The sequence below is a fragment of the Oreochromis niloticus genome, linkage group LG3 (assembly GCF_001858045.2).
Source record: "Oreochromis niloticus isolate F11D_XX linkage group LG3, O_niloticus_UMD_NMBU, whole genome shotgun sequence".
NCBI lineage: Eukaryota > Metazoa > Chordata > Actinopteri > Cichliformes > Cichlidae > Oreochromis > Oreochromis niloticus.
The window spans coordinates 16,697,337-16,841,515 of record NC_031967.2 but is presented as its reverse complement, the minus strand read 5'-3'; the positions used below and the strand labels follow the sequence as shown (position 1 = coordinate 16,841,515).

The window sequence follows — 144,179 nt, the reverse complement described above, 5'->3', positions numbered from 1 at the left end:
TCCTCCTCCTCTTCCTCACACACTGCTGAGTTTGTCCTGGTGGATCATCAGGGGTGCAAAGCCTCACAGATGATGTGCAGCAGTGGGTCCCTCAGTCTGTCCTCACTCTGGACACTTGCAGTTGTCACGCATGGAAATCAAATGTGTGATAAGCTGCAGGATTCAAACACAAGTGTAACTTATAAATACATGTTCATACTTTTATTCCACAATCAGAGAGAAAGAAACAGAGAGAGAGTGCAGGACAGACAGACAGGTGACAGTCTCAGGTGTACACACTGCTACAAAACAGCACAAGAGAAGGAGGATTTAGTGTTTGTGTTATTACGAGTGCTAAACAAGAAGAGTTCCCAGATGGTCCAGTGGACACATGTGTGACTCCTGTGATTAAAGCATCTTTCTTTCAGCTTAACAAGTGAACCGTCAGCTCGTCCAAACACACGTTAAAGTCCGTTTGGCTCGACACCACCGAACAGAGGCAGCAATATAACATAGCTAACATTAACAGTGCAGTGAATCCTGCTTGTGCCGTCATATTCAGGACTGCAAACCGAGCAGCATCACTGACTTTCAGCTTGTTGTGTTTGTGGATATATGACTGACTTTAATTATCCATAAAATCATCACATTCTCTGTCAGATTAAGGTCGACTATTGAACGGCGTATATTTAAAAGTAAAGGCTGTAAAACCAAGTTAGTACAAACTAGAGATGGACCGATCCGATATTAGGTATCGGTATCGGTCCGATACTGACCTAAATTACTGGATCGGATATCGGAGAGAAATAAAAAATGTAATCCGATCCATTAAATATCAAAAAAGGACCTCACAAAACTTGCGACACGGCGTAACTTGCCCCATAACCGTAGCACGTCGGAGCAGTGTGCTCACGTGATAGAGCAGCTGTGTGTATTTGTAGCCTCGCTAGCAATCCAGCATTTCATCTCCGAGGAAGTTATCCCAGAGAGAAGTAAAGCAAGTGTGTAAGTTCATCTCTGAACGTTTGTAAAGCGTACCTACCTTAAGCTTAACGACCGATATATGGAGCGACTGCCTCTCTCTCCCTCTCCTGCCGCTACTTCATGAAACTGATCAATGATCAGCTGATCGGCTTTTCTGTCGCGAGTCTCTCTTCTTTGTTTTTGGCCCACTTTGCACCAGAAAGAGGAAACCAGCGGCTGAACAACAGCAGCACGTTTAAGCTTGATAAGCTGTTGTTAGAATGTATTTAATATTACTTTCTACACCAGGATCCTTTTCTAGTAGCTGACGGCTGGTAACTGTGCAGGGGCGGATCTAGCAAAGTGTAGCCAGGGGGGCCGATAGGGTATTAACAGGGAAAAGGGGGCACAAAGACATACTTTTCTTTCTTATTCTCATTTAAAATGTCTAGCTTTTAATAAATAATTATCTGAATCTTACACTCAAAGTTTTAATCTGATGTAAAATGTATAGAAGTCCATTACTGTATATAGTAACTGTTAAGTCTAATATACCCTAGTAAGCTATAGTACTTTTTCCTTTGGGAAGGTACCATCTGTGAATTCTGCAATTCTGTAGAAGAAAGATGTTGAATCCATTTAATTATTCTTGAAAAATAATTTATTTCTGTGCATTTTTTTTTTCATACTGCATCAAATTTAAGTTGATTACGTCGATTAAGCATCATGAGGTGGAGGGTGGTTCCCTTTTTTTTTTTTTTTGCTGGGAGTTTGCAACCCTATTAGTTAGGTTGCTTCATATTTCTGCTAAGTACTCTTTAAAATACCAGAATAGGGAGGAATGTGTAGGTTTAAGTTTATTAGATTGATCAGTATTGCTGAACTATGAAATATTTTGGGTGCAGTGTATTTTTTTACATACAGGTATAACATAATAGCTTTAGTGTTGTTGTTTATTTAAACTTGAGTATGACCTTATACAAAACGCAGCAAGATATTAAAAAAACAGTTTTATTGATTAAAAAACACACTATATCGGATTAATATCGGTATCGGCAGATATCCAAATTTATGATATCGGTATCGGACATAAAAAAGTGGTATCGTGCCATCTCTAGTACAAACATCACTAATGTCACATAACTTTGCCGACATGTGGCCAACAGTAATGTTTTAATGTTCTTCATTATTAAACATTTGCACATAAATAAGGTGCAAATAAATAAGGCTGCAGACCCTGAATTGGGACACAGCCAAAGTGTGTGTTTCCACCTGAGATTATGGATCTGACCACAGCTGTTCTTCATCACTCTCATCTTGATGATGTCACTGCTGTGTTTGTCCTCTGCAGAGACCTGGTGGAAAACCATCACAGGCTTGTTTGAGAGGAGAGCCTCCGACCCTGAAGAAGAGTAAGTGTTCAGTGAGTTTATCTGAAAGTTTTTCATGAATTATTCTCACAGTCATGATGTTTGACTCCTCCTCCTCTGTGGACACATGTTCACATCATTATCATCATTTTTATTTAAAAAACACTTTAAAGCAACCACAGCTGTCACAAAGTGCTGTACATTGGAACTAAATAACAAACTTATATAAGATACAAATAAAAGTCAAATAAAATACAAAGTAAAATAATTCATTAGAGAAACTAAGTCTCACTGAGGTTAAAAGCCAAAGAATAAAAGTGGTTTTAAGATGTGATTTAAAAGTGGACAGTGAAGCGGCCTAATCTACGTGCAAGGCAAATTATTCCATAATTTAGAAGCTACGACAGAAAAGTCCCCTCTGAGCTTCCTCCTGGATCTCGGTACCTCCAGGAGCAGCTGGTCAGCTGACCTGAGAGACCGACAGGTTGTGTGGGGATGAAGAAGCTCAGAGAGGTAAGGCGGGGTGAGATTGTGAAAGCATTTAAAAACAAACATGAGAATTTTAAAATGAACTCTAAAAGACACAGGCAGCCAGTGCAGAGAGGCCAGCACAGGGTTATATGCTCTCTTTTACAAGTTCCTGTTAGAAGTCGTGTAGCTGCATTTTGAACCAGCTGCAGACGTGGGGACAATGACTGACTGACCCCCACATAGAGTGAATTACAGTCTTCCAGGCAGAAATAAAATGTCACTGGTAATGGGAAAATACGGACTCAGTCGCAGAGCTCTGGATGCGAAGCAAACAGTGCGTTTATTTACAGTGCCCAAAAACGGTCTCAAAACACAAAGCGAAGTGCAAAATCCAACAGTGATCTTCTCCAAACTCCCAGTGGTGCGCAGGTGAGTTTCCAAAGTCCGACCATGACATAAAAGCATGGATCACTGTTTCAAAGTGCTGCCTAGAAAGAAAAGATTTTACTGCTGCCAGTTGCCTTAAATAATAAAAACTGGACTTCACCACTGCTCTAATTTGGTTGTCCAATTTAAAATCACTGTCCAACTTAAAACCAAGGTCGGTAACAACAGGTATAAATAGACTTCCAGGGGTCCCAAATCACAGAGGACGACTCACAGGGACCACTGGGTCCAAATACCAACAACTCTGTTTTCTTGTCATTAAAATTTAAAATGTTCAGAGCCAATCAAGTTTTAATGTCATCTAGGCATGTCATGCGAGGTTTTATGGAGATGCCATCCTTCTGCTTCAGTGGCAAATACATTTGGCATAACAATGAAATGAGATCCCATGCCTTCTAAGGATGGGACCCAGAGGCAATAAATACAGTAAAAAGAGCAGTGGTCCTAAAATTGAGCGCTGTGGGACGCCGCAATTGGGGTCAGTATCTTGCCCAAGGATATTTGGCATGCAGACTAGGGGAAGCCAGGAATTGAATCACCAACCTTCCGATCAGTAGATGACCTGCTCTACCGCCTGAGCTACAGCCACCCCAAAAACAGCAGATTCTGTGCTGTGAAGGGTTTTAAAACCTGATTGAAAAACCTCAAAGATGCCATTATCATCTAGAAAATCTTTCAGTTGACTAAAAACAATTTTCTCTAAAACCCTGGAAAGTAAAGGCAGCTTGGAAACAGGCCTATAATTAGCTAAAACTTTGTGATCAAGGCCAGGTTTCTTAAGCAGTGGCTGCACCACTGCATGTTTGAAATTTGCAGGAACCACACCAGAAGTCAGACTGCTGTTAATAATGTCAAGGACATACTGCCCTATACTAGGAAAATTATTTTAAAAATTGTGGAGGAAAAGGATCCCGAGGGGAAACTGCGGGCTTAATATGGCGAAGCACAGCCTCTAAAGTGGAGAACGTCACAAGATCAAACTGAGTAAAAACAGCAGTGCGAGGGACAGAGACAGAGGGGTCAGAGTCAGGAGCTGTGATATGAGCCCTGCTGGTTATGACCTTTTCAATAAAAAGTTCAGAAAATTACTGCAAATATCAGGAGAAACTTCCAAACAGACATTCGGTGGAGTATTAAATTATTAATTAATAGTATTAAGTATTAATTAGTAAATAATATTTAACAGTGTTCTGGTAGCGATGCCAGCAGTCTTTGAGAATTTGAAATGACACCTGCAGTTTATCCTTTTTCCACCTCCGTTCTGCTCGATGACATTCCCTCTTAACAGCACGAGTGCTCTCATTAAACCAAGGCTCAGGTTTAGCCTTAGACTGCCTGGTTTTTACAGGAGCCACAGAGTCCAAGACTGTTTGAGAGCAAGAATAAAACCAGCTTTGACCAAGTTTTGATCATAATCACTGCTGACATGTCCTGGGGGGGCCTGAATGTATTTTTAATTTATTTACTTGAAATAATCTATATAACATTTAATTAATCTATGTACCTTATTTTCTGATTTTAAGGTGCATTAAGTGAAACAACAGCAGTCAGATAAGCACGGTACATATTACTCCGTGAGGCTCCTGACTATGGCAGCTGTAATGCTCCGACAATCCATTACGTGGTGTGGCTTGTGTACTAAAACATTTTGATAGATTTTTGAAAACATTAAAGGATTTTAAGTGTGACTTATAGTCTGAAAAGTACGGTATGTAGTAATCTTTTATGTGATGATATGGAGGAGTGCAGTGGGTGTGTATGGTGTAAGCCATCTGTCCAAAGCAAATAAGAGACTTAAATTTTTTTCACTAGTGCACACTAAGGAACTTCCTTCTTAGTGGACGAATCAGAGCTCAGACATGAGGTTGAATCATGAACAATCACAGAATCAACCTTTTAGGCTTGGTTAGTAGCAGTAGAGGAATGAACCTGTATCCTGTCCATCTACCTGTCAGTCAAAGAGGCCACACCCCTTAGTATCAGTACAGTACTGTAAACATGTTTATTGGGTCTACTAGGACTGACTCACTGCTGGACACCAGGGGAACTGCAGGTTTAGAATGAGTTTATCCAGCTCAGGTTCAAACACTGCAGAGATCCTCAGTCTGAATCCATCTGTGACTGTCTGTTTTCTGTCTCAACAGTATGTGGAGGCTAAGTGATGCATTAACTGAGATGTTTGAGAACACGTACGGGTGAGTCTGATGTGTTTGTTGTTTAAAGTGGAAGATTTTGAGTGAAGAGACCATCTGTCAGCTTCTTGTGTTTCATGGATGTAAAACCGGAAGTTCAGTGTCTCTGATAAACACAGCTGTCCGGTCTTTAAGTCTGACATCATTAGCCATTTCTGGGCCCAAACTCCGCTTCAGGTCCCAAAGTCAAACGAACACTGTAGCATCACCGAGAGTTTCAAACTGTCTAAATTCTTTCATCTTTAATAAAATGATCAGTGTGCCTGCTCTACCAGGTGTAACAATTAAGTTTAACATCCAGGCTTCCATGAAAACAAGATTTATTAAATTTAACAGAGTTAGAAGTCAGCAGGAAGTTAACTTGCTAGTTTCCATTTAAACATGATATAGCATGTTTTGACTGAGAGATTTCTGAAAAATTAAAGCGTACAGCTCTGCTGTCACTTCAGACATAAATGAAGACAGAAAACTAAACATCAGTGACGTTTGTAGGGTTACTGAAGTTGGGCTAGGTGATATATAATGATGTGTTATGTTGTGTCTAGCTACACAGCTATGTTTACAGGGAGTGCAGAATTATTAGGCAAGTTGTATTTTTGAGGAATAATTTTATTATTGAACAACAACCATGTTCTCAATGAACCCAAAAAACTCATTAATATCAAAGCTGAATGTTTTTGGAAGTAGTTTTTAGTTTGTTTTTAGTTTGAGCTATTTTAGGGGGATATCTGTGTGTGCAGGTGACTATTACTGTGCATAATTATTAGGCAACTTAACAAAAAACAAATATATACCCATTTCAATTATTTATTTTTACCAGTGAAACCAATATAACATCTCCACATTCACAAATATACATTTCTGACATTCAAAAACAAAACAAAAACAAATCAGCGACCAATATAGCCACCTTTCTTTGCAAGGACACTCAAAAGCCTGCCATCCATGGATTCTGTCAGTGTTTTGATCTGTTCACCATCAACATTGCGTGCAGCAGCAACCACAGCCTCCCAGACACTGTTCAGAGAGGTGTACTGTTTTCCCTCCTTGTAAATCTCACATTTGATGATGGACCACAGGTTCTCAATGGGGTTCAGATCAGGTGAACAAGGAGGCCATGTCATTAGTTTTTCTTCTTTTATACCCTTTCTTGCCAGCCACGCTGTGGAGTACTTGGACGCGTGTGATGGAGCATTGTCCTGCATGAAAATCGTGTTTTTCTTGAAGGATGCAGACTTCTTCCTGTACCACTGCTTGAAGAAGGTGTCTTCCAGAAACTGGCAGTAGGACTGGGAGTTGAGCTTGACTCCATCCTCAACCCGAAAAGGCCCCACAAGCTCATCTTTGATGATACCAGCCCAAGCCAGTACTCCACCTCCACCTTGCTGGTGTCTGAGTGGGACTGGAGCTCTCTGCCCTTTACCAATCCAGCCACGGGCCCATCCATCTGGCCCATCAAGACTCACTCTCATTTCATCAGTCCATAAAACCTTAGAAAAATCAGTCTTGAGATATTTCTTGGCCCAGTCTTGACGTTTCAGCTTGTGTGTCTTGTTCAGTGGTGGTCGTCTTTCAGCCTTTCTTACCTTGGCCATGTCTCTGAGTATTGTACACCTTGTGCTTTTGGGCACTCCAGTGATGTTGCAGCTCTGAAATATGGCCAAACTGGTGGCAAGTGGCATCTTGGCAGCTGCACGCTTGACTTTTCTCAGTTCATGGGCAGTTATTTTGCGCCTTGGTTTTTCCACACGCTTCTTGCGACCCTGTTGACTATTTTGAATGAAACGCTTGATTGTTCGATGATCACGCTTCAGAAGCTTTGCAATTTTAAGACTGCTGCATCCCTCTGCAAGATATCTCACTATTTTTGACTTTTCTGAGCCTGTCAAGTCCTTCTTTTGACCCATTTTGCCAAAGGAAAGGAAGTTGCCTAATAATTATGCACACCTGATATAGGGTGTTGATGTCATTAGACCACACCCCTTCTCATTACAGAGATGCACATCACCTAATATGCTTAATTGGTAGTAGGCTTTCGAGCCTATACAGCTTGGAGTAAGACAACATGCATGAAGAGGATGATGTGGACAAAATACTCATTTGCCTAATAATTCTGCACTCCCTGTAGCATGATTAGGACAGTCAAGCTGGAGGATGAACGCTAACTTTTTTCCACTCGATATAAGTTAACGTGAGGGTTCCCGATGGTTAGGGACAAATGCAATCACATGGCAGGATGCTGTAAACAGACCAAACTTCAGTCAGGAGAACAACTGGAAGCAGGGTTCATCAGGTCATCACTTAAAGACCGGATATATGACTATGCCAAAGCTGAGACTTCATCCTGACTCACTGATGCCTCTGCTGGATGTCAGAGGAACTGCAGGTTTAGGCTGAGTTTGTCCAGCTCAGGTCCAAACACTGCAGAGGCAGAGATCCTCAGTCTGGATCCATCTGTGACTGTGTCTTCTGTCTTCACAGAAATGAGGTGGAAGGTGAAAATGCTCCTGTGATGTTGGAGAACTTAGATGGGTGAGTCTGATGTTTGTTTTGTTGAAACTGGAGGAGGAGCTGGAGGATGAAGATGAAACCGTCTGCCAGCTTGTTGTGTTTCATGGATGCAAAACAGGAAGTCCAGTGTCTCTGATAAACACTGCTGTAGATATACGACTGTGCTAAAGCTGAGACTACCCTGACCCACTGCTGCCTCTTTTGGCCACCAGAGGACCTGCAGGTTTAGTTTAGACTCAGGGTTAAGCTGTAGAGTCTAGAGCTCAGTCTGTGTCTGTCTGTCTGTCTACACAGAAGGGAGAATGCTGAAGAAATTCATCTGCTGAACGGTCAACCATAGTGATGTGTTGAAGGACGATGAAAAATAGAAGAACCAAATGCTCGTCACTTTGCTGAGCTCCAGATTGATAACAATAAAGCTGACTTTACAGAGAAAGTTTTCCTTCCTGTGTCTCCTTCAAAATAAAAGTCAGTGTTTTTACATGTTCAGAGTCAAACCAACAAAAATGAAGCTGTTAGTCCAGGATGAGGACTGATTAGCTTCTGTATTTGAACACTCAAACATGAGAGCAGCTCTGTGCTGCCCCCTGCTGATCACATCAGGACTGACACATTGAAAACAGACTCAAAGTGGGTCTGGGGTCTGATGGTCTAAAGACCTTATCACTGGGACACAGTAACCTCTGACCTTCTGAGATCAGTTTGAAGAAGTCAGACGTAGGAAACATCAGAAGCTCATAAACTGAGTGGTGCAGGATAGAGCTCAGTCATATAAAATAAGACGGAGCTCAGCGAGATCGTACTAGACACTAGTGATGTGCGAGTCATGAACGAATCGTTCAATACTTGAAAATCACTTTACTGACTACTGAATCATGATTCACAAGCCCAACTAACTCATTCACTGACTCATCCCTGTTGCTGTTAGCAAACTAATTTCATTAGTAGAAATACATCTAGCTTATAATAAAAATTGTGGAAAAAAACAACAGCTAGTTTCTGAACAAAAACATTTCTGCTCTGGACTGGAAGAAAAAACCCTGAGTAGAAAGCTCACATCAAGACAGTAGTTCATCAGTTCACATTAGCATCGCTTTGCTAACTTGCTAACAGCACATTTGAGTTACTTACTCCCTCCCTTCCTCAGAGCAATGTCCAATGCGGAATTGTAGCAGGAACGAATCACTCAGTTCCTCCGTAGCCGGCGTCATTTAGGACTAAGGAGTCACTCACCCCCTCCCTCCTAGCTCACAGATTCTTCTTCTTCTTCTTCTTCTTGGTTGGCAACCAATGTCAAGGTGCATAACCGCACCCCAGTGGCAACTTCAGTTCCATCAGAGTGGATCTTTTCAAAGGCAGGACAAATAATTACAGACAGGAGAAACCGTCTCAGCCCTTGAAAGGTTTGGGAGCTGATTTTCCTCAATGCCTATCTGGAAAGGATTATTCACTTTGAAGTGGACAAGTAATTTTGAATGCATTAATCTGTGAACTTTATTTCTTTTATTTATATTTTGGATTTTTGTTGATTCAAACTTCATTTTCTGTTTGTCAGAAATTTCATTGATATTCTGTTGAAAGAAAAATAAATGTTCTCTTTAGAAATCTTAATTTTTTTTTTTGTCCTATAAAATTGTTGTTTTCTTTTTCAATCACTCATCTTAGCAGTAAGATTTACATTAAAAAGAGAAACAAATTAAGTTGGAGTGAAAATGTACACTTTTTGCACTCTCTGGTCAACGGACTCAGTGACTCAAATGACTCAAAAAACCCGATTCACTTTGGTGAGTGGCTCATTTAAACTCGATTCAGTAAAAAGAATCAAATTTACCATCACTAGTACACATACGGTCACATTAAACAGGAGGAACTGTTGTTGTTGAGCAGATGACACTGTGACACAGAGTGAGGTCATATCCTGTCTGCACAAGGTCTGTCTGTGATGTGTGAGCGCCCTGTACTGGACATCATTTACACTCACTGACTCACTGATGAAAGTATTAGAGCTGTCATCATGGAGACAGCTCTAATAAAGTTTGAGATGTTAATAGCTGGGATGGATGAGTCACTGTGTACTGGTGCTGCGGTTTGTGGAAGGCCTCGAAATGGACCAGGGAAGAGATTGGGAGAAATCCTGGAGGATGAGAGAACTTGGCGAAAGTGTGAAAGAAACCACGATCTGATTTGGACGTGGCCAGGTTCAGTGTTGAACAGTGGATCTGAAGGTAAGGCGTGCTGGGATTTTCTGAGCTAGAGCTAATGGGTTAGTGATTCGAAGGGGCTTAAAGGAGAGTTTATTTTGAATTAGTAAATAGGTAGGGGGCTGCCCAATTGGTTCGTTTTGCTTCGTTTGAGGAAGAAGACAAGGTAGTCTTTGGAGACAGGGTGAGAACCACTGAAGCAGAAGAGAAGGTCCGGATGGAATTTTTTCAATGAGGAGGTAAATTCTGAACAGTGTAAGAACCCGAAGAACACGAGCAGGAGCATTGCTTCCAGCATGAGTGCCATAAAGTAGTCACTGAACCTCAGCGGGAGTGTATACATGCAGCGATATAGAAAATCCAAAGTTCGGTGTAATCGGGGCTGCAGAGGGAGCCTGGAGTTGGAGACTTTTGATGAGTAATGATATCTGGGATGATGTAATGGTCGTGCAAGGGGAACCTGAGTATTTTGGCAAAGAAATTGATGCTGCTGAGATACATCTTTATCGTGGAAATTATATATATTATAATGCCCAGGAATCGGAAAGTGAAAGATACGAAGCTAGATATAGTTGTAATGTTGAATGATGGGAAAGGAAGATGGAAGTGACTATGGAACAAACGGAACGTGTTCCAGGCAGTCCAGTCAGTGGACACGGTGCTTGCGGTGAGACTGTTTATTATCGCTTCATGGGAGAGGCTAATGAGCTCTGCGATGGTAGAGTTTAGATCTCAAATGTTGTGGCTGAAAATGTAGGAACTGGTGTTGGAGCTGCCTCTGAATGAGGGGCTAAGGCTCTGAATGTCTGGAGGTAGAGATGAGACAGGGAGTCAGCAATGGCATTGAAATGGCCTGGGATATTTTCTGCTCTGATTAAAAACTGGTGGGTGACTGATAGCCACGTGAGCCGACACGTGAAAGGTGTGGTGGAAGAGGAATTGCTTTGGCCTGTGTTGATTATGTCCACCACGGCAAGGTTGTCTGAGTGAATGAGAATGGATCTTCATGACCATTTGTGGCCCCTCAGTAAGACTATGATGACCACCGGGTAGATTTCAAAACCGTCTGACCAGTGGCGTGTCTAGAAAATTTTTGTTGGGGGGGCCAGGTAGGGGCACAGATTTGGAGAAGGGTGGCAGATGTAATTGGCAGATAATGTTAAAAAAAATTCTACCAACAGTTAACCATCATTCAATAACCCTGTAAACCTAATAACTGAATTTGCTTTTGACTCTTATTAGAATGAGGTTTTAACCACTACGGTGCAAAGTTTTTAGATACTGCGTTGATGAAGTACAAGAGATACAATCAGTGCTTTGTCAGTGTTTATTCAGCATTCAAGGACAGCAATATTTGCATAGTATTTTTACTGACATATAGTGCACATATGTTTTGGGCAAAAACATTTTTGAATATTAAAATACGAACATTTTTAACATACAATTAGCAAATTAGCCAATGCAAAACTTTATCTGCCTATAAAAAAAAGAAGATAATCTTCTCACAAACTGGTGTTTGATTTTGAAACAGGAAAAAAGTGGGGAAACAAATGAAAAGACTAACATTTGAATGAAACCTGAAAGCAAGTAAATACTTTCTATGCTGCCTTATGGTAAACTTTGGTAATACTGATGTATAAAGAACAACACTGGCTGATGATGAAATACAGTCAGCTGGCATGGTGACACTGCCAGTATTAACCTGCAGGGCTGGACTGGGACAAAAAATTGGGCATTTTGACTAGAGACCAGCCCACCAGGTATTAAAGCCATAAAGCCTTTGAATGAAAACAAACGCTGTTGTGACAGTGATGTACACTGTCTTTATTTATTTATTTATTTATTTAGGACAGTGCATGCTAATGAACATAAATGTAAAAACAAATTACATGAATGTAAACATGCCAGATTATAGCCAAAGGCTAATTTCCATCTGTTGTCCACATAAAAAATAGACATAAAAATTCATCATTCATTCATAATAAAAACTTCATCACCAAACTTACACATACACACCATTCTGTTCCCAAATAAAACATTAAAACTATACAACTCATACATGATCACACACTTGATTTGTCCATAACCAGTTTTTAAGCTTTGCCTTAAACAAATTGAAAGTCGAGCATTCTCTAATGGGTTGAGGAAGACTGTTCCACAGATGGCCACCCTGGACAGAGAGGACATTCTGCCCAAATGCTGTCCGTCTGTGAGGTATAAACAAGTCTCCTCGAGTTGTAGCTCGAGTGGTCCTGTCTGAGCTTTCTTTATGCCTAATGAACTGCTTTAGTGGTGGTGGAGCAAGGGAGTGTAAGACTTTATATATTAAACAGACTCTTTTAAGTTTCATTAAGTTATTAAAGTTCAGTAATTTATGTTTTTTTAACACATGACAGTGATGGTGGGAAGTCGGTTTTTTGTCAAGTAGTTTTTGGTATATGTATGATTTCTATCAATTTTACGTCAGATAAAAACTTTGTTCGCAAGATTCAGATAATTATTTAATAAAAGTGAGACATTTTAAATGAGAATAAGTAAGAAAAGTATTTCTTTGTGCCCCCCTTTCCCTGTTAATGCCCTACCTGGCCCCCTGGCATAACTTTGCTAGACCCGCCCCTGCACAGTTACCAGCTGTCAGCTACTTAGAAAAGGATCCTGGTGTTATTTGTCTCTCAGAAACAGTTCATAACTTCCCTTCAACTCATCCATGTCACCTAAAAGGTAAACCTGTTTCTCCATCACCTGTTCAGCTCTGATGATTCAGTAAGGACATCTCCTGGTTTCATCTGCATGTTTCCCTCTCACCAGATAACCAAACCGACATCATGACCAGCAGCTTTACAGCTGTGGCTCCAGCAAACATCAGCTGATACTAGAAATTAATATTAAATAAATTCTAACAACAGCTGATCAAGCTTAAAGGTGCTGCTGTTGTTTAGCGCGACATCCGCCGGTTTCATCTTTCTGGCGCAAAGTGGGCGATAAACAAACAAGAGAGAAAAGCCGATCAGCTGATCATTGATCAGTTTCATGATTGAAGTAGCAACAGGAGAGGGAGGGGGAGAGAATGAGAGAAGAAGAGGCAGCTGTGCAGCAAAGACACAGAGGGCGTTTCTCAATATGCGTACTTGTGCGTACTTGCGTTCTCGTGTACTCGTGATACGTCATCAGTCGGAGACCAAGTACTGTTCCAATTCGAAGTACGCATCAAGCCGAGAACGCGAAAAAGTCCCGGATGTGTTCTCGATCCGCCTGTTTTATCGAGCATGCATCGGTGTGGACTTGGGACAGCTATATATCCCAGAATGCATTTCGTCCAAAACTCAACAGCGGACTCCCGGCACATCGTTTCCAACCCCCCCCCAACCGCTCGCGGACTTCTCACTACTCAGGTTAAAGAAACCCCAGCAGCTGTCTATAGTATTGAGTGTCCACTAGAATAGAAATAAAAGCATTCTAACATCTCACCTACTTGTTTTTATTAAGGTATGTACACGTATGTACACGTATGTACATGTACACTATTTTTATTAATAGAGGTTTCACTACTGAGGTTAAAAATGATATATAAGTCACTTAGATCACTTCTAAATGTTAATGTTTGGTTTATTTCAGTGTTTTATTTGTTCCTGAGTAAACCGGTTTGGCTCTGATTACAGTTAAGCTTCATAACATGTTACTCACAGTTAAATTAAGAGGGGACGGCAGTAAAAACTCCGGACCTGTGACATAATCACGTACGCTGGTGTTCCAATTGTACATATCGCGAGTCCGTGCTCGCGTTCTCGGCGGGTACGTACTCACCGAGAACACGAGTACGTACTCGCGTACTTGGGCATTGATAAACGGCCAGAATAACTCCAGCTTTGTGTCTTTTTCATTATAGTTAAAGTACAGGACAAACTGCGTCTCTTCTCAGCTCAATACAAAACGTGTAATATTTTCTCTGAATGAGGGACCATTCCATTTTTTAAGGAGCCGTTGGCAACTCTACTAACTAACCTTATGAATAAAATAAAGTTCACCATCAATAACATCATAGCACCCGCCCAGCTGTACAGAAACTCCGTCATGCTCGCTAGTACGCAGTACGAGTTATTGTAACTGACTGTAAAAAGTCAGCACAACGAAAATAAACTCCACCTAAACTTGGTTTATATCTGACCCAGATAGACTGCAGGTCATAACTTCTTACCTGAATTTCAGTTCACCTGACGCTCCGACCAGCGGCTGCCTCGGGTCTCTCCTCCTCCTGCCTACCCTTCCCTCATCCACCTGCTAGCCGCCGTGGAAGCTCCGCCATGCTCGATGGCCAGTCCAGCTATGTTAAACTGTTAATCTTTCGCCGAAAAACTGTTTTCTGTGGTGCTGTCTTTCGTGCTTGGCTCTCCTACCTTTGCTAACATGATGCTCATAGCGCAGAAGCCGATGCTGCATTCACTTACACTCGGATATCTGAGCTTCACTGTGAAAACATAATTGTACATTTGATATTTCATTGGATTTTATTGTTTTGGCTTCGGGGTGGCACCTGGGGTGGCCAGTCTGGTTGGGGGGGGGTGGCCTGTGCCCCCCCAAGCCACCCCGCTGGACACGCCACAGCGTCTGACGAAGGCAGGAACTGCACCTGGATATTTTGGCAGAACTCAGGAGGCCATGTCGAAGAGAACCACCTTCCGCCATAATAACCCCCCAAAGCCGTAGAAGGTGCAGCCCCCATGTAAAGCTGAATGGGTGGGACAGCTTATCGACATAAAAGAAGGCAATGCCATTCTAATTAGCAAGGAGAAGTCGCCAGAGTCGCAGTTCGGCACCAATGTGATTGAATCAAACAGTGATGGTTTAGATGCTGCAAGTGAAAGCAAGTGAAAGATAAAGGAATGGCCTTGAGGGATTATGCGATTATGCGTAGTGCAAAGTTTATGTGCCAAAAAGGGAAAGTAGCTTTGGTTTGGAACATGTGGGAACGAGGAGATAGTTTTAAAAGAGAAGAGTGATGCGATTGAGTTTTAGATAGGCAGGGAGGCCTGTAAACACTTGGTATTGAAAGTTATGGCAAGGAACTCCAGTGATGTTGAAGAGCCAGTGGATAACCTGTGAGCTGGCGGTCACGTGGGAAGGGATATGACTAGGAAATCAGTATGCTGTGTGTGCAAAAGTGACAAACATTACCTGTCCTTTTAGTACCTGCCGGCTCACTGGGTAAGGCTGTCAGGGGTCTGTAACTCTGCCCACCATTTTAGGGAACATATTTAATTTCACAGTAAGTTACACGTCTTTACCCTGCCTTTCTGGAAGGCTTATATTTCACTAAAAACTGTCTAATATGCACATCCACATAATTATAGATGATTATAATTACAATATTAGAAATATTAGAAGCTGTTTTAAAGAAAATACATGAAGAAACAGATTATATTAGATTTATATTTCAAAAATGAGAAAATGCTGATTTTACAGCAGCAAAATTATTGTATTTCTACAGTTTAAACATTTAATAGCTGTCTGCTGCACAGAGTGAATAGACAAACAAACTGAATCATCATAAATACATCCATCCATTGCTTCCGCTTATCCTTTTCAGGATCACGGGGGGCGCTGGACCTATCCCAGCTTTCTTAGGGCGAGAGGCAGGGTACACCCTGGACAGGTCATACATAAGAGCCATCATAAATACATTATTTTATATTTATTTTTCATGTTTTTATTATTTTATCATCACCATCATCATCATAGTTTATTTATATAGCACTTTAAAAGCACACAAGGCTGACCAAAGTGCTGAACAACAGAAATATAAGACATACAATAAGAATAATAAACACGAGTAAATAAAAGTCAGTTACCCACTGAGTCAAAGGCCAGCGAATAAAAATGCATTTTTAATCTGGATTTACAAAACAGCACTGATGTCGATTGCCTAATGTGAAGAGGAAGATTATTCCAAAGCTTTGGAGCCACGATAGAGAACATTAATTCACACAAGTAGAAGTCATGTGACCGTGACGACAGATGTCATTGGTGGAAAGATCGGCGCCATCAGAACGCTGACTGATCTGCAGCCTGATGGCCTGTGGCAGGAAAGTGCGTTCATCGTTCAGCTGTAACCTGATGGAGTCGTGTGTAAAATAAGGCAAAGATGTGGATGGAGCAGAAGAAGAGCAGACGCTGAGCTCCCAGTGTTTCAAATATACACACCACTGTGTTTGTGCTGTTCCAACATACGCACAGTGGTGACAACAAAATAGTCTCGTCCAATAAATCTGATGGTCATTTTGTGTGACATCTCCAAGAAGTTTGACCTTTTTCATACAAACATTAGTAAACGAGGCCACACAGGTGACGACTTCATGCCTGTTGCTCTCTAATCTGGAAACACAGAAGAAGAGTCAGACGTGTTGCAGCAGGGAGACGAGCGCTGTCATGAAGTGTGATGCTTCCAGCCTGCAGTCAAACACCACCTTCAGCATGTTTCAGCCTTTTATCCACCATCACACCATGAAGCCGCCTCCAGTCAGAGACGTTACTCTGAGCGCTTTGTCATCGGGTCTCCTTCGCCTCCTTGTGTCCTTGTCTCCTCCCTCCTCGTGTCTCAGGTGAAGCTGCACAGAAACCTGCCCAGCTCGTGTGATTCATCTGTGCAGAGCTTTAAACTCACACTCTCCTGTCACACAAGCTCAGTTAAATCAAGTTTTTGTCCTCATGTGAACAAAGTGAGTGTGTGTGCTGAAAGCAGCTGCTGTGTGTGTGTGTTTCACTTCTTATTGCACACTAAAACACACACACTCTCTTTCAGCTCAGTTTAGTGTGTGCAGCCAAACATCACGGCAGACTGCCACAGAGTTCAGCTTCCTCATAGTTTCACACGTCATAAGCCTTCACATCACTTCCTGTCCTCACAGGAAGCTAAACTCCGTCTCTCACAGCAAAGAATGGAGCGTTTGTCAGAGCCACACATATTCTTAAGGACAAAATCAGTGTTTCACAATAAAAGCCTTGTTGATACAAAACTGTCCAGCAGCTATTAGGAGGGCCTTTAATTTGAAATAGATGGAAAAGGAAGCAGAAAAGGTCAGCCAGCTTCAGCGGTCAGAGGTTAAAGGTCATGTGAATGAAGAAATGCTGTTCATACTTTGGTTATTTTTCTGTCTGAACTGGCAGGAAGTCCTCTGTGAGGAGCAGGAAGTCCTCTGTGAGAAGCAGGAAGTCCTCTGTGAGGAGCAGGAAGTCCTCTGTAAGAAGTAGGAAGTCCTCAGTGAGAAGCAGGAAGTCCTCTGTGAGGAGCAGGAAGTCCCACTTTTGTTGTTTCTGGTGACTTTCAGAAATCTTCCAGCCGCTATAAAATAAAGTGATGCTGGAAACATCGCTGTGGCAGGTGGAGGGCTCAGCCGCCTCCAACCGAGTAAAGAGGTTCAGCAGCTCTGATGGTTCATTGGAGTCAGCACAGAGTGTGGAGACATCTAGTGGTGGTGGAGAGAAGTGCAATCAAAGCTCTGCTGGTGGATGTAGTTACTGTAAGGTCCCTGATGGAGCTCTGTGATTGGTGGATCGTCCAAACTAAACTCAGTGATAAAGTTTCCTCTGATAAACAATGAAAGGACCGATCAGCTGATCAGCATCGTGACACGAGCACTGGATCCAAATTTGAAGTTCTTTTCTCTGACCAATGAAATCTGACCTGGAATTTGGGGAAAGTCCTGGAAAGTTGTTTTCCTGCATTAAGGATTCTGCTCACAGCCTGGGCGACCTTTGACCTTAAGCTGAAGATTCAGCTCCACATTAATCATTAATAATAACTGACATATGAAAGTGTATCAGGGCCTGATGTGGCCCGCTGGCCGTATGTTGGACACCCCTGCTTTAGCTGCTGAGTCATGGCTGAACGAGCACAAACAGCTCAGACTTGTTTCTCACTAATTTCTGTGGAAAAGAAAGAAAACAAACCCACTCATGATCTTCAGAGTGTCCATTTGATTCTGTGTCACAGTGTGACTGTGGGGATGAAGGAGCTCTCAGGGCCTCCACAGCCTCCTGCAGGGGGTGGAGGTGCTGTCCATCATGGGCACAACTAAAGCTTTAGAAGTGACGACATGCTTGTCTTTACAATATGTGACACCTGCTTCCTTTAAGAAGTCAGTGAGTGTTTGTTGTACCTGCAGCAGGTGAAAGTCGTATCATACAGCTGCAGCTACTGTGTGTGTGTGTGTGTGTGTGTGTCAGGTTTAGGCTTCAGTTTGGAGAATAAGTGGCGAGAAAAAGCATCATCTTAATTAGATGTCCTCCCTAAAACATGAAAACAAGTGTGTTTGTGTGAAAAGTCAGCGGGCTGAGTGGGTAAATGTAGCGGTGCATCCATGAAAACAGTGATCTGCCACAGTCACAGGGTCATGTTCTCTATCTCATGTGGAAACATGTTTATGTTTGTTACATGGAGCTGCTGATGTTCCTGATGTCCTCTGTTTGATCATGGACCAGAGGACACACACACACACACACACACACACACACACACACACACACACACACACACACACAGATAGAGAACATGACTCTGAGACTCTGGCAGATCTAATGGATGCACCGCTACATTTACCCACTGAGCCGCTGCTCTGAGTTTGTTCCAGACTCAAACAAAAATAATCCATTGAAAGAATAAAAACATTGTTTTTCATCATAAGGTGAAGATGACCCTGTTGCCATGGTGAATTCCTGTTTTAATGGCTGCACCGATGTGCTGGGAGAAGTTGTTTCTAACTTTCCCACAATTCCTCCAACTCTGATTTGCTTTGTTTCTAAAAGCAGCAGCAGCAGCTTCAATGACAGGAGGGGGAATAATTATCTGTTTAGTTACAAACAACAACGTCTCTGATTTGATGCTGTTTCATTTTAATGCAGACAGAATATCAACAGCATCACAAAGGCTGCAGATAAACTGTTTTCATGTCCCTGAGTGAGGAAAGTATTAGATGCTACAACACACACACACACACACACACACACACACACACTCCTGATCTCAGCTCATGTGTGGATGAAGCACAGCTGTGCACAGATTCACTTTGCTCCACCCTCTCCACCACCACAGGACCAAAGAGCTAAACCACGCCCCCTCACCCCCATCACTGCTCTGCTCTTACAATAACACACTTATTGACTCAGGCTGTGGAAACTCTTTGCTCGTCACTCCTGCCTGGATTTTGCACTCAGCTCATAATCATCCATAGTTCATATTTTCTAATCTATGTCTGTGGGCAGGTCTGGAACAGCTGAGTGATCAGCAGGTGTGACCAGCCCACCTACTGACCAATCAGCTGTCCTGAGGGTGTGTCAGAGCTGTGTGGGGAGAGCACAGGTGTTCACAGTTGTTCCTCTGATGAGCATCAGTGTTGATTATGGAAGCTCAGACACAACTTTACTCTCTGATTCTTCCTCCATCAGCTGCTCTGTGAGCAGTAATATAGGATCCTGTCTCTGACAGACAGATGATGACCTTTGATGACCTTTGTGAACTCTGTTTTTAAGTTTACTCTGAGCGTGAAACAGCATGAAAACTCAAATTTAAACATTCATTCAATGAAACACGATTCTTCCTCACATTCTCCTCGTCTTCATATTGATGCTACGCTCACTAAACATCATTGATACTTCACACACACCAGCTTTGTCTCAAATGTCCAATATAATAAATCCCTGTGTGATGTGTGATAAGCTTTAACATCACTGTCACTGCTGTGGGCGGAGCTGAACTCTCAGAAGGAGACAAACTAGCGTAAAACTGCGAGTAGAAGAGAAACTGAGTGAGACTGAATGAGATCCAAACATCTGGAGCTGATTTTACCTTCATCTGTTTAAACTGTAACACACCTGGATCCCTGTGATTTTATTATTACGGAGCCTCACGTGTGATATGTGAGGAGTCCAGCACACACCTGCTTCCTGCTCTCTGCTGACATCGTGACCCTGAGCAGTCGTGTAACTGTGCAGAAGGTCGAGCAGCTGCTTCCTGCTGCGTCTGAGATTTATTCAGGAGGAAGAGAAGATGTGTTTGTCTCTTCTTCTCTGGAGCCAACCACAGTCCAGCTGCAGCCCTGATACGCTGCCTTCAGCTGCAGATACTGAGTGTGTGTGAAGCTGCTGTGTGACTGTGTTTGTTGAGCCTGTAGTTTCAGACTGTTGTTAGTGTAACTGTGCTGCTGCCTTAACTCAGCTACATTACAGGATGTGGCCACGATCCTATAGGTCCAATGAAAACTCTGCAACACTAAATGTTTTTAAAGTGTCAGCCTCCTCTAGAGCAGAGCTGTCAAACATAAGGCCCGGGGACCAGAATCGGCCAAAGACTTCAGCCCATTGGACAGCTTTGGAAAATATGAAGCAGGGCATCAGTTTCTGTAACTTTAAATATATGAAATCAGTCTTACAGCGCCCTGCGACAGACTGAAGAGCTGTCCAGGGGAAGCCCACCTCTCCCCCCGTGGTGACTGGGAGAGGCCGTCCAGTCCTGTAGAAACACTGAGACGTGCTGCTGAAGCTGCTCCTTTATATTAACATGTCTCAGGAATCAACAGTGACTTAAACATCTTTGCACTGACACAAAGAGGAGCTTCACTCGTCCGGCCCACTGACCATCAACATGTGTGTAAAATCAGTGCGACGCTGCGCTCTTTTCATCGCTAGTTTAAAGGCTGTAGGTTGCAGCCATTGCTCTAACACTGTATAAATGTAACAGGCCTCAGTGCTGGTTCTAACAGTCTGAGCTGCTTCCAGCTTTATTTGTGAAGAGCACAGCAGCTTACAAAACACGTAGCTAGCTCGTACAGCTGCGACGTAAAATTCTCAAATTCTAAAAAAAATTCTAAAATGACATTAAAATAACAGGGCTGCGTGCGGTGATGCTAGCGTTAGCCACGTTAGCATGTTACCTTCAACAGGTGGTCACACTGCATAAACGGGCACTCAGTCAGAGGTTAACTCTCCGTTTCGCTGCAGGCTCCCTTCATTCTTCACATATCCGTGTCGAGCCGAGTGTAAATCCCGAGGCTGAACGGCCTTTGTACAAGCACACACGCTTCGTAGCAGGGCGAAGCTATGAGCTAGAAAAATTCAGAGCTGCAGTTTATTAAAGTGTAATTGTAAAAAGGTTTTTGAAATGAAGTTTATTAAAGTGGAATTCGAAAATGTTTTTTGAAATGAAGACTTAAAAAGCATTTTAAAAGTCAGTTTATTAAATTGGAATTCAAAAATGAATTTACAAATGCAGATTTTATTCTACAATTCATTAATTAAGCACAGAATTTTTTATTTCGATGTGCGTGGCTCTTGTGGTCCTCCATACTCTGGATCATGTCAGTGACATGTTACTGTCCCACAACCACTGTACTGAGTCACCATGAGAGGAGCAGCAGAATAAAGCTCACACTAACATTAGAACAACGTGACAGAAACATGTATTTGTAGTAATTCAAAGTATTTTTTAAAAAAATGAGAAGTTATATATTTGTTTCCATAACTGGATAAAATATGAAAGCATACATAATGTTCTCGTCTAAGAAGGAGGCGATCATGTCAACATGAAAAATCAATTCCTTGCATTCAGTTAACTATCAGCTGCCATAAAAATACAAAATAATATTACCACATGATTAAAGCTCTGTACATGAGACCTTTGAAGGAAAGGTCATCATGTTTCACTGATCAATCATTTTCATGTTATGTATAAATTATATAAATTCATTTCTCACATATTTGGGGATTTTTTTAATAACAACTTTTTCTTGAGATGAAAATAATTTTGGAAGCAATGAACTTTTAATTGTTGCAGGCATCACCAAAGCACATGGAGCCGCATGTTGTATTTGGTACTGATTTGATGTCAGATGCATAAAACAAACACTCAGGACCAAAAAAACAAACAAACTGTCTGCTCTCTAACTAGAGATGTCAGTGCTCATAAATAATCAATAATTAATTCATTTCTAATAGGCTTTTTAAAAAGTAATATGCCATCTGTAAGCAAAAACAAAAACCCATGTGGTGTACATCTGAATATGTAGCATACAGCAGTATCAAGGGGGAAAAGCCATCTACACAGCTGCCTGATGCTTCTTTACATGTTTCACTTATGCCAGGATCTACCAATGTTTTTCATAGCTGATGGTATTTGCATGTACCAATGTGCTGCTTTTTCGGTTTTTTCATCCACCCTGCTTTTCATCTCCTCCAGTTTCTGGACCTTCTCTGTGTCTCCTTCCTCCTTCATCTTCTCAATCAGGAAGTCCAAGTGGACAATAGTGGACGCTGAATCAGGAGCGATCTGCTCCAGTCTGACAACATGTTGGTAGGATTCATCCAGGAACTGGGACTTCTCTGCTGTCAGCTGGTTCATTTCCTTTTCAAGATTTTCTAACAGGGTACACTCCTTCTCTTTTTCTTTTTGATAGTCTTCATATTTCTGCTGCATTTTTTCTTTGTTCAGTGATGAATCAGCTGCTGTTTTCATTGTTTCGTTCACTTCCTCTATAAGAGTTTTTAACTCTCTGGCTTTCATCTCACTTTCTGACACATTCTTTTCATACTCCTTTTTCATTTGTTCATCAGTCTTCATTACTCTCCTTGTCTTGGTCACATATTGGTTCTTTAGAGTTTCGTAGATTTTTTTAGCTTCTTCAGGCTTTTTCTTTTCTTCTCTTTGTTTTTCATCATGTTTCTTCAGAGCTTCTCTCTTCTGTCTGATTTCTGTCTGTTTCAGTTCACCCAGCTCAATTCTCTCTTTCAGGTTTTGGATGCAGGCTGATTCGTTGATTTAACACTTCACCTGTTTTCATCAGTGTTTGAGGATTAGATTTTCCCAAGAAGTCTGTCAATTGATTCATGTTTTTCTGTGTGAGTTCCCACGAAAGTTTTGAAGACTTGTTTTCTTCTGTTCGGTTTTCATACTGTGAGTTATTAAAGAGGAAGTAAACTGGCTGATTCTTCTCATTTTTGGCACATTTAATGTTTGCAGCTTCAAGAGCTTGAAGAACATTTTTAGGCCTACTTCCATCTGAGTGTGTGATCAGAGCTACAATGTTTTTCTCCATGTTCTTTCCAAACAGAGACATCACTGAATCAAAGACGTACATCAGTCGGTCACTCAGTCGATTATCACTCGCCTTCATCACCAGACCCACTGCATGAACTTCATGGACTCCAACATCTGATCGAAACAAGTCCAATAATCTGTGACTGAAGATGCCACCATGTTCGATCCCTCTGGTGTCTCCACATCCAGGAGTATCGATGATGGTCAGAGAGTAGGGCAGAGTTTTGTCTTCAAAACCAAAGATCTCATACACGATCACAACTAATGTCTGACTTTCTGTCTGATATCTCCAAGTCTCCTCTACAATGTTAAACCAGACTTCATCCTCCCACTTCACTCCTATAGTGTAGTTGAGCAGAGCGTTGATCAGAGTAGATTTCCCTGCTCCTGTTTCTCCCACCAGTAAGATGTTTCTGTTCGTCTTGTTTAGATTTTTTTCTCCAAAAGTCATTTTTGTCAGAGTTCCAAACTTCTGCTTCTTTGGTCTCAGCTTGTAGACAGCAGGAGGTCCTGACCTGATGAGAAAACTGTTTAAGATGATGTCTTCATGTGGTGATGAGATCAAACTGATCCTGCAGAGAAAAGAACAAAATGTCTTCAGTAAACATTATGAACATGTTACTACTGTTTAACATTTAAAACTGACTTTTCATTCTGCTCAGAATCAGAAGTCACATAAAATTAAACTTTTTTTTCTTTTAACCATTTAGATTCATTTTTCATACATTCATTTCATTTGTTTTCTCTCTGCTCTCCCAAAACATTAGTGGTCACACTGATACTTTATATTATACATTATATATTTCTGAGACAAAAGTGACTGTGGAGGCTGAGTGTACACTGCCCACATGATCAGAAGACAGCTTATTTTTTTTTATTTCTTTATTAGTAATTCACAGGCTGAATACATTTATTTTTTCCCTCAACCTTTAATTGGGCTGGCATGACACCATCTAAGTGGGTCACAGCTGTTGCTGGCCTGGATTCCTACAGTTTCAGTTTCATTTGTAGTTTTTATTGTCATTATTTGTGATTGTATTAGAAAATTGGGCTGATTGTTTGGCAGTTTTAAACCTTTCAAGAGTGCGTGTCACTGTACAGAGGTGACACTTTCTAAAAGCACTTAGCAACAGTTAACAGACAAGTCAAGATCACAAAATGATTTCAGTTCATTTTAATTTTAATTTTGATTCAGAAATTGCCATTACTGATTCGGTCACACTATATATAAAGCGATTTTAAATTTCTTTTCCATTGACTGAAATAGTTAGTCCATGACTGAACAATGACCTCCAGCTGTAACCCTCTCTATAGTGATAAGGATAACAATCAGCACTGCCAAGTCTGAGGACATAGTTCCCAGCTGGAAATGGTTGAAGTGCCCATCATCGTCTGGGAATAAAATGCTGGACTAATTTTTTCTTTTTGCACATAGTTGTAGTTTCAGTTCAGTATAAGAAGGTTGGTGTAATTCTCCCTTCTTTAAACCAGATCTTTTCTCTTTATAGTTTTTTCATGTTCTCACACAAATCACTGATGGATTCCAGTTTCATTATGAGAAAAAATAGATTGCTATACCTAACATTCAAATCCAGCCATGGGAATCAGTTTTTTCTCATGCTCTTCATCGATTACAGAAATGTAGTTTCTGTAATCGAGTTCATTAGTGTTGTGTCATGCTGAGAGAAGAAACAGTTTGAATGCTGAGGGTGAAAAAACCCAGGACATACTTTCACTGATGTGTTTCAGCAGTGACATTAATCTGTACACTTTTAATTATCATATACCTTTGAAAAGAAAATAGTAATTAATTATAATTATTACAGTTAAAATGTATACATTAATAAAAGTCAGACACTCTTCTGTAAGTGCTGCAGTTTGACATACCTCTGTGCTTCTTTGGTTCCTTCATCCTCTCTCCATCTCATCTCCTCCAGTTTCTGGACCTTCTCTGTGTCTCCTTTCTGCTTCATCTTCTCAATCAGGAAGTCCAAGTGGACAATAGTGGACGCTGAATCAGGAGCGATCTGCTCTAGTCTGACTACATGTTGGTAGGACTCATCCAGGAACTGGGACTTCTCTGCTGTCAGTCGGTTCATTTCCTTTCCAAGTAAATCAACATCCTTCTCTTTTGTTGGTGGTTCGTTCTTCTGACCTCTCCTTATCCTGGTCACATATCTCCACTTTTCTTTCACATGCACTGATGCAGGACACTTGTTGTTACATGACGTGCAGAGACCATCTTGAAAGACCTCACAGTGATTTAAGGGCACCGTGCATCCAGGATAGTGACAGTTCTCCTCACAGACTGTACAGCTGACAGCTGCTTTAAAACCCGGCCCACACATCTCTGCTCTGATAGCTTCTTTATGTTTAAAAACCTGAACAACAAATGGAGTGACCTCTTCAGTCATCATGTTGTCATGTTTCTCCAGAGCTTCCTGAGTCTGTTTCATCTCTCTTTGTTTCACTTCAGTGAATCTGATTCTTTCTTGCAGGTTTTGGATGCAGGCTGTCAGTCTGATACCTTCTTTTAACACTTCAGGAGTTGCCTCTGGCTTCAAAGGTGTAGTTTCTTTCAGGAAGGTTGCGAACTCTCTCATTCCTCTCTCTGATACTTCAAAATATAGTTTCAGAAATTCTTCTTCCTCATCTTCAAGCTGGCAGTTATTAAACAGGAAGTAAACTGGCTCATTCATCTCATTTTTGGCACATTTAATATTTGCAGCTTCAAGAGCTTGAAGAGGGTTTTTAGGCCTTCTTCCATCTGAGTGTGTGATCAGAGCTACAGTGTTTTTCTCCATGTTTTTTCCAAACAGAGACATCACTGAATCAAGGATGTACTTCAGTCGCTCACTCAGTCGATTATCACTCGCCTTCAACACCAAACCCGCTGCATGAACTTCATGAACTCCATCATCTGATCCAAACAAGTCCAACAATCTTTGACTGATGATGTCATCATGTTCGGTCCCTCTGGTGTCTCCATATCCAGGAGTATCGATGATGGTCAGAGAGTAGGGCAGAGTTTTATCTTCAAAACCAAAGATCTCGTACACGATCACATCTAATGTCTGAGTTTCTGTCTGACTTTCTGACTTACTTTTCTCCTCCTCCACGACCTTAAACCAGACTCTATCCTCCCACTTCACTCCCATGGTGTAGTTGAGCAGAGCGTTGATCAGAGTAGATTTCCCTGCTCCTGTTTCTCCCACCAGTAAGATGGTTCTGTTTGTCTTGTATTGATTTCTTTCTCCAACACTCATTCTCGTCAGAGTTCCAAACTTCTGTTTCTGTGGTCTGAGCTGGTAGACAGCAGGAGGTCCTGAACTGATCAGCACACTTGTGGAGATGATGTCTTTCAGTGAGATATTACTTGTCCTGGAGAAAAAGGAGAGTTTCAATCAGAGGGCAGAGTGAGTGCAGAACTCTTTATGAGTACTGATATCTGTAGTGATGCAGCTGCTGTACAGCTCAGACTTTTTACAAACACTGTGACGTTATAAATGAAATAAACCTGCAGACGCAAACATGTATGTGGTGACAAAAACTGAACATTTATGTGATCAAAATGCAGAAATTAGATGAGGTCATTTTCTCCGTCTGTTAGAAATCAATAATTAATTAATTTTAGGTCACACCTTTGTTTCACAGGAAAGTGAGTCAGAGATCAATCAGCTTCACTGTCTACTCATTCAAAGAGAAACTAATATTCAAACATTGATTTATTAATTTGAACACCAATGAACATCTTTTCACCATGATGTTCATGATGCAAAACTAAAATAATACATATTAACTCAAGAAAACAAAATTTTCTGTTGGTTAACTATGAAATACTTTGGGTGCAGTGAATTTTTTGCATACAGGTATAACCAGAATGGCTTTAGTGTTTTGTTTTTTAAACTTCGGTATGAACTTATACAAAATGCAGCAAGATATTTAAAAAACAGTTTTATTGATTATAAAATTCATATCGGTAATTGCAGATATCTAAATTTATAATATCGGTGTCGGACATAATAAAGTGGTATCGTGCCATCTCTAGTCAAGATTATTGTGGACTTCAGGAAGCACACAGCCCCACTCCCCCAATCATCCTGACTGACATCCTCATCACCTCTGTGGACTCATTCTGCTTCCTGAGTAGCACCATCAACTCTACACTGCAATCATCGAATCCATCCTCACCTCCTCCATCAGGGACAAACAGAGACTGCAGCATGTTGTGGGCTCTGCAGACTCCCATCTCTGCAGGACCTGTACACCTCCAGGACACTGGGGCGTGCAGCTCGGATCACAGCTGACCCTTCTCACCCTGGACTCAGTCTGTTTGACCTGCTCCCCTCAGGCAGGAGGCTCCGGTCCATTTATACCAAAACATCTCTCCAGAAGAACAGTTTCTTCCCCTCTGCTGTTGGACTCATAAACAATAACCATATGACTGTTCCCACCACTAACACATGACCCTACACTGTGTTCACTGCATCTGTTCCATTTTTGCACTGATCATCACCTGATCATCATATATATATATATATATATATATATATATATATCTGCTTAGCACATTTAATTTTTATTTTTATGTTTATTTAAGTGTTCTCTTACAGTATGTTTTGCACTAAATACCACAGCAATTTCCTAATGTTGTAACCCTGCTCAACATTTGGCAATAAAACTCTTTCTGATTGTGATTCAGAACAGATTGAAGTTCCCTGGTGCAATGAAAACACTCTATGGATGTGTGGCTTAGAATTCAGTGATGGTCTGATAAAGAACGCTCAAGGCCCCTGTTGTGTTTGCCCTGAGGGGATGTGCACAGCCATGATGATAAGTGGTAAATTTCTTCGGCAAGTCAAAGAGTCTCCATTTAACAATGAGCAGGAGACACTGACATCTGAATGAAAGGTTGACTGTGCAACAAAAATGGAAAAAAAATTACTGGGTAACTGTGGCAGGTTTCTTCAGGCATGCTAAGTGTTGGCTGAGGAGAAAATAATGGAAAGTGTTCAAAGTGTCTCCTGTGACTTTGATGGAGACTGCAGGATGATTTACAAAAACCTTCAACGGATCTATATCTTACCAGACAGTGGTCTTTGTAGAGCTTTCACACAGCTTCTTTCCTGACTCTCCCAGATTGTTGTGTCTCAGGTCGAGCTCTGTCAGACGGCAGGATGGGGAGCTGAGAACTGAGGACAGGTAACCACAGCTTTTCTCTGACAGGTTACAGCCACTCAGTCTTTAATAGAGAAACAGAAGAAGAAATGTAATAACACCACAGTAATCACACGCACACACAGACACACACACACAGAGCAGACTGAGGACTTAAAGATGTTCCGATCCTCATCAACATAGATGGAATGTAAATGTAATATATTTAATCTAAGGAGCTTGGAAAAAAAGGGAGTGTCTGGACTTCTTTAAGTTGGTTGAAAACGTTTCACCTCTCATCTGAGAAGCTTCTTCAGTTCTAAGAGTCAAATGGTGGAGAGTCCCAGATTTAAACCCAGTGGGAGTTTCCCCCCAAAGAGGGACAAAGGACCCCCTGATGATCCTCTACCTAATCACATGAGCCAAGGTGTGAAAGCGGGTGTAGGTCGCAATCAGCCTGGGCCAACCCTCCTCAGGAAATCACATGATAGGGTGGGGGCAGGTTTCACAATGAGCTCACCTGAAACCCTGGCTGATTGTGACCCACACCCGCACTCCGCACAGAGCCTTGTGCTTTGCGCTGGGCAGAGGGCGGAGGGGCGGTAGTTACAGTCGCAGTAGCACAGGAACAGAGCGGGAGGGAGAGAGAGAGAAAGAGAGCCAGGGACAACAACGTCACATTAGAAAGGTATAGTAATCATCCACAACTATTTTCAGTTGCGGATGATAAAGGATTCAGAAAGCTTATTCATGCAGGCCCATATGACAGAGAATATGCATCTTCTTTTTCTTTTCATATTTTAATTTATATTTAATTGTGTTGTGGTTTGCAGTGTTTTGTGTTGTTTCACTTTAATTTTGTTTAAAAGGAAAAAGCTGAAAATTGAAATAGTTAAAAGTTGAAATGTGAATCGTCGGTTTTTGTATTATATGATTTATTTATTACATTTTATGTGGAGTAAGTAAGTAAAAATATTTACAAACTCCAAAACACGTAAAAAGTCAGAAGCACGTAAAAACTCCAAAACACGTACGAACTCTGAAGCACGTAAAAACTCCAAAATACGCAAAAACTCCAAAACACGTAAAAACTCAGAAGCACGAACAAATTCTTAAACACAACAGAAGTGCTCCAGGATGCTAGGGGCATTGTTGAACTTTGTTACCTAGTGGCTACACAAGCCAGCAAGTACCAACGACCGGTGTGTGGTAGTAACAGGTAAATGAACTTTTTTTAAAATTATTTGAATATATATGAGTGCTTGTGTATAAATACACAAACAATACACATATGCTCTCAATTGTGTAATTTAAGTGATCTACGTAGCTGTGCTTTGGAAGTTCAGTTAACGCTAGCAATGTGTTTTAGTTTGTATGTGCTTTTTGGAGTTTGCACGTGCTTGGTCTCAAGGGGCCACCGTATATATTTATATATAAACATATATAAATAAAACCACTTTTTTTTTACATTAGTAATTCCTTTTGTGCATAATTTTATATTGTTGTTGATAATACATTAATTAAAGCAACAAAACAACCTGAAAAGCTGGTTCAGAGCCGAAAGAGCTGGCTCTTTTTAGTGAGTCAAGCCGAAAGAGTCGGAATTCCCATCACTACTCTGTTCCTGTGCTACTGCCAGTGTAACTACCACCCCTCCCCCCTCTGCTCAGCGCAAGCACAAGGCTCACGTGCGGAGTGAAGCGGAAAAAAAGTGCGAGAGAGGGTGAGAGAAAGGAAAAAAAAAATTCGGCTCTAAGATGAGTTTCGTTCGCGACCGACACATCACTAAAGTCATTGCTTTCGTCCAGAGTTACTCATACAAGGTCATGCATTTGTGCCTAAGAAATGCTCCAGCTCCTCATGAGGTAATACTGGTGGATGTCAGTAATGTGGGTGCTGGAGCTGCTTTTCTGCCTAGCAACACCCTTCGTGTTTTAATTAACTAACGTGCACGAAATAAAAATTGGCATTCACTGTTTTAAAATTGATTTCATAAAAGTATTAATTTGGCTTAAAGGACTTTATTACAGAATTCCTTTGTGTAGTAAAATTTATAAGAGAACATTGTTGAGCTGTTAAAATTGGAGACAATCCAATTGAATTTTTCACCCACATTTATGAAGTTTGTCACAATTTAAATGAGCATGCTGTTTAGGGTCCTTGGTGACACGTTCCAGCGCTTTAACTGTGATAAATAAACATGTGTCATAAATAAATGTATCATAATAAATATCTAATAATATGATAACAGCAGCAAATATTCAGTATATCAGTACAGACTCCAGTCTTTCATTTAACTGTTTTTAAACAAACTTTATTTTCTGCATTTGTTAATAAGTATTAACAAACTGTATTAACATTTATGGATTAACACATCTGTATGTGTGTAAAGCATGCCCCCCCACAGCGCCTTAGTGAGACAGAACAAACAAAAATCATTTTCCCGTAAAGGCAAATCGAGGGTAAACAAGGCAAATAGAATAACATGGGGTAACACTGCTGGGTCCAGAGGGTCAGAGATAATAACTCATTCTCAGCAATGTTACAGTTTAAACACCAGACTACATTTCCATCCACAGCACCACTGCAGTTATTTCAGTGGGCTGAAGTTTGATCTGTGTTGTTTACCAAAGTGCAACAAAAGCTGTTTAACATGATTCATTTTGAATTCTTACAGAAACATTGTCATATTTGTCTTTAAAGTGTGTATAGCAGTCTGTGACATCACTGATGAATCCACCAGCTCTTTTTGAGCCTGTTATCACTACACAAACGTTTGTTTAGTCTTTCCTGAAAAATAAGGTCAAAAACATGGCAGTCAGACATCCCACGCTGGGTAAAGGGAGTTACATCTACTGTAGCTCCCAGTGATTTTAGAAAATATCAGTAGTTACAGGCTACAGCGGTGTATCCCAGCACTGATGTTAAGTCAAACATGGACACATACAGAATAGAAATAACATTTTTTGTAAAAGCCAAATTAAATTTGGAGGTGATTTAGCACTGTTAAAATCGGAGCACTGTATGTTACTGTAATGTTTTACACTGAACGACAAACTTTAGCGTTGTGTATAGTTTAGTGTTCAGTGGTGAAAGCAGGATTTGGATTTTGAACTGTAAATGTGTAAGTGATTGACTTTGTGGAGATCAGAGTACATGAGTGCGTTTCAAACACGTGGCTGTTACAGTGTATGTGGGTGGGGATGATCTGTGTCAGCCGATATTTAGCCGAAGCTGACACTGAGGATTATCACAACCAGTCATGGACTGTCTCTGGATCCTGAGCTGCACTCTGTGTGTCCTCCTGAGCTGGATGCATGTGGATCAAGCGGTGGCTGAACCGTGAGTTTGTCTTCAGCGTGTTTTGTCTGTGTGAGTTGTTCACTGCAGTAACTGCTGTATGTGCGATGCTGTATGCAGCCAGTACCTGGTGGCCATTCCTGCAGTTATTGACGCTGGAGCTGAGGCCAAATTCTGTGCAACTCTCCGACAGCCCAGTGGGACTCTGGTCATGACTGTCACTTTGAAGTCCCGAGAGAAGAACACGACCTTATTCACACATACCTCAAATGAAGAATTTCAAACCTGTGTTCAGTTTAAGGTCGGCAACCAGCACTTTCACCCACAAAGTGTGTTTGTTAGTTTTTATAGCATTATTGGCTTAAATGACTATCTAAATATCCCACTGTCTCAGGCTCCTTTGGTACAAAAGGAGGTGCAAGACTTTCAGGTGGAGGTACGAGGAGACACATTTTACTCCAAACAAGTCAGAAAAGTGATGATCCGAGCGTCTGATACCTTCACATTCATCCAAACAGACAAACCCATCTACCTCCCTGGACAAAAAGGTAACAATGTGTTGTTATGTTATATATGACACAGTTCATTCCATATCAAATCATCATGAGCCAGCTGCTCCACCATCTCCAATTTGTATAACAAGTTTTATGGTGTAAAATTTGGACACACATACAGTAATTGATGTGAAATGTTTGGTTCATATAGCAAATGCTTTTCACCATATTTTAAACGTCCGTTGACCGAGATGTTTGTTCGCACTTTGAGTCCATCTTTGAACAGAACTATTTAAAAAAATTCCCACAAGCTTCATGTTTGAGCTCACACTAATGAAGAACTTCACATTGCAACAAAGACAGCCAGTGACAACGTCTGAATGGTATGTAGTTGTATTTCACAGTAATGCAAAATAAAACATGCAGAATACTCAGAGTGCACAACTTCCCCCAAAGAGCAAAGGCCAAGTTATATTTTCCATTTTGAGACCTTCGCTGTGATGGAGAATGAGACAGTAATTGAGATTAACTTTGGAATAAGCTAAGGGGCATTACTCAGACATGATTTATTTTTTGTCCCCGATTACAGAGTCAAATTCATTTTATGTGAAAGTTTAATGGTTTTATCTTTAATAGTTTTATTGTTCACAATTAAATAATTATGTTCAAACATGGAATTCAAAGTACAAAAAAACATGAGTGAAGTATATGGCGGGCCACGGGTGCCAAAATGTATGAAACACATAATTAGATAATAAATTAACCTCCTAGGACCTGCCGTCCACATATGTGGACATCACATTTTGTGTTATTTAGACCAAAATACTCAATTTTGCTCTACATGGGCCTGATATCCACTTACGAGGACATTATACTGCTACTGTTCCATCAAAATTTTAAATGAATGTCCTTATTTGTGGCTCTCATTTTTCTTAAAAACAAAAATAAGGTAAAAAAAAAAAAAATCTGGAAATTCTTTGTTTTTATGTTCATTGGGCCCCAATATGCCCAAATATCCAAGAGAAATTAAAAATGCATGTCGTGGAAGAGTTCGGGTCTTAGGAGGTTAAATGTCTCATTAATTAAAATATAAATTAGTGATATTAGTGATATCAATTAAATTTCAATAAATTATATATAGATATAAATATAGATATAAATATAGACATATATATACAATAGACATTAATTAAATATTAATTACTTCATTTAAAAAATGTAATAAATTATTTAAATCATGTGAAAAAGTTTCTGTTCATCTGGATGTTTTCAGTTCCAGTTGCTAAGGGCAGTTCTCCTAAGGCATCGAATGATTTTAGGCCTGTGGCTCTGACTTCTTTAGTGATGAAGTCATTCAAGAAGATAATGAAGAAGCAGATTTTAATGCATGTTGAACAACATCTTGACCCCTTCCAGTTTGCCTGTAGAGCAGGAAGAGGTGTGGAGGATGCTGTTGTCACACGCCTGCATCTCTCGTATAAGCATCTTGAGGCCCCTCACACCCATGCAAGGTTATTATCTGCTGACTTTTCATCGGCATTCAACACAATTAAACCCTTCTTACTCGCTGACAGGCTTTACAATCATTTTAAACTTGACACTAGTCTGATTGGCTGGCTGACAGACTTTTTAACTAATAGGTCACAATGCGTGAGGGTGAATCATGTACTTTCTGACGTGCTCTCCGCCTCTACTGGATCTCCCAGGGTTGTTGCCTCTCTCCCCTTCTGTTCATCCTGTAAACAAATGAGTGTCGCAGCAATTTCACGAACAGACACATCCTGAAGTTTGCTGATGACACAGTGATCGTCAGTCTTCCTGTGGGGGACGAGTCAGGCCACGGACAGGTTGTAGATGGTTTTGTGGCTTCGTGTGATGAGTCTTTCCTTTCACTGAGTGTGTCAAAAACTAAAGACTAAAGATTATTGATTTTTAGGAAGTCCTCTTATAGCTCATCACCTACTGTGATTAAAGCTGTCCCCTTGTGGGACAATAAAGAATTTGAATTTGAGGAAACCCTGAACCAATGACTTTCTTTTGGGTACGATACCAGAGCTCTGCTTTGGACTTCCTCTGTGTGCAGAACCTAACAGCCCATTGTTAGTCAGTAGTGCTTGTGTCACTCATTATGCAAATGTACTGTTTATACGATTGAGGAAACCTGCAGTCATCTGAGATTGAAGAAGTCACCTGGATCAGTGACGAAACGTTTCTCCCACTGAAAACGTCCACATGAACAGAATCAACTTTGGGGGTTTTCCTTACCTGGATGATTGAGTGTACACTAACAGATATTTAGGTATTTATGTCTAATTTCCAGTTTCCAACACATATTTAATGACCTTGTTATATATTCAATTCATTATTTCTCGTTTTGATTATTTATAAGGATATTTAATTATTTCACTGTCCAATTAATGATTTTCAATTTAATTAATTATTGTATGTTTCCTCTTCTTCAGTGTTCATTAATCAGTTTTATCTGTCACCCATTAAACTCAGGGGCAGAGACAATTTAGACAGAGTCCAAAGTATTGCTTTGGCCTGGTGTTTGTTTATTTAGTGTGCCCTGCTTAACACACACAGTTCATTTGGACCTGATGGAGCTACACCATCAGCAGTATTTTGTAATACTTGCCGCGTCACTAAATATGTTTTTAATATTTTTATGTAGTGTAACCTTCGAGTCTGTCCACGTTACCACCAATCCATATCAGTCCATTATCTGAGATCTGTATTGACTTGCTATGTAGGGTAAAAATCAGATGTTGTGTTTGTTGATAAATTGCAGTGACAGATTAATTCACTGCAGCACAGCAACCATGAAATATTTAATTAAAAATTGAAAAACAAAATACATAATTTAATTAATAATACATTTTTTTAGATATTTAATTAATTATTTCAATTTTAATTAGTTATGTAATTATGTGTCTATTTTGTTAATTTTAGCAGTCATGGCCCAACCCTAATGGACCTTTGTTTTAAAGTATAAGGAGAGAAACAGAGAGATAATCTCTTTAAACTTTTTCTCACAGTGAATTTCAGAGTTGTTGCCATGGATAATAAGATGCGACCGGCCAATCAGCTGGTGAGTTTTTGAACAGTGTTGTTAATGATGCTGTTTAGAATTGGGATGCAGTGATTTACACAACAATTTCTTAACTCCGCCTGTCTTTGTTCTTTCTTTCAGTATGATGTCATTGAACTTCAGGTAAGAGAATATCTCCAGAAAAGGTTTTTACTTCTGCTGTAAATGTATCAACACAATGCTGAACACATGCAGTCAGTCAGACTTGATTGTTCCCTGTTCACTGCTTGCATACGCTGCTTCTGCAGTATTACTCAAAGTCACTGACAGTGCAACGTTTCACATTGGACAAATTGGGTTGCATATATACAGAGGTGGGTCAAGTATCCAAAAATGTTATTCAAGTAAGAGTAGCATTGCTTTCAAATATTATTAAGTAAAAGTGAAAAGTAGTGGCCAAAAAAACACACCAGAGAGATTGCTGTCAGTGCTCGTAGGGTCAGGTGCAGCTGCCATTCCAGCCAGCCTGTAAGCCTGTATAATGATATTGACAACTAAGAGTTGTACTGGTCTTACAGCCAACAGGAAAATATCCAGAATACCAGATTACCAGTCAAGCCCTGCTGTCACCACAACTTTGCACTGCCAGTAAAGTTAGAAAGCCCTGTGACTCATCGTTGACAATGGCATTACCGGCTTTTTATTCCTTTAATTGGTATTACAGAAAATGAACAAATAAACAAATGTTCAAAAGAATTATTGTGTTTTTACTCCTGCCTTTTCATTGGAAGCAGGGAAGCAGGGCAAACTGTACACTAAAGTCACTTCACTACAACATCTTTTGCAGGGTTGTTAGATTTTTAGGGCTGTATGCAATAGCTTTTTGTCACTTGATTCCTCGCATGTAATAATAATTTTGATTTAATGACTCCATAAACACAGCCACAACTTCCCTGTCTTTACAGCCTAGGTTTCTTTATATCATTTAATTTTAAAACATTTTTAAACAAGTGCTTCACATTCACAAGGGGACTAAGCTGGCTACAAATGAAGACAGGTCATTTTTAAGTCCCTCTAAATTTATAGAGACAGGGGGGCTCTGTGCATCTCCATAGTGGGCACATATCAAAGTGGCTCTGATCTTAAGTCAGCCATTTTTAATCACTACAACTTTGATGTATTTTTACTATTTACACATGCTGTACTGTTTTTGACTCAGTTTTCATTGTTTGGTGTATGTAGCAATGCAAATGTCAGTGTTTAGTTATACTTCAGGAAGAAATATATGGATCAGTTTAGCTCAAATATCCTCAGTCTTTAATGATATTGCAAATATTGTTACTTATCATGTAAAGGCATAGCAATTTGATTTTTTGCTGTACAAAAAGTTAACATGATGACAGGTACAGTGTCAAGCTTATCCAAAATTTTGCATGTGTTAAAAGACACAGCGAGGACACACCTACATACAATCTTGAATCTTGAATTAGGTGTCACTGCCATTTGATTTAACAGGATCCTAATAGTAACAGGATTGGACAGTGGCTAAATGAAACATCCAATAGCAGAATACTGCAGCTTTCTTACTCCTTGGACACTGAGGCCCGTGAGGGACCGTACCAGATCATTGTGTCAATGGGTGAGAGGAAAATATCTCACAACTTCAAAGTGGAGAAATATGGTAAGTCAGTCTTATTTATTCTTAAATTCTTTGTTGTAATGGAGTGTAAATGCTGACATTCATATTTTTCCCCAGTTTTACCCAAATATGATGTGACAGTAAATATATCTGAAGAAGTGCTTATTGGGCAGGAAGACATTGAAGCTGAAGTGTGTGCAAAGTAAGGAAAAGTTCTTTCAGGACAAATTATGTATTGTAAAATCTGGAGTTTGGAGAGCAAACTCGACTCATAATGTTTATTTATTTTTATTTAAATAGGTACACGTACGGACAGCCTGTACCAGGACGTGTTACAGTTAATGTGTGCCGACCTATTAATAGGTATAACAGTTTTGGTATATCGCTGTATGATTGCGATCTTTTGGCCCTATTGCAGATGCCTGGCTCCTGCCACACAGAGACAAAGCAGGTACAGTTATGGCTTCGTTTCTCTTTTTTCTGATTCTTTGGGTACATTCAGGCCACTGCATTAGCATTACAGCATACGGGTTGCCTGCTCTACCCAGTTAAACTGGCTCAGACTTGTTTCCTCCATGCGTTTGAATTTTTTAGTGACTTGATCAACTGATCTTTCTTGGATGGACATGTCAGTTCCAAAGGAGTGAAGTGGTTATTGTTGGGCCTAAATGGCTGCAAAGGTTGTGTTGGTGCTTCTAATACCTGCTAGATAATTAGCATTACTGGTAGGGCTAAGGCAAGTGGTGTGTCTCATTATGTCTGTCACAGAAAAGAATACAATTTCTGTGAGAAAACTTCAAAAATACTGTGATCAGACTGTGACACTTAAACAAGCTGAATGAATATACACATATCCAAAGATTTGAACAATTTTGACTGATTTACTGAGTTACTGGTACAGTACAGTGTTGTTTTGTCTGTTTGTGCTATATACACAGTATTTTAGTAGTTGGCAGGCCACATTATGGCATCATAATGCGGTACAGTGCAAAAATATTGAGCCACTCCTCTTTGTTTATATGTTCCATGTACATGGGAAATAGCTACAGTGGTTTACTGACACATGCAAACACAAATGGAAATGCAGCCTGAACTCTCTCAGGCAAGCTTTCATAAGTTCAAGCCCTGCTGTTGTTGGCGTTTGTTTTAGATTCAAAGAACGAAATGGGAATAAAGGATGTGTTTTGGCTACAGGCTGCTTAACAGTGTTGGGAAGGTTACTTTTAAAATGTATTCCACTACAGATTACAGATTACATGCCCCAAAATGTATTTTGTTACTCAATGAGAGTAACGTATTCTGAATACTTTGGATTACTTATTATCATGCTTTTTACAACTACATGAATGTACTATTGCTGTGTGATTTATTACTGTTACTGAGGCTACTCGCCATACCAACACCAACTAGATGTTTAACTCTTAATATAAATGAGTAACAGTAGGTGGACATTAGGTAAGGCTGCACTTTTTGCAGCGATCTCGTATATAAAACTATTCTGTGCGTATATAAAACAGGTCCGCGGCTCCGAACCGTAGTAAAGGGACCTCTGGCTAATACGGTGGGTTCCGTGTCGGCTCGTAGCTGAAACTAGCTTTACTTTGTTGTCTGGGTCAACTTTGCTAGCGAGAGACAGAGAGAGGTGTTGAAAGGCTGCTCCAACGGAACTTGTTGTTTCAGAGGAAAACACGAACACAGTGTACAGTCGAGTCTTAATAACTTACTTACAACTGGGCTCGTCAGGCACTCTTCTTGGCTGCAGTGGTTATTATTATATTTACATGCTTCCAGCTCCCGTTTTTGCTCCGTGACAGCTCAGACTTTTCTCCTTTTTCTCCCTCCGTCGCTCACAGACACATAACAGGTATGGCAGTCCATTCTCCCTGCAGCACGGACTACACTGCCCATTCTTTAGGGCGATGCCTGTAACACTCTGCCTGTTGCCTTCATATTTAATTATCTTTTGAATAATAATTATTAAAAATATTTCTTCACGTCATTATGCGGGCCGCAAGTAGAGGTGACATGCGCTGCGAGATTAAGACACAGGCATTAGAGCCTCTTAATGTGTGTTTGTTTGGGTTCCACCGGCGAGGAATTAGGGTGGTTATGGCCTTTGGGAATAAACTGTTTTTGAGTCTGTGGGCCTTTGTGCTGATGCACCTGTAGCACTTCCCTGAGGGAAACAGGCTGAACATGTTGAAACCAGGGTGGGAGCTGTCCTTGATGATGTTTGCTGCTCTGCTGAGGCAGCGGGAGGAATAAATGTCCATCAGGGAGGGGAGAGGGCAGCCGATGATCTTCTGTGCTGTCTTGACTACACTGTAAAGTCTGGCTCTGTCCAGGAGATGTCAGCAGAGATGAGGACACCAAGGAACCGGAAGGTGTGCCCCCCCCCCAAGTCAGTGCTTTACCTCCTGAAGTCGACGATGGCCTCTTTGGTTTTCTTGGTGTTCAGTCCCAGGTTGTTTTCTGAACACCAGGCTGCCAGCTTCAGGACTTCCTCTCTGTAGTCTGCCTCGTCTCCCTTTGAGATGAGTCCGAGTACCGTGGTGTCATCAGCAAACTTGATGATGAGATTGTTGTTGTGGGTCGAACTGCAGTCGTGGGTGTAGAGAGAATACAGGAGGGGGCTCAGCACACAGCACACAGTCCTTTATCCAGACAGATGTGAGAGGGGGGAGGCCAAGAGTGACCAGTTTGGTGATGAGGATGTCCGGGATGATTGTATTAAAGGCTGAGCTGTAGTCCACAAAGAGCATTCGTTTGTAGCTTTGCTGCTGTTCCAGGTGAGTCAGCACAGCGTGGAGGGCTGTGGCGATGGCGTCTTCTGTGGATCTGTTTGCACGGTATGCAAACTGGTGGGGGTCGAATTCTGGGGGGAGGTAATCCTTGATGTGCTGAAGGACTAGTCTCTCAAAGCATTTCATGATTACCAGCGTGAGGGCCACAGGGCTGGTGATGGGAGACTTCTTCGGCACTGGGATGATTGTGGCTGATTTTAGACAGGATGGGATGGCTGCCTGATCCAGTGAGAGGTTGAAGAGTCTGGTGAAGATGAGGGTGAGCTGGTGTGCGCATGCTCTTAGCACCTTGCCAGGTAGTCCGTCTGGACCGGCCGCCTTCCTGGGGTTCACTGCTAGGAGCACACGTCTGACATCGTGCTCCGTTACAGTGAGTGGAGCGGTGCAGGAACCAGGTGAGGATGAGGATGGGAGCAGGGCTGAAGCAGATGAGTGCTGCTGTTGTGGTGTTTCAAAGCAGGCGAAGAAGCTGTTTATTTCCTCTGCCAGCTGCACACTCAGGTTTTCTGTTTTCACAGCCTTGGTGGTTGATGATGTCTTGTACTCCCTGCCACACCTCCCGTGTGTTGTTGCTGGACAGGTGGGACTCTATGTTCCTTTTGTGGTCTGTCTTGGCTTTTTGAATCCCCCTTTTCAGGTCAGCTCGAGCAGCCCTGTACAGAGCTCTGTCACCTGACCTGAAGGCGGCATCGCGGGCTTTGAGGAGTGAGCGGACCTCGATGGTCATCTAAGGTTTTTGGTTTGGGAAAACCAAACAAAACCAAAAATGCTTTTTAACAATGTCACGTTGTTAAAATACAGAACTTGATACAGTCCAGTACTGATCCTGTGAAAGTTTCTAGGTCCTGGTGTTCAAATATGTCCCAGTCTGTCTGTGTGAAGCAGTCCTATAGTTTGTGCATTTTCAGGCCAGGTTGTAACAGTCTTTGTGGTGGGCCTGGCAGTGCGTCTGAGGGGGGTGTAGGCTGGGGAGAGCAGGAGGCAGAGGTGGTCGGACTGGCTGAGGTTGGGGAGGGGTATGGCTCTGTATGCATGCTTGATGTTTGAGTAAATGTTACAGGCCTTCGATGGGGTCTGTTTTTAAACTGTTTTTTTAACAGAAAAGCAGAGACAGGAGACATGAGTTGCGTTCGGTCTGCAGGCTCTTCCTCGTCTGATTTATTAACAGAATTAAACAGTTACTTTTCTTTTCATTTAGACGCACACCTTTCTCTTTTAACAACACAAACACATTCAATCAGGTCCTTAGGTCAAACCCTTTTGGTTACCTTGCTTTCTCACAAGAATAAACTTACAAAATAATCATTGTATGTGAGTGTCCTTATTTACAATAAATCTGTAACCAATTCTACTGCCGCCCATCTGTATTTCTGAGAAACTCTGCCTCTCTATGACGATCTTTTTATACACATTTATCTGAATGACCTGTTGCCAGGTAACATAGTTAGTTGCAAAATGTTCCTTCAGCTGTTTTTGTCTAGTACAACTGACCCCTCCAGACTTTTGTCCCTCCACCCTACATTTTTGAACATTTAATTTAGTTTGAACATTTAATATATTTTATAGATTTGATTGTGAATGAGATTTGATTCTAATTTTGATTGATTCTTGTAAGATTGTATCGCACACAGCAGTGATTTTCTTTCTTTATTGTTCTTTCCAGGCAGACAAGACTGGCTGTGCAACTTTTTCCTTCAACATGTCAATTTTTACTAAAATGGACGAAAAGCTTCAAGATGTTCTGGATATCAGGGCCAAAGTGGAAGAAGAGGGAACAGGCAGGTTGTGTTATTCCTTTAAAATGACACATTAATGTGTATTTAACCAAAAAGGCATTCACAGTATTGTAACGTGAATGTTTTTATATTCAGGTATTTCACTCCCTCAAGAGAAGAGAGTCACGATTTCTTATGTCCTTGGAAAAGTGTCTTTCATTAACATGCCCAAGGTTTGGGAACGGGGATCTAATGTGGAAGGAAAAGTGAGCCTAAAATGTTTTCAGCTCAGTTTATCCTACAAAGCACATTTAAATTGTTTGTATTTTCCATTGATAGAGCATTGTGTGTTTGTCAACAGGTCAAAGCAGTGTACCACAATAATACACCAGTTTGTGACGCACCGGTCTACCTGTTCACGGGAGAAATGTGGCGAGCACGCTCACTACAAAATCTGACAACTGACAGCAACGGTGTGGCCTCATTTTCTTTCAGCACTGATAACTTTGACCAGGATATCCAACTCCATGTGAGCTGACACACTGAAACAATGTGTAATTTAATGCACAGCAGCCTGAAACCTCGACTGGTTTCTCATAGGTTCAAATGTCCAAAGATCTAACACAGTAAAAAGTGGCTATACTGAAACAGTTGATGACTCATCTTCCTCCACATTTGCCTTGCTTATAAAAACGGCCTCATTGTCCAATGTTATTTTTAGATAAGTTTTTTTTTAAATTTTTGTTTCCTATCTCCAACTAGGCAAGCCTGACACCAACACTGGACTACCCAGGATATAGAACTGCATACTATGACAGGGGATTTCACACATTATCCATGTTCCAGCCGTCTTCTCCTTACATTAAAACAATCAGCTCTCTAGAGGTACAGAAGAAGGACAAACCATTGCCCTGTGATGAAGAAGAAGACATATCAGTCAACTACACTATAGTGGGAGAGTCTCCGGGGTCTGTGGATGTCATTTATCTGGTGAGTTATCGCTTAGCTTGTCACTTTATGGCATTACTACAAAGTTCACCATGGCCAGACCTTTTGTGTGTTTGCTAAAAAAGTACTGTTGTAACGCCCATCATGACTGAAGAAGAAACTTTCAGTCCATCATTAGAATCCAGGAGCCTGGATCTATTTCAGCATAAATACCTGATCCAGCCCAAACTATATGCTTTAGCAAAAAGGAAAACTAGGGAGGGCGTCTGTCTCCTGAATCCAAACTGGAAGCTGGTTTCACAGACTTCATGTCTGGTTCCTCTGTTCTGTCCATCATCATTTTCTGTCAGCTTAGTAATTAGCCTCAGTGTTTAGTCATTTGTTCATGATATCCTTAGTTTTCTCTCTCTGTTAATCATTTATATTCTTAGGCCTTCGTAGATTTAGTCATCTGGGTTCTGTTCTCGGTTAATCATGCTTTCCCTGCGTTTCTCCTGCACTTTTCAAGTCTCGTCTTTTAGTGAGTCCATGTTTAGTTATTTTCTGTTTTATTTTTCAGTACTAGGTGTGACCACAGATAGTGGTCACACCCAAGTCAGTCAAGATAACAAACAAGATTGGCATGTTCAATAAATAACCGTGCAGAAAGAAGCAATGATATGTGGTAACATTTTATAATAACATTTTTCCAGGACAACATAAAATTGTTCAGATTTTTAGCATCACAGGAAAATGAAAAAAGTAGGAAAAAATAATGATGTTGTTGTAAGTTGTGGGAACCCGCAGGATCTTTTAAAAACATATGAGACAAACTGCACTTTAAGAAAAGACCTTTTGGTTATTTTTCATTGTAATTTAACTGTATTATTAGGGGATGGGTGGAGTAAGCTAACTTAACATTATAATCAGAATAAAGACAAAATACAAAAATACTTTTCAAAACCCTTCGAACAGCTACAAAAACTGGGTCTGTAACTTATCTTGAAACAGTTTAATTACTAAGAGCTGTTATTTCACTCCTTTCCGTTGGCTGATTTTATCCTTTAGGCCTGAGGATGCTTTGAAGGTCTGAAGACAATTTTCTACGAGCAACTTTTAAAATTCATAAGAATTTCAGCCACAAAACTGCACCAATTTACAGTCAAAAGTTTGGACACCTACTTATTTTATGGTTTTTCCACATTTTCATGACTACTTTTTATTTATTTTTTTTGCTAAAGCATATAGTTAGGGCTGGACCAGGTGACCCTGAATCCTCCCTTAGTTATGCTGCAATAGACGTAGGCGGCTGGGGATTCCCATGATGCACTGAGTTTTTCCTTTCCAGTCACCTTTCTCACTCACTATGTGTTAATAGACCTCTCTGCATTGAATCATACCTGTTATTGATCTTATTGTAGGGTCTACCTTACAATATAAAGCACCTTGAGGTGACAGTTTTTTTTATTTTGAGCTGTATAAATAAATTGAATTGAATTATTTCCATTGTAGATTCTCACTGAAGGCATCAAAACTATGAATGAACACATATTTAATCATTTGGTGAACAATGCTGAGCACTTGTTGGCCTTTTTTGTGGTCCATCTCATCCCAAACCATCTCCTTTGAGTTTAAGTCAGGTGACTGTGGAGGCCAGGTCATCAGGTGCAGCACTCCATCACTCTCCTTCTTGGTCAAACAGCACTCACACAGCCTGGAGGTGTGTTTGGGGTCGTTGTCCTGTTGGAAAATAAATGATGCGATGGCATGTTGCTGCAGGATGCTGTGGCAGCCATGCTGGGTCAGTGTGCCTTCAGTTTTGAATAAATCCCCAACAGTGTCACCAGCAAAGCACCCCCACACTATCACACCTCCTCCTCCATGCTTCACAGTGGGAACCATGCATGTAGAGACCATCCATTCACCTTTTCTCCGTCGCACAAAGACACGTCAGGTGGAACCAAAGTTCTCAAATTTGGACTCATCAGACCAAAGCACAGATGGTCTAATGTCCACTCCTTGTGTTTCTTGGCCCAAACAAATCTCCTTTGGCTGTTGCTTTTCCTTGGTTGTGGTTTCTTAGCAGCTATGTGACCATAAAGGCCTGATTCACACAGTCTCCTCTGAACATGTAGAGATGTGTCTGCTACTGGAACTCTGTGTGGCATTTATCTGGACTCTAATCTGAGCTGCTGTTAACTTGTGATTTCTGAGGCTGGTGACTCGGATGAATGTATCCCCAGCAGCAGAGGTGACCTTTGGTTTTCCTTTCCTGGGGCGTCCTCATGTGAGACAGTTTCATTGTAGCACTTGATAGTTTTTGTGACTGCACCTGGGGACACATTCAAATATGAATTCTAACAGTTGTCAAACAGGGCTGTCAGCTGTGCACCAACCTGACTTCTGCACAACACAACTGATGGTCCCAACCCCATTAGGAAGGCAGGAGATTCCACCAATTGACACTGTGAGGTGAAACCATGTCAGGCGACTACATCATGTAGCTCACTGAGAGAAGGCCGAGGGTTTGCAGCACTGTCAGTAAAGCAAAGGGCTGCTACTCTGAGGACTCTAAAACATAAAACATATCTAGAGTTATTTATAGATTTTTCTTTGCTTCACCTACAATGTAGAAAGTATTAAAATAAAAAAAAATAAAAAAACACTGAATGAGGTGGTGTGTCAAAACTTTTCACTGGTAGTGATGTCCACAGATATCAGTGCTAGTTCAGGCTTGTTTTTTAAATGATTTCTATCTTCCAGGTGTTGTCCAGAGGAGCTGTCATCATGCAAGGACAAACACAGGTTCAAGTGCAAGACAGATCGGGTAAAATTCCCATATTTCCACATATGCCACAGCCAAGCATGGACTTTGGCCTGTTTTGTTGATCTGTGGATGTATGTATGGACCTGTGTTTCAGTGACTGAGGGCCAGGTGAACTTTGAGTTTAGAGTGTCTCCTGAGATGTCACCAGAGTTCCAGCTTGTGGCTTATGCCGTCCTGCCAAGTGAGGATGTAATTGCCCACAGTGCTGACTTCTCTACTGACAAATGCTTCAGCAACAAGGTGAGTGTAATTCTAGAGGTGTGCTGTGTGCTTGGTGTCATTTGTCTGCAGTCAAATTCAAATCAAAGTCAAATTCAGTTGGCTAAATCACGTGAGGATTTCTAGCATCAGTAAATGGACTGGTTGTTCCACAGCTGTTTCTACTCTACCTGAGGACTCAAAGTGCTCCTTTATACCACCTCATTCGCTCACTACCATTTATACAAGCACCTTTTTCAATGATGATGCAAGTTCTTTCTATTTAACACTGACACAGATTCATACAGTGTGCAGCTTGGGCTACAGCCATCCCACTGGGACTCATGATTTGTCACTCACCACAATGAACAGCACATTTAGCCAGCAGTGAGTGGGGAGTCATCACAGTAACATCTACAAGTGTTTTGTGTCAGGTGTCAGTGGAGTTTTCACCGTCTTCAGCCGTCCCAGGTGAAGAGACCAACATGCAGGTGACGGCCCTGCCACGTTCTCTGTGTGGTGTGAGCGCCATCGACAAGAGCGTTCTCATCAAGGAGCCTGGGAAGACTCTGGATGCAGATAAGGTAACTGCTGATATTAACACCAGTGAGATGGACACATCCTTTTTTCCAGAGCCCGTAGTGTCACAAGTTACCAACAGCTCACGCCTTCGCTCTGGTACTTGTGTCCTGATAAGTATTCTTTGGGCAGTCGTACATTCAACTGTTTTAAACAGTAATAATACATAATACAAGGTTACATATGCATGTGTGGTTAAATGTATGTTTCAGGATCACTTGTTGCTCATGTGGTTGCAGACAGCAATATTTTAATCTTATAAAATTAATTCCTTATGGGCAAATTAATATTTCAGCATGGAGATAAATCCAGGATCATGACTTTTTTTTAGCAAATAATTCAACCATGTAACGATTTGTAAGTGTATCACCTGCCAGTCAGTGTCTGCTTTACTTGAGAAGAATTTAACTTTGCATCAAAACTGCTCAAATACATGAGTATTTGTTGATGTTAAACATACAGCAAAACCTGGAAAAAGTGAGACTTAGTGAGTTTAAGGAGCTACAGAGACAGCTTCAAATGGAGACTTACTGTAGCCATATAAGTCACTAAGAACGATGTGGTGTTTATAGTAAAATTGTAGAACTTCTGGAAGATTTGGTAAACAGATACTTCAACTATAACACCTCACCTCTGCGGACACTTACTGCTAACTTGATCATTTTAATTTATTTTTTTTTAAGAAATCTTCTTGGATCATCAGCAATTGATTTAAGCCTAATCTGTACTCGTATTTACACCAGTACTACATGTAAGAGTTAAAAAAAATATGTGGATCAAATGTGACCAGGCAGGCAGGCAAAAAATGTTTGGAAGTTTTGTTGAACTGCACTTTTCTTTTCAGATATTTGACTTGCTTCCACTCAAGAAATCCTCAGGTATCCCATATGAGGTTCAAGATGCTACAGAATGCCTTAATGTGAGACCAAAAAGATATGTTTTCCCGTACCCCAGTCAAGAGCAAAATGACGCCTATGCAGTTTTCCAGGTAAAATACATGTATACCTGTGAGTCCGTCAAACATAATGTAAATGCAATAGTTTTTGTTGTTGCACCAGTTTTTACTGATCTTTGTGTGCTGCTGAAATATCTAGAAAGTCGGACTGAAGATGGCAACAAACTTGATTTTTCGATTGCCTTCATGCCTCAAGTTCAAAGGAAAATTTTACCATGATGGCCCTCATGTCGCCTACGGTGAATCATTCACTTGTTTGTGTTGTGTCTGGCTATAAATTTTGCTTTGTATTTACCAAAAAGAAAACGGGTAATTAATTTTTCTTTTTTTATTCAGCTATTGCTCTGGACTACGGTCCCCCGGTTAGAGATGATCCCATACATGGACTAAGTAGTCCTGGTCTGGGATCTGCTGTCCAGCTTCCTCCACCAATAGAGACAGCTCGCTCTTTCTTCCCTGAGACTTGGATCTGGGATCTGGTGGAAGTTGGGTAAGTATCTGTTGTGAAGAGATCTGATGCATATTCCATTTTTAAAAAAGTATATACGAGCACATTTAGAAACCCATGTGAACTTTCTGCTGTGTCTTTGCACACATGAATAACATGAAAATAGAATAATTGTGAGTTTTTTCTTAAGCATGTTTTGATGCTTCAGGCTGATGTTTTGTCATATTTAAAGATGTGCTTTGTTTTTGTGGGATATATTATTTCACTTTCTTCAGCAGCGCGGAGCTCTTTTACTTTGTCAATGCAACATATACAAGCAATTCACACTGCAGGATGTAACTATACTGTTATACAAGTAATTTACAGACATACAAACATGTTTTATAATGTTATAGAATATGTTTGTGTGTATCTGCTACTTCAGAGACGATGGAAAAAGGGACGTGTCCCTGACTGTCCCAGACACCATCACCACCTGGGAGACGGAGGCTTTCTGTTTGTCCTCTCAGGGTTTTGGTTTGGCTCCTCGTAAAGAAATGAAAGTCTTCCAACCTTTCTTCCTTGAACTCACCATGCCCTACTCCATCATCCGGGGGGAGCACTTTGAACTGAAGGCGACTGTCTTTAACTACCTGACCAGCTGCATCATGGTAATGAATGATTAAAGTGTTTAAATACATTTCTGTTCATAGCCAAGGAAAACCATACTGAAAACATTACTTTCTAAGCTAAATTTATATAGAAAAGATTTTTTCTTTGGCAATATAACCATGCAGGATGCAGGCCGTTCTTGAAGGGCCCCTGCTCACCAACACCTACAAGCTCACCTGCAAGCACAGACAACAGGATTGCCCAATCACATGTCTTTACACAACCAACCCTCCTCTAGCTTTCTTTGTGCGCTCATGCACCTTGTAGAAAAGAGTTTAGCTGTAAGAAAACAGATGGAGGGAAACGATTAGGAAGGGCATGTTTAAAGTAACCAAGTAAAATAAAGGCTACTTTCAGCATGAGTTCATAAAAGCAAACTTGTGCATTCATTTAGATGCTTAAAAAATGTGTTCACATTTGAACTCAGCTTTAAATGTAGCCGTGAGATTGTTGAACTAGTTTAAAATATACCGTCTGTGTTCCTCGTACAGGTTACTGTCACTCCTGGGCCGTCCTCAGATTACACCCTCACGCCTCTCTCTGGTGATCTGTACACATCCTGTTTGTGTGCCAACGAGCGCAAGACCCTCAGGTGGACCATGATCCCAACAGCCTTAGGTGAGAATCAGGCTTTGGTCCTCCACACTGCCAGGAAACCGCTGTGTGGCAGGCTGAGTACACATCCTGTTTATGTGCCAACGAGCACAGTTGCAAATTGAGGTAAAGCAAGACTATAAACCCCTGTGTTGGGAGTGGGGCAGAAAGAATTATTAGCTGTGTCTCAATTCCTAGGCCGCATCCTTTAGAGGACCCGGCCTTCCCGGTCTACGTGGGCCGGGTCTTTAGAAGGTCGGGTAGACCAGAAGTGCGAGGCTGTGAAATTGGACAGTCTAGCCTTCAGATTTGCATCACTGCTGTCTCGGTGGGGTTTAATAAACTCAGCTGTCTGCTCCTTGCTATCTAAAATATAACAGGACACTGGCGTAAATTCTCGACTATCTCACATTTCTGTTCAATCAGTTTTCTGTTTGACGTTTATTCAGCTGTGTGAAAACTATAACTTTAATCTCAGCCAAACCGATTTACTCGGGAACAAATAAAACACTGAAAAAAGCCAAACAGTAACATTTTTGATTTATCTAAGTGACTTATATATCATAATAATGGATTGGATTGTATTTATATAGCGCTTTTCTAGGCACCCAAAGCGCTTTACAATTCCACTATTCATTCACTCTCACATTCACACACTGGTGGAGGCAGCTACAGTTGTAGCCACAGCTGCCCTGGGGCAGACTGACAGAAGCACCATCGGCCCCTCTGGCCAACACCAGTAGGCAGTAGGGTAAAGTGTCTTGCCCAAGGGCACAACGACCAGGACAGAGAGAGCAGGGGGATCGAACCGGCAGCCTTACGGTTACAGATGAGCTTCCCAATCCCCTGAGCCATGGTCTCTGATCATGTCTAACCTGAGTAGCCAAAGCTTGGTCGCGCTATGAATTCTGGGATACGGTGGGCCACGAAGGACACACCCGACCCATCCTTCAAATCTGGGGAAATGAAGGATGCATTTGTCGCCGCATTTGGAGCAGCCTTTGAATTTGGACAGCCTTCAGTGTGTAGCTGTGACGTAATCGGCCTTCACATGTGGCCTCAGGAGGATGTGGCCCCTGAATTGGGACACAGCTATTGGGTCTACAAGGTCTAGATTTCCCACTTCTATCCTTCCAGTCTGAGGGTAGAAGCTGCCTCCATCCTCATGGTTTACTTAATGGTTTACTTAATGCAGCTGTTTTAACTAATTATAAATCATTTTGTAACCTGCCTTTCAATTCTCATCAATTATTTCCATTATGTATGCTTCCCTTGGACAGTATATATAATGATATATAATACAACACTTTATTATATGTTATGTGTAGGTCCTGTCTTGTTACATCCTGTATGTACCTAAATGTTGTGCATCTGCACTTTATTGTTGTCTCTGTCTACGCATGGGACAGTGTGAAACGTAATTTCAATTCCTTTGTATGGCAAGTACATCTGAAGAAATTGACAAATAAAACTGACTTTGACTTTGACTTTACAAAAGACTCTTTGCAGTTTCATTGCCATCCCAATGATTTATATCTTAATCGGTTAGTGAAGTCAGAAGCAACAGATGATGTATTATTGTAGGGTCTACCTTACAATATAAAGCACCTTGAGGCGACTGTTGTTGTGATTTAGCGCAGTATGAATAAAACTGAATTGAATCAGTTACTTAGCTACAGGCATGTGTTAAGGATGACCTGCAGTTTTCTAAATTGAGCCAAATTGACATTATTGTATGTGGCCCTAAAAGTGTCGTCTCTGACGAGATACTTTTTATGACTTACATTACCTCAGCCTCCAGCAGGACCCTGAAATTATTTTGGACTATTTATTTTCTAGCTCATGTTTTTCACACCTGATGCTGTAAAATTTTCAGTTAGACGTTATCTTTGATTTAGAACCAACATTAAATCTACAGATCTAGTTTTAGTTCTAGTGTAATCACAGCTAACTGTTTTCTTTTGTCCCAACACATTTCCTTCTAGTTTCTAGAAAATCTGTAAAATAACCTCAGTAACCTTTATTTTAATGAGATAAAGAAGGTGACCTGTGCTGATGCTTTTAGGGGCTGTGAATGTGACTGTGTCTGCTGAGGCGGTAGCGTCCCATGTGTCATGTGATAATGAGGTTGTGAGCGTACCGGACAGAGGTCGCATTGACGTTGTCACCAAATCTCTCATAGTGAAGGTCAGTACCATAAATACAAGACCAGAAAAACATTTTTAATTTTCACTCATTTTAAAGATAATTTTCTTCAGGCTGAGGGAACTGAGATGACAAAGACGTACAACTGGCTTCTTTGTCCAAAAGGTCAGTATGATTTCCATCAGTTACAAAGTTTAAATAAAGAAATGACCTAAATGCTGAAAGTTAGCAGTGGAGTGCACTGTGCACATAAAATGTGCCAAATTTTCATCCAGCACTTTCACAAAATGTAATGATATGTGCTGAAGATCAGGCCACCTGGTGACTTTGAACAGTAACTCTGTTGTAAACATGACTTCCTGATTCTGTACACAGGAAACACACTGATAGAGGAAGCAGAGATACATCTGCCTGAGAATGTGATTGAAGGATCTGCCCGCACTTCTGTATCAGTCCTGGGTAAACCTCATGATTTCATCTCAATGAATTTTGATTCAGCCAAATAAAAATATGGCAAGTTAAAGCTTTGATAAAAAGACAAATAGTAAATTACTAAAACAACAGAAAATAAAAGAGACATCATGTTCAAGTAAAAGTAAAAACCGTATTCAGCTTTTAAAAGATGATTTCATTTATAAATAGAAAAAAGCGACCCACATCTTCCCGGCCTTATGTGAAAAATAAATGGACCCCAAAAATCAAAAGGCTGGTTGTGCCATTCTTTGCAGGAAGAACTGCAGTCTAGCTTTTGTCATAAGTGTTTTTTGAAACGCTGTGGAGGAGTTTTGGCCCAGTCACACCAGAGGGTTTTCCAGCGTAATCGGTCTGGTCATGCAGAATCACGTCAGTAGGATTTAAGTCCATATTTTGACTCGGCCACTTTCTGGCGTTCTGGATCATTTTCCATCTTAATAGCATAAGTTTGAGATTCAAGGCACAAACTGATAGCTGGACATTCTCCTGGTAGAGAGTTCTTCCTCCAGGTCGTGGCATGCTACTGAAACACCAGAGGCATGATTTAACACTGGGCACCAGCTGCCTTAACCAGACTCCTCCGTCGCTAACCACCTGAACCCAATGCCCCACCCCTCCCTGCAGCTGAGCCACAGACCCCCCTACGCCACATAGCCCCAGGGCATCACACTGCTACCACCACTGTTGGTATGATGTTCTTTCTATGAAATGATGCAACAAAACTCAAAACTTTTTCTCTTCAGTCCATATAATATTCTCCCAAATATCTTGTGGAGCATGGAGATGTTTTTTTGGCAAATGTGAGATAAGCTTTTGTGTTCTTTTTGGTCAGCAGTGGTTTTGTCCATGAATGCTGTTTTTGCCCCGTCTCCTTTGTATTGTTGAATCGTAAACTATGACCTTTACAGAGGAAGGCAAGGCCTTCAGTTCTGGGTGTTGTTGGGATTCATTTGACTTTTTCGGTGAGTCGTCGATGTGCTAATGGATTAATTTCGGCCACATCTTTTCTAGTTTTCTCAGTTTGTGGATAATGGGTTCCAACATGGTGCACTGGCGCTCCAAAGCTGTAGAAATTGTTTTTTAACCCTGTCCAAACTGATAGATCTCAAGACTTCTCGCCTATTTTTGAATTTCTTTCAATCATGGCAATGACGTGTTTCTTTTAGCCTGCTTCCCTTTGTCAAACAGATTGTACTTGAGTGATTTCTTGATCCAGCAGGTTTGGCCTTAATCAGGTCTGGGTCTGGTTGGTGAAATGAAACTCAGTCTTCTTAGAAATATTTGGTTAATCACAGTCAATCTACGATTTTCAGTTTGGATGTTTTTTCGCTCAGGAAATGAAATCATCATTTAAAATTACATATTGAAATTATTCAGGTTATCTTTGCCCAATAATACAAAGTTGTTTTACGCTAGTTTTGTTAGTTTTAGTGAATCAGTGTTTTTGATCAGGTGACATCCTGGGCCGGGCTCTGAAGAACCTGGATGGATTGCTACAGATGCCGCATGGATGTGGGGAGCAGAACATGGCTCTCCTGGCCCCCAACATCTACATCCTCCACTACCTGAAAGGCACACAGCAGCTCACCACAGCCATCATGGAAAAAGCTACTAACTTCCTCACCAGTGGCAAGTTTTTATTGTTTCCTCTAAGAAGGAAATCATTTGAATCACTTCAACACACACGGTTCAAGAAACAAGCCGACATGAGGCAGAACATTAGCCACAGTTTTGGGTCAAATGTGTCATTTTCCTCATCTGTCAGCAAGAGTCGTAGAATTTCCCAAATCTTGATGTACACATGCAGATCCATAAACAAATGGAGTCCAATCATCACCATAGCAACAATGTCTCGATCATTGTGTCTCTGTTGTTACAGGATACCAAAGACAGCTCAACTACAAAAGTGACGACGGTGCTTACACCACATTTGGAACAGGACCAGGAAACACTTGGTGAGAACATCACTGATCAATTATGTCCTACATAAATCAGAGCGGTTACACTGGTTTTTAAATATCCCACCAAACAGAAAACGTTTCTCAAAGTTAGACATGTTTATGCTATTAATATAATAGTCAACCTCTAATACTTAAAATAATTCACAATTTAGCATAATTACCTTTAGTCCTTTGACTCCCCTAACATTAAAAATAACTTTTGGTTAATACTGTGTAATTTAGTAGGGAGGAGTATTAGGGCCACAGTAAAAAAGTCAAAATTTAGAGATTAAAGTTGTAATTCTATTATTTATTTATTTTTATTTTTTTCAAATAAAGCCAAAATGCTATTTCGATAATAAAGTCGTAATACTGTTTTTTGTAAAAAGTCAAATTCAATTCTAAGAAAACAGTTGAAATGATTACGGTTGTTGTTTCAAACTACCACAGCTGCTATACCCTGTAGATTGTTTAGATGACTCAGTGAAATAAACCAGTCGTCTTGTGATACAGTATAGATGCTTTTTATTCCACGAGCGTGTAATCATCGGTATCCTCGCATGTGTCCATTACCAGCCATTTCATTTTATACTAATCTCCATCTGACCACGTACAGATTTCTGTACCACTTTCTGCTTTTTAATGCACTTATACTTACTGCCACACTGTTTTTATTTGCTAAAAGGGACATCAGTTCCTTCCTTGTTACTAAAACTGATTATGAAGTACGATTTCCCTAATTCAGAGGGTACAGCAACCGTGGCAGTTTGCCCTGGAACAACTGTAATCTTCACGCTTTTTTCTCAAAATACATTTTCAAATGTAATCTTGAAATTTCAACTTTATTTTCAAAATGATCAGTATTTTTCTCTTAATGTGACCTTACATCCAAACACCAAGCCAAACATTTCCATCGTTGTAAGATGTGTAAGTGGGTTTTTTTTTCTTTTTGCCAGGCTGACTGCGTTTGTGGTAAGAAGTTTTGCCAAAGCTCAGTCTTTCATCTATATTGATCCCAGAACGATCGAAGAGTCTAAGACCTGGCTGCAACATAAACAACAAGAAACTGGCTGTTTTGAAAAGTCTGGGAAACTCTTCAACAACAGAATGAAGGTAACGTGTAGACTGTGGAAATAGCCTCCCGCGTGGAAGCACTTTAACAATTTTATTAATAATTTCATTCATACATGGAAAACAGTGTATTAAACACTGTAAAAGCATTGAACATGGACCAAGACATTCATTTTGACACTTGCTCCATAGAACTGCGAGTCACAATCCTTAATCAAAGATGATACTAAAACCATATGCAACTGAAAATCATTTTCATGATGTCATATCCCTGAATGTTGTTGGTGCTTTGATGATGTCTATGATGCCTTCTGTTGACAGGGTGGTGTATCTGATGAAGTGACTCTCAGTGCGTACGTTACTGCTGCCTTCTTGGAAATGAATATATCTCAACATGTGAGTAGACTCAAAGAATATCGAGCTATTTAAACAAAAATTGAACATAGAGTTAGCCCTACTGAGCCATGGAGTTAAGCTTAGCCAGCAGTCTCAGTGTCTTATTTTACTGTCCCCCCTTCCCCTCTGTATTCTCTCTTTCTTTCTTTTTCTTTCTACCTTTCAGTATAATTGTCTGTCCAATTTGTAACAACTTAAAATAAAATAAAATAAACAAACAATGATCATATAAATTAATCAAGTGGAACAATATGGCATTGGCATATTTTCTCCACTTGAAAAAAATCCATTGGGCATCTTTCCTGGGCTTTGGACAACAATTCTGAGTGCTAAAATACCAAACGGGACAGGCAAAAACAAAAAAGCAGCAGTCCCTGCAGATAAGCTGGTCTCACTAACAGCCAGGATCACCAGATGACACAGCTCACCTTTGCTATTTCTTTTGGCATTTTTATATGGAGCATGCATCAAGCTATTTAAGTTTCACAGTTCCTCTGCAAGTCATTTGGTGCACGGCTGCTGACTTATTGCAGGTGCCTCGGTTGGCTCCATCGAAAACAATTTTCTGTATGTCATTCCACCCATTCCCATTTTTCCCATGTACTCTCTAAACTGTCCTGTCAAAATAAAGGCTGAAATGCCATTGATGACACGTTTTTTAAAACTTCCATAAATTTTAGTCACAATATTTCCATTGGATTCATATCAAAAACAAGCACTTGTCAAACAATTCGGGGTCTGAGTGTGCCATGATGTGTCGACCTATGGAACCAGCACCCTAATGCAGTCTGGATCAGCTCTCTGTCTCAAAAGTCCTAATCTCTGATCTTATGGGTTTTACTCAGGAAGCAGTAAAGAACTTGGGTGGAATGTAATGGGTGAGGACACTCTCTCAGTTCTAACTGCCTCCATCCAAATGTCTACCCTGCGTGTCTCTAATAAAAACAGGCGACCTGAGCAGCCTTGCAGGCCTGGTGTTCATTGGCCACTTCTTGACCAGTGCACTTGGTACGACTTCCCTCTAGACCAGTGCACTTGGTACAACTTCCCCCTAGACCACTGCACTTGGTTTAACTTCCCTCTAGACCCCTGCACTTGGTATAACTTCCCCCTAAACCAGTGCACTTGGTATAATTTCCCTCTAGACCAGTGCACTTGGTATAACTTCCCCCTAGACCCCTGCACTTGGTATAACTTCCCTCTAGACCAGTGCACTTGGTATAACTTCCCCCTAGACCAGTGCACTAGGTATAACTTCCCCGTAGACCAGTGCACTTGGTTTAACTTCCCTCTAGACCCCTGCACTTGGTATAACTTCCCTCTAGACCAGTGTACTTGGTATAATTTCCCTCTAGACCAGTGCACTTGGTATAACTTCCCCCTAGACCCCTGCACTTGGTATAACTTCCCTCTAGACCACTGCACATGGTATAACTTCCCCCTAGACCACTGCACTTGGTATAACTTCCCTCTAGACCCCTGCACTTGGTATAACTTCCCCCTAGACCAGTGCACTTGGTATAACTTCCCCCTAGACCACTGCACTTGGTATAACTTCCCTCTAGACGACTGCACTAGGTATAACTTCCCTCTAGACCAGTGCACTAGGTATAACTTCCCCGTAGACCAGTGCACTTGGTACAACTTCCCCCTAGACCAGTGCACATGGTATAACTTCCCTCTAGACCACTGCACTTGGTATAACTTCCCCTAGACCAGTGCATTTGGTATAACTTCCCCCTAGACCACTGCACTTGGTATAACTTCCCCCTAGACCCCTACAATTGGTATAACTTCCCCCTAGACCAGTGCACTTGGTATAACTTCCCTCTACACCCCTGCACTTGGTCTAACTTCCCCCTAGACCACTGGATGTAGTATAACCTCCCCCTAGACCACTGCACTTGGTATAACTTCCCCCTAGACCAGTGCACTTGGTATAACTTCCCCCTAGACCCCTACAATTGGTATAACTTCCCCCTAGACCCCTGCAATTGGTATAACTTCCCCCTAGACCACTGCACTTGGTATAACTTCCCCCTAGACCAGTGCACTTGGTATAACTTCCCCCTAGACCAGTGCACTTGGTATAACTTCCCTCTAGACCAGTGCACTTGGTATAACTTCCCCCTAGACCAGTGCACTTGGTATAACTTCCCCCTAGACCACTGCACTTGGTATAACTTCCCTCTAGACGACTGCACTAGGTATAACTTCCCTCTAGACCAGTGCACTAGGTATAACTTCCCCGTAGACCAGTGCACTTGGTACAACTTCCCCCTAGACCAGTGCACATGGTATAACTTCCCTCTAGACCAGTGCACTTGGTATAACTTCCCCCTAGACCACTGCACTTGGTATAACTTCCCCCTAGACCAGTGCACTTGGTATAACTTCCCCCTAGACCAGTGCACTTGGTATAACTTCCCTCTAGACCAGTGCACTTAGTATAACTTCCATCTAGACCCCTGCACTTGGTATAACTTCCCCCTAGACCACTGCACTTGGTATAACTTCCCCCTAGACCACTGCACTTAGTATAACTTCCCTCTAGACCCCTGCACTTGGTATAACTTCCCCCTAGACCACTGCACTTGGTATAACGTCCCCCTATTCCACTGCACTTAGTATAACTTCCCTTTAGACCATTGCAGTTGGTGTAACTTCCCTCAGCTGCGATAACCACATTTACTCAGGGCCTTCTTGATGTTCTTCTGCCTCCCTGGCCGCTGTGTCAGTGGGGATGGTGTTCGCGCTGTGTTGTAGAGTCCTGATGACACCCAGTTTGTGCTCCTGTGGATGATGAGAGTCAAACCTTAAATACTGATCCGTATGCGTAGGTTTATGGTATTCATCAGCTTTTAGATGTCCCCCATTACTGATGGAAATCTCTCAGTCTAAGAAGGCTAACCTACAACTTTTCATATCCTCCCTGGTGAATTTGATGTGTCGGTCCACCGAGTTAATGTGATCCGTGAAATGTGGTACATCCTGAGATTTGATTTTCACCCAGGTGTCATCCACATACCTGAACTCTCACCAGCAAGTACTTTTATCACCACCCAACCTGTACAGTGGTGTTTTTTTATATCTCTTTGCTTGATCTCTACTTTCCTGTAATTGCTTTGTTTTACGACAGCTCACACTCTTTATTATCACGCTGATGTTTTGAGTCACTAAATCAGTAATACTATCTCCTTTTGTTCTCATACTGGGTTTAATGGAAGAAGATTTCTGTTTGTGCACGTCCATTAGGTTCTTTACCTGAAGTGTTTTCTTTGGATCTTTTAAAGGATCCTGTGATGAAAAAGAGCCTGGCTTGTCTCAAGGAGTCTATCAGTGACCTGAGCAACACCTACACTACAGCTCTGCTGGCCTATGTGTTCACCCTGGCAGGAGACGTGGAGACCCGCGCTCACCTTCTGCAGCACTTAGACACAGTTGCAGTGAGGGAAGGTGAGTCATCCTTTAGCAGGACATCATTCAGGCTTTATTAGCATAACTGTGACTGTTATTGTGTTTGTAGGAGGTTTCCTCTACTGGTCTCAGACAGCAGCAGAAACATCAGCCTCCCTGTCAGTGGAGATCAGTTCTTATGTGCTGTTGGCCAAACTTAGCGTCTCCCCAACTGCTGAGGATCTGGGATATGCCTCTGGTATTATCAGGTGGCTGACTGGGCAGCAGAACTATTACGGAGGCTTCTCCTCCACTCAGGTACGACACCACCTGAACAGCATGAAGCTAATCTTTGAGTTCATCTACAGTCTTGGACCAAATCAGAAGAAATGATTCTGAAGCTTTCATGTTGTTGCTTTTCTCTCAGATATGCAGACTTGTTTTAGCAGGCAGGGATGTTTTTATTCTTTTTTTTTACAATATGAAATTTACTTTGGTCTAAAAATGTGTTGTTTTAACAGAACAGCCTTCTGTGCACCAACTACACATAACAGCCTGTAAATAACAGTTCAGCTGCAGTCTGTAAGTTTATACCTGTGATTTCTCTACTTTGTTTCTCTGAGATCATCTCTGTTAAACACATTTAACCTGTTTTAACGTTTTTTTTAACCAGGAAGTGAAGGTTAGAAACTCTTTTGTGAGAGTCTGTTGAAGTAACACAGGCAGTTTTACCTTAATGTCTATTACACTTAACACTATGTAATATGGAGTCCTGGAGTCCCATTAAAACTGTCCTCAAGCAGAAGAGGAGGGCCTTCAAATCCAGAGACAAAGAGGAGTTGAAAAGGGTGCAGAGAGAGTTGAGGGGACTGATAAGGAATGGGAAGGACAGCTACTGTTAGGTTAAGGCTGTGTGCAGGCAGGAGTGGTGGTAAGGAGGACCCAAAGTGCAGACGCTTGAAGTCAAAGGTTAACTCAGAACAGCTTTAATGCTGAACTCAAAATAGCAAACTTCCAAAGTGCAAAAAATAAACTCAGGCAAGCAGACAAAACACACAGCAAAATAAACGGTAGATCGCGACACGGACACAGAGAAACACAGGGCTTAAATACACAGAGGGAGCAATCAGGGAATGGGCAACAGGAGGGAAACACAGCTGGGGCAAATCAGGCCTAACGAGACAAGGAAGCAAAACCAGATATATTAACATAAGACATGGACCTTCAAAATAAAACAGGAAACATAACACAGACTGAACTTACAGACACAGACTCACAGGCAGGCACTACAACAGAGGGAACAGAGACGTGGGACCAGGGCAGACACAGACACTGACTGGACACGGGGATATAGCAACTAAGGATACACAGAAACGCGAACTAGACAAGGGGATACAGCTGACAGGGGAGACAGAGCAACTAGAGAAGACAGAGACATAAACCATAAGACAGAACTCAAAGAAACCAAAGACTAGAAATTATAAATAATATAATAAACCCAAAAACCCTGGGTCAACGACCCAGGCATCCTAACAGGTACAGGCAGAAGATGGAGAACCAGCTTCAGCAAAATAACGTTGGTGAAGTCTGGAGAGGCCTCAGAACCATCTCAGGCCACAAACATCAGAACTCTCTGCCTGGGAGGGATGTGAGGTGGGCAAATGAACTGAATCATTTCTTCAACAGATTTGATTCAGCCATGAGGCAGTCTCCAACATCGGCTGCAGACTCACCCACCCCCACTGCTGCTGTTCCACCTCTGACACTTCACATCTCCTCTATTCACCCTGCTCACTCCTCCCCACCCCCAACAACAGCATCCAATACACAATCAACACAAGGCTCCAGCCTGTCTCTCTCAACCACCCAGGTTAGGAGGGAACTGAGGAGGATTAATGGCAAGAAGGCAGCGGGTCCAGATGGCATCAGCTCGAGGGTCGTCAGGTCCTGCGCGGACCAACTGTGTGGGGTGATGGAGCACCTCTTCAACCTGAGCCTGAGGCTAGGAAGAGTCCCACAGCTCTGGAAAACCTCCTGTGTTGTACCAGTGCCAAAGACTTCACGCCCCAAGGACCTCAACAGCTACAGGCCGGTGACTCTGTCATCCCACCTGATGAAGACCCTGGAGCGGCTGGTCCTGGCTCAGCTTCGGCGCCTTGTGAGCTCATCACTGGACCCACTTCAGTTTGCCTACCAGCCAGGCATTGGAGCAGATGATGCCGTCATTCACCTCCTACATCGTTCCCTCGCTCACCTGGAGACCGCTGGGAGCACTGTGAGAATCACGTTCTTTGATTTCTCCAGTGCCTTCAACACCATTCTTCCCTCGGTTCTGAAGGACAAGCTGGAGAACTCTGGAGTGGACCATCACCTCACTACCTGGATTTTGGACTACCTCACCGACCGACCACAGTATGTGAGGACTCAGGGCTGTGTGTCGGACAGGGTCGTCTGCAGTACGGGGGCCCCACAGGGAACGGTTCTGGCTCCGTTCCTCTTCACCATCTACACTGCAGACTTCTCCCACAACTCCACCCAGTGCTTCCTGCAGAAGTTCTCTGATGACTCTGCAATAGTCGGCCTCATCACTGATGGGGACGACAAGGAGTACAGAGGACTGACTCAGGACTTTGTGGACTGGTGCCAGCTGAACTACCTCCAGATCAATGCCAGTAAAACCAAGGAGCTGGTGGTAGACTTCCGCAGGCACAAGCATCCTCCACTGCAACCACTGAACATCCAAGGTATGGACATTGAGGCTGTGGACAGCTACAGGTACCTTGGTGTTCATCTGAACAAGAAACTGGACTGGACTCATAACTCAGACGCCCTCTACAGGAAAGGGCAGAGCAGGCTGTACCTGCTGCGGAGACTCAGGTCGTTTGGAGTGGAGGGCCCACTCCTGAAGACCTTCTATGACTCTGTGGTGGCCTCAGCCATCTTCTATGGTGTGGTCTGCTGGGGCGGCAGCATCTCTGCTGGGGACAGGAAGAGACTGAACAGGCTGATCAGAAGGGCCAGCTCTGTTCTAGGATGCCCTCTGGACCCAGTGGAGGTGGTGAGTGACAGGAGAATGGTGGCTAAGCTGTCATCCCTGTTGGACAACATCTCCCACCCCATGCATGAGACTGTGACAGCACTGAGCAGCTCCTTCAGTGGGAGACTGCGGCACCCACGGTGTGGGACGGAGAGACTTCGCAGGTCTTTCCTCCCCACTGCTGTCAGACTCCACAACAAAGACTTTTGCAGCTGATCAACCCCACACATGTGCAATAAGACTGCTATATGTGCAATTCTTTTTCTGACAAAGTTGTACTTTTGTATTTTCTTACTCAGTTGTATATAGTATTTGTATTTCTATTTTATTCTATTGTATATATTATTTTATTTTATTTTATTTTATTTTATTGCATTCCAGTGTTTTCTAATTTCTGCTACATAACTTTGCACTTTTGCTGTAACAAAACAAATTTCCCACCTGTGGGACTAATAAAGGTCATCTTATCTTATCTTATCTTACAAATGACAGCTGCTGTGTGTGTTAACCAAAGTGAATCCATCTTGTAGGACACAGTGGTGGCTCTTCAGGCTCTGGCTCTCTACTCCACTCTGGTGTTCAGTCCTGAAGGTTGGAGCACAGTGACAGTTCAGGCTCCCAGCAGTCAGCTGACATTTGATGTCAATCAGGGCAACAAACTGCTCTACCAGGAGGAGGCGCTGCAGGACGTGTCAGGAAAATACAGGCTGGAGGTGAAGGGCACTGCATGTGCTTCAGTGCAGGTCAGTGACAGCATCATGTGACCAGGTCCTGGTTGGTGTCAAACAAACGCTTTCTTTGTCCTTATAAAATGGTAAAGAAGATTAGCATTTTCAGATGTCATAAATGTGTTTTCATTCAATTCAATTCAATTCAATTTTATTTATATAGTGCCAAATCACAAAAACAGTCGCCTCAAGGCGCTTTATATTGTACAGTAGATTGTACAATAATAGATACAGAGAAAAACCCAACAATCATATGACCCCCTATGAGCAAGCACTTTGGCGACAGTGGGAAGGAAAAACTCCCTTTTAACAGGAAGAAACCTAGTACAATTCTATTTTACACTAAATTAGAGAATTGAGCAAAAATTAATAAACTCACTTTCTGTCTGTATCAGAATCAGAGAAACTTTATTCATCTCAGAGGGAAACTGAGATGTGATAGCAGCAAATGCACAACAAACATCAATCACTCATATAAAATGAGTGTAGAAACAGAGATATGACAGATAAATAATAAGATAAATAGATACATATAGCGATATAGGCATGAATATAAAAGGACAAGTATGTGTGCAAATATATGTCGTGGTGTAGAAAAGTGACAGCAGGGTGGAGTGAGGTATGATTAATTCTGTGGACCTGACCCAAGTTTGTTTCTCAGATTTCTGTCCACTACAACATCCCGACACCTACTGATGTCACCACTCTCAGTGTGAAAGTACAACTAGAGGTTGACACCACCAGTGAATCTGCTAGACCCAAATTCAGTCTGAAAATACAATCGCTGTAAGTATGTGACAGGTTAGAGGAGTGCTCTTTACCCGTGTGGAGGAACTGCTGGTAGATGAAAAGCAAGTGTGCACACAGGTCAGTATAATCACACTGTTCAAACACAGGTACAGTGGAAAGGAGAAAACTACAAACATGGTGATCCTGGACATCAAAATGCTCTCTGGATTTTCCCCAGACCCCGAGTCTTTGAAGAGTGTGAGTAATTAGACAGATTCTACCAACACGTGTGTCTCATGTGATAATTGTGATGATAATAATAAAAATGATGTCATCTCCTCACAGCTCAAACATGGCCTCCTGGTGAGTCGTGTTGAACAAAAGGAGGATCATGTTCTGGTGTACTTAGAGGAGGTAAGTGAAAGTCACTGTGGGGACACCAGATGATGATCTTTGGTACAAACTGTGTCTGCGATTGTTTCTGTCTCGTCCAGTTACCAAAGGACACACCCATCAACCACAGCTTAGAGATCATCCAGGAGCTCCCAGTGGACAACCTGAAGCCAGCCGTGGTCAAGATCTATGACTACTACCAACCAGGTCCAAGTCTAGCTAAGCTTTACTCGAGCAGCACACTGACACACTTTGGTCTTCAGAGGATTCGTACATCATACTGAACAGTTCAGAAAATCTGATGTTTAAATGTGTTGGACACACAGAGAAATTACACTTCAGTGTTTTTCTACCATATGTTTCTCTCAGGTGACCAGGCTGAGACCCAATACATTTTTGTCCCGTGAGCTGCAGGTAAGAAGCTGTAATAACACACAAGTACACCTTTCACACACATTTATTTAATTTTCAAAATTTCAATGAAAATTAAAGGACTAACTTTTATTCCTCGTCTCACAGTCTGAAGAAAGTGTGGTTGGTCCTGAGGTCATCGCTCAAGTTAAAACCTGCATTTTAATAAAGAGACTTTCTCTGCTCAAATGTTTGTATTTTTGTGTTAACAGCTCCAGTATTATTTAATGCTTCATTAACAAAATGCTTCATTTTTAATGATAATTGGAATGGAAAATACAGTGCTGTGAATGCAGCCCTCAGACTGGCCTCTGTTATGCCGTATTTCTATCTCAGCTCAGCTGTTGTGTGTTTTAGACAAAAACAAAATGCTGCAAGTCAACTTAGACTGGGCATTAAAAAAACAAAACATGCTCTTGGAAGTCCTTCAGTAAAGGTTGCCTAGTGACATCCACGGAAATAAGAGAAAGAAACATGAATGCTACTGTGTGTATGTGTATGTGTGTGTGTGTGCGCGCTGCTGATATGAGACATGCAGAGGTGTTTTTGGTTTGTACTAATCTTTGTGTAAAAATATGACTTAAAGGGTAAAACACTGGAACCTGCTTTGTCGAGTGTAAAAGGAAACAAACTGCATCCATTTATGCATGTTGGATCAGGATTCTCCTCCTCTCTCCAACACGCCATGAAGTTCAGCTCAGTTCTGCTCCAATCTCATAAAGTACCAGGACAAGGAAGATGTGAGGCTCAGCTCTAAATGCTCAGAGTGAGGACTGAGTATAGACTGATGGGACAGAGCCAGCCTTTTGGCACTGCATGCACAGCTTTGAGTCATGAAGCTGTGACACTTGTGCACTCATTTTTATCACATCTCCACCTCTCATTCCAGATAAATGAACTCTCCCAGTGACAACTATCACACACCGGTGTGAAAAAATGTTTTTTTCTGATTTCTTAGTGTTTTGCATATTTATCACATCTATGTTTTAGAAAACACAAGAAAAAACAAAACAGTTTTAAAGTGATTTCATTGATTAAAGACAGAAAGTTTATCCTAACCTACCTGATCTGTGTGGAAAAAATAATTGCCTCTCTTGTTAAATCATGAATTAACTGTGATTAACCACATTTTTTGGAAAGCTGAGTTCAGTTTTTAATTCAATTCAATTTTATTTATATAGCGCCAAATCAAAACAAAAGTCGCCTCAAGGTGCTTTATATTGTACAGTATATCCTATAATAATAGATACAGAGAAACACCCAACAATAATATGACCCCCTATGAGCAAGCACTTTGGCGACAGTGGGAAGGAAAAACTCCCTTTTAACAGGAAGAAACCTCCGGCAGAACCAGGCTCAGGGAGGGGTGAGAGAAGGAAAACAGGATAAAGACATGCTGTGGAAGAGAGACAGAGATTAACAATAGATATGATTCGATGCAGAGAGGTCTATTAACACATAGCGAGTGAGAAAGGTGACTGGAAGGGAAAAACTCAATGCATCATGGGAATCCCCGGCAGCCTACGTCTATTGCAGCATAACTAAAGGAGGATTCAGGGTCACCTGGTCCAGCCATAACTATATGCTTTAGCAAAAAGGAAAGTTTGAAGCCTAATCTTGAAAGTAGAGATAGTGTCTGTCTTCCGAATCCAAACTGGAAGCTGGTTCCACAGAAGAGGGGCCTGAAAACTGAAGGCTCTGCCTCCCATTCTACTTTTAAATACTCTAGGAACAACAAGTAGGCCTGCAGAGCGAGAGCGAAGTGCTCTAATAGGGTGATATGGTACTACAAGGTCATTAAGATAAGATGGGGCCTGATTATTTAAGACCTTGTATGTGAGGAGCAGGATTTTGAATTCAATTCTGGATTTAACAGGAAGCCAATGAAGGGAAGCCAAAACAGGAGAAATCTGCTCTCTCTTTCTAGTCCCTTTCAGGACTCTTGCTGCAGCATTTTGGATCAGCTGAAGACTTTTCAGGGAGTTTTTAGGACATCCTGATAATAACGAATTACAGTAGTCCAGCCTGGAAGTAATAAATGCATGAACTAGTTTTTCAGCGTCACTCTGAGACAGGATATTTCTAATTTTAGAGATGTTGCGCAAATGGAAGAAAGCAGTCTTACATATTTGTTTAATATGTGCCTTGAAGGACATGTCCTGGTCAAAAATGACTCCAACTTCACTGCGGCCCCGCTGCTGTGTCAACATGTGTTTGTGCTAAACAATGATGGAAAGTGTTATAAATGACTTGTTGGCCTCTGATCTGTCACAAACAGCTGAAACGTGTCTCTCATGAGTCACATGAAGGTTTCTGACAGAAAGGACAAAAAGTAGCTGCAGTCAGTTTGTGTCATTTTTATATTTATTCATCTGGGAGAAAAATCTGAGGGACATTAAAATGTGTTTTTCAACAGAGACAAGAACATAAATATAACGTCACAGGTAAATGAACATATTTCAAGTAAACAGCTGGACTGATCAGGTCCAAACACAGAGTGATCAACAAACAGCTGTCATATCTTTATATATAAGCTCTTTATAAATCCTGTTCACTGCAGTCTGTTTACTAATAATGTCAAACTGTTAGAAACACAGAAACATCAGAATCGTCTTTGTTGACATAAACCTGTCTGGGATCCTTTGTTGTTCTTTTGATGCAGAGTTACATTATAAATATAAAGAGTTATTTCAGAGTCTCATCAGTTTTCCTGCATGTCTTTATTGAACACATCAGCAGGGCTGAAGCTCTCATGTTAAACACACACTGATCTATGGACACGTTCATGTGTTTCTAACAGCATCATAACCAGGCTGTTATCAGCTGCACTAACATGATGTCACACACACTGAATGTAACAGTGACATCATCACACAATCAGCTGTGATTGTTTCACTGTCATCAAACTAGTCAACAGGAAGTAGAATCAATAGAAACCAATCATTTACTGACAGCATGTCTGATGGAAATAAGTGCAGATTATGTATGAAGTATAACTGCACACAGTAACTGTGTTACAATAAGGACTTAACAGCGCCCTCTGCTGGAGTGTTTCAGTACTGCGTTAACTAGAATACACCACCTCCTCCTCCTCCTCACACCACCTGCTACAGCTCTACTCTTCTATGACTACAGTCATCCACAGCACTGATGTGAGGTCACATGGTTCATATGTAAGGAGCACAGAGACGTGCTAGCAGCTGACCTCAGGTCAGTTTAATGACTGTGAGCAGCAGCTGTGTTCTTGTCACTGTGACAGGGAGACACTCTCAGACACAGCGCTCATGTCAGCTTGTTCTCATGCAGGAGGATCAGGAGCTCCATGTTTGTCTTCATGTTTGAATCATGATGTGTTTGTGCCATCAGAGTCTGTCATGAGTACTCAGGGTTTCACAGCAGCTCTTCTGGATGCTGACGAGGACTCCAACCTCATGTTTCACCTCTCTGAGCTTCTGATGTCTGTGAACACTCGTGTTTCTTCTCTGGGCTCATCTGGACAAAAACACCTTTCTGTGTTTGGCTCCAGCCTCATTGTGACTGACAGGAAGTGTGTTATCCATGAGCTTCTTTGTTTCCTGCTGTGTTTCCTGTCTGTGGACAAACACGAGTGTTTCAGCTGAGGACTTGGTTCCTTCCACCTGTCCATACAGGACATCACGCTGTCTTTTCTCTTTAAATGCAGCTCCAGGTCCTTCCACGTGCTGCTCTGTATTTGTGCAGTTTGTAGTGTGTCCTGGGAAACGTAGCACACATGGTGTTCTTCTGCTGTTTCCTCCTTTCACTGAGTGTGAAACACTGACGCTGTGCTGTTGTTCACAGAGCTGATTCTAGCTGCAGCTGGACTCTGTCATCTAACTGAATGTGTTGGTGCTGATCACGGGGCTCTGAGGGGGGAGCAGCAGGAGGACTCTGGATGCTGACGTCAGTGTATCTGTGGAAGCTCACACAGCGTGTCTCTGTCATTCAATATTGTGCTATATATTGTATCTATGCAAAGATGAACAGACTGTGTATTCACTGGTCTCTGTGCTGCTGACTGCTGCAGCTCTGATGTCATCATCACTCCCTCCTCCACCCTCAGCAGTCCCAGCATGCTGCTGTGGTGCACCCCACCCTCACTCTACACCTGAGCCATAGACCACACCCTCCACCTCAATATACACCACAGTTTTCTCTGCTATGGAAATGAGATCAGCAGGAAATCATTATTATTATTATTTAATAAATGCTCACATTAATGTGGCTTATTTGTTTCATATTAGAAACATTAGTTGAGTGTTTTTAGTATAAAATGGTGAAAGTCCCTCTTTTTGCTCCGCCCCTCACCTGTGGATGGACGGTGCTGTTACCGTGGTGACAGCTGTGATGTGTTTCAGTCCTGCCTGGTTATCACTGCAGGAATCTTTCACATTTATTACAGGTAATAACTCTGATTTTTCTGTGTATTATGAACTAAATGTATCCTGATACACAGAGATGGATGAGCAGAGGTCACATGATGAAAGAAAAAACATGGAGTCTTTGATTTATTTAGATATTTATTGATGAATGCAAACAAACCCTGACACTGAACCATCGTCCAGCTTTCACAGAACAAACCTGATCACATGACCTGCTGACCCAAACAGTGAAAAGCTCCATGGCAACAACAACAAACAGCCTCACATATGTTAACAGAGGCTGTTAGAAGCACAGAGTCTTTACAGTCTTTCTCCTGTTTGGACACAGATCTCTGCACATCTTCATCACAGTTACTCACAGACGTGCAGAGTGTGTGGATATCAAAGCTAAGTTTCCACCATGTTTGTAGTCTGTACTGGGACTCATGGAGCATCTCTCTATGAGCACTCAGTGCTTTAAACAGTGAGTCCCAGTTTAACCAGCAGCCTTCACACCACACATCACACAGACATGGAAACTTCAAACCCTCAGACTGAAGTCACTGGCAGTCTCTGGCACCAGCGACTGCGCTAACAAACATACAGCAAACAGTGAAGGTTTGGTAGAGAAAGCTGGTTGGGTAATACCAAGTATGCAGCGGAGGAGGCGGGGTTACATTTCTAGATGATTAAACATGAAACTATTTTGCTGATAATAATTGAAACGATTAAAGAAAAGCAAGATAATTCATAATTTTATAAACTGGAATGATGAAATTATATTGGCTGGATGTGATTATTGGGGGGTCATGACCCCCGTAACCCCCCTGGAAATTACGCGCCTGGTCCTGAGGTCAAATCCACCATCTTTGTTTCAGTGCTGAGTTTCATGTTCTCCCTCCCGTGTTTGTGTGCGTCCTCTCCGGTACTCCCGGCTTCCTCCCACAGTCCAAACACATGCAGTTAGTGGGGTCAGGTTAACTGTGAGTGGTTGTGTGTCTGTGTTATTCCACCTTAACAAATGACTTCCTGTTAGCATTAAGTGCTTCTGTACACTGAAAAAAAGGGACTGGCCAACTCTTGGATTTACGTAAACATCTTGCGTGTATTTAACACAATTGCCTCATGCTTTAAAGTTAAGTGTAACTATATAGTGTAGAAACTACATGATATGCAGAGAGGCTAGATTAAATTGTTCATATCATGTTCGAGTGAAGTAAGTCAATAACTTTCAGTCTCATACGCTTTGGATCGTGGTTTCAGGAAGGCATCCATCTCAGTCAAATCGAGCAAATTGGGTGGTTGTTACATTAAAAAAAGTCTAACTTGTAATTTAAACACAATAATATCATGTTTCTATAAACGTAATTAAATCATGAAGGATCTGTATGAAATTCAACAACTTATTATGTCCTTGTTGAGATGACCTGATACAATCTAGTAAGAGTGGTTAGTTGCTGAACTCATGAAATTCACAAGATCGCACGAGATGTCAAACTGCAGGAAAATCACTGGAGTTATAAGAGGCAGACAATTACACACACACCACGTGTATGCTATAGCTATTTATTGTGGTTTAACCTGTCAAGGACAAAAACGTACAAAAAAATTCTGCATCAAGCCTTGAAATCATAGCTTTCCCACTTGTGTTAAGTCTGGATTGGTGGCATGGTGGTTAGTGCTGTTGCTTCACAGTAAGAAGATTCTGGGTTCAAATCCACAGTCTGGCTAGTTTGCACTGGTTTCTCTCTGGGTATTCTGGTTTCTTCCCACAGTTAAAAGTCATGCAGTCGTTAGAGCTAGGTTAACTGGTGATTCTAAATTACCTGTCAATGTAAGTGCAAATGGTTGTTTGTGATAGACTTATGAGTTGTCCAGGGTGTACCCTGCCTTGTAACCTATCACTTCAGGGTTATTTCCCAGCCCCCCTGCAACCAGGATAAAGGGGAGGATGGTAGTTGTTGTACATCCATTCAATTTTTATGGTAACCAGGACCTAGACTTTGTTGAACATTACATAATATGAAGAGAACATGTAGTATTCAAGTGACCAAGTAGTATTGGGGTAAAAGTTATTGAATACTGTTGAAATAAAATGACAAAATTGTGAAGGATTAAAATATTCCAAGAGCTCAACTTACTTCATCTAAATATGTTTCAATCGCGTTTTATGAACACAAAATGCACAGGTTTATTGAATATAAAAAAGTTGTGTTGATTGAACTCAATTGTTTAAGTTTCTGCCAAAGCAAAACATTTGTGTGCAACCGATGTCCACTACTGAATCAAGTAAATCCAACATGGCCTTTTTTTCAGTGTAGGACTGACGTCATTTTAATGGTTGGGTCATTTAAATGAAGCTGGACTCAGATGCAGTAAATAAGTTGATTGATCATTAATGAATAAAGCTGGTCAAATCCGTCACGTGGACACATGTGATTGTGTATTGTAGTATTGATCCCAATGCTGGTATTAGTACTGGATCAATAACACTGGATGGATGCGTTCAGCATGGAGCCCCTGAGCTGTGTTACAGACAAGCTGAATGTTAAATTGTGTTAAAATTCATGTTTTTGCTTGCAATGCATATTTTACTACATTTTACCAAAGTTGCTTTGGTGATATTATTTTTTGTTGGCAAACTATTCTACAGACTTTTTCTTTCAGTCAGCATGTCTTGATTGTTCTGAAAGTTCTGTGGTCTCCTACATGCATTGCTGTTAAAGAATGATTCTAAATGTACCTGTTATTTACTCAGCTAGTGAGCTCGGTGATCTCTTAGCTTTGAGCCACTCCAAATGTGGGCGCTATTTTTAACTTCCTATGAAGTTAGCTAATAAGTTTAGTATGAGACGGTTGAAGGGGAGAAAGCTAGGCTGAACTGAGATCCTGCCAACTGTTTTAAGAATGTTCAAGCAAAATAAAAGAGATGGTTTTGCAAGTTATCGTTTATGTATGTTTCATTAATTGAGTTAAAAGTAATGTTTACATAAGAAATACAAACACTAACTGAAACACAATTGGTGTGAGTACTACAGACATAAATTACATTTGTTAATTCAACAAGATTACCATTGGTGTAACAAACAAATATTTACTAGTTCATGGAACAAGACTGACTTTTGATGTGCCAAAGTGTTCAAACAATATAACATGAATTTAAATTAATTTAATTAGACTAACTTGGTACAAACATGTTAACTGAATAAAAGTCAAATTAATTGAATGTTAATGTGAATATTATGTTACACTTACAAACATATATCATGTTGAAACAACACAATCAAGATGGATTAATATAACATGATTTGTTTAGATGGAATATAAGTGGCAAGATAAAATTACGTTCATCCAATGAATTATTTTTTTGAGTGACAGCACTAACCACCATGCCACCAACCCAGGCTTATCAAACAGGCTTGATGCAGAATTTTCTTTACGTTTTTGTCCTTCATAGGTTACACCACAATAAAAAGCAATAGCATACACGTGGTGTGTGTGTAGTTGTGTGCCTCTTATAACTTCAGTGATTTTGAAATCTCATGTGATCTTGTTAATTTCATGAGTCCAGCAACTAACCACTCTTACTAGATTGTATCAGGTCATCTCAACAAGAACAAATTAAGTTGAATTTCATACAGATCCTTCATGATTTAATTACGTTCAAGATAGAAACATCAAACTTTTGTGTTCAAATTAAAAGGTAGACTTTGTTAATGTAACAACCACCCAATTTACTTCTTTTCGGTATACCAAAAAAAGTAAAGGCAGCTGCTCGACTTGACTGAGATGGATGCCTTCCTGAAACAACGATCCAAAGCGCGCGAGACTGAAATCCCGTGCGGTGTCGCGGGATTTAACATTGCTATATTATTGACTTACTTCACTCGAACATGATATGAACAATTTAATCTACCCTCTCTGCATATGACGTAGTTTCTACACTATATAGTTACACTTAACTTTAAAGCATGAGGCAATTGTGTTAAATACACGCAAGATGCTTACGTAAATCCAAGAGCTGGCCAGTCCCTTTTTTTCAGTGTGTAATAATAAGATGTAAATGTAAATTATGCTGATTAAACATATTTTTAACGAGTTAATATAATAAAGCAGCCCTGTGACTGGGCTCAAACCTGTGAGTCTCTGTGACATAAATCATAAGTTGACCTTTTCCTTCTGACACCACTGAACTCCGAGTTTACCTGCAAACATGGTCTTAACTCTGTCAGCTGTTTAACACTGTTTGCTACTGATTCAGAAAATACACCCACGTTACCTGGTGATGGTCTGAGACTGTGGCTAATCAGATCATTCAGTAATCAGTGCCAGGTGTTATAGAGAACACACAAAGTCTGTCAGTGTTGTGTGAGTTTTTCTCTAACCTGTTACGCCCTCAGAAGTTTTCTGAGCTTTCTCTCTGCAATTACAAACTCTGTATACAATCTTGGTATCAGAATAAAGCAAACACTTGTGAAATTTCACGAGAGGTATAAATATTGCTGCAGATGTTACCATGTCAAAATTACTGAGACTGGAACACAGAAAAAGTAAGTAGATTTCATCCTTGCCTAATTAATTTAATTAGCAAATATGCCTTTTAAAAATATGATCTAGTTTACATTTCATTACAGAAATTCAACAACCAACATATAAACATTATCTGTGCACAGATTTATTTTTCTAAAGTAAAACACTGAAAAATTACAGCACTGTTAATACATAAATATCCAGGCGCTGTAAAAAAAGTCCAATTCTGGCACACACTGGACACCATACATGAGTTGATTTTTAATTTTTTTTAGGTATTAAAGAGCAGAAATTATTTAATACCTTTAACAGGCCTAAAATGCTTGTTTTTGAATATTTTTGAAGAATTAACCACACACTCACAGGCAATGGGCCCTGTCTCCTGTGCGCATGGAGTGTTTGCCCCTCTGGACCTCTGAGAGGTTGTAACTTTGGCTTCTTTTGGCCAGTTTGCTGACACCTCTATTTAATTGTTTGAGCCAATAAAATCATAGTAATAATTTCATGCCCACGTCATTTCAACCAATCAGAAGTTGCAAAGCCAAACCCCATGTGGCCCCAAATTTATGACATGTGGCATCTGTCTAGTCAGGTGTCTGTAGTTGGGTCTAAAATGGCGGTTATTGACAGAAATGGCTCTGATGTGGCTAGTTAGCCATAGCAAGTGCTGATAATAATGAGGCTAACAGCTACTAGCGAAAATAACAGAGGAAATCGGGACGGTCAGGCAATTTCTGTTGTAGAGCATTTGCCCTGCTATGCATTTTTGTGGTCCTCTTTTGCAGCTCTTTTAGTGAATTTTAGTTGGAGTCTGGTGAAACTTGGTGTTTGGAATTGGTCATAGCTCTGGAAGCTAACTAGCCTTACTTTAGCGAGTTACATGAATTCTGGAGAATTTCTGGTTTGGTTTTGTGTGTTTAGCAGACTTTTGTACATTAACGTAACTGCTATTTTAATCATTGCTTGTTTTCACTGTGTTTGGTGGTTGTAGAAATGATTTATATGAGATTTTAGCTGAGGTTCGGAGGTTTTTGTGGATACCACACATGTCAGAACTTATATTTATGACCCCATTTTATAACTGATTAAACATGATCACCTCCCTTTTGCCCCTATTTTTGGGGGCATGGGAGTCAAGAAATGAGCTCAGTGAGAATTTCATCCAGAGGATAAAAGTTGTTTCAGTGATTCAGAGACAAACTGGTGACTCCACGACAATCATCTCAGAAATAAACCTCTTCTTTTTTTCTCTGTTTGATATGATGACATTAATAAAACTGCAACATCTGGAACATGGAGACAAATGTAAACAAATCTAAACCAGTGAACATGAAAACCAGGTAACCACCAGAACCAAGCTGATTGCTTACAGAGTTCATACTCTAGCTGCTCTACTAGCTAAGCTAACTTATGTTAAAGGTCAGACTAAAGAAATGAGATGATGCTGCTGGGAGTGACGTCACAGACTAGCAGCATTTAGTTATTCAGCATTATATTTAATCTGTATTATCTGCTCCTCTGACCTCTGTTTACCTCTGACAACAAGAACATTTAGCCAACAGTTTATTAGCGTTGGTGAAATTGTGAACAGGCATCAGCGTGGTCACCTATACTGTCCTTTAGTGCTGGAGCAGCAGGAACACCAGTTAATCTGCAATCTCTTTTTCTCTCTAAAACAAAGTGACAGCAGACTGAGTCAAAGGCAGAAACCTTATTCAAACACCAAATATTCACCAGCTTTACCTCCTGATCCAGGATTCAAAGATGATCAGCAGAGTTATTCCATTACTGTGAACTATGGAGCAGCAGATTTGTGGTGGAGACAATCATCTGACACTGAGATCAGGAAAGTGAAGTGAAACTTTGAGCAGGAAAGGAGGCGTTTGTGGGGAAACTGGGATTAGGCAATGTCAGAAATGACCCATTCAGTACTTTAGAAAAATCTGAAATGTTTCTTGGAGGCTTTCTGTCCTGTTACTGAGCGCAGCATTAAAATGCTGTTTCTATTGTTGTTTCTATTGTAGTGACACTTTAAACTTGTTCCACTGCAGATCAAAGAAACAGTGTGTTAGTGGAAGTTGTTTTTAGCTGAGCTGTGTCTTAATCCAATCTGAAGTGAAGAGTTTGCTGCAGAGCAGGAAGCCTCTTCGTGACAAACACTTTATCAGCTCCATGTTTCTTCTTCTACTTGTTTTAACTGGAAACTTTGACTTCCTGTCTCACTACAGTGAATAACTTCTTTAATAACTTCTTTAACTTCTTTAATGATTTGTTTGGAGCTGATTTTACACATTCATTTAGATATAATCAGTTCAAACTTGTTTCCATCAAATTCATTGTCATTCTATAAATATAAATGTTCCACTGATTCTATAAATACTCCGTCTGCCGAAAATGAGCTGATGATCAAACTGCAGCTGATTGTTTCCACACAGCAGACTAGATTTATTTCAGCTCACAGCTCCAACATTACAACCAAACACAGCCTGAATATCAAACATCGTCACTTACAAACTGAGCCACAGTCAGCTGACTGCTCCTGTAGATGGAGGGAAAATGCAGCTACAGCAGTGGAGAAGATGGGAACATTAGTTAGTTTTTTTCACACAGATAATAAGAGCATGAGGGTAAAGTTCAAACTGAGCCAAATAGCCCCTTCCTGTTCCAACATGACTGTGCACCAGTGAAGAAAGTCCATAGAGACCTGGAGGAAAGAGTTTCATGTGGAAGAAAACCTTTGGGATGAATTAGAGTGGAGACTGTGAGCCAGTCCTCCTCATCCAATGTCAGTGTTTAATCTCACAATTGCTCTTCTGGAAGAGTGTTTTAAAACATTTCTATAAACACTCCAAATCTTGTGAAAATCCTTTATAGAGGAGTTGAAGCTGTTAAAGATGCAAAAATTGGGCAGACATAACATTAAGTCCTTTCGATTAAGAACAGCATGACACTCAAGTTCATTGGTGTGTCATAAAAAATAAGAACTCCTTAAACTCATGTTAAAATGTTAAAAATTGAAAAAAAAGATGTTCATAGCTTTAAAAAAGGTTTTGCGCTCACTGACTTATTTAAATGTTATTAAGGCTTAATAGAGCTTATATTAACAAACTAACTAATAATGGTTGTCAAAAAGCCAGTGTCAGCTGATCGTAATATTTTAGGAGGTCCATGAGAGCAACAAATAACACTGTACAAACAACAACCAGCTGATGTCAGGAAAAATGTTTCAAGAGTATCTGTGTTAAAAAATCTACCACTGACTACAAACAAAAGCCTGTCAGTCCAACAAACTTTACCCTGTTTTCATATTATTGTTGTTGTTAATTATTTCAAAGCTGTATAACCAGGATTTGTGAACTACAGAAGTTGACATTTACCCTGAGGAAACCTACCAACAACAGCAGCATGTTTGCCTCTTTTAATGGTTTGTACATCATGTTGTCTGAGCATTGCTGACCAAATTGACTGTTAGTAAAACCTGAGTAACGCAGAAGTTTAAACTAGTCGGGTTCACTGTGGTTTTTGTTCATGTGACACTTCCACTGACTGCTCAGCAGTTTTTCCTGATACCCACATACTTCTTAAGAGGGAAGGAAACAAAACAGGAAACAGTGTTTTTACCACAGGCCTGGTCAGCTGATCACAACTGCATCATGAACAAAAATTATTATTTTGATGTTTTCAGTTTAGTTGATAAGTCAATTTAAAGATCGTTGCTTTCAGCAGAGTAACATGATTCAACTCATTAACAACTCCAAGTGTCAATAGACAACAATAGAACCATAACGTGATGCTGCAGATCTTTCAGTTTCAGAGTTATCGTAAGACAAAAGAGTATGCATGTAATCAATCATGCGAGAGAAGCTCGTCAAAGGGATGTCTCCTGCTGACATTAAGTGGGAGGAAATGTTGTTGTGAAACAGGAAGCACAGCAGAGACAAGGCAGGTAAATGGAGTCAGGGGAAAGACTCCATCATGATTCTCAGCATTAGGCAGCTCTCAGATTCACAGGAGAATTAGGGTTTGTTGTGGGTCAGTTCCCCATCTGGAAGTGCTGATCCCTGTCCTCTGTCTTTTTATCCGTGTTGTTTTACTCAACCTGCGGTCACTGCTCATCCAGCCACCAGGTGTCCTCAGACTCTCCTCCTGCTCTCAGTCACCTGGCTCAGTCACAGCACCCTCATCTGTTTTCACTTCCCTGCTTTTCCTCAGAGGATTTAAAGCTGCCATCTTGTTCTTGTTTCTACCTGATGTTCAGCAATTTCTTCTGGTTTTCAAATCCTCAGGCTGGGAATTCCAGTTATTATGTGTTGAACGTAAAGGTCGGATAACCTTTAGAAACTAAACGAGTCTTTGGGAGCACTAACAAGGCCGGAGCAGGCAGGAGCCTGACCATGGAGGGCTTTAAAGATACATCTTTATTTGGATATCAGTGAAAAATCCTTCAACAATGCAAAGCAGCAGACATCAGCAGACATCAAATGAATGCTGCAGTGTTTGATTCCAAAGGTTATATAGAATCAGCACATCAGCTCGAGGGACTCTTTGGTCCAAATGTTTGGGAGCAGAAACTCTCAGCTTTTATTCTGAAGCTTTACGCCATCTCATTGGTCGCTGCAGGATGAGCAAGGTTTAAAATGCCACCGGTGTGTTCACATCTGACTAACAACACAAACTTCACCAAAAGTTCATTCTGTTCATCTGGACGTAGCGTTTTCAGTGGGAGAAACATTTCGTCACTCATCCAAGTGACTTCTTCACTCTCAGCTGACTGCAGGTTTCCCCAAACCTTATAAACAGTACATTTGCATAATGACTACTATAAAGGAGAACATCACAGTCTGATACCTGCAGGTCTGACAGCAGCAGGTGTATCACTCCTGTTTCTACCTGGAGACAGCAGTCGCCTCATTGTTCTGACACACAACACAAAACTATCCACAACACTACACACTAACTACACAAGACAACACATTAACTACCCACTCCAAACACGCTAAACGTCACAAATCTCTCACATCTCAAAACTCGCTCTCTCTCTTTTTCTGCTCTCTCTCTCTCTCTCTCTCTCTCTCTCTCTCTCTCGCCGTCACTCCTAAAACCTTCCCTGGTTGGTTTTGTTTCTTGTGGTTTTTTTGCTCATAAGCAGAGAGGTCTCGCTGCGCTGTCCTTAGACAGTAAACGTGACGAAACTATTGAGGAAAAAACGCCGCGTATATATTGTTTATCATGACTCTGGTTTTACTGGTGTTGGGATTTAGAGATTCTTTTATTGTTACCATATAACCTGCCTTATGATAAATGCATTAATAACATGTTTTAGAGTATTATTTTAACAGTAATATTGTTTACAGGGTTCATATTGCATTGAATATGTTTGTCATCACATTGACCTTTCTATTCACAGGTAGAGTTCATTTTATACACATTGCATGTCTGTGCTTGTTTAGAGTTGATGTTCTATCCAAGAGGGTTTTAAGCTTCACTGGTGAGAGTGTCCAGGTGATACATGTTGAGGGAGGATGAGAACATAGCAGGTTAATTGCATGCATGCTTACAATACACATAAATCTAGTAGCAGGCCTGAGCGAAGGCCCAAGTGTCTTCTGCTTCTTATTTGAGACCTGCGCCAATTCTGTCTACTTAGTGATTGATGACGAGGGTCCATTATTAGCCCTTAGAGGCCCTGAAGCTTGAAGTTATTACCTTAAAAGGAAGGTGTTATCAAAAAGAGAAGTTATATGTCTGTTCATAGTTATTAGAGATGTACAAGATGTACCCTTGTCTGTAAACAATGACTGTACACAATGTATTTTTGACCTGTATTGACGTGTATGTGGGGGTGTGATCCTCTATGCTATAAAACCAGAACTCAGTGTATTTTTGTCAGAGCAAATAAGCCATATGCTGATGGTTGTTCTCCGTTGTCAATAAACTCATCGTTTGATTGCACTTTTCTGGAGCCTCCGTCGTTTGTTGTCTGATCTGCAGTTGATCGATCTCGCTTCACTGGCCTATCAACACAATTTATAAACTGGTATATATCACCTTGTTGCTTTGTCTTTTAGTGGTCATGTGATTGGCTTACCACGACTACTTTATTCTCTTCAGTCAAACAGCAGCACTCATGCGATTGTTTAGCCCCTTTAGCTCCAGGTGTTGTGCTAGACTAGACCTTCCCAAAGTGTGGGGCCCACCCCCTAGGGGGGGCGCAGAGCCATGGCAGGGGGGCGCAGGATGAAAAGGGGGAAAAAAAACCCAAAACGCTTGGCCACTGCTAGCACGGGGCGCCCACAGAAACGCAAAGCAGGAGATGAAGCATTGCTGAATATGTTTCCAAACCAACTTCATTCTAAGCCAAAGACTAGAAAATATGGTGAAGAATATCTTCCCTTTGGTTTCACCTGCACAAGTGCCGAGGTAGGTCTCCCCTGCAGAATTGGTTTTCCCTTCGTCGGAAGCAGCGTTGGGATGTTCAAATCACGGACAAACAGTATCCCACATTCTTGATTTTTAGTTCACAAACACTTGTTGTAATGACTAACTACTCCTGACATTTTGGACATGTTAGCTCTTTATACAGTAAAGTTACAGCGGGATACAAATAATATCAGGCTGATCCTGCCACGATTTGTTCCCTCGGTTCAAATCACGGACAAACAGTATCCCACAGTTGTTTTTGTTTTTGAACCCATTTTGCAGAGGGATTGAAAAATGTATTGACAGCAATGTTGAATATTATTACACAGGAAAAAAAACTACATGTAAAATAATCACACCGTGACGCCTCTGCCTTTCTAAATGGAGGGACAGTAGCTGCATGTGTATATGTAAGCGTGTAAAACCTGAAGATAGTCAGATTAACAGTATTTCGTCTCTATCTCCCATTCTGCTATTCTCATCTCATGTAAACAATATCGCGGCGCACAGCGTGACGTGAAAAAAGGCACATACCTTTGATGTTGCGCAACGAACTCTGTATTCCTCGTCCACACGTAAACGCAAAAAAGGAGTTTTAAAATATCTCCATTTTCGGTGATTCAATACGCCGTTTACATGTGGAGGAAACAGCTGCGTTTTCAAAAATACCCGTGTAGGTGCGGGTGCAGCGTAAAAGAGTTAGTAGTTTATTTTCTTACTACCTGTAATTTATTGCAGATTACTTGTATTTGCTTAATTGTTTACTAAATGTTTGAGGTGTGAAATAAACCGCAATGGAGCAAAATATGGGTGTGTGTGGTTCGAGGATGTGGTTTTGCGTGCGTGTGCGCGTGCGCGCGCGAGGGGGGTGCAAACATTTTTCTTGTAAAACAAAGGGGGGCCTAGCAAAGAAGTTTGGGAACCACTGGCATAAGTTAACTCGCTACTTTTGCCAGTTACCTAAGCATGATAGCTATAGCATGTTCTGACTGAGAGATTTCTGAAAAAATTCAAACGTACAGCTCTGCTATCACTTCCAACATAAATGAAGACAGAAAACTAAACATCAGTGATGTTTGTAAGCAGTGTTGGGTGTAACGCATTACTGTAATTAAATTACTTTTCCACTGAAAAATTAGAGTAACTAATTACTGTTCATTTTTAGGTATTTTAATTACAGTTACTTACAATGTACTTGCATTACATTGTAAAATAATTAAACTCGCTAAATATCATTATTTAATTTCAATAATTTATCTTCTAAATGTAGAAGTATACTCTGCCGCTTTAACATCGCTGTAGTGCAGCTGCACGTCATTTCGCGCCAGTTTGCTGCATAGTCGTATTCTACAGCGGAAGATGTCGGACTCGGCTGAAGCGAGTGGCTGTTTTATCAAATGGAAATATTCCCGTCTCTTCACTTTTCTGAAACAAGTAGACAAGAATATTACAGTAATATGTAAAAACTATCGGCTGCTGTTAATAGCACGAGTAATCTACTGAAGCGCCGGACACGAGAGCATAGACGAACACTTCTGAGTGATCCTTGTTCATCATCCATGGATAACACCGCAGCAACTCCTGCTAAGCAGCAAAACCTGATTTTACTTCAGCAGCACAGAAAGTGTCTGAAGGTGAGCTTAAAAAATGACTGCAGGCTACACTGTGGAAGAGATGCTACCGCTGCGTACTGTAGAGTCTCCGTCTTTTAAAAAAAAATTATTATTTAAAGAGTTTAATTTCTATTGTTTGTCCACTCAAGGTTTATATGGATTTTAAGAAGTATTTAGTTAAATTACTTATTTAGTAATTAAGTTACTTTTCTGACACAGTAATTAGATAAGTATTTTAAATACAATATTGACTAAGTAATTAGTAATTAGTAATTAATTACTTTTTTAAAGTAACTTACCCAACGCTGTTTGTAAGGTTACTGAAGTTGGTCTAGCTGGTATATAATGATGTGCTACATGATCGCCACAGTTGGCACGCGAAGGGTTAACTGATGGCACGACCATAACTGGACTGGCCATCGGGCATACCGGGCATTTGCTCGGTGGCCCAGTGGCTTTTTTTTTCTTTGTAACGGTATAATCAATGAAAGGTGGTGGATTGGCCAGATGCTGGCCGGTGTGTAAAAATAACTCAGTTGTTTGGTGGTAGCTATGGCGGAGCTTCCACAGATTCAGTAAAATTAACAAGTGGTGGAGGCCAGCACGTGGATGAGGGAGAGGGGAGGCAGGAGAAGGAGAGACCCGAGGCAGGTCTGAGTGTCAGGTGAACTGAACTTCAGGTAAGAAGTTATGACCTGCAGTCTATCTGGGTCAGATATAAACCAAGTTTAGGTGGAGTTTATTTTCGTTATGCTGACTTTTTACAGTCAGTTACAATAACTCGTACTGCGTACTAGCTAGCATGACGGAATTTATATACTGCTGGGTGGTGCTATGATGTTACTGATAGTGAACTTTATTTTATTCACAAGGTTAGTTAGTAGAGTTGCCAACCGTCCCGTAAAAAACGGAATCGTCCTGCATTCAGAGAAATTATTACCCGTTTTGTGTTGAGCTGAGAGGGGACACAGTTTGTCTAGGATGGAAAAAGACACAAAGGTGGATTTATTTTGTTGTTACGCTGCACAGCTGCCTCTTCTCCTCTCATTCTCTCCCCTCTCTATCCTGTTGCTACTTTAATCATGAAACTGATCAATGATCAGCTGATCGGCTTTTCTCTCTTGTTTGTTTATCGCCCACTTTGCGCCAGAAAGAGGAAACCAGCGGATGTCCCGCTAAACAAAAGCAGCACGTTTAAGCTTGATCAGCTGTTGTTAGAATTTATTTAATATTAATTTCTAGTATCAGCTGATGTTTGCTGGAGCCACAGCTGTAAAGCTGCTGGTCATGATATCGGTTTGGTTATCTGGTGAGAGGGAAACATGCAGATGAAACCAGGAGATGTCCTTACTGAATCATCAGAGCTGAACAGGTGATGGAGAAACAGGTTTACCTTTTAGGTGACATGGATGAGTTGAAGGGAAGTTATGAACTGTTTCTGAGAGACAAATAACACCAGGATCCTTTTCTACGTAGCTGACAGCTGGTAACTGTGCAGGGGTGGATCTAGCAAAGTTATGCCAGGGGGCCAGGTAGGGCATTAACAGGGAAAGGGGGGCACAAGGAAATACTTTCTTATTCCCATTTAAAATGTCTAGCTTTTATTAAATAATTATCTGAATCTTACAACCAAAGTTTTTATCTGACATAAAATGTATACATATACCAACAAGATTGTACATCACTGTCACAACAGCGTCTGTTTTCATTCAAAGGCTTTATGGCTTTAATATCTGGTGGGCCGGTCTCTAGTCAAAATGCCCGATTTTTTGTCCCAGTCCAGCCCTGGGCACGACACGCAGTGAATTAATCTGAGAAGGTGCATTAAAAAATAAATGGCCGTGCCAGCGGTGCACATTGCAAATTAGCTCGCATAGACACATTAGTTGTGCCGCTTCTTAATGACGGTATCTCAGCTAACAAACCCAACTACCAGATTCAATTTGTAATTGGCTAAAAATAACTTAGCCTACTGGTGAGAGGGACGTTGTTAGCTTTCCACATTCCAACACTTCAAAAGCTTCAGGAGCTTTCCGCTCAGCACAGCATCAGCACCACGGAAATACATGGATACATCCGTAGACTCAAGACACAATGCATTTTTGGGACTTTCAGGTGTATGGACCAATGTTTTATTTTCTGATCAAACCAGAAAGCCTTAATGAGCAGCTGGATTTGTCTCGCATTAACTGGCTGAGTTAATGCAACATCGAAGCAGCTGGAATCCACAGCTATGCATGTTCATGGAGTTTGCAATTCCACCTGCTGGACATCACAACCTGACAAGTTTAACTGTCTTCAGAACATTGCAGAGGCCTTATTGACAGTATTCGGCTCTACATATCTGTGTGAGCAGATTTTCTCTCACGTGAGTGTCCTCAGGTAGCCGTCTGAATGCTGGACACTCGGAGACCTGTGTCTCTGAGTGGGAGACCAGAAATCACATTAACATGTGTGTCTCTGTATTAACAGACATGCCATATTGGCTTAGTTTATTTTTCTTATCATTGTTGTGAGGAGACCATAAATAGCATTTGTATTTTCTGTTGTACAGTTCATTTGCTGTTATGGAGTTCTTGTTATGGATTTGTTTCAAAATAGCTGATAACTATTTGCTGATAGCTGCCAACATCTGCAAACAAATATAATTCTATAAAGTGGTTCTATATATTGTGTAACAGTTCATATAGAGCGTTATTAAATTTATTGCTAATGCAATCATATGGCACACTGACTTCTGAGGAAATTTTAAATGGCACTCGACATCAGAAAGGTTGCCTACCCCTGATATAAACAGACCAAACTTCAGTCAGAAGAACAACTGAGATAATCCATCCACAATATGAGGTTAGTCATTAATATACTGCAACAACACGGGAACAGAGCAGCTGTGATAGAATACAGCATTAATGAATCAATGGTACAGAAGTGGAGGAAGCAAGAAGAATGAGTTGAATAAAGTTTGATTTATCTGACTGCTTTGTTTCACTTAATGTGCCTTATAATCCCGTGCACCTTATGGTCCGAAAAATACGTATTTGACTTTTTTATTTGGCACACTGTTTCATGCCTGATTTTGTTTAAACAATTATTGCACACTTTCTGTAAATCCAATAAACTTCATTTCACTTCTCAAATATCACTGTGTGTGTCTCCTATATGATATATGTAACTGACATTTTTTATTGTAACAACCAACGATTTATACAGGAAAATAATGGCTATTAACAAGGTTGCCCAAACTTTTACATCCCACTGTATATAAATACATTTTGATTTGATTTGATGAAGCTTTGAATGGTTTGTCAAGACATCTCTTCTCTCCAACCTGGACCCATTTCAGTTCACATACCGGTCAAACTCCTCAACCGATGATGCATTTGCAGCTGCCCCTCACTCAGCCCTCACACATCTGGACACCAGAGACTCATATGTTGGAGTGCTGTTCATTGACTTCGGTTCAGCTTTCAACACCATCATTCCCCAGCAACACAAACTGGATCTACTGAGCTCACCTTATTCTGCTAACAAGCGTGAGATGAAGCTTTGACACAGGACACAGAGATATTTCAGATGCTAAACACACTTTATTGAAACAGAGACAATCATCAGAATAAAGTGATACAGAGCTAATCAAACAGATTGGTTGTAGGATCAATGCTCGCTGGTGGAGACAAGCCTCTGAGATCACAGTGATTGAACATCATTAAAGAAAAAAAACATCATCAAACCTCTGGGTTTCTGCCCAGTGAGCATGCTCACTTCTGTTACCATGACCGCTCTCACTTATGATAGCACAGGTACACAGGAGCAGCTCTGGGGTTGCCTGTGTTGAGGTTTTCTGGGTTCACTTTGAGCCCGTCATTCTCATACGCCTGCTTAGCTGCTGGGTCAGCGAGCACGGTGATGGCCTTGATGGGGGTGCTGCCACTGTCTTTCTTGTACCACAGGAACACCTCCTTTCCTTCGGTGCCCTCATTCAGATCCTGGTTCACGATTTCATAGCCTTGGTCTTGAAGGCTCTTTTGCTCGATGTCACCGGAGGAGATTTCCAGCTCACTGATGGCGTCCTTGGGGTCCGTGGTCTGACGGTACCAGATAAAGATGTAGGGCCCTCCTGCTCCCCTGTTGGTGTCTTCATCCACCCGGATGTAGCCATCATTGAAGTTGTCCTCATCTTCCTCAAATTTAGCAGTGGCCTTGATGTCACAGATGTAGGTGGGGTTCTCTCTCTTCAACCACAGATAGATCCAGTTTCCTCCAGCACCACGGTTCAGGTCACAGGCCAGTCTCTCCCAGCCCAGTTTATACTTGTAGGGTTCATCTGCTGCTTGTACAGAGAGATCGAGTTTCCTGATGGGAACATCGTACTTTAAGGAACCTTTGTAGTACCACAGGTAGACTGGGCCTCCACCTGCTCCCTCGTTGAGGTTTTTGTCGATCTTTTTGAACCCCGCACTGGACAGACCCATGGACATCTCGTCATTGAATGAAATCTGAATCCTGGTAATTGCATGGTCGCCTTTTTTGTACCATAGGTACACAAAGTTTCCCCCGGCTCCTTCGTTCAGATTAACAAAGATTTTCTTGAAGCCTTGTTCACGGAGTGCAAACTCCTCGGCTTTGTTCAAAGACACTTGGAGCTCAGCGATGAAGGACATTTTGAGTTCCTGCATCAAACAGATTTGATGAAGAGTCAATCCAGATATAAAATGGTTTTAACAAGTGAAATCAGGACAGTATGTAATAGTAATAATGGCAACAGCCCCGAGTAAGAAAGGAAAAAATGCCAACAGATCAATCTGCACACAATCACAGTATTCATGTGTTTTTATGATATTACAGTCTTTACTCTCAGCCTGAAACCATTAAACTGAACCCAGAGGAACATGTGGGAAAAAATAGCTTATTACCACCTTTGATTAATAAGATGATATTAAAGTGTTAGGAGATCATTTTAACCAAAATAAAATAAAGAGCGAAATGAGGACGCTGAGTGAATGGAGACAGACTTACGTGTGTGCAGACGTGGTCGGCTAGATGAGGTTTGCTGGACGGCTGCTGATCTCACACAGAAACGTCCACATTTAAATACACAACAGACATGTGATTATAGTCACAATGTCAACACACGTGACTGATCATAATCTCAAGAAAATCATGGGAGCTATTTAGGATTGTAGTGGAATGACTGATGATGATTGTTGTGAGTTATACTGAAAAGGAAAAATAATAAGCGTTAAATAAACAAAGAGGGGTTCAAACATTACTGATTATGTTTTTAAAGTTTTATGTGTTCATCATTTCTGTCTAATGAAAACAGTCCGAGTTTGGGAAATGAGGAAATGAAGACAGAGTGGAAAGAACTGGCACGATCAGCACTGTGGCAGCACAGCTGATCTATGGACTCTTTCATTTCACTTTCATTTCTCACATGAACCTCCTACAGTTATATTATCACACACACATCTACCGAATTCATGTTTATCTGTAGTTTTGCTTTAGAATGGGACTTTTCTGATTTTGTTTCCTCCTTCATAAAGTCCACGTTGTCCATTTTGGGTAACCACCATAAAAAAGATAAAGATTACTTTGCTCAGTGCTCTGGCATTGTAAAGTGAAGCTGGAGCAGACCTAACGTTTCAGCAGACTAGCATACACAGAATAAAATGTGTGATTATGAAAGTGTTACCGGACTCGGCCGGTACAGAGTGTTGGACTCTGTACTGGTTTAGTTCTTTGGATAGAAGGGAAGCACTGGGAGTAGTGGTCACCAGAAGCGGGTTTCTAAAAAGAGAGGAGAGCAGTGTTAATCCAAGGTTTTCATGCAGGTGGGAGCTGAAGGTTACTGCTGGTGAGGTGGGGAAAATGCAAAACGAGAACTTACTTGAGAGGCTAGAGTCAGGTTTCCGAGGGGAGGGTTACCAGGTTACCAAACTCTGAGCAGCCGGGGAAACAGGATGGCTGGGTGACTGTGAGGTGGAAGCACAGTCTGCCATCAGGGACATTTGGGACAGGTGGGTGGAGCATCTACCAGTTATGTACTAACCAGGCCCTGAGGTGACAGTTGATGAGTGCCTCGTTCCTTTCAGAGGTCGCTGTCCCTTTAAGGTGTACATTCCAAGCAAACAAGGGAAATATGAAATAAAGATCTTAGTAGCATGTGATGCCAGGAGCAGCTATGCCTGGAATATGCAGGTCTACATGGGGAAACGCAGTACTGGAAGGGCTGAAAAAAAAACCAGGGCATGTGTATTGTGCTCGACATGAAAACCGGTCACCAAGGGTGCAATATCACATGTGACAATTTCTTCACATCACGTGCTCTTGGTCAGGAGCTGCTGAAAAGAAAGCTCACCATGGTAGGGACAGTGAGGAAGAACAAGTCTTAACTTCCCCCTGCGCTGGTATCGACCAGAGGAAGAGAGGCAGTCTCATCAAAATTTGCACTGACACACACACTGTTGTGTCATATGTTCCCAAGAAGAATAGAAATGTCATCCTGACGAGCACACTACACAAAGATGCCGCTGTCAGCACCACAGAGGACAGGAAGCCCCTTATGATCCAGGACTACAACAAGAACAAAAAAGGCGCTGACTGCCTCGACAAGGTAAAGTTTCATCCATCATGCATTTCATTTTATTTATGTGAATCATAGCGTTTTGTGTACAACAGATTCAGTTTCGTTCCCAATCTCTTATTTATTGTTCCTGTTATTGTATCTTACTGGTACATACACCTGCAAGGGAATGAAAGCAGCTGGCCCGTGGCACTGTTCCATGAATACACACACACACACACACACACACACACACACACGCACGCACAGACGATTGTGCGCTCCCTTTCAGTCTGAACTCTCAAACAGAGAGTTCTGAGAAACAGAGAGGATCTGAACACTCAAACCCATTAAACAGCTGTAACTCTATCAACGTCGTACTGTTAAAGAAAACTTTACTCGTTTTATGTTTTAACCTCCTAGGACATGGCATCCACATATGTGGACATCACATTTTGGGTTATTGAGACCAAAATACTAAATTTTGCTCTACAAGGGCCTGATGTCCACTTACAAGTACAATACACTGCCTCTGTTTTATTGAAATTTAAAACGAATATCCTCATATGTGGCTCTCATTTTTCTTAGAAACAAAAATCAGGGGGAAAAAAACAAAAAACCTGGTGATTCTTTGTTTTTACATTCATCGGGTCCTAATATGCCCAAATATCAAAGAAAAATTAAAAATGCATGCCATGGAAGAGTTCGGGTCTTAGGAGGTTAAGGCAGAATTCCTCCTCCTTCAGTAACAATGATTTGAGGTCACTACCAGTGACCAGTGCTTTTGGCTCAATATACAATATACTGAAATATACCTGTGTTTTTCTTTACGCCAAACAACTATTTTAAAAGGGCTTTGATCACAACATCTTTGTGATTTGCAACGTTTTTCCCTCAAATCGGTTATTCTGCTTATTTTATCTGGTTTAATTAACAACCGCTTGTTAAGCTTGATAAACCTTGAAATTTCTGTCACCTTAAAACTTCAGGCTAAAATTAAACCTTTGTTGAAAACCTTCTTACCAACTTATAATTCCAACTTTATGCATTAAACATGTATCTTATCATATAAACACTCGATCAGTGTGACAGAGAACTGTAACCGCTCACTGCTCACATTTTAATTTGGCTTATATCCAATTTTTCAGCTTTTGATATAACAGGCTCTGCGTACCTTTATTTTGAAGGCCTTCTGTGAGGGTGAATCAGTTTCCTCCAGTTCTGGCATCTGACAGCGACTCCGTCAGGAGCCTCTCCAATCCTCCTTTTCTCCTTTCAAACTGAAAAATCACGTCGGGTCACCGATTTGTTGTGTTCAGATTTTTTCAGAAGGAATTCAGGAGAAAAAGAATTCCTTCAGCTGTTGAAATGAGAACTTTACAGCGCAAATGGCTGTAACAGTGAACCTGTTACATGGAGGTGAACTCCAGCACCAGTTTACATCCAGTCACACCATCAGCTTTAATGGTTCATTTTAATAAAACTAGTCAACAGGAAGTAGAATCAATAGAAACCAATCATTTACTGACAGCATGTCTGATGGAAATAAGTGCAGATTATGTATGAAGTGTAACTGCACACAGTAACTGTGTTACAATAAGGACTTAACAGCGCCCTCTGCTGGAGTGTTTCAGTACTGCGTTAACTAGAATACACCACCTCCTCCTCCTCCTCACACCACCTGCTACAGCTCTACTCTTCTATGACTACAGTCATCCACAGCACTGATGTGAGGTCACATGGTTCATATGTAAGGAGCACAGAGACGTCCTAGCAGCTGACCTCAGGTCAGTTTAATGACTGTGAGCAGCAGCTGTGTTCTTGTCACTGTGACAGGGAGACACTCTCAGACACAGCGCTCATGTCAGCTTGTTCTCATGCAGGAGGATCAGGAGCTCCATGTTTGTCTTCATGTTTGAATCATGATGTGTTTGTGCCATCAGAGTCTGTCATGAGTACTCAGGGTTTCACAGCAGCTCTTCTGGATGCTGACGAGGACTCCAACCTCATGTTTCACCTCTCTGAGCTTCTGATGTCTGTGAACACTCGTGTTTCTTCTCTGGGCTCATCTGGACAAAAACACCTTTCTGTGTTTGGCTCCAGCCTCATTGTGACTGACAGGAAGTGTGTTATCCATGAGCTTCTTTGTTTCCTGCTGTGTTTCCTGTCTGTGGACAAACACGAGTGTTTCAGCTGAGGACTTGCTTCCTTCCACCTGTCCATACAGGACATCACGCTGTCTTTTCTCTTTAAATGCAGCTCCAGGTCCTTCCACGTGCTGCTCTGTATTTGTGCAGTTTGTAGTGTGTCCTGGGAAACGTAGCACACATGGTGTTCTTCTGGTGTTTCCTCCTTTCACTGAGTGTGAAACACTGACGCTGTGCTGTTGTTCACAGAGCTGATTCTAGCTGCAGCTGGACTCTGTCATCTAACTGAATGTGTTGGTGCTGATCACGGGGCTCTGAGGGGGGAGCAGCAGGAGGACTCTGGATGCTGACGTCAGTGTATCTGTGGAAGCTCACACAGTGTCTCTGTCATTCAATATTGTGCTATATATTGTATCTATGCAAAGATGAACAGACTGTGTGTTCACTGGTCTCTGTGCTGCTGACTGCTTTGCTCTGATGTCATCATCACTCCCTCCTCCACCCTCAGCAGTCCCAGCATGCTGCTGTGGTGCACCCCACCCTCACTCTACACCTGAGCCATAGACCACACCCTCCACCTCAATATACACCACAGTTTTCTCTGCTATGGAAATGAGATCAGGAGGAAATCATCATTATTATTATTTAATAAATGCTCACATTAATGTGGGCTTATTTGTTTCATATTAGAAACATTAGTTGAGTGTTTTTAGTATAAAATGGTGAAAGTCCCTCTTTTTGCTCCTCCCCTCACCTGTGGATGGACGGTGCTGTTACCGTGGTGACAGCTTGGATGTGTTTCAGTCCTGCCTGGTTATCACTGCAGGAATCTTTCACATTTATTACAGGTAATAACTCTGATTTTTCTGTGTATTATGAACTAAATGTATCCTGATACACACAGAGATGGATGAGCAGAGGTCACATGATGAAAGAACAAACATGGAGTCTTTGATTTATTTAGATATTTATTGATGAATGCAAACAAACCCTGACACTGAACCATCGTCCAGCTTTCACAGAACAAACCTGATCACATGACCTGCTGACCCAAACAGTGAAAAGCTCCATGGCAACAACAACAAACAGCCTCACATATGTTAACAGAGGCTGTTAGAAGCACAGAGTCTTTACAGTCTTTCTCCTGTTTGTACACAGATCTCTGCACATCTTCATCACAGTTACTCACAGACGTGCAGAGTGTGTGGATATCAAAGCTAAGTTTCCACCATGTTTGTAGTCTGTACTGGGACTCATGGAGCATCTCTCTATGAGCACTCAGTGCTTTAAACAGTGAGTCCCAGTTTAACCAGCAGCCTTCACACCACACATCACACAGACATGGAAACTTCAAACCCTCAGACTGAAGTCACTGGCAGTCTTTAATTAATGAATAAAGCTGGTCAAATCCATCACGTGGACACATGTGATTGTGTAGTATTGATCCCAATGCTGGTATTAGTCCTGGATCAATAACACTGGATGGATGCGTTCATGGAGCCCCTGAGCTGTGTTACAGACAAACATGAAACTGACAGGTCTGTGTCATTCACAGTCTGTAACACTTCTAAACAACAGAGGCTGACCCAAGTGCCTCAGAGCCAGGCACGCTCACATCACAGCTCTCTAAAGAAGTTTCAAAATAAGAGCTGAAAGCTGTGTTTGCTTGTGTGAGCTTATTATTGTGGAGACTAACATTCAGTGATCATGTGTTCAGACTCATAATGATTACTCTCATAAATCCTGATCTTTGTATTTCCTGTGTGTTGGATCAATAACTGAGATTCATCGTATCACACAGCTGTGCGGCTGCTGCTGCTGGTGATGTCAGCACATCTGGAACAATACGAGGTATCTGCTACCAGACTGAGCAGGACGTGAGACCTGTGGACTGTTTAAAGCTGTCCCTCCACAGCTCACTCAGACCTGATCCACACCTCAGTGAGATTCTCTGACTTCCTCAGTAGAGACAGAAACCATTCAGATCTGGGACGATCAGCTGACTGATGATGTCACACAGACTGTGTTTTTCAGGAACAGTGATTCTGATGTGAGCCTGCTAGCTGACAGCAGACCTGATGAAACCACATGTTGACATCTGTGAGGACAGACTGGACTCTTTGACTGCACCTTGGTTCTCCTCAGAGGTCTGTACAGGAGCATGTCCACCCCCACTGAGGATCTCAGTCACTGTGAAACATAGAAACCTGCTTGTGTGGCCTCTGCCTCACATGTAGATGCAACTACAGGTTTCTCTGTCAGTCAGACTGAAACAGTGTCCTGATGCTGCATCATTCAGCTCTGTGCCCCAGTCAGCATCACTGTGTCTACCAGTGTCAGTGTTTCTTTTCCTGTAACACTCAGCACAGGCTCAGCTGGTATCCAGTGTTGGACTTTCAGCTGCTGTGATAGATCCTCTAACATAGATCAGCTCTGCTACATGTTGTTAGATCAGTGCAGCTGCCTGTCATGTCCTGATGTTTCTCTGGGTCAGCAGCTTCTCCATCAGAGGTTCACATGGAGCTGATCCAGTATCTCCAGTAACTGTGTTCTGTGCCTCACTGGTTCATCCTTCTGTCTGTGTGACGTCAGTCAGATGTTAAACTCTGTAATCTTCACTGTGTCACAGAGTTCAGTGAGTCCCGTTATTCACAGGATCAATCAGATCATCAGAGATGATCAGCAATCAGTGGTGCCAACAGCGCCTCCTGTGGTGAGAGGATGCAATAATGCAATGTAGCATTTTTACACTGAACACTTCCAGTCATGGAAACTGTCTGTTGGATCTGTGTGACGTTGCTTTCTTGTGTTGCTTTCTTGGTTAGAGTTCCTCACAAATGTCCAGATGATTCTTCTAATGAGGCGTCGACCATGTTTTCAGTTCTTTGGAAGAAAACATCGCCCTTTGCCACCCTTACTTTTCTTTGACTTCTTCAAATGCAGCTGAACTCCAGCTGGTATTTTATTGGACTCTGCAGCTGTTTCTGGTCATCAGTTCATTCCTGCAAACCTCTGAACCTGAACAACAATGATGCTGCATTGCTGGCTGATCCCAAAAGGTTGATTCTGTTCATCTGGACGTTTTCAGAAACGTTTGCTCACTGATCAGGTGACTTCTTCAGTCTCAGCTGACTGCAGCTTTACAACCTTACAAACAGCACATTTGCACAATGACTGAAACCAGCAGCACCTGATATATATGATACTAATATAATACATATACATATATAATCCATACTAATGATGAAGGAGCTGAGCTCACAGTGTTCATTCAGTGAACTAGTCAGTTCATTTTGGCCTCAGAAATGCTCACTCTGTTTGTACATCACTGTCAGCAATAGACTCATTCTGCTGTGTGGACAGGAACACATGTGACATCACTTCCTGTTTGTTTGTGACTGAAGAGGAAGAAGTTTACAAGGAATCATTTAGAAGAGTTTCAAACATCAACTGATTGAATCCATGAATGTGAAAACGTGTTTGTGAGTGAAAGAGACAGACATGTACAGACTGAACTATCTGTTCAACAGTCAGAGTGTTTCTCTAACAGGAGACACTCTTTACACTCAGCACAGGGACACTGAGGCACCAGGAGACCAGAGAAACCTAAACCCAGGATAAAGAGTTTGAGTGAATGTGGTGTTGAAGGTGTGGAGGTGGATCAGAGTGTCAGAGGAGACTCTGTAGAACAGTGGTTCCCAAAGTGTGGGGCCCGCCCCCTAGGGGGGGCGCAGAGCTATTGCAGGGGGGGCGCGGCATGAAAAGGGAAAAAAAACCAAAAACAACGCTTGGACAATGCTAGCAGGGGGCGCCCACACAAACGCAAAGCAGGAGATGAAGCATTGCTGAATATGTTTCCAAACCAACTTCATTCTAAGCCAAAGACTAGAAAATATGGTGAAGCATATCTTCCCTTTGGTTTCACCTGCACAAGTGCTGAGGTAGGTCTCCCTGCAGAATTAGTTTTCCCTGCATCGGGAGCAGCGCTGGGCTGTTCAAATCACGGACAAACAGTATCCCACAGTTGTTTATGTTTTTGAACCCATTTTTTAGAGGTTTTTTTTTTTAAATGTATTGATAGCAATGTTGAACATTATTACACAGGAAAAAAACAACTACATGTAAAATAATTACACCGTGATGCCTCTGCCTTTCTAAATGCAGGGACAGTAATGGCCTGTATATGTAAGCGTGTAAAACCTGCAGAGTCAGATGAACAGTATTTTGTCTCTATCTGCCATTCTGCAATTCATCTCATGTAAACAATAACGTGGCACACAGTGTGACGTGAAAAAGGCACATACCTTTGACATTGCGTGACAAACTCTGTATTCCTTGTCCACACGTAAACGCAAAAACAAAAAGGAGTTTTAAAAAATCTCCGTTCTCGGTGATTCGATACGCCGTTTACATGTGCCCGAAACAGCTGCGCGTTCAAAAATACCCGTGTAGGTGCGGACGGAGCGTAAAAGAGTTGTTTTTTTATTTTCTTACTACCTGTAATTTATTGCAGATTATTTGTATTTGCTTAATTGTTTAATAAATGTTTGAGGTGTGAAATAAACCGCAATGGAGCAAAATATGGGTGTGTGTGGTTGAAGGATGTGTGCGTGCGTGTGCGTGCGTGTGCGTGCGCGCGTGCACGCGCGGGGTCGGGGGCGCAAACATTTTTCTTGTTAAACAAGGGGGGCCCAGCAAAAAAAGTTTGGGAACCACTGCTGTAGAAGGACAGAGTGCCAGCAGGACAGTCCACATACACTGCTGCTCTGTTAGAGACAGAGGAGGAGGAGGAGATGGATGTTGTTCTGTTATTGTGCCAGACACGACGAGGACCATCATCAGAGCAGTACAGACTCCAAGACTGATCATTGTGTCCAAACACACAGTCATCACCGCCTCCTTTCCTTCTGATGCTTCTGTAACTCACTGATATATCAACGTCTCCTCTCCACTCGACCTCCCAGTAACAGCGACCAGTCAGACCATTTCTACACAGCAGCTGAGGATCAACATCAAATCTGTCTGGATGATCAGGATATGACTGAACCTCCTCCACACGTGTCACCTTCCTGTTGTTGTCAGACAGTTGGAGCTTTGTGTTCACTGTGTTTGTGTCGATTGTGAGTTGACAGGAATCTGATGGAGAGAACAAACACAATCCAGCTGCAGTTATTGATCCATCATCTGTTCATTGATTGACACTTTGATGATGACTCCTGACATGATGAAGATGGTTGAATGTGTGCTGCTTTGTTTTCATGAATCCCATTAAAAACACACTTACACTTCCTCAGACCTGGTCTCAACCATCGGACTCCAGCAGGCTCCGCCCTGAAAGGAGGAGGGGTCAGAGCAGTCAGCATGCACACATGGACATTACATGGCTCTCACACACACACTGTTACACACTGAGCTCAAAGCTCGGCTCCACTGTTTGATTCAAAGAAATCTACATTTATTTATCAGCACATTTAAACACAGCTTGAGCCAAAGTGCTGCACAGAGTAGAGATAAAATAGGAAACATACACAGTAATTACTATAAAGACTCGTCAGAATTTAAAGCTACAGAGTACAAATGTGTTTCCAACCGGGTTTTAAAAAAGTCGAGTGTTGGTGACGACCTGATGTGAAGGGCGACTGTTCCAGAGTTTGGCTGCAGCCATCGATAAAGCTCACCTCTGTTTTTACGTCTAGTTCTGGTCAGAAGCTGCTTATCTGCAGACCTGAGGGCTCGACTTGGATTATTGTTGTTAAAGAGAGATGAGATGGAGCCAATCCACTCAGAGATTTAAAGACAACAAGATCTGGAAGTGGATTCTACGATGTACTGGTAACCAGTGGAAGAAGCTGGTGATGGGTCGTCTAACACAGAGCTACCGCTGGAACATATTGGCATTGTCTTACATAGGTATACATGTGAACAAAGAGTACCAGTCTGTGTGTGTGTGTGTGTGTATTCCAGATGTGACCCTGTGACCCCAAAGCTGGTGCTAAGAGTCCAGCGGTCCCCCTAACAAAGGGCTCTTATACTTAACCAGATACAGAGTAGGTGCCCTCCTAAACTATAAATCAGTAAGAGAAGGTACGACCTCTCTCATGACCCCAAGTTGTGTCTGCATGCCAGAGCACTCTGGAAGGCACACAGAGTCTTTACAGACTACTAAGGATCAAACCTCTATCATTATGAAATCAATTATAAAACTCTAAGCATATATGAGTAAATATTTCTAAGCATAAATGACAATCGACAATATAAACCTTACAGCTGGTTTTAATAACAGAATTCATTTGTTTCTAAAATGAGAAAGAGCTATCGAGAAACACTCCGAAAATTTTTAGTTCTTAACTTTTCCAGTGGGCCAAGGTCAACATTATCCGACAATGCTAACTCTTTTCCCTTGCATTATAAGGGGTGAATAATTATTAGCAACTAATGCTAATATCGTTTTGCCTTCCCTTTAAACAATGTGACCACTAGTGCTAGGTAGGCTGATGTTAGCAGCTAATGCTAATTTGATGTGAATTAGCATTATATCAGTGAGGAGTTAATGCTAAGTAGACTGCCATTAGTGGCTAATGCTAATGGCTGCTGTGTTGCTTCAGACTATTCCTCACCCCCTATCCAACTATGTGGCTTGTCACGTGTTCCATAATGTTGTGCTGTGGACATTCATGTGCTTCTTCTTGTGCAGAGGAGTTTTTTTGTTTCCTGTTCTCATGCTGTCCTCCCAGGAGCCCAGCATGAGGAGAGGTCTCTTTTTTTCCTCTTGTACTTCCCCATTAGAGTGTATATTTCAGTGTTTTTTCTGTAACGCTACCGATCTCCGACCTGTAACCCCATGTGATGTCTGTGTTGTGCATGTATGATCGGGGGGGGGGGCATTTCACTGCTGGGCAACCTGCATGTGGCGAATAAAGCCTTGATTGATTGATTGATTGATTGATTTTAGGTGAATAGGAATTAGCAGCTAATGCTAATACCATATTTTCTTGCTTTTTAACAATGTGACCAGCTAATGCTAAGTAGGTGGCTGTTATTAGCTAATACTAATTTAAGGTGAATTAGCATTATCCGCTTATGCTAACAATGTTTTTTCTTACCTTTTAACAATATGAATAGCTAATGTGAACACTATTTTTCATTCAATTTTAAGTTTTTCCCTGCAATGTAAAGAGTTCATGCTAAATAGGAGGCCATCAGTGGCTAATTCTAATTTTAGGTGAATAAGCATTAGCAGCTAATGCTCATACCGTTTTCCTTTGCTTTGTAAGAATGACAGCAGCTAATGATACGAAGTCTACGGTTATTAACTAATGCTAATTTGAAGTGATTAAGCATTAGTAGCTAATGCTAATATTATATTTTCTTGCTTTATAAAAATATCAATAGATAATAACACTACATTCCCTTCAATTAAACCTGTTTAGCAATAATTAACTTCATTTAGCATTAAGAAGTTAATGCTAAATAGGCTACCATTGGTGGCTAATGGTAATTTTCGGTGAATAAGCATTCGCAGCTAATGCTAATACCATATTCTCCTCCTTTATAAAAATGTGAGCAGCTAATGCTAGGTACGTTGCCATTATTAGCTAACGCTAATTTGAGGTGATTATCCGCTAATGCTAACAATGTTTTTGCTAACTCTTTTCCTTTCCATTATAATAATATGAGCAGGTAATGCTAAGAAGGCTGCCGTTATTAGCTAATGCTAGTTTGATGTGTGTTAGCATTATCCGCTACTGTTAACAATGTTCTTATGTTTTAACATTATCAGCAGCTAATGCTAACACTACTTTCATTTCCGTTAAGCTTATTTAGCATTAATTAACATCATTTAGCATTAAGAAGTTTACGCTAAATAGGCTACCTGTCATGATCCTGGGTCCTATTGACCCAGCGTTTTGTGTTTTCTATTATTGTAATTTTGGTTCTGTTCTTCCTCGGTTAGTGTTCATTCTTTTCTACCCGTGTATCCCTGTGTTTAGTCTGTGTCATTACGTGTATGTGTTTCCTGTTTTACTTTAAAAGTCTCTGTCTTATCTTAGTGTGTTCAGTTTACTTTTCCCCTGTCTCGTCAGGTCTGATTACTCCCAGCTGTGCCCTCCTTTTGTGTCTCATTCCCTCGTTATCCTTCTGTGTATTTAAACCTCGTGTCTGCCTCTGTTAGTTGCTGGTTCGTCTGTGTTGCTCCCCTCCGTGTTCTCGTGTTTTCTCCCTGCATCTCCGTTTCTCGACCCAAGGTTTCAGGTTTGTTTGTTAGCTCTTCCCAGTTTAGGTTTTTCAGTTCTTGTTCACCTGCCTTTGTTGTTTGTACCCACGCGTGTAAATAAAGACTCACCTGCACCAGAGCTGCCGCCTTTTGGGTCCTCTCTATAATCTCCACACGCCTGCCACTCCGGGTGTGACACTACCATTAGTGGCTAATGCTAATTTTAGGTGAATAAGCATTGGCAACCAAGAGAATATGGCATTAGCATTAATTTATAACAATGTGAGCAGCTAATGCAAAGTATGTTGCCATTATTAACTAATGATAATTTATCTGCTAATGCTAACAATGTTTTTTCTTACTTCTTAACAATATGAGTAGCTAATGCTTATACTATTTTTCCTTCAATTTTAACAATGTGAGCAGCTAATACTAAGTAGGTAGGTTACCGTTATTAACTATTGCTAGTTTCCCTTGCATTATAACGATATGAGGAGTTAATGCTAATGTTATGCCTTTTGGTCAAAAGTCAGTAGTTAGTGCATAGTCTGACTAAGTTACATAAGCAAGGTGATAAATAAGTTCAAAGTTAAGAAATATTATGTGCTAAAAACTGTTAAAATGTGTGAGTTCGAAATTTGCTCAGAGTGAGACGTCTTAGTCGCAAGCTATCTTTGTATTGTACGTGCGGAAATGGGAGCGAGGGAGCGCTCTTATCATTAACCTATCTTTGACGTTTTTTCTCCGTGAATGCTGTGAAAAGTGCTTCGGCAGTATTAAAAGAGTGAATGAGCTCATGTACACGCTATAAGTGCCCTACACGCTTGTACCTTGGGAAACGTTCGTCTTTGTGAGTATTAATGTGTTCAGAAATGACTTTTATATGTGTTTACATGGAGTGAACTGTGATGCTAATGTAACGCACATGTTAAGCTAGGCTAATCTTTATGTTTCTCATTAAGATGTGTGTTAGCAAGCAATTTATTTTCACTTTTTGTATATTTCAGTTACAAAATAAGAAATAGAAAGGAGAAGCCTTGAGAGAGGATAAGGCTTTAAAAGATCTTCATTAAAAGCAAGAAAAGCAAGCCTTGTGTGGAAGATCTCGTCTATTTTGTTCGCTGGCTGTCTAGCTTCACATGGTCACGTGTCGTGAGGGCAGCACAGCTAAGTAGGCTGCCATTAATAGATAATGCTAATTTGAAGTGAATTAGCATCATCCATTAATGCTAACTCTTTTCCCTTGCATTATAACAATGTGAGAAGCTAATGCTGAGAAGGCTGCTGTTATTAGCTAATGCTAATTTTATGTGAATTAGCATTATCCGATAATGGTAACTCTTTTCCCCTGCATTATAATGACGTCAAGAGTTAATGCTAAGTATACTGCCATTAGCGGCTAATTCTAATTAGGAGTGAATAATTATTACCAGATAATGCTAATATTGTTTTCTCTTTCCTTATAACAATATGAACAGCTAATGCTAATTGGATGTGAATTAGCATTATATTAGTGAGCAGTTAATGCTAGGTAGGCCGCCGTTATTAAGTAATGCTACTTTGACGTGAATTAGCATTATGCGCAAATGCTAATACTGTTTTCCCTTGGTTTTTAACAATGTGAGCGGCTAATTCTAAGTACGCTGTTGTAAATAGCTAATGCTAGTTTAATGTGAGTTAACATTATCCAATAATGCTAACACTGTCTTCTCTTACTTATTAAAAATTATAGTAGATAATACTAATATTCTTTTCCGTTGGGTAACAACAATGTGAGGAGTTAATACTAAGTAGGCTGCTTTTAGCGGCTTATTCTAATTAGGGGTGAATAATCATTAGTAGCTAATGCTAATACCGTTTTCTCTTTCCTTATAACAATATGAGCAGCTAATACTAATTTGATGTGAATTAGCATTAGCTAACGCTAATACCCTTTTCTCTTGTGTTATAGTGATGTGAGACGTTAATGCTAAATAGGCTGCCATGAGTGACTCTTTTCCCTTGCGTTATAACGATGTGAAAGGTTTATGCTAAGTAGGCTACCATTAGCAGCTAAAGCCAATTTGAGGTGAATAAGCATTAGTAGCTAATGCTTATACCCTTCTCTCTTGTGTCATAATGATATGAGACGTTAGCAGCTAATGCTAATACGGTTTCCCCTTGGTTTCTACAACTTGAACAGCTATTGCTAAGTAGGCCACTTTGCTCTGCTAAGGATTTGTGTGACTATGATGGAAACTCTGATAAGCTAATGCTGCTAAGCTAATGCTGTTTATGGGTCCTGTTAGAATCAATATTTCATTCTCATTCTGTTGTTTGAGAACAATAACAGAAAAATGTGCACTCGAGAACAAATATATTGTGAATTCAGCTGTAAATGTAGAGTTTGTCATTATTTAAGCTTCCATTTCTAAATGTTAGCTGCTCCTGTCTGCCTCTTTTTCACACACACAGACTGAAATGATTCACATCCTTGTTTCATCCTTCTGTCACTGTGGACATAGCCATGTGTATGTTTCCCATGCTGTGACACTTTATTAGGTACACAGTGGCATCTATCTCAGGTACACCTGTGACCTAAATGTTCCTGCAAACAGACTCCTTGGAGACCCCCTATATAAATATCCATGTACTATCCAGTTAGACTAGTGCGTCTGTCCCTGAAAATATTCCTGCATGTGTGATTTTTCATGTCTCATCTGCAGGAAACAAACAGGAAGTAAGTGAAGGACACAGGAAATGATTCAAGCTCTTCCTCCTCTATCAGATTTTCTGTCCATACCTGAGAGTGTCCAGTCTCCAGCCTGGATCCTTCAGTCCAGCCGACAGCAGCTTCATGCCTGAGTCTCCTGGATGATTGTAGCTCAGGTCCAGCTCTCTCAGATGGGAGGGGTTGGAGCTCAGAGCTGAGGCCAGAGAAGTACAGCCTTCCTCTGTGATCAGACAGCCTGACAGGCTGCAGAAACACAAAACAACACAAGTTGTTTAACAGTTTAAGATAACAGCCTCCAATATTAGAGAGAAAGCCCCAACCATCAGACAATCCACTTTGAGCAGCACTTGGTGATGGTGGGAAGAAGAACTCCCTTTGACACAAAGATCCTCCCAGTGAAAACAGGCTCCAGGAGGAGCATCTACCATGACTGGTTGCAGGATGAGGGGAAAGAGAAGAGATGAGCTCAGAGAGACAAGAACAAAACACAAACTAAGGAGAGAGAAGACAAAAGTTAAGGACATGCAGTAGTGACATATAAAAGCATCAGGAGTGAAAAGAGGGGAGTGGAGAAGAAAGCAGAGCATCATGGGAAGTCCACCAACAGCCTGAGCCTATAGCAGCATAACTAAGGGATGGTTCAGGGTCACCTGATCCAGCTCTAACTATAAGCTTTATCAAAAAGGAAAGTTTGAAGCTGATCTTCAAAGTAGAGAGGGTGTCTGTGTCCTGAACTCAAACTGGGAGCTGCTTCCACACCAAGTCCAACATAGCCAGGCTGAGTCGTTGGATTAGTCCAAAGTAAAGTCAGAAAGTCATTATTTGTGTCACATTTTAGTGCAAATGTAGAAAAACTATCCAAGTTATTTCTAAATCTGATATTAAACAGTTTAAATGGTGAAAAAAGCTGTAAAGTAAACAGAAAGAGTCAATAAAAGCCTCTTTAGAGGGTCACCAGTTTAAAACTCAGACATTTAAACTGGTGATTCTCCTCTGCTCCATTTCCTCTCTAGACTTCCTGTTCCTAGGAGGGATTTGATTGGCTGTCCTTTTAGCCTTTCTTTAGTTCTTTGGGTGCTAATCAAAGGGGAAAACACACGAGTCATGTGACGTGACATAAGAAGTGCTCTGATTGGTTGGGATTGACAAACTATGGTGCTGTTTGCAAGCTGAGCTTTGCAGTGCCAAGAAGATCTCTTAGGTAAGGATGAGACGCTCCACAGTGATGTTTCCACACTTTGGAGCTTCTAAAGTGCAGATGTTTGGAAACGCTGCTCCAACGCGTGGTTCAAACACTCAGATCAGATCGCTGTTGAAGGCAGCGAGCTGTGACTGCTGTGAACAGTGTTCTCACACTATTTTCTCCCTGTGTCAACATACATGAGGCTGTTTCAGCTGCAACACACCACAAACACCTTTATACAACTAACTATACTGAGAGCACACTGCTGTGGTTGCTGTGCTATCCAGCTGTTTGGGGCCGAGTCTGCTTCCCCATCCTTGGGAAAAACCTCAAAGTTTGATGTGTTTTTTTGGGATTTGGTTTTATTTGTAGTTTTACACACTGTGAAACAAAGCTAGAAGCCACTGTGGTACAGTGGGGGACCCAACCTGCTCTAACATCAGTGAGAAGGATTTTATTAAGTCTCATTTTCTGTTCAATATGAAAGCATCAATAATGAAGAGCACATGTTTATAGAGGCACGTCATTTAGCGACTTCCAGCGACTTTTAGGACAGCCAATAGCAATTTTCCTTACTGAGGAGTTGGCAACACTGCTAGGAGCAGTGGGCGGATACACTGATCTTCAGACATAGATCAGATGAAGATCAGACACCAGCGAGGGAGGATAAGAAAGACAGACGCAACAACGTTGTCATCCCCTATGTAGCCGGTGTATCAGAGAAACTCAGGAGAGTTTTCTCCAAGCACGACATCCCAGTGTACTTCAGACCCAGCAACACACTCAGACAGAAACTGGTTCACCCGAAAGACAAAACTCCAAAACACAGACTTAACAACGTGGTGTATGCTGTACAGTGCAGCGAGGAATGCCCAGACCTCTACATTGGAGAGACCAAACAGCCACTTCACAAGCGCATGGCACAACATAGAAGAGCCACCTCCACAGGACAAGACTCAGCAGTTCATCTGCATCTTAAGGATAAAGGTCACTCTTTCGAGGATGCCAATGTTCACATTTTGGACAGAGAGGACAGATGGTTTGAAAGAGGAGTGAAAGAGGCCATCTATGTCCACTGTGAGCGACCATCTTTGAACAGAGGCGGTGGTTTACGACACCAACTGTCTGCCATCTATAATCCAGTTTTGAGTTCCCTCCCCAGACGCCTTAACGCCCACTCACATCCTGGGCCATCTGACCTCAGGAATTCACATGACAAGGTGGGGCCAGGTTTCACAATGAGCTCACCCGAAACCCTGGCTGATTAGGTCCCACACCCGCTTTCACACCTTGGCTCATGTGATTAGAGGATCACCAGGGGGTCCTTTGTCCCTCTTTGGGGGGATACTCCCACTGGGTTTAAATCTGGGACTCTCTGCCATTTGACCTTAGAACTGAAGAAGCTTCTCGGATGAGAGGTGAAACGTCTTCAAGCAACTTTAAGAAGTCCAGACGCTTTTCTTTGCAAACTCCTTTGACTACGATGACCTGGATGACTGAGAACCTTCACAGACAGCTGCTCTGCTAGTTACCTGGGAGCTAACTCACTCGAACATTTGATGCTAAACTGTCTAAACTGTGTGAGCAGCATTCATTGCTGCTCTGTGTTACTCTCCAGCCTCTCTTTGACTTACAAACTAGAAAACCTTCTTTTTCAGCTTCTCCACACCCGAGCTGTGGCTAAGGTGCTACCAGCACGCAGGCTCAGTGTGTCCAAATTAATGGGCTGCATCCTCCTGAGGATATATTTGTAGACCGATAACATCACAGCGACGCACCGAAGGCTGTCCAAATTCGTGGACGACTCCGAATGCAGCCGACAAATGCATCCTCCTTTTCCCCGAACTTGAAGGATGGGTCGGGTGTGTCCTTCGTGGCCCACCATATCCCAGAATTCATAGTGCGGCCCAGCTAAACTCCAGTTTCCGGTAATGGCGACCGCTACTAAGTTACTCTTATTAATCTTCCTGGGTCACAAAATAAACTTTTAACATATTTTCAGTGAGAATGTAGGTGTGTAAACTTCAAATATTTGCTTGGTTTATCAAGATATTGCATATTTGCAAAAGTGCTTCGACGTTTTCGGAGACGTCTGTTACCCACCAGCTCGATAGCTAGCCGGGAGCTCGAGGGTTACTGAAGCTGCAGAGAACAGCACAACTCCCGGCACATCATTTTCAGATCACCGCGGACTTTCGCTACTCAGGTTAAAAGTAATATTAGTACATATGACTGAATCTATATCACACTTAAAGCTTTCTGTAAATGAAAAAGAATCTGTGAAAATGAGGCACTTCAGTTGATTTTAAACAAAAACTCTGAACATAACCTGATCCAGACCAGGTTATTGGTTCAGCATCAGTAACCATGGTGATGTAGCCAGGTAGAAACAGAGCTAGACAGACAACATTTATGCTCACAATCACACATCTCCAGTTAAACCAGCATGCATGTTTTTGGACTGTGGGAGGAAGAGTGCCTGAAGACAACCTACACAGGCCACACTATCACTCTTATTTACAGAATTATAATCTAATTAGATGATAAAGCAATAAATTATTTGGTATTTTAATGAAAATACATTTTAGCAATTGTTTATAAGTCAACAATTATAGTTTAAAAAAAGTGAAATCAAACAAGTCAATAAAATCTTCTACAGCTGAAACTAATGTAGACAATGTTGGGGGAGGAAGTAAAAGTGAAAACCAGAGACGATAACTACCAAAATAAAACAGGAAGTGAATAACATTCAAGCTCACTTTAAGCTCAATAGATTAATACAAAACAGAATTTGAGTATTGTTTTGAATTTTTGTTTACATTTTATGTTTAAGTGAGGCAATGAGTCATATCACTATGACCAAATATATATTTCATCTTTTCAGTCAGAAATAATAAATTGATCATATTTTTATTACTAAATTCTTCTGAAAATCAAATTCTGATGTCTGAACAAACAGCTCTGTAAAAACCTTCAGAATACAGGAATCGAACTAGAAGGTTTGGTGGATAAAGCACTGCTAAAATAAAGATTTTGGACTCAGAGGAGCAGATGGGACATTTCATTGCAAATGAAAGACAGAAAGTGAACAAATATCACTAAAAACCCCAGACACTAATTTCTACATTAAGACTTTTTTTTTAAATCAATTGACTGTTTATGCAGTAATAGAAATCAGGTTTAACATGATCATCAGTGGAAAATTTTAAATCCTGACCTGAGAGTTTCCATTTTACAGTGTGGACTCCTCAGTCCAGCAGACAGAAACTTCACTCCTGAATCCTGCAGGTCAGAGTTACTCAGGTCCAGCTGTCTCAGACTAGAGGACTGGGAGCTGAGAGCTGAGAACAGAGCTTCATAGCCTCTCTCTGAGAGCTTACAGTGACTCAGTCTGAAAAATGACAGATAAACATTAAACAAACACTGTTGTTAATTTGCAATGAGGGTGCACTAAAGAGTTATTAGATTTAGCAATTAATCCTGTTTTTTTTACTAAGAGACAACAAATGGATGACACTGACATTTGTTAACTGACAATAGTCAATCAATTCTGGTATTCTATTGCAAATGCCAATTGGGCTCCATGTGCTGGGCAGTGCATTAGCAGCAAAGTAGCTGACATATTAATCAATAACTCTCTCTGCTCATTAAAATATCATAAAACTATTACAGAAGTTTAACTGACTTTTTTCCCATTTAGTGGATTCTTATTGGTTAATTCTGTCAATTGATGAAAAGCACAACATAACTTGATCTCACCTCAGAGTATTCACTTTACAGTGTGGACTTCTCAGTCCTGCAGAAAGAAACTCCACTGCTGGATCCTGCAGGTTGTTGTTACTTAAGTCCAGCTCTCTCAGTGTAGCAGACTGGGAGCTGAGAACTGAGCACAGAGCTTCACAGCCTCTGTCTGAGAGGTCAGGGACACTCAGCCTAAAAAACAAAAACAAAATAAAAACACGTAATTTGAAAAATTGTCATTTGATAACAAACTGTTTGTGATTAATTTAAATCAATTCTTGTCTTGAACCTTTAAAAGAAAGACAAATGTCAGTGTGCATTACTATTTATGGCTAAAAAATGTTTTAGTTTAAAAATGTTCCCTGTCTAAATATAAAGACCTGGAACTTGCTCATTAAATGCTAAACAAAAACAAGTGATGACTCCTCATTCTGTGAACATGTGATAAGCAAGACTGTAAGTATGTAGCAATGAGAGGGAAGGCTGGTGAGTGAGGGTTCGTTACTCTAGGAAAAGGTCAAGATATGACTGAGAGATTCTGGGAGACTGAACCGGTGACGTTTTCATGGAAATTATTTCTCCTAAAGCAGATATAGTTATGAGTCCTTCCCTCAGTCGTCCAAAAAGCAGTGAGATCAAGTCTCAAGTTAATTCTGCACAGTATAAATGTCAGTGTCCTCTGGGTCCTCACTGATCATTGTATTCTGTCACAAACTGTCATGGTTCACACACTGTCTACAGTCGGAAATCAAAGTGCACGACATAGGAGAGACTGAAAAACAATCAAGCATGCAGATCCAACAACAGGAAACCAGAAGAAACACGAGGAATATGATTGAATCAGCAGCTGCAGATCCTTGGAGCTGTACTGGTGATGCTGATTGTAACATATAGAAGTGAACTCTTCAGCTGAGCAGTGCACTGATGCAGAGCAATAAGACCAGAGGAGGAATGAGGGAGTTGATGATTATCACCTGTGGGTCCATCACAGTCTTTGAACGTCTTCAGTCAGTACAGAATGATGCTGCGAGGCTTTTTTTTTTTTTTTTTGTCTGTCCCATTTGGTTCTTTAGCCGTCAGAATTGTTGTCTGAAGATCAACAAGGATACCAAATGGATTTATTCTGCCAAATGGATCATCATGGCATGCTGCGAGGCTTTTAACCAGCACATGAAACAGACTGGACATTACTCCAGTTTAATTTCTCACACTGGTAACCAGTTCATGTTGGGCTTTATTCAAAGTTTTAGTCCTTGCTTTTAGTCCCAGTCTATATGTCTGACTTTCTACAATCCTACAGCTCTTCTCACATCTGAGATCTTCCAGTCAAAGGCTGTTACTGGTCCCAGTAACTCATTTATTCAGACTCTAGTATTCAGAGTGGCCTTTAACTAGTTTTAGGCTGTAAGATGTTCAGTGTTTCATGTTTAATGTTTTTATCTTCTGTGTTTTTTATTGCCTGTTTCTATTGTAAAGCACTTTGTGGTTTTTGACCTGTGACAGCTGCTGTATGAATAAAGTTTACTTACAGGATGATTCTGGACATGACTTTGATAAAAGCTGACACCAAGATATATTTCAGACACTCTGACATTTGCTGCTGTTATCAAACATTAACTATAATATACTGTATTTAGTGCTGATGATCATTCAAATAAATATGTTTAAGTTTTTAAGGGTCCATCACACATTACACTGTTTATGTTATAAATAAACATCATCACATATTTACTCACAGAGCTTTGTTGGAGGCTTTGACCACTGGCAGCAGCCTCAGAAGAGCCTTCTCTGAAGCAGAGTATTTCTTCAGGTCAAACACATCCAGATCTTTTTCTGATGACAGTAAGATGAAGACCAGAGCTGACCACTGAGCAGGAGACAGTTTATCTGTGGAGAGACGTCCTGATCTCAGGGACTGTTGGATCTCCTCCACTAGAGAACGATCATTCAGTTCATTCAGACAGTGGAACAGATTGATGCTTTTCTCTGCAGACAGATTCTCACTGAGCTTCTTCTTGATGTACTGGGCTGTTTCCTGATTGGTCTGTGAGCTACTTCCTGTCTGTGTCAGCAGACCTCGTAGGAGAGTCTGATTGGTCTGCAGTGAAAGACCCAGGAGGAAGCGGAGGAACAAGTCCAGGTGTCCATTTGGACTCTGTAAGGCCTTGTTCACAGCACTCTGGTAGAAACGTTTCTCTGCAGATTCTCTCGTTTCAGACTTCTGGGAGGTTGTTTGTTGTTGTTCCATCAGATTGAGTCCAGAGTTGATGAAGGTCAGATGGACATGAAGCGCAGCCAGAAACTCCTGAACACTCAGATGGATGAAGCAGAACACCGTGTCCTGGTACAGTCCTCTCTCCTCTTTAAAGATCTGTGTGAACACTCCTGAGTACACTGAGGCTGCTCTGATATCGATGCCACACTCTGTCAGGTCTGATTCATAGAAGATCAGGTTTCCTTTCTGCAGCTGATCAAAAGCCAGTTTTCCCAGAGACTCAATCATCTTCCTGCTCTCTGGACTCCAGTGTGGATCTGTCTCAGCTCCTCCATCATACTTGACCTTCTTCACTTTGGCCTGAACCACCAGGAAGTGGATGTACATCTCAGTCAGGGTCTTGGGCAGCTGTCCTCCCTCTCTGGTTTCCAGCACATCCTCCAGAACTGTAGCAGTGATCCAGCAGAAGACTGGGATGTGGCACATGATGTGGAGGCTTCGTGATGTCTTGATGTGGGAGATGATCCTGCTGGCCTGCTCCTCATCTCTGAATCTCTTCCTGAAGTACTCCTCCTTCTGTGGGTCAGTGAACCCTCTGACCTCTGTCACCATGCCAACACAGTCAGGAGGGATCTGATTGGCTGCTGCAGGTCGTGTGGTTATCCAGAGGCGAGCAGAGGGAAGCAGTTTCCCCCTGATGAGGTTTATCAGCAGCACATCCACTGAGGTGGACTTTCTAGGGTCAGTGAGGATTGTAGTTTTGTGGAAGTCCAGAGGAAGTCGACACTCATCCAGACCATCAAAGATGAACACAACCTGGAAGTCTTCAAAGCTGCAGATTCCTGCTTCTTTGGTTTCAGTAAAGAAGTGATGAACAAGTTCCACCAAGCTGAACTTTTCCTCTTTCAGCACATTCAGCTCTCTGAAAGTGAATGGAAATATGAACTGGATGTCCTGGTTGGCTTTGTCTTCAGCCCAGTCCAGGCTGTATTTCTGTGTTAAGACTGTTTTCCCAATGCCAGCCACTCCCTTTGTCAGCACTGTTCTGATTGGTTCATCTCTTCCAGGTGAGGCTTTAAAGATGTCTTCTTGTCTGATTGTTGTTTCTGGTCTGTCTGGTTTCCTGGATGCTGTTTCAATCTGTCTGACCTCATGTTCATCATTGACCTCTGCAGTCCCTCCCTCTGTGATGTAGAGCTCTGTGTAGATCTGATTCAGAAGGGTTGGGTTTCCTGCTTTAGCGATGCCCTCAAACACACACTGGAACTTCTTCTTCAGGGCAGATTTAAGGTTACGATGACAAACTGCAGCTTGAAGTTCTGAATGAGAAGAAATATGAAGAATATCACTGGAAAGTGGAAACAAACACTTAAATCCAAAAAGAATGAATCTTTAAAACATGGTGCTCCGTTTCTTCAGACATTAGTAAATCTTCATATATCCAAAAGTTTAAATCTTTAGATAAATCCTCTTACGTCTCTGCAGACGGTCAGCCAGCTCCTCCTGCTTCATTCTCCTCAGGAAGTCCACTGTGATCTTCACAAATGCCTCTCTGCTGCTGCTCCTCTGACTCTCTAAGCATTCTGGGTAATCTGGACTCAGAACCTTCTGGATCTTCTTCAGCTCATTCTTCACAAAAGTGATGATGTTGTCCTCCAGCAGCTGGAACAGAATATTTATGAATGAGCCAATCAGACTGAAATCATGGAGCCAAACATCAGATCCATGTTGGACACACTGACAATCCACTGGTCTACAAAGAGCAGCATGGAGATGACTGTGGACAGAATAGATGTAACAGTAGTTGTTGTACATGTACAGACCATAAATATGGAGTCCAGCTGTGTTTGATGCTGCTGGGCAGACTGACCACTGGGAACCTCTGAGCTCTGCTGGTCCACTCTGTGGAGGAAACATGAAGAATTAGATCAACACAGGATAAAGATCCAAATAACTTCATCTGATTCAAGTCTGTCAAGTTTTAAACTCTCAGATTGTGAACATATCAGTAATTTTCAGTCTGTTTTCATGGACGTCCTTTCAGTGGTGATGTCAGGGATGATTTTAAAGAAGCTCATTAAACTGAACCATCAGCAGATCACTGCTCCAAAACCAGAACATGATCCGAGGTCTCCCTCCACCACCAGAACACCAGCTTTACTAACGTGGTAGATCAGTGTAGTACAGATCAATAACTGATGAGTCATTTGATCAAAATCACTGAGTGCTTCACATCTGACCCTCTGATGTTTCTGTGGACATTTTGCATATTTAATGAATGTCTGACAGTTTTACATTCATTCTATGAATACAGTGGGAATGTTGTGTTATTGTCTCCATGTTTTTTCCAGCATCATAAATTCTTAAGTTCAGAAAATTAGATTATTTTTTCACAGCTGAAAAACAACAACATTTATTCTCTATTGAAATCTGCATCGTCCACTCCAAAGGTCACAATCTGAAGGTAACATCTGGTTTTGTTCCCTGTGATTAAATCTGAGCATCAGTATGGTGGGATTTATCCACTACATCCACACCACTGTGGTTCAGTGTTGTCCTGATGGAGTAACAGCAGCCAGTATGATCCAGGCTTTAGCTGCTGGGTCTCTGTGTGACCTCTCAGACTGTTTAACACATCAGACACAAAGAGAATCAGAGCAGCTCTTTAAAGACAAACATGAACCCACTCAGGTCACACTTTCCCCACAGATATGAGCATCACTGTCCTCAAACAGCAAATGACCAAGTCTAACATTTGGATCTTTTCTCTTTCATTGTTTTCTTTTTAATGAATCTTTGTAACAATCTGAGGATGTTTCAGGTCAGATTTATCCAGGAAACACAAACATGTAAAGGAGTCATCACAGCTCTCTGACCTCGTTGGTCCAGGTTCACCACTGAAGGCTGGAGGTAGATCTTTGGACCGGTCACTCCTCACAGACGGACAGCTGGATCCTGCAGACTGTGACCTCTGACCTCTGCAGACACAAACATGATTGAAGCAGCTGTGATCACACAGACTGCAGATAATGCAGCTGTTTCCTGTCAGTAACATCCTCTTAGATTAGAGTTCAGCTTTTTACAGAAAAACTGGACAAAACTGATTTTTGTTACAAATTCATTTTCATTTCCTCTCAGCTCACAAACACAGAAAATCAACCAGAATCATCACTGATTATAATCTCCAAAAGTTGATTCTGTGGAGGAATCATGAAGAGTCAGAATAATACAACAAAATATTAAAACCTAAAATGCAGCCTAAGAGGTGCTGGTCCTCTGTATTTAAGAACAAAACAAACAAAAGCCACTTGATAATGTTTGGATCTATCTGACACAAAGACATTGTGTAAATTATCTTGTTAACATTAACAATATGCAGCTCCAATCACTGTGTGCACCCAAACCACAATAATGAACGTTGACCAGTGATTTTTATTTTTGTTTTTGTAAAATACTGTTAACCAAATATGGCCAAAAAAATTATGAACCGCAAAAGATTCAATAGGAAGCAGGAGCAGCAGCAGGGAATTTGCTTCCTGTTAGTGTGAGTATGCTCCAGAGCATACGCTGGACAAAAAAGGCCTGTTTCCATAGAGTAAACAGCTGTATATAAGTTTATGGATTTGTCACATACAGGGCTGCCACAAACGATTATTTTTAAAAGTCGACTAGTCACCGATTATTTTTGCGATTAGTCGACTAATCAGATCATGCATCCATTGGACGTAAAACGTACAGCTTATTGCACCAGCATGCGTCTGCTCTTATATAACTATCATTAGCTTACAACTTTACGTGTTTAAGGTATGTGCTAACTAAAAATAAAGACAAGATGATAGTTTATTAAATTTTAATGAAATTTGCAGATTGTTTCGGTGAAGTTTAATAAACTCCTTGCTATCTAAAATATAACTGGACACTGGAGTATATTCTCGAGCATCTCACACTTCTGATGATCAGTTGTCTCCTTGATGTTTATTCAGCTGTGTGAAAACTTTAACTTTAATCTCAGCCAAACCGATTTACTCAGGAACAAATAAAACACTGAAAAAAGCCAAACAATAACATTTTAAGTTATCTAAGTGACTTATATCATGTTTAACCTGAGTAGCGAAAGACGGCAGTGGGTTACGATTTGTCGGGAGTCCGGTGTTCTCACCGGCTCTAATGAGCCTTGAACCCCAGATAGCTATCAAGCTGGTGGCTAACGGACGTCTCTGAAAACGTCGGAGTGCTTTTGAAAATATGTGGTGTCTTGATGAACTGAGCAGATATTAGCTATTAGAATACAAGGGATTTTTAGGAAATTGTGAAGTCTGTAGTTAAATATAGAAAGATAAAAAGATGCTGTGAACACAATGTTTTCATCTGGAGAAAATCTAATCATGAGCAGAATTTACAGCCTGACTGAGATAAAATACCCACTGCCAACGTTTGTGGGCTCTCTCAGAGTTATTATAACAACAGCATGAATGAATATAGAGAGATGGAGTAAAAAAGTACACCTGCTTTAGCACATGAATTCTTTCAGCATTACTAGAACAAAAATAGGAGTGCGTTCCCCGATAGACTAAATAAAGACACACTGTATTAAAACAAGTACAAGGAGAAGTTGTGACCGCATTCTTTATTTTCATAGGCCAGACTTTTGAGGAGCTGAGTGGCATTTTTTAAAGCATCTCATAATCACTCATTAAACTATGATGAAGCTAATAAGCTAGGTCTTCTCTGTTAAAGCAGACAAATGCTTGAGTATCACCTGACTACACAGGCTGGAAATGACATGCTCTCGCTACAACAGCATCTAGTTTCTAAACAAATCAAAGTCCAAACTTTCTTCTTCTTTTTCTGTAAAGTTCAGAGCTCACAGTTCACGGTCTTAATTTTTATCTCTGCAAGAATCCACAACAAGAATCCAGAAACCTCTCGACAAGACATCAAAGCAGATGGGGTCATGCTCACTAAACTGTTTGTCGTCTTCCATCCAGCAACACCTGAAACACCTGAGTGGAAGTTCCTCCCAACACTGTGTTAGAAGCAAATCAAAGTAAGGTGACACCTGCTGGAGCAGCTGGAGTCCTACAGACAGTCAGCCTCTTCACTACAGAAACACCTCCTACAACATCAATTCTTCACACTCTGACTGCTGTGTTTGTGGAAACACTCCAACACACACAGCTTCAGATATGAACATGTGTGTGAAACAGAGCTGAGCTGACATTAAACATGATGGAGGATTTATTCATAAACACTCAGTCACAACAACATTTACAGACACATTACCTCTCTGCAGGAGGACACACGCCTGATTTAAAGTCAATAATAATTCCCTTTGATGAGTGACTCTTTAGGGACACACAGCTGGTTTCAGGTTCAGGTCCAGGTCCAGGTCTCCCATCGATCCTGTAAGAGGAAAACTGTGTTTTTCATTTGCAGCCACAGACGCTAATGAAGGCCTAGAAAACCTTCATCATCCTAAAGAGAAACTGGTTTGCAGGCTGAGCATGAGCAGAAGGAAACTACAAACTAGTTTTGGCAGTGTAAGAACAAAGCTCCACCCAGAAGTAAATACAATCATTTGCACTGTGCAGGACTATTGATGGTTCTACTGTGAGCAGCAGGAGTTTAAATGTACATGCTGGACATGTTCAATAGAATAAAGGAATTCCTCACTCAGTGACTTCCTTTGAGATGCAGTTTAGAGAGCAGGAAACAAAATCAAGCAGTTCATTTAAACCAGACACCAAACTGATATCACATAGTTCACGTTATTAACAGCTCACCCCTCTGCAGCAGACAAAGGCTGGACTTTAAAATTGGTAGGAGGGCTTTTAGACTTGTCATGCTTTCTGGGTTCAGGTCCAGTTTGTGGTTCAGATTTAGGTTTACGTTTTCTTCTTCTACCTCGTTTCTTCCTGTGAATAATGATGCAGCAGTGATGTGAGTGCTGAGCTGTGACATGGAGAAGAGTCATGGACAGTTAGAGATGGTCATCTCACCTCTGAGCTTTGGTCTGGCTCTCATGTTCCCCACACAGAGTGCTTTTAGAGGGAGGGACTCCCTCCTCTCTGTCCTCACACTGATCCATGCTGCTCAATTCAGCTCACACACACTTTCTACCTTCACCTGCAGAGGAAACACAAATCATTCATGTGCACATCAACTGAAACCCTCCTTTCCATCATGTGTGCTGTCCAAATATCAGCTGCTTCTTTCCTGCTTCATCTCAGTGTCAGCTGAATGCAGTCAGACAGCAGTGTGAGGCAGAGGATGCTGCCATCAGCTGCTCTACTATCAGTCCACTAGATGGAGCCTGAAGCTCACACGATGCATTCACTGACACACACTGATTCACTGGGCGTTTATCAATATGCGTACTTGTGCGTACTTGCGTTCTCGTGTACTCGTGATACGTCATCAGTCGGAGACCAAGTACTGTTCCAATTCGAAGTACGCATCAAGCCGAGAACGCAAAAAAGTCCCGGATGTGTTCTCGATCCACCCGTTTTATCGAGCATGCATCGGTGTGGACTTGGGACAGCTATATATCCCAGAATGCATTTCGTCCAAAACTCAACAGCGGACTCCCGGCACATCGCCCCCCCCCCCCCCCCCTCCCCTCCCCGCCCGCTCGCGGTCTTCTCACTACTCAGGTTACAGAAACCCCAGCAGCTGTCTATAGTATTGAGTGTCCACTAGAATAGCAATAAAAGCGTTCTAACATCTCACCTGCTTGTTTTTATTAAGGTATGTACACGTATGTACATGTACACTATTTTTATTAATAGAGGTTTCACTACTGAGGTTAAAAATGATATATAAGTCACTTAGATCACTTCTAAATGTTAATGTTTGGTTTATTTCAGTGTTTTATTTGTTCCTTAGTAAACCGGTTTGGCTGTGATTAAAGTTAAGCTTCATAACATGTTACTCGCAGTTAAATTAGGAGGGGACGGCAGTAAAAACTCCGGACCTGTGACATCATCACGTACGCTGGTACAAATCACGAGTCCGTGCTCGCATACTTGAGAATTGAGAGACGGCCCACGAGTCCGTGCTCGCGTTCTCGGCGGGTACGTACTCCCGTGCGTTCTCGGCGAGTACGTACTCACCGAGAACGCGAGTACGTACTCGCGTACTTGGGCATTGATAAACGGCCACTGTGACTGGAAGCTTCAGTCAGTCCAACACGTGTGAACAACATTTTAAACATTTCAGTTGATCCATGATTCAAAGAGGATCAGCAGAGTTAAAGCTTCACACTAATTATTCCTGCTGAGTTTGCAGAGAACTGCACACACACTGATTCACTGCTAATGAGAAGCGTCTTCCATCTAGTAAGTCATCATCCATCAACTCTGCTGCTGCTCTCAGTCCTGGACTCTGATCACACACTGGCTGTGTCCCAATTCAGGGTCTGCATGCTTGAAGTACGCATACTACGCGTACTACGGACGGTGCGTACTATAAGTACGAGAAGTGCAGAAGTGAGAGGCTAGTGAAATGGGACGGTCTAGCCTTCGTGGCGCTGTTGAGGTTGCCTAGCAACCATGATACTAACCGCGAGAAATGTTTCATACAGCTTTGTTTGACAGAAACAATATACATACATATATATATATATATCTATATATATATAGATATATATATACATATATAGTAGAGGCTTTAAAACCAAGTTAACGCTGAAAGTACAAACATCACTAATGTCACACAACTTTGCCGACATGTGGCCAACATTAATGTTTTAATGTTCTTCGTTATTAAACATTCGCACATAAATAAGTGACATCATATTCAGTACTTACTTTTGACAGTTCACTCTTCGGCTGCTCCCTTCTGCCGTATTTTGCTGCAAAATTATCCACACCCACCGCCGCGTTATGAATTGTGGGATATATGGGACCACGAAGCGTGCACCGGACCACGCTTGATATTTGGGGAAATCGACTGCGCATTTGGAGTATGCATTTGAAGTACACTTTGAATTGGGACAGCCGTCGTCGCGTGGCGGTGACGTAATCTCACTCAAAATGCGTACTTCAAGCGTGCAGACCCTGAACTGGGACACAGCCACTAAAAGCAGCTTTTTAACTCGTGTCTTTAAGAGCTCTTATAGCATTAGCTTAGCATTAGCATGCTGTCTTTCTAGCTTAGAGTCAGAGCTCTGCAGATGTATAATGTGTAAATATGAATCACAGTGACATGAAAGGAGGTAAAGGGCAGTGACCTCATCACGTACGCTGCGTCCTCTGTGGACTCTGAACTCACAAAGTACAAACTATATATACACAAACACAAACATAGCTCAGTATGGTGGACACACTCGGCCTCGTTGGTCCAGCTGTGAGTCCGTTACCGTGAACTATGGAGCAGCAGATTTGTGCTGAACTGCACACAGCTGATGTTAGCCAGGAAAATATTACACACTGACTTTAATGGAGAAAACACACACAGTTTGTTGTGTGAAGAAATTATTAAATCCAGTTCTTTTGAATTCTTTTGGAGAAAGAGAAAGACTGGACTCAAGGTGGTCAAGCTCAAAAAATAATCATTATTTTTACATTTCCGGGAATGGAGACCTGCCACACGAACACACAAGCCTCAGGTCTGAAAGCATTAGAAGCCAGCATGGTTATATAGTTCTGCTGCACGTCACACACACACACACACACACACACACACACACACACAGAGTTGACTTATTTCCGCTTTTTCTATACTTCCGGTTTTCGGCACAAGACGTGCAGTCTACTCTGTGACTTTTGGCATACATTTTAACTCATAAGGGCATTTTCCTACACTGGGCTCTATAAAACAATATAAACAGAAAATAAGCATTAAGAATATATATTTATATCGTAACAAAATCAAACATGAGCTGAACAAACAGTAAAGTTCCTAAAGACAAACTGTTAAAGGGGGAAACAAAGCAAACTTACAGTTTCTTCACACAAAGACACCAACAACAAGCTCCACTCCACACCTGTGGCCTTTTTTAAACACCATCCTGTCTTGACTTGTGTTATTCTGCCTCTAAACGCTCTTTGCTGTGTTTGTTTCTCCACCCATCCCAAAAAGACTCCAATGAGAAATCAAAACAAACAAATGTTTGCAGGATTAAAATGGTCCAAAACCATATTTGTCATTTCCCAAACTGCACATGCTCGATTCGTCCCCTCAATAGGAGGATTCAACAATGTAAGACATCCTTCAGACTTTGAAGTGCAGTCAATGAAATATCATAAACAGTTTGGTTACACCATAACTATTCTGTACTGATGTCACAGCTGACTGTTCATTTCACTTTCATTAAATGAACAAAGTGGCCTCAGTAAAGGGCAGAAATGTTCATCATCCTAAATATCTGAAACAAGCTGCTTCATTTTGATGACTTCATTTCATAAACTGTCACTGTGTTTAAATCAGTGCTGAATTATGTCCAGCAGAGTTTCTTTAGTGGTTTGGATTTGAGCTTTGAGGGAACTGTGCTGTCCCCTCTTCTCTTCACCCTGTACACCTCTGACTTCTGCTACAACTCTGAATTATGCCACATTCAGAAGTTTGCAGATGACACAGCCATCATGGGGTGTATCTGGGATGATCAGGAAGAGGAGTACAGAAGTCTGGTGAGGAACTTTGTCACTTGGAGTAACACAAACCACCTGCAACTCAACACCTCAAAGACTAAGGAACTGGTTGTGGACTTCGGGAGGTCCAGAGAAGGTCCAGTGCCGGTTCAGATAGAGGGGGAGGAGGTGGAGGTGGTCAACAAGTACCTCGGGCTGTGGGTGGACAACAAACTGGACTGGTCATGCAACACAGAGCACCTGTATAAAAAAGCCCAAAGCCGACTGTACTTCCTCAGGAGGCTGAGGTCTTTTAACATCTGCAGGAAGCTCCTGAGGATGTTTTACCAGTCAGTGGTTGCTGGAGTACTGTTCTATGCTGTAGTGTGATGGGGGAGCAGCACAGCACAGAAGGATCATCCATGCTGGAAAAACTGATCAGGAAGGCTGGCTCTGTGGTCGGCATGAAGCTGGACACTCTGGTGACAGTGGCAGAGAAAAGGACACTAAAGAAACTGATGGACATTATGGACAATGCTGGGCATCCTCTGCACATGGCCATAAACAACCAGAGGAGTCTGTTCAGTGACAGGTTGCTTCTCCCAAAGACAAGAACCAACAGACTTAAAAACTCCTTTGTCCCACACGCCATCAGACTGTTTAACTCCTCTCTGGAGGGGAGAGGGAGGGGAAACAGGAGGACAAAGGAGGGGGGAACAATGAAGCTGTAGTGCCTCTTCACTTCACTGTGCAATACCTTCTGTGCAATACTTTTGTTAAATAGTCAACGGTGCAATAGACTTTAAAACTTGAAATGTGCAATTTACTTGTATTTTTATTTTTTATTCTTATTTATTCTATTTATCCCCTTCGTACTTTTTATCTATATATGTCTCTGTATTTATATGTGTATATATATATAATATTCTCCTCACGCTCTGTAATTTCTGTCGGTGTTGTGCTTTTTTTGGAAACCGAATTTCCCAGAGGAACCCTCCCGAGGGATTAATAAAGTTCTATCTTATCTTATCTTATCTTATCTCTGAGTCCACAGCAGGAGAAAATGACACATATGATTTCATTGAATAAGTTAGACTGAGGAGCATCATGAGTGTAATGATAACAAAAACAAATAAAAAGCATGATTTAAAATTGATTAAAACAAACAGTAGATAAAATCAGAACAGTAGATAAAATCAGTAGTTAAAATGTAAGTTTTGAAATTTAAGCTTAAAAGTGTGGATTTGGTGTTTTATTCAAAAGCAGCTGAGAATAGGTCTTCAAGTCTTCAACCTGGATTGAAATAAACTGACTGTTTCAGCTGATCTGAGGCTTTCTGGGAGTTTGTTCCAGAGATATGGAGCATAAAAGCTGAATGCAGCTTCTCCGTGTCTGGTTCTGACTCTGGGAACTGATAAAAGACCGGATCCAGATGACCTGAGGGATCTGGAAGGTTCATACTGGGTCAGGAGGCCACTGATGTATTTTGGTCCTAAACCATTCAGAGCTTTATAGACCAGCATCAGAACTTTAAAGTCTATCCTCTGACGGACAGGCAGCCAGTGTAAAGACCTCAGAGCTGGACTGATGTGGTCCACTTTTTTGGTCTTAGTGAAGACTCGAGCAGCAGAGTTCTGAATGAGCTGTAGTTGTCTGAATGATTTGTTAGGTAGACCTGTAAAGATGCTGTTACAGTAATCAAGCCTACAAAAGATGAATGCATGGACTAGTTTTTCTAGGTCCTGTTGAGACATCAGATCTTTTATCCTTGAAATATTCTTGAGGTGATAGTAAGCTGATTTTGTTATTGTCTTAATGTGTTTTTCTAAGTTTAGGTCTGCATCCATCACTACACCCAAATTTCGCGCCTGGTTGGTGGTTTTTAGGTGTATAGATTGAAGTTCTCTGGTGACCTGTAATCGTTTTTCTTTGGCACCAAAGACTATTACTTCAGTTTTGTTTTTGTTTAGCTGGAGAAAATCGAGGCACAACCAGTCATTAATTTCCTCAATGCATTTACCAAGAGCCTGTACAGGGCCTCGGTCTCCTGGTGACATTGTGATATATATTTGTGTGTCATCTGCATAGCTATGATAGTTTATTTTGTTGTTCTTTATAATCAGTGCCAGTGGGAGCATGTAAATGTTAAACAGAAGGGGTCCCACGATGGAACCTTGGGGAACTCCACATGTGATACTTGTCTGCTCAGATGTGAAGTTACCTGTTGATACAAAGTATTTCCTGTTTTCTAAGTATGTTTTGAACCAGTTTAGTACAGTTCCTGAAAGACCTGCCCAGTTCTCCAGTCGTTTGAGTAATATGTTGTGGTCAACTGTATCAAATGCTGCACTGAGATCCAGTAAAACTAAGACTGACATTGTTCCACTGTCTGTATTCAGACATATGTCATTAAACACTTTGGTCAGAGCGGTTTCAGTGCTGTGGTTCTGTCTAAAACCTGACTGGAAGGCATCATAGCAGTTATTCTGTTTTAAGAAGTAATTGAGCTGTTGAGAAACTGCTTTTTCAATAATCTTACTTAAAAATGGGAGGTTTGAGATCAACCTGTAGTTGTTCATTTGTGTCTTGTCAAGATTGTCCTTTTTCAGTAGAGGTTTAATTACAGCAGTTTTTAGTGGTTCTGGAAACACACCTGACATTAAAGAAAAGTTGACAATCTGTAACAAGTCTGACTCCAAGGTCTTTGAGACCTTTTTGAAAAAACTTGTTGGCAGGACATCTAAACAGCAAGAGGAGGAGTTCAGTTGACCTAAGATGTCCTCCAGGTCTTTGCTGTTAACAGGGTGAAACTGTTTGATGGTGTTTAAACAGTTTTTCAGTGGACACAGTACATATCCTGAATCTGCTGTTGATGTACCAATTTCTTGTCTAATCTTTTGGATTTTTTCTGTGAAGAATTTGGCAAAGTCATTGCAGGCCATGGTTGAATGAAGTTCAGCTGACACTGACACAGGAGGGTTTGTTAGCTTGTCAACTGTAGAAAATAAGACCCGAGCATTATGACTGTTTTTGGTGATGATGTCAGAGAAGTAAGACCTCCTTGCACTCCTCAGTTGTAAATTATAATTGTGAAGTTTCTCTTTATAGATGTCATAATGAACCTGGAGGTTTGTTTTTCTCCATCTGCGCTCAGCTTTCCTACACTCTCTTTTTTCATTTTTCACCAGTGTGGAGTTTCTCCATGGAGACTTTTTCCTTCCAGAGATAACCTTCACCTTGATGGGAGTAATAGTGTCCATAACATTTAACATTTTAGCATTGAAGCTATTGACGAGCTCATTGACTGAACCTCTGGACAGGCCAGGTGTTAATGGGAAGACCTGGTTAAAGATCTCACTACTGTGTTCAGTTATACACCGTTTTGTGATCACTGCTGTTGATATATTTGTGTGGGCTGAGATTTTACTTTCAAAGAAAACACAGTAATGATCAGACAGGCCCACACTGTTAGCCTTTGCAGTAATTTCCATAGCTTAGTACTGCAAAATCAACAGTAAAAAACTCTAAAGGATGTTTGCAGTTTAGTACTGTAATTTGCAAGTAATTGTGGGAAAATTCCATGAGATCACATTATTTTTACGGCAACTCACTGTACCCATGGAAACAGCTGTAAAATACAGCAAATGTAACAATTAGAATAGAATAGAATAGAATAATCCTTTAATTGTCCCACAAGGGGAAATTTGGTTGTATCAGCAGCAAAAAAAACACGCATATACAAACAGAACAGGAAGCACAATTTTTACATATTTACATCATGGACAATAGTTACCAGAGCAGAGTACAGTATAGTACAGTTGTTTAAATTAGCGTACACATAGTGTGCAAACATAGCAGGATACTGAAAGATGTTTAAATAGTTAAGAATATTTAGAATAATTAGAAAAGTGCAGATTGTTTATTGTACCCGTGCATTAAAAAGTAAACATGTAACTTTCAATAAGTTAGTGTATATATAAGCTGAGAAAAGTAATGTGCAGTTATAACAGTAAAAGTTGTTACAGCGCTGATGTAAACATCTGTGTTTGTTGGGAGCAGTTCTGATTGTACAGTCTGACAGCTGCAGGGAGGAAGGACCTGCGGAAACGCTCCTTCATGCATCTAGGATGCAGCAGTCTGTCACTGAAGCAGCTCTGCAGTTCAGCAACGTTTACATGCATGGGGTGGGAGACTCTGTCCATCAGAGATGTTATTTTGGCCAGAGTCCTTCTGTCTCCCACCTCCTGCACTGGGTCCAGGGTGCATCCCAGAACAGAGCTGGCCTTCCTGATGAGTTTGTCCAACCTCTTCCTCTCAGCTGTCGATAAACTGCTGCTCCAACATACCACACTGTAAAAAATGACAGATGCCACCACAGAGTCATAGAAGGTCTTTAAAAGCGCTCCCTGTACTCCAAATGACCTCAGCCGCCTCAGCAGGTAGAGTCTGCTCTGACCCTTCCTGTAAAGAGCATCAGTGTTGTGGCTCCAGTCCAGTTTATTATTCAGGTGAACACCCAGGTACCTATAAGAGTCCACTATCTCAATGTCCACTCCCTGGATGTTCACCGGTGTCAGTGTGGTGGGTCTGCGTCTCCGGAAGTCCACCACCAACTCCTTGGTTTTCCCGGCGTTGATCAGCAGGTGGTTCTGCTGACACCAGTCTACAAAGTCCAGAGTCCACTGTCTGTACTCTGAGTCGTCCTCACCTGTGATGAGGCCGACTATGGCAGAGTCGTCAGAGAACTTCTGTAGGTGGCAGCGTGGGGAGTTGATGGAGAAGTCTGCAGTGTAGAGGGTGAAGAGGAACGGTGCCAGCACAGTTCCCTGTGGGGCCCCCGTACTGCAGACCAGTGTATCAGAGACACAGCCCTGTGACCTCACATACTGTGGACGTTCTGTGAGGTAGTCCAGTATCCACTGGGACATGTGGTGGTCCACTCCCGATAGCTCCAGCTTGTCTCTCAGAAGTCGTGGCTGGATGGTGTTGAAAGCACTGGAGAAATCAAAGAACATGATCCTCACAGTGCTTCCAGGCTTCTCCAGGTGAGTCAGAGCTCGGTGCAGGAGGTAGATGATGGCGTCCTCCACCCCGATGCCAGGCTGGTAAGCAAACTGCAGCGGATCCAATGAAGACCTCACCAGGGAGCGCAGATGGTTTAGAACCAACCTCTCGAGGGTCTTCATCAGATGCGATGTCAGGGCTACCGGCCTGTAGCTGCTGAGGTCCTTGGGATGGGAGGTCTTTGGTACCGGTACCACACAGGAGGTCTTCCACAGCTGTGGTACTTTCCCCAGTGACAGGCTCAGGTTGAACAGATAAACTAGGATGTCACACAGTTCATCTGCGCAGCATCTCAGGAGCCTGGAGCTGACGCCATCTGGACCTGCAGCCTTCCGCACCTTGATCTTGCGAAGCTCGTTCCTCACTTGAAGTGCTGAGATAGAAAGAGTGGGTTTTGGGGGAGGGGGGTGTATGTTGGAGTCCACAGAAGCTGGGGTTGGGTGTAATGACTGGGAGCTGGGAGGTGTGAAGCTGAGAGGTGTGAAGTCCTGAGATGAAGGACAGGCAGTCCCTGAAGATGAAAGAGATTGCAGCAGGGGGGACGATGCTGTGGGAGGGGTGGGTGGTTGATCAAACCTATTAAAATATTTATTTAGGTCATTCACCCACCCCAAGTCTCCTGCAGCCTGGGGGGTTGGTTTTTGTCCTGAGATTGTCTTCAGGCTGTTCCAAACCCCTCTGATGTTGTCCTGTTGCAGCTGCTCTTCCATCTTCCTGCTGTAGTTTTCCTTTCCCTGCCTTATCTTCCATTTCAGCTTCTTCTGAACAGCTCTCAGCTCCTGTTTGTCTCCAGATCTAAAGACTCTCTTCTTCTCCTTGAGGAGAGCCTTAATTTCAGGATTTATCCATGGCTTGTTGTTAGAAAAACACCGTACCTTTTTGATGGGTACGGTGTTGTCCACACAGAAGTTCATGTAATCCGTAATGCAGTCTGTGATGCTGTTGAGGTCATCCTCCAGGGGGCTGCAGAGGTTGTCCCACACAGTAGAACGGAAACAGTCCCTCAGGGCCTCTTCAGTCTCTGCTGACCATTTCCTTACTGTGCGTTTCACTACTGGTTCTCTGTGTACTAAAGGTTTATACACAGGCTGGAGATGAACCAGGTTGTGATCTGAGCCCCCCAGGGGAGGGAGAGGTGATGAGCTGTATGCCTCCTTGGTGTTGGCATACAATAAGTCCAATGTTTTATTGTCTCTGGTGTGGCAGGTAACATACTGGGTGAAGGTGGGGAGAGTGGAGGACAGGGAGATGTGATTAAAGTCCCCAGAGATCAGGAAAAGGGCCTGAGGGTGCTGTGTTTGGAGTCTGCTGGTTACAGTGTGCAGGACCTCACAGGCTGCTGCAGCGCTAGCAGAGGGCGGGACATACACGGCTATCATAATCACGTGTGTAAACTCTCGCGGTAGATAGTACGGTCTCATGCTAACCGCTAGCAGCTCAATGTCCTTACAGCATAGCGTCTCTTTGATAGATAAATGTCCAGAGTTACACCATCTATCGTTCACAAACACAGCCAGACCCCCTCCTCTCTTCTTACCACTCTCCGTTGTTCTGTCGGCCCGGATCAGATGAAAACCATCCATGTTTACGTGTGAGTCCGGAGTTAGCGCAGTTAGCCACGACTCTGTGAAGCACATCAGGCTGCACTCCCTGTAGCTCCTCTGATGTCGGGTAAGAGCCGCCAGCTCATCTGCTTTATTGGGGAGAGATCTCACATTCCCCATAATAATAGATGGAATCGCTGGCCGGTACCTCCTAACTTTACTGCGACGCCCAATCCCGGCCCGAGTACCGCGTCTCTTCCTCCTCACCTCGCGGGGGATGTTAGCTTGCTCGGCGGTAGGCATGGCAGCGGAGGCTCCGAGGGCTAACAGCTGATCCCTGCTGTAAACAATGGGAGGTCGGACCTCCACGCGCTCTCCGGACAAAGACGCCGTAAAAAATGTAATAAAGAACACCATTGTCCATAGAATTCTGAGCTCCATTGTGGGGGACAGCAGTCCACAATAGAAAAATAAAAACAATAAACACAAAAACAACAGAGAAACATATATTAAAGACAAAAAAGGACTCGGTCAGGTCGGAGCTGCTGATACTGGCTGCCAGCTCGGAGCGGCGCCGGAAGTAGAATTGGTGATGTTACTGAGATTATACTATTACACCATCCGGATTTCTGTTGTTTTCTACTGTAGATCTAAAAGTAATTACCTAAATCCTCATTCAGAGTGTATTACCATAAAATGCAATTCATTGTGAGAGTAGTATCACATGTAAACTACAATGTACAGCATCATTTTTAACTTAAGGAGTATCCTTATAGATATCTCTATATACTAAAACAGGGGCCAATGTAGGTAACGTATACTTAGACTGATTTCTTTTCTATATGTTACATTTAAAGTAATGTTTAAAAGTTACTTCATTTAGTAGGATGTAGCTTTTTACTCTTCTTATTCTTTTTTATACTGGAACTTCATTGTTTCTGTATAAGGTGGTACTTTAAAGACACCTCTGCCTAACTACAGTGAACTAACCAGAAGTCTTGGAATATGCTCTGGTGGTCATTTTACACAAGTTCAGGTGTCACATCCATGAAACCTACACCACTAACCAGCATCAGTCCTACAACTTCACTCTCAAATTTAATAAATTCTGGGACAAGCAGAAACTGTATTTTTAGCGGTGCATTTTGTGGCAGGCCAGACTGCTATAAAATGCACTCTCCTTGTAGCACCACTTCATCTTGGTTCAGAAGAGATGTCCTGGATATACATGATAATGTAACACGGGTGTTTTTGTTTGTTCATGTTTAGCACGTTGGGTTGTGTTTTTAAAGCGAATGTTACGTTTTTAAAGCGTGTTATGCGACAGGTGTGTGTAGCACTGGTTACACATCTCAATGGGAGAGCAATAGTCAAGACCACACCTTTACCTGACGTACAACGTGACGTATGGCGCACACTTTCAAAACAACAATGGCGGATAGAAGATATTGATCGAGGCGGCTAATGCTCCTTTGGCTGGTTGCCAACCACCATTAAATAACAACAAGAAGAAAATATTGATCTGCTTTTCTTAGCTTTGCACGTTTAAGACGCAATTCAGACTCAAACAAAGCTGCAAAGCAGGAGAACAACATGACCATCAACTATTCTGTGCCACAGATCCAGCTCGCTGCAGCACAGAGTGATGATGAGATGGTGGAAGAACAACAGAGACAATTTACGGACCGTTAAGATGTGCAACTTAGAAGTAGTCAGAGGTAACTGGATGGAGTTCAGTCAGGTTAAATGCACGGTTGATTGCATTATATCTGAAGATCGTATGCTAGTCGTGACAACTCTGCTAGACTCCAAATTTCTCGTCCATGAGGGAGTATCTCAAAAGTAAATGAAACAACTAAACTTAACACTTTTTCCCTAAAACGGACTGACATGGGAAACATTAAAGTTGGACTGACACCAGCTAATCAGTCTGAAGGTAAGTGTTTTTTCACTTATTCGAGAGAAGTCAGAAATCCGTTCTTATTACTGTTTGTTTTGACTTTTAAGCTACCATGCCAGGTTATTTTCATTCAAATGTTAAGACAAAATATCAATATCTATGAATGTGGAGACTCAAAAGACTAGTTAGGTAATAGTTGCCGACGGATTTATGAGACTTGATAGAAAGTTGGACGTTTGTAAAGGTGAATCGGTGAACTACCGAGGTTGCGCCCAAATGCTTAAAGCTGTTAGCTGGTCAGTGTTCTCAGGTGTGCTTGTACTACCTGTACGGTGCGGAGTGCTGACTAAGTCATGTTATCCCCATTAAAGCGTCGAGCTCAAATATCTTTTCATTTTTGTGCACTGCTCTCTGGTCTTTTGTCAGCACACATTTTCTGTTTATTGAAGCCTTTTGTTATTAATTTTGATCATGTAAAAACTGGGAATTAGTCCCTATTGACAATACTCTTATTTTTCTTTCTGGGTTGTTTTTCATTTTAGGAAAGGTAATTGGTCATTGAACTTTTTGCAACTATGTGTATTTATAAATTATGTGGCGTGCACACAAATTTATATTGTTCAGTTTGCATGTTAAAAGCCACAAACATGTAGCTAACTATAGGCTTTCTTGTGGAACTGAGAACTGTCCTGCCACTTTCAGAGCATTTTCCACCTTTCATTCACATATGCCTAGGAATCACAGAACAAGAAGGGAGACCACTGAGGAGAAGTTCTATGAGTTCACGGGTGACCTCAGCTGTCAAGTTCCTGGATGTGGGTATGCTGCCCAAACTTTACAACTCTGTGCCCATCTCAGATTTCACATCAAAGACGGGAAAAAAGTATTATGTCCATTTGAAGATTGCTCTAAATACTTAAGTGTCCGAACATCATTTTCCAGCCATATTTCTCGAAAGCATAAGTAGACAGTTCAGCAGTCAAGGCAACAAGAAATTGGGGAATTTGCCATAATACAAGGACAGGACACAGTTAATCTATTAGGAGACAGCTGGCTTTGTGTAATGCAGGCTAAAATGCTCTTACCAACCAGCACTATACAGAGCATCATAGAGGAATTTCAGGATCTTCTCAGCTGTGCAATGCACGATGTTCTTGCAATACTGTCTGATAAACTGTCTTCATTCAATATTCCACAAGCGGAAGTGGACAAAATCAATCAAGAACTTTTTTTATAGAGGACTAGATATATATATCTGAGTAAACTACTACGTAAACTACTTCTTGCATTTAAAGGAGGTTTGTGTAGGTTCTGTACAACTCATAGACTTGAGTCTATGATTTGAAGGTCACTCATAGACTCATATGTCACTGATTAGCTTGAGTAGCTTTTTTTTTTCTCTTCACCATACTACACATGTACTTTGACAGTGTAATATTGAAGAGCGTTTTGGGGCTCACATTGTCTGGTAGATACTTAACACAGAAAACATAAACAGAAGTAGACACTAAATCTAACACCATTAACCTTTCATTGGTAGTGGTACAACTAAGGGTTTGAAATTGTGACATACTGTAAAATACATTGACTCAAGCTATTTTCAATTCAAGACCTTGAGTTTGTAGTTCTTTTGCAGTCCTGGGATTGCTTCGTTTCATCTTCAGACAAAACTGCCTTGCCATTACTACTGTGAGGACATATTTGTTGACATAGTAGCTTTTTAAGGTAGCTTTTCCAATGATCTTTATTTATTTATTTATTTGTTTAGACTGCAACAGACCAGAGAACCTGAATGTCACCATTACTCTGGAGCCTTGCCCTGCTGCATCAGCTGAAACATCAAGCCATCCACCTCACCCCTCCTCCTCCACGTCCACCACTATGTACAACCATTACTCCAGCTCTTGGGTCTCACACTTACAGATTCCTTGGGAAAGATTTCCACTGCGACTGTCGCATGCCATAACAAGAGGAGACAGAGCTCATCCAGAGGACAGGAGAAGTATGGTTAGAATTGTTGTGGAGGCCATGCAAGTTCACTGCAGGAACCCTAAACGTGCATCTTGTGAAGAAGTTGCTAAAATCATTGTAAACAGATGCCCTCAAACATTTGCAGATTTTACTGAAAATGGAGAAAGACTGGGTTGTGGACATTATTCACTACTGAGAAGCATCAAATCTAGAGTTGAAATGTTATTCGAGATAATACAACACATAGACTTCGTCAAACAAAGAGAACCAGGAATGAGGAAGACTGCAGTCCCAACAGTAGTGCAACCCCACCTAAAAAAGTTAGATGCCTTATTGATAGCTATGGTTGTATAAATTGGCAACCAGTTGAACTTCTGAGGGGGAAACACCAGCTTCTTTAGAGGAAAAGAAGCACATCTTGTTAACAATTTTTAATTCAGAAGGACCTGAGCCCTTAGGTCAGGCCCTCATAACCAAAGACAGAAGGATCATTAACTATTTCTCCAGCCAGAAGCTCAATAAGGACACTCGGTATAAGGACACTCATCCAGCAGATAGAAAGTGAGGGAGTTTTGACCAACAACAAAGTTGGCACAGCAGCCATATTTCTCATGATGAAGTATTACAAGGAAGATGAAGACTCCCTCTTTGTCTTAGCAGATGTAAGCTTTTTTTCATACAGCTCTATGTTTAATGCTGTTGCTTGCTGTCCTGTTTTTGTTTTGTTTTTTGTTACATAAAATGTCCTGGTCCTTTTTCTGGCAGGAAACATCCACCAGGATGTCCCTTGAAGCAGAGAGCAACCTGCCAATCACTCCAAGGTTGATTATGCTTGGTAAGAAGTCACTCATGAAATAGAGCTGATTAAACCATATTAAAATTTCAGTTTGGCATAGGAGCTTTTCGTGGACACAGCTATCCAGTCTCTTTTTTCGTAGCTCAAATTTCTGTAATTTCCTTTATAAACCAAGGTTGTTGGACATGTGTCTCAGTGAACCCAGCAAGGTAGCAATATCAAATTTCACATTACATATTACTGATCAACATAGTAGTCTAGCTACAACAACAGCAGAAATACTGAAGTCAATACTGTAAAGTTCAACAGCAGCACAAACTATAACCTCCAAAACAACCATACAGTTGATTCATCTGCAGTAATTTAATTGGGCTGACTCTTTGTTAGGTGTGTTTAATGTGCAGAATAATTCCCAATTATGTACAATTCTAATATGTTAAAACGGACTTATGTACATAAGGCCATTAATAATTAACTGTACGTAGCTATTTGCTTTTTGATTATCTAGACAGTGTGAAGAAGTGAAGTATTGAAATTATTTTGTGTTGCATAATGACAACATGTTGCCCCTACACATTTAAGGACAAAGTTCAATGACTGCCACCTGCTGGATGGTGAGTGCAGAGGGGCGTGTAATTGTTGAGCTGGACTAAGAGAACACCTTTGCTGATGCGATGTCAGTCTTCTTTGGTTTGTTCTATGTATTGAACCTGGAATACCAGGAGTCAGCGTGTGCAACATTGGAACTAATTCAGAGGTATGTTTGTACAGGTAGCTACTTGTGATAGATGATGAATAAATTATCCCTAAGTAGGTCATTTTTTCAAATCACAACTCAATGTTACTGTATGTTACTATTTATTGTTGCATGTTTTAAGGTTTTTTGTAAGGATAAACCCTGAAGAGGGAACAAAATGTATCTCCAAGGTTGGGACAAGCAGAAAGACTGGGACCACTGTGAAGTGAAAGGTTGTTCACATTAACCCTCATGTCACAACTTTCCTCCAGTGGCTTACTGAATTTGAGTGGAAAACTACAAATTAGGTAACTGTTTTTGCCATTTTAGTGAATTTCTTGTATAATTTAAGTGACCAATGTGTTGTTACCTGTGTCTCCACAGATGATCCATGGCGCATGCTTCCTGGACATTTACACAAGATGAGCAACAATGAAGACAAGCTCTCTCGCCATCTTGCAAGACGCTGTCTCTGTCCAACAGGTTTTTTGAGTGCAACAGTTTTGATTTTTTTTTTCCTTCTTTTACCTGTTTGTTAAAAATTATTTAAGCTACTTACACTTTAATTGTCACATGTATTGGCTCACCCTACAAATCAATGAACTCAGTCCACAAAGCAAGGTCAGGGTTCAGTGCAGGTCAGTCAAGTTCCTTCACACCACACACCCTCATCCATGTCCTTGTGGACCCTGCTTTGTGCATTTATTTGGTGGTGTGAGCCAGTATTTTGGACAAAGTGTATATAGAGGCAGAGGTGTGGGGCTTGATATTATATTCATTACAATTCAGTTTATTTGTATGGTGCCAACAAAATGAATGCCAAGGCACTTCACATTGTAGGTTTAAGACCCTACAAAATATAACTGAGAAAACCCAACACTTGAGCATATGTTGTCTGCCATGATATGGATATGACATAATATCGTTATTGTTTGTACAACAATCTGAGAAAATAATGGATTACATGGTTTAGTAAAAAACAAGTGCTTCCTCAATGAAAATATGTTTTCAGTTGTTTTCAGTTTTTGATTTTGGAAATGTGTATTTCTGCAGGGAAAAATCAACAGAAATAAAAAGTGGTGTAAAGCACATGAATTATTTTGTTTCTATCTATCTATCTATCTATCTATCTATCTATCTATCTATCTATCTATCTATCTATCTATCTATCTATCTATCTCGATCAATCGATCTTTAGTGGGTATATATATGTTTTTATATAATTATAAATAAATAAATAAATGGTACCTTTTTTTTAATACAATACAATTTTTTTTAACCCTCCAGTCTCTTACAGTATGTTACTGTTTCCTTAAATTACGACGTGTTAATCAGTAAATGACCGCCTGTAGGAACACGGTATCCTCTAGCAGAGATGAATATTTTTGGTACTGGTGATACGTGATAACGGTAAGTTGCTGGTAAATATATTGCAGTTTATTACCTTGCAGTGGGCTTGCAGTGACATACGGTGAATAAACGGTAGTATACCAATTTCTTAATCACAGTATGACGTTACTTTGTTGACGTAATTTACGACATAACGATATAACGGCATCTCACTGGCGACAGTGACGCCAGTATGTTACCGTAAAAAAAGCAACGGTGCGTTACCATAATTTGTCCAAGAGTATTATACCACAACAGCAAAAAACGGTATCATCCTTCAGAACGATAAGCTACAGTAATACGGTGTCACGGTATGACGCTGGCAACAGTGACGCCAGTATGTTACCGTAAAGTGGAGATGAAAAGTCTAACAGTGCACATCAGACACAGTAACCTTCGAAATGCTCAGGCCCTTGGAGATCAGTAGGTCCGGAGTGTGTCCTCTATTATGTGTGGCCTCTGTTACATGCTGAGTCAGCCCAAAGTTGCCCAGAGTGTTACTCAGGTCTTTTGTCCCTTTGTCCTGAGGGTTGTCCACATGGATGTTAAAATCCCCAACAATAATTACACAGTCGAAATCAACACAGATCACAGACAGCAGTTCACTGAGGTCATTAAAAAAGTCTGTGCAGTATTTGGGAGGCCTGTAAACATTAAGAAACACAACTTTGGATGGGGCCTTCAGCTGTAAAGCCACATATTCAAAAGACTGAAAACTTCCAGGAGATAGCTGCTTACATTGAAATGATTCATTAAATAAGACAGCAACCCCTCCTCCTCTCCTGCTCACCCTGGCCTCACTGATAAAACTGTAGTTAGGAGGGGTCGACTCGATGAGAACAGCTCCACTGTTACTTTGGTCCAACCAAGTTTCAGTTAAAAACATAAAATCAAGGCTGTGCTCGGTGATTAAATCATTAATTAAAAATGTTTTCCCAGCTAAAGATCTAACGTTTAATAAAGCCAACTTAAGTGTTTTAGAGGTATTATTTGCCCGCTCGTGTTTGGGAGCAGTCTGTGGCACACAAGGTATGTTTACTATATTTAAAGATCTTTTAGAGTGCAGCTCTCTGTGTTTTGACCAGGCCACATGTCTCCTTCTGTCACCTAAAAGTACAGAAATTTTAAAACCTTCTAATAAACAGGGTCCCAGCTTCTCCTGGGAAAAGTCACCACTGCCATAATCCTCGCAGCCTGGACCCTCCACACATCACACATCAGACTGCGGAGACAGAGCATGAAGGTGGTAAGGAGGAACTAAGGGGGGCGAGGCTGGGCAATGTAACTTCGATTGCTCTGTTGAGGGCGGGGCTCGATGGCGAACCTTTGGCTGCTCTGGTGGGGGTTAATGGGGGACAAAAAGGGATTGGGCCGGGGGTTAGATCTGAGCCCAGCACTGACCCACTCCATCATCTCCTCAGTGAATTTCAGGTGTGGGGAGGAGGGAGAGAGGGAGGGGGAAGGGGGTGATGGCCTGTCAGGTGTTTGGGGGACTGGGGAAGGCCGTGGTCCCTGGTCCTGGTCGTTGGTGTTGTTGAGAGAGTTGGAGGCAAATAGGGACCCCTCTTCTTGCCTCTGATGTCTCTCCTTTCTGAAGCTCAACCCAGGTGGGAGCAGATGAGGCTCCTCTTCAAGGTTTCTGCTGGACTTTGTCTGTTCTTGGAGTACTGTTTGTTCCTCTTTATGAGATAACTCCTCGTTCAAATCGTTCTTCTCATACTCCAGATGTTGGTCTTGCAGCTTTAACTTCCCAACTAAAGAGTTCGATCACAAATCCAGGAGTTAAAATTGATTCTGCAATTACCTTTGATGACCATGTAAACGGGGTGGTAAAATCAGCATTTTATCACCTCAGATGTTATCAAAGGTTAAGCCCTTTCTTTCCAAGCGTGACTTGGAAAGTGTTATTCATGCCTTTATTACCTCACGTGTAGATTATTGTAATTCTCTTTTAATAGGGGTTGGGCAGGGCACTTTGTCACGCTTGCAATTAGTGCAAAATGCTGCGGCACGATTTTTAACTGGCAGAAGAAAATTTGATCACATCACTCTGATATTGTCTGTGAAGGTTCTCAGTCATCCAGGTCATCGTAGTCTAAGGAGCTTGGAAAGAAAAGCGTCTGGACTTCTTTAGGTTGCTTGAAGACATTTCACCTCTCATCCGAGAAGCTTCTTCAGTTCTAAGTGTCAATGGTGGGGAGTCCCAGATTTAAACCCAGTGGGAGTAAATCTTCCACTTCTCGGATGAGAGGTGAAATGTCTTCAAGCAACCTAAAGAAGTCCAGACGCTTTTCTTTCCAAGCTCCTTAGACCACTCCGATATTGGCCTCTCTACACTGGCTTCCAATTGAATTTAGGATCCGTTTTAAAGTCCTTTTATTGGTTTTTAAATCTCTAAATGGTCTGGCACCTGTTTATTTGTCTGACTTGTTGAAGCCCCACATCCCCACTCATTCCCTTCGGTCAGCTGAGCAGTTGCTGCTTTCTGTCCCAAAGTCACGGCTGAAACTTAGAGGAGACGGAGGGTTCTCTGTTGCAGCGCCGATGCTTTGGAATAACCTTCCTCTCCATATCAGACAGGCTAGATCAGTGCCAGTTTTTAAGTCTTTATTAAAAACCTATTTTTATTCCTTGGCTTTTAACTCTGTGGGTAACTGATTTTTTTTCTCTTTTATTTTTATTACTATGTGCATATTAGTATTGTACAGCACTTTGGTCTACCAGGTGTGTTTTTAAAGTGCTATATAAATAAATAAATGATGATGATGATGATGATGATAAGTGAAGAATTTATGTTATTTATTACTTGATTGTTCAACCTACCTCACAAAAGTGCTTTGTTTGTTAACAGAGTTGTTGAATATTAAAATAAGGTGAATTAAATAAGAAAATGCGGAACATCCACGATCTGTTTCTTTGCCCTTCTTTTTATGTATTATATCATTATGTATTATAATTATATATAATTTTATATATATATAAAATGTTATATATTATATGTATTATATAAGTATCGGATTGGGACTCGGTATCGGTAGATACTCGAAATCAAATGACTCGGACCCGAGGGCAAAAAAACATGATTGGGACATCCCTACTGAGAGGTGCGCTTATTTATTCTTTTCAAACAAACTATATATATATATATTTTTTTTTTTTTTTTTTTTTTTTTTTTTTTTTTAACCTGTCCCGTTTGGTTCTTTTGCCATCAGAATTATTGTCTAAAGGCGAAGAAAGATGCCCAACGGATTTACTTTACCAAATTGACCATCCCAGCCTTGCCGTAATGGTCCATTTGATTCACCTTTTATTGTTTATTTTATTTTCACTTGCTGAATACGGGACAGACTTGACTGGGGGAAAGAAAGGGGAGAAAGAAAGAGGGAAAGAAAAACAGCTGAGAAGAGGGACGGGGGAGAAGGGCAAAAACCAAAAACCAACAGAATAAGCAGACAAAAAATACATATATTGATCACCTGGATCACCTGTTGAGAAAGAAAAAAAGAAAGCAAGCAGAAGAAAACGAGAGTAATAAACAACATCACAATGATATATGGGAATATGACAGTAAATACTAAATATTAAACATTATTGTGCAGCACGTGAGATCGACAGCGCACAGTGTGCTTTGAGGTAGGAGCCAAAAAGGGTGTAGTTTGTGTGTGTGATCACCCGTGTGTGCACCTGTGAGCATGAACGCGCTTGTTTTTAAAAGGTTCCTTCATGTAATGCTCTGCTAGAGGGTGTGGGGGGCCACTGCCCCGTCCTCCAGGGCATGAAGCAGGTATGGAGGAGATCAAAACTCCAGACATCCAGAGGCCCTCAGAGCAAAAGAGACCAAGGAAGACCAACAGAGGGGCAGCCGCGCCACTATCCCAGAAAGAGCTGAGGAGAGTCCCAGATGAGGCATCACTCAGCAGCCGCGGAGCAGAAGCCGGGGGGGTTGCAGTGACGTGCCCGTGAGCTCCGCCAGCAGCCAGCTGTGCCTGAGTGACCGAGCCCCGGGCCGAGAGGCCGAGGGCACCCCATCCCCGAAGTGGCCCGAGCGAGCCCCAGGCTCCAGGCCCCGATAAGCAGCCGCCAAGGAGTGAGCCGGTGGGTACCTGGGCGCCCACCCCGGACACAAAGAACCACCAACGCACCGATGTCTGAGGGCGTCTGCCACCGGCAGGGGAAGTGGTGGGGGGAGATGGGCCTCCAAACCTTGGAGGACCTGAGATGTCCCCAGAGAGGTGGCGTCTGATACCCAACCTGACATATAGACACAGACAAACAGGCACACACAGATACAAACATCTATTCCCACCCTCATGCTCTCATATACAATTACTCAACACTCACCCAACGTGGAGACGGACATAAAGAGACGCTGTACACACAATCACTCTCCCCAAGCGTACTCTAAGCCCCGGGTCTAGGTACCCTTGCCCCTGGAGGGGGAAACTGCGCCCAGACCCAGGTGATGTTACCCTTTTCCCTGCGGTGGGGAGAAGCAGACTGCCCCGACTCCGCAGCAGCAGGGAGGCCCCACATTCCAGACCCCAGTCGGACGGCCAACTCCTCCTCCTAGCCCCCCCGCTCCAGCAGGCCGCAGAGAACGGGGGTGTAGGAAGACTCCAAACCTCCCTCCACCCGCTCATATGTAGTGTTGATGCATGTGTGTTCTAAGGTGCATTTAAAACCCAGGAGGGCATGGAGCTACCTGCCAGAGCAGCAGGTAAGTGTATAGCCCCTCCTGCTAGCCCTCAATGTCTACGTGTATTTAAAATTGAGAGGTGGGCAACGACGCCAGGGGTGAGGTGTACACCCTGATGGTAATTTGGAATCCGTGTAGCGTGCCCACCCCCAAGATCCTATATGTATGTGTAATGAGAGTGTGAGTAATGTGAATGTCTAAGTTGTGGGATAAAATTGAGGCAGAGGCAGCCAGAAGGGGACAGAGGGGGGGGATGTCTCCTCTGCACCCTGGTGACACACCCCTACCCCAAGGCCCTGCATGTGTGGGTGATTGTGGTGGAGCGGGAAGAGGGAGGCAGCTGGAGATGGGGAGGGAAGGAAGGGAGGGGCAAGTGACCCCTCCCTGGGGCCAGCTCCCCCGCTGACCCCAGTAGGCACCCCCATACTCTGCAACCCGCCAGGGAAAGGGGGGGCCCAGGCCCAACCGGACCGGGGCCCAGTGCAGCAACGCCGCCCAGCCCCACAGAGCCCGGGACAGTCCACCCGACCCCACCACAGAGAAAACTGCACCCACCCCATCATCCACTCATCTTCCAGACTACACAAGACAATAGACGCCCAGGCTGAGATCTTCCTCCACCTCTCCTGTATCTCCCCCTCCTGCAGAGAGAGTTCCTGAAGAGAGGAAATCTCCTGCAGGATTTGACAACCTCCCCCACCAGTTGAAGAGCCCCCCAGGTGGTTCGATGCACAGGCGGCACCCTGCGCCAGGACTGGGCCCCCATACACCCACCCGCCCACAACCCCGGCAACACACCAACCAGGACCCAAGCCCCTGAGGCTTGGCCAGGGCCCCAGCCCAGAGACGGAGTGCCCCCAGAACCTCACGCCCATCCCGGACCCACCCAGGGGCAGCCAGGCTACCAGGTCAGTAACCCACGTCCGTCAGCACAGACCCTCCCCTAGCCCTGCTGCACGCAGCCACGAGGAAACCGTCACCTAAGAGCCAACAGAGCCCCTAATTGGCCATGACCGTTACCCCGGGTTGAGCCCCCCAAGGAAGATGCTCCCGGGGAACCCCCTGATGCCCTAAGCCTGTCCCTACCCCCACACCAATCACAACAGTGAAGGTGGGACCAAACTAAGACCCCCACCCCCACTAGGTGATGGAGCTGATCAAAGGAGCCCAGAGCAATTGATCTGATGTGGTGGCAGAGGCTGTATCAAGACTAATGTAATCTAATAAATAATTTCTATATTGGTTAGAATTAAGATTATTTTTATTTTTCCAGTTCATGAGGACTGTTTTCTTGGCTATACATAGAGCAGTGAAAACCATATGGGCTATATTCTTTTCCGGAGTGACATTATCTAAGCTGCCCAACAAACATACTAAAGGGGAAGTTGGAATGTTACATTTCAGACACTTTGATAAGTCTTCACATATCTCGTGCCAAAACTTCTGAACTGGTGGACAGAACCAAAGAGCGTGGATATAATTGTCCGGTGAATTGGTTTGGCAGTGTGAGCAGTTGTTGGTAGACGTAAAGCCCATCTTGAACATCCGATGGCCTGTATAGTGCACTCTATGTAGTATTTTGTATTGAATTAATTGAAGACTGGGATTTCTAATTAGATGAAAGGTTTTTAAGCAAATCTGAGACCAGAAGTTTTGGTCAAAGTTAACTGATAAATCCGCTTCCCATTTTGCAATAGGAAGTGATATTGATTCATCTGTTTTAGAAAGCATTCTGTATATTTTGGATAGTAATTTGGGGGTTTTAAGAGTAAGAAATTGAACCACACTTGGTGGCGTTTGTAGTTCAACTTGACCCGGTTTAAATCTCTTTTTTATTATGGATTTAATTTGTTGATATTCTAAAAATCTTTTCTTGTTGATCCCATATTGTGTAACTAGTCTGTCAAATGAAATAAATTCTGTTCCTTCTAGTATATGTTCTAAGTATTTGATTCCTTTACTACTCCAATCTGAAAAGTTTATCATATTATTGTTTTGTAATATGTCAGGGTTGTTCCAGATAGGTGTACGTTTGCATGGGATTAATGAAGACTCAGTCAACTTCAGAAACTCCCACCATGCTGTCAGAGAAGAGCTGATGTTGATGCTTTTGAAGCATTCATGTCGTTGGATGTTTGAGCTGATAAATGGTAGATCTGAAATCTCTAGATTATTGCAAAGTTTATTTATAATGTTTATAATCAAACAAACTATATTGATATCATGAACAGGACAACAGGCCTGGAGAAAGATGGTGATCATGATCAAGCATTTATAAAACTGCTTGTCAAAGAAGTTCTCAGAGCTGCTGTAGAAATATTTAAAACTCTTTGTGGAAACAAAATTTAAAGTTTTAGATTCATTAACTACACATACCTGTGTAGAAAACCACAGACTGACATTTAAATTAAAGTACAGCTCAGAGCTTAAAGCACCAGCATAACAAAAGTATGAGATTGAACTACTGTACTAGAAAGAATAATGTAAATGCAGTAATACTGTATTGGATTATTTCTAAAGTGCAGATCTTTGTAATTATTTATACAGCCTGCTCAGGTTCAGTTTAGTCATTTTTAGACACAAAAGCAGTATTTTTTTATTTTAGCTGTTCAACAAAAACATTAAAGTCATTATTTTAAACGGGTATGTGAAGTGAAACTCTCAGCTTTAAATAATATTAAGAATGAACCTGCTCGAGGTAACAGCATCAAGTCAAGTCAAGTCAAGTGAAGTTTATTTATAAAGCAGATTTAAAACAACCAAGGCTGACCAAAGTGCTGTACAATAAAATACAAATATAGAACACAGGTACATAAAATACCTCACTAATAAATCAATAAATTAAAACAGTAGGTTAAACCTTGCTAAAAGCCAATGAGAAGAGGTGAGTTTTAAGAGCAGTTTTAAAAGTTCCTAGGCTTGTGGAGAATCTGACGTGAGGGGGTAAACTGTTCCACTGTCTGGGTGCAGCCACAGCAAAAGCCCTCTCTCCCCTAGTCTTTAATCTGCAACTGGGAACATCTAAAAGCATCAAGTCTGCTGACCTCAAAGATCTCCTAGGGGAGTAAGTGCTAAGAAGCTCTGCCAGGTAAGGAGGTGTAGTACCATTAAGAACCTTAAAAACCAGCAGTAAAATTTTAAAATCAATCCTAAAAGCAACTGGGAGCCAGTGGAGAGAGCAGAGGACCGGAGTGATGTGGTCTCTCTTTTTGGAACCGGTCAGCATGCGAGCAGCAGCGTTCTGCACCAGTTGGAGGCGATGCAAACAGGAACGATCTAAACCAGCATAAAGGGAGTTACAGCAGTCCAGCCGTGAAGTAATAAAAGCATGGACCACCCTTTCTAGATCGTTCCTGCACAGGACTTGACTTTAGCTAAAATCCGTAGATAATAAAAGGATCCCTTGACTACGGAACTGATTTGTTTATCAAATTTAAAAGCACTATCAAACGTAACACCGAGGCTCTTAATGGAGGAAGTGCATTCAGAAACTAGGGGTCCCAGAAAATCAAAGGAAGGGTTGTGGTCATTAGGAAGCCCAAACACAATGACTTCAGTTTTACTTTCATTTAGATGTAGAAAGTTAAGAGCCATCCAAGTCTTAACGTCAGACAGACAGGAGAATAACAGCTGCAGAGAGTCCTTACAGTCTAACCTCAGAGGGAGGTAGATCTGAATGTCATCAGCAAAGAAGTGGAAGGACACATTATGTTTGCGCAGCATATCACCCAGAGGGAGCAAATACAGAATAAACAACAGGGGGCCAAGAATGGACCCCTGAGGTACACCACAAGTTATAGGAGCTCTGGGAGATGACAGTTCCCCGAGGTGAACAGAAAAACTCCTGTTATCCAGGTAAGACTGGAAAAACTTTAAAACAGTACCTTTCAAACCGACACAGTGTTCTAGGCGGGATAACAGTATGTTGTGATCGACAGTGTCGAAGGCTGCTGTCAGGTCTAAGGTTACTAGGACAGCAGCACGACCAGAGTCTACAGTTAAAAGCAAATCGTTAAAAACTCTCAGTAAGGCGGTTTCAGTGCTGTGACGAGCTCTAAAACCAGACTGAAACTTCTCATAGAGGTTGTTGTTGTCTAAAAATGACGGGAGCTGCCTGAAGACAACTCATTCCAGTACTTTGGACAGAAAGGGCAGATTAGAGATGGGCCTATAATTAGAAAGTATAGATGGATCCAGATTAGGCTTTTTGAGGAGAGGTTGAACAACAGCATGCTTAAAAAGTGTTGGGAAACAACCAGAGCTGAGACAGGCATTGATCAGGACCAGAAGGAAAGGTCCAACTGAGTCCAGGACTTGCTTCAGAAGACGAGAGGGGATAGCATCAGTGGAACAGTTGGTAGACTTGACCTTACAGACTGTTTCATGCAGCTGAGAAAGAGAGATTGGCTCAAACTGATTAAAGACAGATTGGCACGAGGGAGAAATACAGGGAATGAAGGGTGGAGGTGGAATGAGAGACTGCAGGGAGGAAATCTTATTGACAAAAAAAGTATAAAAAGTCATTACAAAGGGTGGCAGAAGGTGTGAGGCAAGTGGACGTATGAGGATCAACAATGGAGTTTAAAACACGAAACAAAGTCTGAGATTTATGGACATTACTGCTAACCAGCATCAGTCTGAGTCACATGACTCTCTCCTCTGTCTGGGTGGAAACAACATGACTTCCTGTTGGAGGAAAGCCAACAGTTTGTGACAGTTTGTCTGATCTAAACTTTATCTGTGATAAATAATCAAACATCCATCCGACTCTAAGTTTAGCTGCTGACCATCAGCTAACTCTGCTGCTGCTCTAACTCCCAGACTCTGATCACACAGGAAACACAGGAAACGGCAGACACACTGGGCCTTGTTGGTCCAGCTGTTACTGGGGCTGGATATAGGCTGGGGCAAGAGGGGGCAATGCCCCCTTAAACAAACGTCTTGCCCCCTTAAGTCAAATTTTAAAAGTTGAGGAAGAAAATAAAACTGAATGTGGACAAGATTTATTACAGTAGCTGAAGAATCCACTGGAAAGGCACAAATGAGATGTTAGGTTTCATGTCTTGTTAAGTCTTTCTCTCCGTGCCCTGTTTGTGCGCAGGCTCACACAGCAGTGAACCCCCACCTACTCTTCCTCAGCTAAACATCGAATCACTGTTAGTATTCAAATGACCTGGTGTCAGGTTTCTCAGTAGGCAGGGCAGAGGAAAATTAGGACAGTTTTTTAACATTCGCTGGAAGAGACATTTTGATTTTTAACTTTTTGTGTAATTTTGTGTTTTTTGTTTCATCAAGTTTCAATACGATTATAGTGGAAAAAAGAAGCCAGTTTCTTTGTTTCCCTCCTCATCATTGTGTTTTTTGAATTTTTTTCTGAAATTAGGCTACTGCCTTTGTTTCTCGATCGTGGTTCAAGAGTTGGGAGTTCACCTTGTAATCGGAAGGTTGCCGGTTCGAGCCCCAGCTTGGACAGTCTCGATCGTTGTGTCCTTGGGCAAGACATTTCACCCGTTGCCTACTGGTGGTGGCCAGAGGGCCCGGTGGCGCCAGTGTCTGGCAGCCTCGCCTCTGTCAGTGCGCCCCAGGGCAGCTGTGGCTACAATGTAGCTTGCCATCACCAGTGTGTGAATGTGTGTGTGACTGGATGGATGACTGGTTATGTAAAGCGCTTTGGGGTCCTTAGGGACTAAGTGAAGTGCTATACAAATACAGGCCATTTACCATTTTACCATCTTTCGGTTCTAAGTTTGAGTAAATGGATCACTGCATTTGTTCGCGCCTTAAAACAGCGCTATTATTGTTTCCATTGACTGCTTCTCTTAGCTTCAACCAACATTATTAACAAACTTAATGGTGGTAAAAATAAATAAATGAATTGCTCTTGTAAAATTGATCAATAAAAGACACAGCCTATCGCCGATGGTCGATAAATTCGTCCAGTCGCTTAACCTTAATGTCTGGATCACAGACCCAGAAGACTTTTAGGCCATACATGATGGACTTGTTTGGCATGTACTGTAGAAATGTGAAACTATCCCTGAACAGCACAGGCTTCTCGTCTATAGTAAAGCAGTCACTGAGTTTGAATTTCTGTCTGAATGCTGAACATATGCATTCTGTTAGTTCTTGCTGTGTAAAATAATCTCTGTGACCTAATAAAACACGTATTCCTGACAGTCACAGCTGATAATAATCAAAGGTTCCCATTAAATCCCAGAGGAAGTAAATGTGGGTGATTCTTGAGATTTTGGGATAGAAATACAAAAACTACAATTTTGTAAAATTTATAAAAGGCAAGTTAAAATTTTAAAACAGTGTGATACCAAAAATATGTTTTTGAGGAATAGCTGGAACATGAAAGGATAAAAACTTTTTATTAATTAGATATTACCACAAAACAACCTCACCGGGCTATTTTTGAGCCGCTTCTGCATCTAAGGCTTAACGGAGAGACGACGGTTTTGTTCCTGGAAATACAAACACACACTTTTTGTAGTGTGAAAAAATCAAACATGAGCTGAACAAACAGTAAAGTTCCTAAAGACAAACTGTTAAAGGAGGAAACAAAGCAAACTTACAGTTTCTTCCCACAGAGACACCAACAACAAGCTCCACTCCACACCTGGACCCTAAACAGGGACACACAGGTGAGCTGCTTCCTGGAAGAATAGAGCAGGACAAGTGGGAGGGGCTCAGCAGGAAAAAACAAGTTCATTTGACTGGACACTGGAACATTTCTCTGCTTTCTTCCTGTTTTATTTACATGAAATTTGTATTTCATTTCCCTGTGTGTGCCTCTGTGTTCAGATGTGACTGACTTTTTGACTGTCCTGTTGAATGTTCATCTCCACTACAGACCTGTTTGTTACAAAGACAATATCATCTTTACTAATTTGACATTTAGACCTCAGAGATTATTTTTCTGCTCACACATAAAAACAGGAAAGTTTGAACAGAGCATGAACAGAAGTTATTTTTACTTCTTTACAAGCTGATGTTAAAAACATAAACAAACAATAAAGGGTATTATGAATTATGTATTATGTATTAACTACAGTAAGTCGTTTAATCAATAATTTATGGAAACAAGAAAGATGATACTTTACTGAAGACAAATCTAACCAGATCAACATTTTCATAGATGTTGATCATTATACAGACTTTACTGAATGTGTAATAAAATGTCTTTGTATTTTTTTTTTTAAATTCAGTGTTGCCTTCAAACTGGTCAGACTGGTTTAGAGTAAAGTTCCCTTTTTGACATGAAACCTTGTTGTAGCTGCAGAGTGAACACACTGATCCCAGATCAGTTGTGACACAGTCACACTGTTTGTTTGGTTTTTTTTGCAATATAAATATTTATACTCCAAATATTCACAGTTTCTCTGTTTCCAGTCAATAGATCCAGTCACACATTCTACCTTCACTTGTGCAGTAAAGACTGAGAGCAGAGCTGAAACCAACCGTCCAATCAGTGAGCAGCATCAACACCTGAGCTTCATTCAAATGTGGTGACAGGGTGGGGTTATTTGCTCAGCTGCAGGGGAAGTTTGCTGTCACAGCTGCGATTGTTTAAATGTGAGTTTCCTATTTCACAGTAACATGCTCAGAGCAGTTCAAACTCTGTGATTAAGAAATAAAGACTCACACAGTGGTCTGTGTATAGTTGTGTATATTGTTGGTGTTTCTGTTAGTGATGATCAGATGAAGCTTCATCTTTGAAGCTTCCAACTCATTGGTTCACAGAGTTTTATTTCTTGAGGATTCATGAGCACAGAAACCTCCCTGCTGGTGAAAAACAGACACAGTTATTACAGGTTATTTTAAGTGCGGGATTTTTGACATAGGCCTTCTTTAGCTGTCAGACTATCAGATTTCAAAGAAACTGCTGCGGCTTTTTGGACCTCAGCTTTCTACTTGTCTTTTTCCTTCCTATATTTTGTCTCCATCTTCAGCTTTACACCTAAACGAGAAGAAATGGTAAGATTTTTTAACATTTTTAAAAATGTAATACCACTGTCATACTTACTCACCAAACACATCTTTCTTGTTGCGATGGCATTTGTTGTGTCTACCCAAAGGTTAATTCTGTTCATCCAAGTGAATTTTTCAGTCTCAGCTGACAGCAGGTTTTTATAAACAGCACATTTGCACAATAACTGAAACCTTGATCTTTAATATGCAAATTGTCATGACCATTGATCAAAGATCACTGTTTAAATGACCAAATCGTCTGTAGTGGCAATTCCTTTTGTTTGACAACCCAACCCTCATCCCACAATTAAAAGTCCACAAGCCACTGCTGCACTGAAATAATATTTCGTACGCAGGCAAAAGAAGTCCACTGTCCAAACTTGAAAGTTGGGTTTTTATGGTTTATTTATCCAGTTTGGCAAGCAATAAAAAGATCAATTTTTTGTTACTTCCTGCTGCTTCTCCTGCTCTGATAAAAAACCATAGGCCCACCCCAGTGCATGCTGGTCCTATACCAGTCTCTTTATTTATAGAAACAAAATGGCCCTACAGCTCTTACTGACTAACATTATTTTTGTAGTCTTACAGAACGCACCGAGCCTTTTGTATCCTGGTTTACACTTAAGACTTTCGCCATCATCCACGATCCTCTTGGAGCTGTAGCGTCTGCAATTAAAACATCTCCAGGTATAAGACATCTTTTAGTCCTCATCCATTTTTGTCTTTCTTGCATCAGAGGTAGGTACTCAGAAAGCCATCTCTTCCAGAACAACTCTGCCATGTACTGTACCTGTTTCCACCTTTTCCTGACATGAAGATCACTTGGATGAAACAGTCCTGGTGGTAAAACTGGTTTATTTTTCAGCAACAACAAGTGATTGGGTGTTAGTGCTTCAAGATCATTTGAGTCATCTGAAACTCTAGTAATGGGTCTGTCGTTCAATACAACTTCAACCTCACAGAAGACTGTTTGGAGTCCTTCATCATCCAGAACTTGCTCTTTGAGAACTGAAGCTAAAATACTCGCTCCCACACACCACCTTGGTGAGAGGCTGCTGGGATGTTAAAGTTCCATTTCATGCCATCCTGAACAAAAGCCTTTTGAATTTTAGCATGGTCCAGCTCAGTCTAACTTTCTTTCAACTCTTGATTCGCCCCAACAAAATTTTTAGCATTATCAGACCTGATGGCCGAAACTGGGCCTCGTCTACAGATGAACCTCCGCACAGCGTTTATACAGGAGTCTGTATCAAGTGTACATGCAATCTCAAGATGTACTGCATGACTGGTCAAACAAGTAAAAAGAACTCCATACCTTTTAAGGAGACTTCGTCCTCTTTTAACACTTATAGGTCCAAAATAGTCCACTCCAACATTTGTGAAATGAGCTGTGTCTGGCAGGACTCTCTCTCCAGGCAGATAACAAATCAACAAACTTTCCTCTGTTGCGTCTACTTCCCTTGTTGTCTGCATGCGCCAACCAGCGTTCAGCGTGCAGCCTGTTACAGTTCCTCCTGCTTTTACTCTTAATTTAGCTCGGTTTTCTTACGTATTCTTATTCTTTATCA

At 41.5% G+C, this 144,179-nt stretch overlaps 4 protein-coding genes across 6 annotated transcripts in view; 2 read left to right on the top strand and 2 right to left on the bottom strand.

The window, feature by feature from the left end:
• Nucleotides 1-8,369, top strand: part of LOC102080930 (uncharacterized) — a 17,718-nt gene extending 9,349 nt beyond the window's left edge. For both annotated transcript variants that reach the window (XM_025905571.1, XM_005461468.4), the window contains exons 5-8: nucleotides 2,294-2,354; nucleotides 5,375-5,425; nucleotides 7,904-7,954; nucleotides 8,228-8,369. In XM_025905571.1, the coding sequence (XP_025761356.1) occupies nucleotides 2,294-2,354; nucleotides 5,375-5,425; nucleotides 7,904-7,954; nucleotides 8,228-8,273 (209 nt within the window). In that variant the 3' untranslated portion in view covers nucleotides 8,274-8,369. The remainder of the gene's footprint in view (nucleotides 1-2,293; nucleotides 2,355-5,374; nucleotides 5,426-7,903; nucleotides 7,955-8,227) is intronic.
• A 23,192-nt stretch (nucleotides 8,370-31,561) lies between these two features.
• Nucleotides 31,562-63,443, top strand: LOC100699086 (alpha-2-macroglobulin). 2 transcript variants are annotated; one of them, XM_019357351.2, is made up of 36 exons: nucleotides 31,562-31,714; nucleotides 31,793-31,973; nucleotides 32,067-32,220; nucleotides 35,205-35,257; nucleotides 35,360-35,380; nucleotides 36,713-36,878; nucleotides 36,954-37,038; nucleotides 37,137-37,287; nucleotides 41,304-41,418; nucleotides 41,512-41,621; nucleotides 41,717-41,884; nucleotides 42,118-42,345; nucleotides 45,046-45,109; nucleotides 45,204-45,349; nucleotides 45,742-45,891; nucleotides 46,731-46,874; nucleotides 46,981-47,080; nucleotides 47,178-47,331; nucleotides 47,714-47,939; nucleotides 48,432-48,558; nucleotides 50,600-50,721; nucleotides 50,793-50,844; nucleotides 51,055-51,138; nucleotides 52,606-52,782; nucleotides 53,033-53,108; nucleotides 54,050-54,206; nucleotides 54,486-54,560; nucleotides 57,854-58,016; nucleotides 58,087-58,274; nucleotides 61,524-61,736; nucleotides 62,383-62,507; nucleotides 62,618-62,708; nucleotides 62,796-62,864; nucleotides 62,945-63,050; nucleotides 63,213-63,257; nucleotides 63,363-63,443. In XM_019357351.2, the coding sequence occupies exons 1-35, from the start codon at nucleotides 31,635-31,637 to the stop codon at nucleotides 63,248-63,250; spliced, it is 4,359 nt and encodes a 1,452-aa protein (XP_019212896.1). In that variant the 5' UTR covers nucleotides 31,562-31,634; the 3' UTR covers nucleotides 63,251-63,257; nucleotides 63,363-63,443. The 2 variants fall into 2 exon arrangements, with proteins under 2 accessions (XP_019212896.1, XP_019212897.1); XM_019357352.2 differs by lacking the exons at nucleotides 31,562-31,714; nucleotides 31,793-31,973; nucleotides 32,067-32,220; ... (3 more) ...; nucleotides 36,954-37,038; nucleotides 37,137-37,287 and having other exon boundaries at nucleotides 41,394-41,422.
• Nucleotides 63,444-83,761: 20,318 nt separating this feature from the next.
• On the bottom strand, nucleotides 83,762-85,367 carry LOC106097367 (uncharacterized). Its single transcript, XM_019357380.2, has 2 exons — nucleotides 85,213-85,367; nucleotides 83,762-84,866 (listed from the first exon to the last, which is right to left on the bottom strand). Exon 2 carries the CDS (start codon nucleotides 84,855-84,857, stop codon nucleotides 83,979-83,981), a length of 879 nt encoding a protein of 292 aa, XP_019212925.1. The 5' UTR covers nucleotides 84,858-84,866; nucleotides 85,213-85,367; the 3' UTR covers nucleotides 83,762-83,978.
• Nucleotides 85,368-92,363: 6,996 nt separating this feature from the next.
• LOC112845192 (protein NLRC3) lies at nucleotides 92,364-123,566 on the bottom strand. The gene is made up of 13 exons (XM_025904709.1): nucleotides 123,358-123,566; nucleotides 112,972-113,019; nucleotides 112,756-112,887; nucleotides 112,256-112,375; nucleotides 109,849-109,950; nucleotides 108,796-108,874; nucleotides 108,448-108,634; nucleotides 106,494-108,291; nucleotides 104,790-104,949; nucleotides 104,234-104,439; nucleotides 94,190-94,236; nucleotides 93,622-94,041; nucleotides 92,364-92,584 (listed from the first exon to the last, which is right to left on the bottom strand). The coding sequence occupies exons 1-13, from the start codon at nucleotides 123,564-123,566 to the stop codon at nucleotides 92,472-92,474; spliced, it is 3,621 nt and encodes a 1,206-aa protein (XP_025760494.1). The 3' UTR covers nucleotides 92,364-92,471.
• Nucleotides 123,567-144,179: the final 20,613 nt, after the last annotated feature.

Excerpts from the sequence above, each read along its gene's own strand:
- LOC112845192 (XM_025904709.1), bottom strand. The coding sequence starts at position 123,566 with ATGGTGTTCTTTATTACATTTTTTACGGCGTCTTTGTCCGGAGAGCGC. Across the intron at positions 109,951-112,255 it reads GTGTGTCCTCCTGCAGAGAG|AGGTCAGAGGTCACAGTCTG; the intron begins GTAATGTGTCTG and ends TTGTGTCTGCAG. Across the intron at positions 94,042-94,189 it reads GAGACCAGGTCTGAGGAAGT|ATTCCTGTCAACTCACAATC; the intron begins GTAAGTGTGTTT and ends TCTCTCCATCAG.
- LOC100699086 (XM_019357351.2), top strand. The coding sequence starts at position 31,635 with ATGGACTGTCTCTGGATCCTGAGCTGCACTCTGTGTGTCCTCCTGAGC. Across the intron at positions 41,419-41,511 it reads AGTGGAAGAAGAGGGAACAG|GTATTTCACTCCCTCAAGAG; the intron begins GCAGGTTGTGTT and ends TTTTATATTCAG. Across the intron at positions 47,332-47,713 it reads TGGGATCTGGTGGAAGTTGG|AGACGATGGAAAAAGGGACG; the intron begins GTAAGTATCTGT and ends CTGCTACTTCAG.
- LOC106097367 (XM_019357380.2), bottom strand. The coding sequence starts at position 84,857 with ATGTCCTTCATCGCTGAGCTCCAAGTGTCTTTGAACAAAGCCGAGGAG.